General features: G+C 44.5%; 3 protein-coding genes across 5 annotated transcripts in view; all 3 read left to right on the top strand.

The window, feature by feature from the left end:
* Nucleotides 1-5,187, top strand: part of LOC118776101 (serine/threonine-protein kinase pim-2-like) — a 5,267-nt gene extending 80 nt beyond the window's left edge. The window contains exons 2-7 of the mRNA XM_036526182.1: nucleotides 2,793-2,945; nucleotides 3,214-3,390; nucleotides 3,637-3,731; nucleotides 4,155-4,202; nucleotides 4,399-4,777; nucleotides 4,988-5,187. Coding sequence (XP_036382075.1) covers nucleotides 2,793-2,945; nucleotides 3,214-3,390; nucleotides 3,637-3,731; nucleotides 4,155-4,202; nucleotides 4,399-4,777; nucleotides 4,988-5,187 — 1,052 coding nt within the window. The remainder of the gene's footprint in view (nucleotides 1-2,792; nucleotides 2,946-3,213; nucleotides 3,391-3,636; nucleotides 3,732-4,154; nucleotides 4,203-4,398; nucleotides 4,778-4,987) is intronic.
* Nucleotides 5,188-6,788: 1,601 nt separating this feature from the next.
* Nucleotides 6,789-9,955, top strand: ankrd39 (ankyrin repeat domain 39). Of its 2 annotated transcripts, XM_036527609.1 has the most exons (6): nucleotides 6,789-6,865; nucleotides 7,442-7,487; nucleotides 7,812-7,956; nucleotides 8,313-8,416; nucleotides 8,583-8,786; nucleotides 8,888-9,955. In XM_036527609.1, the coding sequence occupies exons 3-6, from the start codon at nucleotides 7,863-7,865 to the stop codon at nucleotides 9,059-9,061; spliced, it is 576 nt and encodes a 191-aa protein (XP_036383502.1). In that variant the 5' UTR covers nucleotides 6,789-6,865; nucleotides 7,442-7,487; nucleotides 7,812-7,862; the 3' UTR covers nucleotides 9,062-9,955. The 2 variants fall into 2 exon arrangements, with proteins under 2 accessions (XP_036383502.1, XP_036383501.1); XM_036527608.1 differs by lacking the exon at nucleotides 6,789-6,865 and having other exon boundaries at nucleotides 7,241-7,487.
* A 36,657-nt stretch (nucleotides 9,956-46,612) lies between these two features.
* fgfr1a (fibroblast growth factor receptor 1a) lies at nucleotides 46,613-95,516 on the top strand. 2 transcript variants are annotated; one of them, XM_036527647.1, is made up of 18 exons: nucleotides 46,613-47,396; nucleotides 60,892-61,072; nucleotides 70,315-70,596; nucleotides 72,097-72,183; nucleotides 73,291-73,463; nucleotides 78,756-78,879; nucleotides 80,597-80,787; nucleotides 81,366-81,510; nucleotides 86,522-86,718; nucleotides 87,260-87,405; nucleotides 88,114-88,235; nucleotides 89,682-89,792; nucleotides 90,830-91,020; nucleotides 91,362-91,484; nucleotides 92,225-92,295; nucleotides 92,660-92,797; nucleotides 93,108-93,213; nucleotides 93,537-95,516. In XM_036527647.1, exons 2-18 carry the CDS (start codon nucleotides 60,919-60,921, stop codon nucleotides 93,711-93,713), a joined length of 2,538 nt encoding a protein of 845 aa, XP_036383540.1. In that variant the 5' UTR covers nucleotides 46,613-47,396; nucleotides 60,892-60,918; the 3' UTR covers nucleotides 93,714-95,516. The 2 variants fall into 2 exon arrangements, with proteins under 2 accessions (XP_036383540.1, XP_036383539.1); XM_036527646.1 differs by lacking the exon at nucleotides 81,366-81,510 and adding an exon at nucleotides 82,442-82,586 and having other exon boundaries at nucleotides 46,614-47,396.
* Nucleotides 95,517-107,510: the final 11,994 nt, after the last annotated feature.

Here is a 107,510-nt window from a genome sequence, read left to right on the forward strand (position 1 = left end):
ATAGCAATGGCAGGAGACACCGTGTGCCTGAATAATTAGGCCCAGTGAGGTTGTTTATAGCGAGACGAGGAGGAGGCCCAGCACTAACACCCCACCCCTCCAAGATATCTTGAAGGATCTACCTTGTGAACTAGGATTCAAGCTAGCATCATTATTGCCTGTGACTCAACGGCACAGCTTGATGAGCAGAAATATCTCTACAAGATGGTGGATGATACTTGTAGAAGAAATATGACTTTTGTATTGTTAAAAACAGGATACAGAATCAAAGAGTTTCCAGAAAATAGGCCTGTGGCAACATGCAGTTTTGAGTTGTTTAATTTCTAGATGTGTGACTTGTAGAATTCAGAAAAGATAAGCTATGAATGATTAAATCTCATTGCCAGCACTACCACTAGAATTATTATACCATCTATGAATATTATTACTCAGTAAAAATAATCAATTTATTTACAGTATACCTGTCAATACATTGTATGATAAAAAGATAAGTTTTTTCCCCCTTTTATCCTTTGTAGAAGCCAGGATATTTCATTAAATGAATACACTGTGTTGGAAATGATCTTCATTTCAATGATCTTCAATTCACGATGGAATTTTGTGAATTGTTGGGGTATCCTATACAGTAAACGCAAAACATCAACACGTGTCAATTTGCACTCTATTATTACTATTGGATCGCTGGAATGAATAAGAAAAACGGTTAACCTTCCTTTTACATTTTTTTTCCCGCTGTAAACTATATCTTAAAATTTTTTAAAAATCTCAACACCACCAGGCTTCTCGATGAAAACAAGCTTGCCAGCAAGCACTGTAGTTCTTAGCATATACTAAAGGTGTGTAGAAGATTATAATAGACTCAGGGGCAACTGAGATCAACTACCAAAACGAATCGGGGGGTACACCTTGAGTGTCGAATTAGCATGGATCTTACAATATAACTGGCTGAAACGTTTTTAAGTGGCATTTAAAATAAGAAGAAAGTCGATTCCTCTTTCACATATCATGGCTCTTTTAACTGCATTGTTTAAACCACCTTCCCGACAACATTAACGATGGTTACACTTTATGCTTGTCATCCTGCTCCGAATAGGAGGGTCAGGTCATGACATGTCATGAAATGTGGTAATTGCGTGAGAGGTTATGGTGATGTGTCGATAACTTCCCGTGTAAGATTAGTATAGAATTGTAAAGAAGTCTGTGCAAATATCTAAAAACAGCCGTCCAACAGCGATACAGTTGCGTGAATACAGGTGAGCAAGTGGAAGGACGGAGTTGGGCAGCACGATAGTGATTGTGAGCCGCGTATCGATTTGATCAACCTGCATTCCCACACAACCAAGAGCTATTTAACTGGCCAGGTTTCTAATGTCCCTCATTTATTCAAAAACATATTCACTCATGAACTCCCCCATTGTTTCTGTTATTTTCGTCATCCGTTTTTTTTTTCCTCCAACGATTCATGATGCCATAATATGTTGGGGCTAAACGCGGGAAATCAACCCCGCCCCCAGCCTTCTCACACCCAAAGCTTTGACTGTGATTTAAGTCGTATACCTTGTAATTAATGTTTGTCCAACATTTGTATTTCAAGGGTATTACTTTGTTCAAACCACTACAAATAAATGCTTACTGAAAGTATCAAGTAGCTGTCTTGCTAGCTATGAAATTCAGCAGGGAATTTAGTAAATTGTCTTTACCGCCACCGATTAACCAAGTCCATTAAAGCTGTAAAGCTTAAATGACCGGGGCAAAGATGTAGTTTGTCTTTATTTGCACTTCTGTTAATTTGATTCGAAAGATGTGTAAAACACTAGTTTTGCTATTAAAATGTGACCGGACAACCGATAGTGATCTCAGTCTCCTCCAGGGCCGGCAGCGACCGGACTGAGATGACGATCTCAGTCTCCTTCAGGGCCAGCAGCTGCATTTTCCCGAATCGATTTTGCCACATTCAGACAAAATCAAATTAGACAGCATATCAAAACGCCAGTGTAACAAAAAGAGCTGACAAAGGTGGTGAATGTGGGTGTTGCCATACAGTCAGGAATGCCAATGCGAATATATCCTGCTGAAGTAAACTCCTGATCTGATATAACGTGTGAACGGTGGTTAATTTGTAGATTAAATCCAGCAAATCCAAATTCTTAGAAGTGTGGAGGCTACTTTTATTGTGGACTGTTGGAATGTTACAAAGGCTTTCAGGCCTTAAATATGACCAGTTGTGCCTATATTAACTTATGTCGTTCATTGTTAACAGTAATTTAACGTCATCACCTGTGGGGTCAACATGTAAATCCATTAACAACTGTTTTCATGACAAACTGTAAAAATGCCCAAATTAAGATTCTTACGTCACAGAGCCTCATGAAAATGATTTTCCAATGTAATGTAGCGAAACAACAATACGTCACAGAGTAAAGAATATATAAAAATGATCATCAAACGAGAAATTAATCAGACAAAATCGGATGGATTTGAAAGACGCAAGAAGGCGACTGACGAATGGATTTTCACGCTAATTGAGATGCCTAAACGGAAAAGATCTTCACGTAAGAGCCCGTTTATTATGTGGTTATGGAACGTAAACCTGAGGAGAATAATCAGATAGTAACTAATCTAACTTTTGCAATAGTGCAAATGTATCCCGTATTTTAAGTTTAGTGAAGCAAATAATGGGTGGTAGATGCAAAAACCTTAGGTCTAAAAATGAGCAATTTGCTCTGTAAAGTAGAGAAAGGAACAATATTGGGGAAAAAAAAACTAATTCTCCCTGTTTGTGTTCTATTCAGCCTTGGGGGGAGGAAAGGAAGGAAAGACCAGGCAACTACCCCATGAGAATGAGGAGCTGGTGAAGAGGAGAGAGCCAGGGCAGGAGAATATCCATGGAGACACCTATGGCCTCTCAAACTCCAAGGCCAGGGCTGCCAGACTCCCTCAGAAAGGTCAGGATGCCAGTCACAGTCTCCACTAGGGGGCTGAGGGCCTGATAACCCTCAATGTTTTATTTCACCTGATAACTTGAACACTCCAGAACTATTAAATAATCATCCTTTAAACTTTGAAATTACCCTTTGAGCCCAAAATTACAGCCTGGAAAACATGAATACCAAAGCGCTCCCAGCTCGTCTCTGCAACACAATAGTTGTGTCTTTGAGAATGACCAAAAGACCGGTAGGCTTAGTGTGTCTTTCCTGTGTGTGTTCTGTTCAGCCTTAGAGGCGATAGCTGAGGACCGGGACTGCGCAGAGCGCAGGGATGGGAAAAGGGTGCGTCCCTGTCAAGATGAACCGAAGAGAAAGAAAGGGAGAAGGCAGGTGAAAGCCCGAACCCGTGGAGACAGGGGCCGCTCCACCGCAAATGCCGAACCCGCCCAACCCGTTTGGAAAGGTTAGTGTGATGGCAAGGAGGGGTCAGACACCACTGTCCAGCAGCATTGCTTTCTCTCATAGACATCCAGGATGAAATACCTGACCAGTTTATTCAATCATATAAATCCATTCACATACTAATAATAGGTCAGAAATAGTGAAATACATTATACTGCCAGCAATGTCATTTATCATGCAAAACTAACCTGCTCTCTTGAGTACACATCCCCATCAGTGATTGATGACTGCCTGCTCTGTGTTACAGAAAGAGCTCAGAAATATTACAAGAAGGGAGAGCTGTTGGGACGGGGCGGATACGGCTCTGTCTATTCCGGGGTCAGGAAGTCAGACGGACAGCCGGTAAGATGCCATCTTCCCGTCTATGCCCTGTTGCTCACAGCTTTTCTAACACATTCTCCAATGTAGTCTCTTAGCAAACGTACAGATGTATTTCTTCTACTGCCATTTTGAATACATGTATTCTTTCCTTTTCACTTTTCTTTTGAACTTCAGTTTTGGTTGTTTATTTCTTCCCTGTTTTCTACCCTGCCTCATGTCTAATTGTTTTACCAACCTGTTGTTTTTCTTGATGGGATTATTAGTTCTCGTTTTTTGTATCTACTGATATTCAGCTGCATAGCATAGTCATTATTTGCATGATATGCATCATAAAAACATCATATTTGAAATCCAAGTTATTTTTAATTGTATAACTTCACTCGTGACAAGGCAGTGTTAAAAGATTGAATTATACCTCTCTAATCAACATCATGGTGTCCTCAGGTGGCCCTGAAATACGTGGAGAAGTTTCGGGGATATGACATGGAGCTGGTAAGCACCTCTTTCATCATTTGTTCAGCCTCACATCAGTGCTGTGTCTTCTGAGTCACTTTTTATATTGTCACTGTGTTCTGTAATTTCTTTCATTGTTTTGTAGCATATATAACCAGCAGCACATTATAACCTGGCTCTCCATATTGAGCACATGCCAGCTCTCATTAAACTGTCTGACTTCCTCTCTCCACAGCCTGGACAGGAAGAGCCCATCCCCAAAGAGGTGGCCCTCATGCAGGCGGTTAACGCCGGCTCTGGCCATGACAATGTCCTGAACCTCTACGAGTGGTTCGACAGGGACATGTCTTACGCCATGGTGCTAGAGCGTGTAGACCCCTGCAAGGACCTTTGGTCCTTTATTGAAGACCGGGGCGCCGAGCTAAATGAAGATGAAGCTCGGTGCGTTATCAAACAGCTGCTGGCCGCTCTCAGGCACTGTGAAGAGAGAGGCGTGGTCCACCGGGATGTTAAGCCGGAAAACATCCTGCTGCGGACTGACACTGGCCAGGTCAAGCTGATTGACTTTGGATGTGGTGATCTACTAAAGGAGACACCATATGACGATTTCTCAGGTCAGTGAGAGGAGCACTTTGTGTATCTTGATAAGTGCTTAAGAACATGGTGGTGAGTGCTGTTATCCTTCTGGGTGCAGTAAGGTAACCCCCAGTTTTATGCAATAATGCTGTAGTGTCTCGGTGTGAGCAAACATCCCCACTTGACCCATTGTGTTGTTGGTGTACTGTGGGATGTCTGTATTCACACGTGTGCCTGTCTTGTCTCAGGCACTCCGGAATACCTCCCGCCGGAGTGGTTCGAAGAGAAGATGTTTCTGGCGGGACCTGGGACTGTGTGGTCCGTAGGAGTAACGCTGTATGGCTTACTCCACGGCGACCTCCCCTTCACCACATTCGACAGGGAGTCAATGAGCCACGTGGAGTTCAAGGCGGGCCTTTCGCCAGGTGAGGAGCCAGCAGGAGTGTGAGGGGTTGTGCGTTTCATGTTAATTTCCTTTTTCTTCTTTGACTAATCATACAATTTCTATTTCCTCTCTAACAAGAACTCCATGACTTCATTGGCTGGTGCTTCATGCCCCGGCCAGAGGACCGACCATCGCTGGAGGAGCTCCAGTTCCATCCCTGGCTCCACACTTAAGTCCCCCTCATTGCCATTGTGCAAAATGGCTTTAAGGCCTTTGTTTAAAATAGATTGTAAATAGTTACGGTAGCGGTAAGTAAATATAGTTTAGTAGTATAGTTTAGTAAGTAAAGTCTTAGGTGAAAGTTTGCATGCACTGTTCAACCCCCCCCCCCCCCCCCCCCACACCAGAACAGGAAGCTCCTATAAGGCAAGTACCTGATAAGAGTTGTTGGCATACTGAAACTGATGTTCTACGCCTGCAGACGAAGAGGTAGATGAAATTTTTTTCGTCACTTGTTTCTTTGAAAGTTTGTAGATTTGAGTGTTTGTATAAATGATACAAATGGAACATATTTTTTCTTTCCACTTCAGCCCTCTAATGGAAAACTGTATAGCGACCGACAGCTTGTGAGCAACAATGGAGCCACCTCGCGGATGACATGAAGACCCAACTGGACACTGGTCTCGACCCACCATCCATGTCATAGTCCCACGGAGCCAGAAGGTGTAACCCAGGGACCTAAGTAGCGCAACAGCGTATGACAGGTGAGTAGATAGAATGGTGGTAATGGTTCTGTACTCAGGGAAAAGATGCTTGGAAATCCTCTGTGTTCAGAACCTTGTACACTCAAGGGGAGTAAAGGGACCAGACAGGGAGGTGGGGCATGAGGAGAGGCAGTGAGAGTTCAGAAATCATCCAGCTGCAGGCAACTTGCAAATAAATGTTGTCATTACAATCAGGCCTCCATAGCACAGTGAAGCCCTCAAGGTGATGCTCACTCACTGGTTAACATGTACATGTTTTAATTCTCTTTTAGAATCCTTGGATTATGTTCTGTCAGCCTGTCATGCGACAAACTCTTCCAGCCTGGAATACAAAGAGTTAAGAGGACCAAAATTACAATAAATGCCTATAAACTATAAACTTCAACTTGGCTTTGTGAATCGTGTTGCTACTTCTATGCTTGCTTAAGGTGTCTTGACACAGTTGTGTAACAGCCATTTCACAATGAAATCATAGGACACTGACAATTAGGACACAGTTCTTACTTGACAAAAGTACCCAACATGCTTAATGAAACACACACACACACACACAAGGCAGAATAATGAGCCATGTGTCTGCAGAAACGATGCAATGCTGATGCTTGTGTTCTGCTCAAAGTGACTGGTCTGGAATGAATTTGCTGAAGCAGTGACACTGGTGGGCATAAGATGCATGCAGACTGTGCATCATTGCTTAGTTTACACAGGCGACTTGATACGAAGAAGCTTGCGGCATACTGTCTTAACACATTGTTGAGAAGTGTGTATGTAGTATACTGCAAAATGTTTGCGCCTACTTTATATTAGACCAGTGATTGGCTATTTTAAACCACATGACAGGTCAAGAGGAGTAGCGTAATAGGAAGTGTGCGTTTTCTGTATAGGTAACTGCATTCGTCGCACGTTTTCTGCATATTCTGTGCTTTTTATGGCGTTAAGGGAAATAGCGGGCGACCACACAGTCTGGTGGAATTTTGGTTAGATTTGTTAGCTGGAAGTTTAAAGTTTTGTGTGACGTTACTGGCTACCTATGCAGCTAAGTGGTTAGGTTGTTCTAGCTATTTCATAGTTGTTGTTTTTTTTTGCTAACTCAGCTAGCTTGAGGACTGATGATGGCTGGCTTCGTAGTTGACGTTAAATGTCGACATAGCTAAGCTACAATTTCAGTTTTAACTAAAGTTTAAGACGGCTCGTTAACGTGAGAGCTGCTGGTCTAACTGCCTAGCTGTAGCGTTTAGGTAGCTAATATGTCTCTGTCTCAAAGCTACACCCTTCAGTGGCGTGGTTCTACTTCAAGGCATCTATCTATTAGGTGGCCGAAAAAACATTTACAATTTAGCCAGCTAGCTAGTTGCCATCTATAAAAATTGTTAGCTTAACTGATGTGGTAACTACGAGTGAGAGATGGGTGTTTCTTTGCTGGCTATGTATGAAACTCTACACTGGACAGAAAGAAAACTGTTTTTTCCTGTCAAGGGTACTGAAGGATATGGTATCTTTAGCCAGCGTGCTAACAGATTTTGTGACACTTTATGTGCATTTGAATTTTTCAGAAATTATACACAAGGTCGGACACCTGCCTCCACGTGATACGTAATGGTAAACAAGCGCAACCTTAGGGACCATAACACCAAAGGGCATTTTCCTCATAAAATGTCATAAATATGGCAGATATCTTGATGGATATATTGAAGAGCTTCTTTACAGTATTTTTTACTTTGTGACAGCTTTTTTCCTAATAAGCAAAACAGTACTGCTAAAATGTGTTCGTTCTGTATATGATCCAGTGGATATACATTTACATTTACATTTATTTATTTAGCAGACGCTTTTATCCAAAGTGACTTACAGAAGTGCATACAGCAAGTACTGGGGGTATATAAAATGTCAGTACCCTGTAGTTTTTTGTTTTTTTTTCTACAGGGGAAAAATGTAGGTTCGAGAAGAAGAAAGTCTGTCACTGCCTGACCCAGTATGGCATCAGATGGCCGTCACTGTGCCTGCTGTGCACACAGTATGGCAACACCCAGCGCCCACCAAACTCTGGATGAGATGGAATTTGAGAGAGGTGACCGTAACCTTGGCTCAGTCATCACACACAAGACTTTTTAGGCTTTTGATGCTGTATTTTAGTACTTACTGCATCACAGTTTTGCACAGCTCATGGCCTTATCTAGAATGATTTATAGAGGTTTAGTATCGTTCATAATACAGCTGGATAAAGCAGCTTTTTTGTTGCCATACTGCTGACAGACTCTGAGGCAGGACAGTTAATATTAATGAAATGTTTTCCTGTGCAAGTTTTAAAGAGTCTGCTTTGTGAATATTCATGAGAAAGAATAGTTCTAAAGTTTTACACTTTTGTTGAATATCAAGCTTTGGAATATAGATCCTGATAATTTTTTTGTTGTTGTTGTTGTTTAGGTATCTGGTCTGCTGCTTTGGATGGAGACCTAAAAAGGGTGAAATCTTTTCTCCAAAAGGGTACTGACCCTAATTTGAGGGACCAGGCGGGATACACTGCTTTGGTAAGACGAGGATGGCTTAACATGAACTATAATGCAGAATTGGGAATCTGAATTGTAATTTTTGCATGTAGTGTGTTTTGGAGATGTACTGTCATCTCCTTTTACTGCTGTGGCCAATACTCAGGTGTGTTTTGGCCTACATAGTTGTTGGTGTGTGTTGTGACAGCACTATGCCAGCCGTAGTGGGAATGAGGAGGTGTGCAGACTTCTGCTTGATGGGGGAGCATGTGCCAATCCGCAAACCCGGGGTGGGGCTACCCCTCTGCACCGCTCCGCCTATTGTGGGCATGTGGGCGTGGTCAGACTCCTGATGGACCGGGGGGCGGATCCCGTGTTATGTGATGACGATGGCTCCTCCCCATTGCATAAAGTAAGTGATAACCCAGCATGAGTTTAACTAAACATGGAAGTGTTCAACAGAACTGTAACGTACGCGTGTGTGTGTGTGTGTGTGTGGGCTTGGATTTGCAGGCTGCTGAGCAGGGCCATGAAGAGGTGTGTGACCTCCTACTGCAACGATGCCCTGCCCTCAGGACCCTGACAGATAAGAGGTCCCGTGCTCCTTACCAGATGGCCCGGGATAATGGCCCTCTGCATGAGATGCTGAAACCGCCTGAGGACACACAGACAGTCCAGCCTTGTTAGACACCACATACCTCTGTCACCACTGCACTGGACCCTCCCGTCACCTCAGCTGGATGCAGTTGACCCTGTACAGACCAGTACAAGAGTGACATTGAACCTGAGCTCATGCAATCCAAAGTAGATGGAAGAAGTTACATATGCTTTCAGAAATATGCCTCTGACATAAACTGAATGTGACCTGAGGAGGGATGAGCACACAAATCAACTTGCACAGCCTGGTTTTAAAGACGGTAGGCTGACATAAATAGATTGCCTATGACTGTTTTAAACAGAACTTGAATAATATTCAGACTAAATGGTCACAAAGGGCGGCCTTTCCACAGTTGAGCAATTGTTTTTTATAACTGTTGTTTGTATCAAAGTTGATAATGATGTCACCAGACTTGCCAGAAAAACATGGAGAGAATTGTGCATTATTTGTGTGGTCATTGTAGGACCAGCAGAGGGCAGCAGCTGCTCAGCTATTTTAGGCTTTCCAGCTAGCAGCATGCACTAAAAAAGCAGATGCTGTGGTTGGCTCTCAACCTCTGATAGGAACATCAGTGCAGTGAAACAGCAGGCTTTACAAGCTCAGTTTGGATGCAGATAACTGGAGTAGCAGACTGCAAACTGTGTTTTGTCAGGATATGCTGCAGTGATTGATAGGCCTAGGGTGAACGTCTGTGAAAAAGATTTACTGGAAAACTGATGACCAGTCCAGAAATAAATTGGACAAGAGCTAAACACCATTTTAAACTCCTGTTTTCCTGTACCTTTTTTGTGAAAAAGAAGCTCCTGCGTGGCAATAGAGTTAGCATTTGTCAGCTGGATGAGTGTTGAAGGAAAGTTAATTACTAAAGAACTAGGAACGTGCACTTCAACTGGAGTGAGTAGGGCGGTGACACTGTAAGAGAAAAGTGGAAAATGACTAACAGGAGACAGCTTGAAGCAGAGGCGTGAGTGAGAAGCAGATGCTGTAGGAACAGGTCGGTGATGAGCAGACAAGGGGATGTGGTCACGTGCAGTGTGGCCTCCACATCACCCTGCCGCAAACACTTCACCGCTTTAAGCTGTCTCGGTAAAAGATTTCCAGCATGGCAGTTATTCTTAGCTATAAGATGAGTGCCGGCACAAGGCCATAGCATTTGGTGCTGGTTTTGATTTGGGACATTTTTGAGCACACTCCTGTGACTCCTCCACCCCCCACCCCCCTCCCCAGTATCTGTAATTGTCTGTATACAGCTGCATCTTGAAAGATCTGTTTTGTTGATAGCTGCCCATGCTGTTATTTTCATATTACCCAAATTCACCACAGCTGGTCTTGTGGCTACACTAGGCTGATTGCTTATTGGACTCAATTGGTCATTGTTACAGCATGCGTGCAGATTCCAGTGGTTCCATCTTATTCACACTAAGGGCAGGGTTACGTCTAACAGGACTGCTTTCTGAGTGCAGTGTCATTAGGTTAGAGTTGGCTTGCTCCGGAAGGAAGCAAGCTTTTTGTGAGTTAGGCACAGGATTATGGCTGTGTAATTAGCCCAGGACAGGTCTGATGCAAAAGAACGGAGGGCCATTCGTTAAACGTAACTTTCAATCCATTCATTTGAATGACCAGAAATAAAGACAATCAAACTTTGCGCTTCGCGTTTGTCACTGGATGAGTGGTGGATACCATCACACAGTGGTCCGCCGCCTTCTGGAAAGTGCCTGGGTCTTGTGCCAGTAGAATTGCTCAGTTTGGTGTGGTCGTGTCTCTGGAGCCCCTCAGGGGGCCGGTGTTCAAACCACCAATTTATCTCACTTTCGCGCAATATGGCTGGCAGCAGTCAAAGCAGTGAGGCAAACAGTTGTTCCAGGTGGCCGAGGGGAGGGGAGGGGGGCGGGTGTTGATGACACCTGCGCTGTTGTGTGGGAATAGTGAGCTTGTGGTCAGTGAAGTGGGAAGATACGACCCCTCTCAGAGAGTGGAAGGGACAGCCCTGCTGTGGTGACTGTGTTTTATTTGTGCTTTCAGATGTTCCTGGGTTTTTACCTAGGTCTTGCATTAGCTGACGGCACACAACCGAAGGATCATGATTTGTTGGGTGGGTCGTCTTTTTGTGTACGTTCCCCAGGATCATATGTCTTTCCAGTGGTGTGGAAGGTGTTTCATGGTCCATGTTGTGCCAAAGTCACAGTTCTCCCTCCATGTTGAGTAACCCCTACCTACCAGGTTACAGAAAAGAGAGGTTATGGGTGCATGTGTGTGTGCGTGTGTGTGTGTGTGCGTGTGTGTGTGTGTGTGCGTGTGTGTGTGTGTGTGTGTGTGTGTGTGTGTGTGTGTGTGTGTGTGTGTGTGTGCGTGTTTGTGTGTTTGAATGAGAGACAGAAGGAATATGGAAAGATGTGTCAGTGGTCCCTGAAGTTTGGGCTGATGATCTTGCCTTCAGATCTCAAACTGATTGCTGCAGCAGGAGCGCTACCAGTAACAGTCTACAGCTTCTGGGAAGCGCAAACACTGTTATGCAATCAGAAAGCATTAGCATAGGGCAATATTAACTGAACTGATGGGTCAGTGGAAGAACCCATTCTTTTCACTTAAAAATTAAACGCAACCAGAAAGTGATGGAAAAGGTCTGAAATTGCACTGTATTGACACTACCAATATGCTATCCAATCTAATTAAGGGCCAGTGACATCGTTTTAGCAAAGCGTTCAACATTAACAGATCACAGTGGCTTCAGATGCAAAGTGCTGTATATAGTGCTCAGATTTAAAATGCTGTCAGTATCCTGAGAAATGAGCTGTATCTGGTTGTCTCGTGGTTTCGGGGGCCGCCTCATTACCTGTCGAGCTGATGATGCAGGATATGTAACAGCTGTGTCTCATTGGCCTCTCCGGACGTCTGACAGAGTGGCTCACGTCTGTGAGGGCGTTCGCCGCGTCCCCCCTGAGCCCCAAACCGTGTGCCGCCTCCACTCTCCGTCCCTCCCTCCCTCGCTGTAATCGCTTCCAGCTCTCATCCTCCACCTACCCACCCCTGTGATCCCATCGTTTCCACCTCTCTCCCCTGCACGCGGCTCCTGTTTCTCGGATGTTCCCTCCCCGCGTTCCTCCGACCCCCCCCCCCACGCTGCCCCCCCTCTTCCCAGTGTCCGACAGCACCAGACTGATCAGCTGTTGCAGACAGGGTGTCCCGTTAACTCTGGGGCTGTCAGGCCTCTTGAGTCTCTTCCTGTGAGCTTGACAGAACTGACCGCGGGTCCCCTCTGCCTAATGGCAATCTGTTTCCCATTAACCCTTAAAATGGGCCGCACGCACCACAGGAAACCGTGTCCACGTAAACTGTCGATTACGTTCTCAAGAGGGAATTCTTTATATCTTCTCTATATCACCATGATGAATATTCACTGATTTATGACTTGCCTCTTAAGTGCTCACCAGTTTGTATCAAAAACAGGTTTAGCTGCCTCCAGTCAGTATTATAAGGGCCATGTTTAAAGCTACAATATTTGTCAACCACACACAGCTAAAAAGAACATGTCCGTGGTCATATTGGCCTGAAGCATCAGTTAACAGTTGCAGTAGAGTTTTGCTCCAATGTCTCAAACCATTGAAGAAGTGTCACTTGTCTCAGTTTTAAACTTAGCTCTGTCCTTATTCCAGTGGAAGCCCAAAGACCAATATTAGCCTGTTGACTCATGCTGTAAGGTATGTAATGTCTGTGGCTGTTTGAACTGCTTGATACAATATGTTGCTGTAACAAAATTAACTTGCAGTAAGCTTGTCAATTAATCTCTGAGCTCACTAGACCAGATTCCGAGACAAATTCATTGCTTTTTGTGTCTGCCCCCGGGTCGCCCAGTGAAATTTAAATGGTTCTCGATTTAATGAAAACACCTCATAAATCCACCCTGTTCTGTCTTTGTGTCACTGTCTTTATTTGATATATATAACAAATGTTGTGTCTCTAGACAGAATCTCTCTGCTTCATTAAACAGGCAGCGACAAGTTACCACACCCTCTTTATAGCGGGTTGGAGGGGGGCTAAGTCGCAGTGTTGGAAGGCAAAGGAATTTGTCTAAGCCACTAAACTGTGGGCCATCACTACACGCCTTTCCTGTATTGTTTCTTTGCAATGTCTTGTCCTCTTGTAACGCTCGTTACAAAAGCGGCCTTTTTACCCGGTACCACTGTGCACAAATGCAGCCCTATTTGCGCACATTTCCAGATGACGGCCGTGTCAGGCCAGTAGTGCAAATGTGACGCCGGGGAGTGGATCCGTGAAACGCTCAATTGTGGATGTTGACAGGAGGTCACTGGACGCACCCAGGCCTCGGAGCACGGGTCTGTGATGTATGGACGGCCAAGACGCCACATCTTACAGTGTTTTCAAAAGGATTTACGTGGCAGCATGCACCTTTGACCTCCCTGTGTTGACACAGTCTGTGGTTTGTCAGACACTGGAAATTGAAGCTTTTTTAAAAAAAAATTTTGTTCAAATTCTACATCACAGAGAATGGGGACTGTGGATTCCGCCGCTGAAGGCCGCTGGATATGGCACTCCGGTCTGAAGAAGAGGAAGCGTTTGTTAGCTTAGGATGTAATATTTGTCAGTGAAGTGGAGAACGGAAGGCTTGGGAGGACAGTGCTGACGCAATGCCTGCAGCAACAGCTGTGGAGTGAAGGAGGTTAAACATAACGCCTTTGTCCGCTGTCCACTGCGAAGACCCAGTACATCCTCCTTGCTGTGGTGGAACACCCATTCAGAGAACATCTCTTGCTCACACACCCTCTCTCTCCCTGTATCTCTCCCTCTCTCTCTCTCTCTCTCTCTCTCTCTCTCTCATATTCCCTCTTCTTTTGTTCTCTTTCTGTTAATTTTTTAGTCTGAATTCTGCTCGTCCCTTTAAACTTTGTCTCTTTGTCTAACATTTTGCTTAAACCCCTTTCTTCTGTTCACCTAAAACCCTTTTCCTTTTTTTTTTTAAAGTGCCCTCTCTGCCATGCTTTGCTTTCATATCCTTCCATAACCTTTTCCACTTAATTCCCTTACCCTCCTTTCTTCCACTCCTCTCCCTTCTCCTGCCGCCCTCTCCCCTGGCCTCTCCGCCCGGTGCCTGTGTGATTATGGACCTGTGACAGAAACCACACAGAGGAGTCAGGGGAACTTTCATTGGGCCCTGCTGGTGGGCGGTGTTTCCATTGCGGCACTAAAACCACATCCAGCGCTGGGCTGGAGGGGGGCCAGGCCGCATCTGGAGCTCATTGCAGCTGACGCCATGCCGGGCTGGGAGAGAGGAGGGGGAGGGGGGGGGGGGGTCTTCACAGTCCTGCCTGGCAGGCTGTGAACCCTCAGAGAATAGAATGCAGCCTTCAGCAGTTTTTACATTCAGGCTCCAGGACATTGGAGAGAGTTTGCCAGGTAAAACAGAGAGACTCGCATGTTGAATGATATTAATACCATAAATGCTGCTCTGTTGGTGTTTCCAGGTAGAGGGATACTGCCTACCAAGATCCAAGGACCAAACCCCGCCTCTTCTCTTTACTAAGTGAAGACATGTCACAGTGAGGGCCAAAATCCTTGAATAGGCACAGGATTGGAGGACCAAAGACTAGGGCCCTTTTTCTTTGTGAAGAATTGTTCCAAAAAAACAGTGTGGGTGCCATGGAAAATAACACATAAACCATCCCATAAGTACCGTTGATTATTTTCAGATTGCATTCAGATTATCATAACCAATCAAGACTGCCTGAGTGTTGCTTGGCCAGATTCTATGAAAGATTTAAACAATCACTTAAAAAGCTTTTGCAGTCTGGTGTATGCCAAAGCAAGAGCTAATGAAAACCCTATGCACTTCTGAGCAGACTGGAGAAACGTTTCTCATACTTTTTGATACGTTTTCATGTGTCGGGGTCTGAATTTAAGAATCGTTCCCTCTTTGATGTGGTAAACAGTCTCTTGGAAACCGTGACTTGTAATTGGAACAAATTTGCCCAGAAGCATGCAAAGCAAAAACCTTTTCTGTCTGGAGAGCGTTGCACTGGTTCTTTGCAGTTATACCAAGAAAATCGACATTTGGGGCTGATTTTCCCAGATTGCCCCCCACTCATATTAGAATAGTAGATTTCTGATCCTCTAAACCTAGCCTGGAAACCAGCATGGAAGCAGGTTTTCTCTCATCGAGGTGTTCTTGTGATTATGTGTGGCTCGGGTTGCGCTGGGAATTCCATCACGGCCTGTGGCAAGCTGGACACCCCAGCCAACCGGGCCGGGCGAGGCCGTCACAGACTCGGGGCAAGTGTACCTGGAACTCCGCCACCAGTGGAATAAGATAGCTCTGCCTGTTTCTTCCTGAGAAGGAGCGAGAGAGAGCAGGGAGTGGAGAAGGAGGGAAGTGGGGATCGTTTTTTTTCCTTCGGCAGAGTTCTATATGTTTGTTTCTGCCCCCCCTCGGAACGGCTGGTGTTTCCTGGAATAATAAACAACATTGATTGACTGGAGCGCTCTGACCATTCGAAGGAGCCCAGCAGTCTTCTAGAGAGCCCACAAAGTCCTTACACCCACAGGTGTGGGTGGGGGCCTCTGTAAATAAGCACGCTGCCAATACACTGGCAGCGGAAGAACGTCGCTTTCGTCCAGCAAATATGCCCTGTAGGCTGCTGTCAGTGAACAAATCCGTTGTTCTTGTTGGTGGGAGGCTTTTCTTTTTTTCTTCTTCATAATTTTTCATGTGATCACTTAAGGGTATTTTCCTAATTTTCTGACCAGCAGTTAGAAAGGCTGGGGGGAGGTTTGTATTATCTTGTGCGGTATATACCAAGTATACAAGGAATGCATATGTAAAGAGAAAGGGCAGTATGGCAGTGGGAGCAGTGTGGATACCTCTGATTGTGGCATTACAAACATTGGCAGTTACGATTCTGATTTTTCATATATATATAATTCGTGTTAAAAACAATAAGAAAATTCACTTGAATGGATGACTCTGTCAGTGTTCATGGAAAATAAAGAAAAACATTTTAAAAAGGAAAAAGGCTCAAAAATAGGGTCAAGTATTTTTCTCTCCTTTTATGTAGAGATGAATCGACTGAGAGAAGATCAGAACAGTATGTAAACTGCAGACCCCCTGGTAGTACAAAGGAGTTTTAAATCAGGCGGGATGTTTGTTTGAAAGAGGATCTGCAGTTTATTTAACTGTCTTTGTGAGAGATGAATTGATACCCCATAATTGGGGCCCTTTTAAATTTGTGTGTGTCTGTGTGTATGTGTGTTTGTATGGAGGATTTTATTATTTATTTATTTTATTTATTTTGTACAAAAGCACAATACCTTGTAGCACGTTATTTACCATTTCTTTATTGGAAAGGCTTAACTGGAGAAGAGCTTGTATTTTTAGTTATCTGAATATTTACAGAAGTGATGCAAGCTATATACCTCCTGCAATTATTCAGAACAGTGAATCAACCCAATATCTGAACTTGTGAACAAGCCCAGTTTCATAACCACCATATCAGAGAATGTAGAATTGGGCTGCTCAGTTCGAAAAGCAAAGATTGAGTAAGGCGAGTGATAAAACGTATTCAGTTTCCACATGTCCCAGCCCTACTTTTCCTTTTCATGAAAGACTTTCTTTTCTAAGCAGCACTCCTTAACTGCCTCTGGGTAGTTATTAAGGTCCTGCCTTTGTCTTTTTTTCTTTTCATTCATTCATCCAGAAACATGTTCATTTTAACTTTGTCATAGACCGGTGCCTGGTGGTGTAAGGATGTCCAGTTGATCAGCAGGCTGATTTACACATAATCATTTGTATTTATCACCAGGGTGCTAACCCCGTCTATTTCCATGTGGTCTTTTGTTGTCTTGGTGTGTTTTTTTTTTGCCCTCCAGCTGTTGGGTAGCACTTAGTCAGCATGTCACATACCAGCTCCAGTAGGATCAGGCAGATGATGCTCACCGCACAGTGAAGTGAAGACACATGACCTGCTGTACAGGCCATCACCCAGCTGTGTATCAGTCATAAGAGTCTCCCGAGACCGCTCTCTCTCTCCCCTGACCGCAAACCCAGCCCAGCACGGAGCAAAACAGCCCGCACACAGCCGCCTGTTTTTATGGGCTTTCACTCTTTACTGTCACCAAGAAAAAGAACACAGGACAGTCATATTTTTGAGGTTTTTTTTTTTCCATACCACAGGGTAGGGAACATGGAGCCAAGTCGCTGTTGTCGTTGGTGTGGTTATTGCTCATGAGTTGATATAATCAGACCCTGTGAGTAAGCAGATCGCTGAGGCTGAGAGACCTCTCCGCTGCAGGGATCGAGCTCCAGTATCATTGAAATCAAATGTGTGAAGTCGCCCTCATGCTGAGAGGTGGATTCTGGATATCGGAGCCAGGGTGTGGAAGCTGATACCCAAGAATGCTGCGGTCACAAACAGTTCATGCTCACCAAGTTCACCACATAGCTCCTCTCTTGTGTTATTTGTTGGTTGTTTGCTGGTGAGCCACAAGGGGTTTCTGGTTATGCTCTGAAGGAAAATTTCTAACCAGAGGATTCTTTAAAATTGAGCATATTCCTAGATTTATAAAATCCTCACAATAGATATGCATCTGTCTGACTTTTCCCCCCTCATGCAACTGTTACACTGAATCTATACTGCACCGGGAATACCATATATCAAATTCACGGGCCGATCCACATGATAATGCATTTTAGGGGATCTTGCCTTATAGTGCATCGGTTATATTCCGATACCTTAACATTATTTGCTAATCTTACATTTACATTTATTCATTTGGCAGACGCTTTTATCCAAAGCGACTTACATAGGTTACAGTTCTTTACAATGTTATCCATTTATACAGCTGGATATTTACTGAGGCAACTGTGGGTTAAGTACCTTGCCCAAGGGTACAGCAACAGTGTCCCAGCGGGGATTGAACCGGCAACCTTTCGGTTACAAGTCCTGCTCCTTAACCACTATACTACTGTATTTGTAGTATAAACAAATTTTCCGCAGTGTGGATGTTAAAAGACCCAAAATCTGAGACTGAAGGGCAGTAGAGGTAACCATTCATAAAAGCAGTTAGTAAACCTGAGTGTTCGATTATTCAGTTCCCTAGCAATTTGAGCACGCTTTGCATGGAACCTTCTGACAATGTTGTTTGTGCAGTTTTTTTCCATGGTAGCCGTAGATCACAAGGGCCCCCCACACTTCCACAGTGAGTTTATATTAGTCCATTTTACTAGTTGCTCTGTTGATCCATCCACACTGTACTGTTATTACAATAAACAAGAGAGATGAGAAGAACATAACCAAAAAACAATATAGGTTGGCTAGGTTCAGGGTGATAACTGTATATCATATGCATCGCAAGGTGCATGAAGAATGGACAGGCCATCAGGTTTGTGTAGCCTTTATTTAATTTGGGTTTGCATTAAGTTCACTCATGTTCCATGCTGGTGCGCTTTGCCCACACTGCTAAAATGCTAAAATGAATCTTGAAAGCATGGTTGCATTTCTCATTCCTATGTTCCATATCATGAAACATTAGCATTAGAGTCCTTGCATTGCTGCCCTGATTATGGTGAAGTTTTGCTTCATGGCATCTCACTGTCAGCACCTGGCCTTAAAGAGAGACGCACCTGATGGGCCTCCCGTTCTTCCATGGCCTGTTGGTGGCATCTGGGGTCTCGGTCCAAGGCTGATGGAAGAGTTGCCAGCTGAGAGGCAGACATTGCGTGACACTGGGGCAAAGCCAGTCTGCTGACGGCATGAAGAGATACTCCGCTCCTGTGGAGTGGAGCCCAGGCTCACTGTGCCAGCCTGTGTGGTTCATACAAAAGTGGAGGTGGGAGGAATGCCTGCAATGGGGAAGCACAGTGGAGATGTCGAGCCTTATCCTAGCAGAGAGAGAGAGAGCTGGTTTGTGGGCCTCTGGGCTGGTGGTGAAGTGCTCTGCTGAGCACAGGGGTGAGGTCACAGACTTAAAATGTGTAATTGGAAAGGCTTGACACCTGTGTGCAGGCCAGCAGATCAGAACACTTTCTTCTCAGAAGAAAAGCAGCATTCTGGTGCCACGTGTGGTCAAACTGAAATTTTAAGAACTGGTTGTCAGGACAGAATGGTTGTTCTCTTAATGTGCATATGAGATATTTAACTGATTTGTACTGATGTGTCAACAGTTATTTGCATAAAGATCATAAATAAATGTGCGCTGAAATGATCTGCCAGTGTAAACATCATGCGTGCTTAAATGATGACTTGATTAGGTGCTCAGGTGGCAGTGTACCATAGTGGTAAGGTACAGGGCTTGTAACCAAAATGTTGCCGGTTTGATTCCCTGCTAGGGCAGTGCTGCTGTATCCTTCAGCAAGGTACTTAACTTACAGTTGCCTTAGTAAATATCCAGCTGTATAAATGGGTAACATGTGAAAGTTGTAACCTATGTAAGTCGCTCTAGATAAGAGCGTCTGCTAAATGACAATAACGTAATGTGAAGGGGAGTTCAGAGGAGGGCTGCATCAGGACTTAGATGCAGGTGGTTATGAATGAAAGGCTGCATTCAATGCCCTGTCTCATTTTAGCCCAGTTAAAAAAGAGGGAGGCACCACAAGACCAGAAATGTAGATGCCATTTTACTCTGTGAGGTTTATTTGAACAGCAAAGAAAGTTCCCTTGGCCCCAGAACCCACTTCCTCAATAATGAGGCTCAGTTAAGCCAAAGCGGCATGTTATTTTCCTCAGAAATAGAAGGCGGTCTGGGAGCTCTGGTTGGGAGGATTTGAGCAAGGCCTGGTATTCCATTTTAAACAGGGCCCTTTGTGGCTCATTGAGGAGAGGAGCATGGACTGTGTACCTCTGTTTAGTATATATCCCCTTCTCAGCTTACCTGCTGTAACATGGATTATAAGGCAAGGGCCATAAACAGTAAACACTGTTTCTTTCTCCTTTTCAGTTCACCGCACCTTACAGAGCAAATGTCAACGTGGGGTTGAGAATGTCGATATGAAAGAATGCAATGTGGGGAATAACATTCACAATTGTGGGATTTACAAAAATATGAGAAATCTACCAAATGGCAGATTTGCCATTCTAACTTATTTTTTTCCCCAGTCCAAGTTTTTTCTTATGGTTTTTTCATTGTATCACTCAATGACAATCGTATAGAGAGTGTGTGTGGTGGAACAGTGAGAGTGCTCGCAGACTTGGAGGAGATGCTTTCTTATTCATGTGTTTTACGGGAGCCGTTCCCCAGCCTGCCAGGTCCTTGGTCCCCCCAGCTGCAGTGGCAGAGCAGGACCTGTGCTTATTTGAACCTGAAGTAATCAGGTAAATGGCTGGCGGATGGGCACACATTTCAAAGGGAATCTGTCCCCCAGACACTGGCATGGAGCGCCGCCCCCCATTATCTAATGGGCCTCGTGGGGCTGGGGGATGGGGTGGGGGAGGTGGGGGGGTAATCTAATCACAGAGGCTGCTCCACAGAGACCTGACTCTGGGGAAAGGGGGGGGGGTGGGGGGGGTGGGGGGTTAATTCAATCTCTCCACTCCCGTTTCAAAGCTGCATGTTGTCTAATGATTGAAGTGATTTTGAGGCTTTTGCTCATGCATTGCCCAGGTCACCCGAAGAGAAGAGGCTGAACAGGATTGGGTCCAGAGGGCTGCTACCGCTCTCATTAGGTCAATTAGCAGTGATGCCTTTTGTAGTGTTAAAACAGGTGTGTCAAGCTCTCCTCTCACCACAGTGCAGTAAACCTAGCCAAGACAGGCCCTGATGTCACACTGTCTGCCATGGATAGAGAAAGTAAGCACAAAAAGAACAGATTTGTGCGTCTGAGTCACAAATTCAGTAGGGACGGGAAAGATATTTTTGACCTGTTTGAATGAATTGTAAAAAACAAGACAGGATAATATGATGGGAGCCAAAGCTCAAGTGTATGCCACAAGCTGATTTTCCTTAGTTCTGCCCTGATCCACAGAGCCTGAAATGGAAGCAGAGAAGTCAATGGGATGCCAGGAACATGAGAACACATATCTTATTAAGATGTTTGTGTTCAGCTGGTTTCTACATGCTAGGAATGTGCTTGAATGACATGTTATCATAGATGGCAATGTTTATTAACCTATGGCCTCCACCAAGCCTCCCTCAGAGGTAATTTTGAAAGTGCAGCAGGGCCGCTTTGTAAATGTTTTCCATATGGCACTTCAATGTGCTGGACAAAAACTCCCTTCCGTTTTGACCATCCAAAATTCCATGGCTTTTTTCATGTTGACACTGTTTGAGCAGTGGTTCACTGTTAGCTTGGTAAATTAAGTGACACTGAAAAATGACTTGTGTGTGGTGTTGATTTTCTTGCAGTTCCACCACAAAGGTTTTCTGTAAGCCTGGGAAATGTGGTGAAGAGTTTGTAGGTAGAGGTAACTACCTTTTGAACTGGGAATCTGTGAAAAAGGGAAATTTAAACAATTTAAACCTGGTACACACTGTATAATACCGTACATACATTTATAGAGTGTTTTCAGTGGTCACAATGCTGTTCATATGTAGTTCATACATTTTACCAGAATAACTATTTCACATGGCTGCATTCAACAGACAAGGGTACAACTCTACATCCACAAGGGGCAAAGCACCCTCAAAAGGAATTGGTATCTACTTAGTTAACTACCTGGCTGGTTACCAGGCGTGTTTGCAAGCAATGATGTGGTTAGCTAATTTAACATTGGTTAATGAAACTAAGACAATAAGACAGATTAATTGAGAGCAGTGACATGGTGAGCAGGGGTCAAGAACAGAGCTAAAATGTAAGTACTGCCTAGTGTCACCTCTCTCCTTTTACTGTCATCAACTGTTTTACGGAATGAACTCCTGGAACCCGTCTGGCCCCTGCACTGTGCACCCCTATAGCCCTTGTCTCCACGATTGATGGCCTTCACACACTGAATGTCCAGCCTCACTGCCCTTAATAGCCATTATATTTGCATACATTTTACATGTTGAGCCATCTCTCTCCAGACTCTCATTTCTATCTCCATTAATCTGGGAATGGTAAACATAGTACTGTTCTGGAGATACTCATAATTTCTCAACGATTCTTTTATATGACTTTTGTGTAGATGACTCAGATCTTTCTTTTAATTTTCCTTCTGACTCATTCAGGTCTCTTTAAGAATCTTAGCATATCCTGAAGATGTCTCTTTAAAGGATATCCCCTCACTAACTGAATGGGAACCTTTCCAAGTCAGACAGTGTATTATATCCTCGGCCAGGCCAACGACACTATTCCTCAGCCTCACTATCTCCCTGAAGATCATCAGAAAGACCCACATGGCTAAGAACCTTGATATTTACTTCTGAAGCTCTTGCCACTCCTGGGACATCATGTCTAACCATATCAAAGGAGTGCAGTATTGACATCTCAGCATATGAAAACAAACATAGATAAAATCACGACAAATCACAACATCCCAAAAGAATTGATAACACCATGAACTTTGCTGCATGTTTAATGTTTTGAGGATACATTGAATCAAATTATAATGCCAGTAAGTACTTTTCTCAGAGTTTATGCCTACCACCATGAAACAACACCATTAAAACATCATTAGTTAAAATGTACTGTTGACCAAATGTATTTATTGAACGATGATAACACGTTACAATTCAGTTATATCTATCTATTATCATCATCATCATCATGGGTTGTGAGAATGTTTTGCAGTTGAGAAATCACTATTGGGAAACTGCTCAGAAAGGAAGAATCAACATTAAATGAGGTTTGCTCCAATCCCTTCCTGTTTCGCAAAGAAACACCTGTGAGCATTTTTGGTTTCAATGCATTCAGTTTCCATACTGACATGGAGAATAGCTCTTGGCTTCTTTAGTCTCGAGCTTTTCTACTGCCTTCTCAGCCTCTGTCTTCTAGTTTGGCTTGAAGACCTCTGCCCTTGCATTTTTGGCAGGACCTGCATTATATTCAGATGTCGTCTTTGTGCTAGTTTCCTCCTGTGAGCGGTGTCGTATTACAAGTTTGGCTGCTAAAGCCTATCTGAGCCTATATGGGATCATAAATACAAAGTGACATTTAAACCTTGCCAGATCTATATGAAATACGACCCCAGTAAGTTTCACTTGAGAGGTGCAGCGGCTTTGTCATTCACTTGGGCCAAATGGCAGAGTTACGTGACAGCCTGAGGTACCCTTAAAGTCACTGCTGCCATTGTGCATGGCCATTCTTGGACCTGGCTTTATCAACCACCATTTGGGCCAAATGGCAAAGTCATGTGACATCGTCAGTCACCCCCAATACCACTGCTACCCTTAAGCACGGCCACTCTCTGACCCTGCTTTGTCCACGACAATTTGGTAATCAGGGAATGGAGATGGGTGTGTGTGAGTGGCAGACAATGCCTGGCTGTAGTAGGTATAGTTATTGATACTGCATGGAATTACAGCCAGAGAATCCAGCTCAGCTGGTGCTTGAGTGGACTTTCCTGTCTCTTACAGTATTACCCAGTAGACCTTGGGGTGAAGGAGGTGGGGGCTAAGAAGAGCATTCCAGCTCAACTTCAATATTGAAGCCAAGCCCACCCTGCCTTTTTTGTTTGTGGAACGCAGAAAAATAGCACCAGCACAAATTTGAAACAGAAATGTAAGGGCGTTTCTGCTGATCTGTTAGGCTGGAAACTGTTTGGGTTTTATGACATAGGCCTTGTTTTAATATAGCTCCAATTTTCTTTTCTTTTTTGTTGTCTTGTGCAGCACTGTTTGTTTCAAGAAACACACAGCAGAATTTTGGAAGGAAAAAGTCTGAAAAGGTGTCCAAGTTGGGGAACAAGGCTTCAGTGACAATGTCTGCTGAAACGGGGTCAACTGAAACTCCTGACAGTCTGTAGTGAACTTAGGTTTTACTTTTTTTACCTTTACTTCCACTGACTCTAAGTCGCCGTTGACAGCTACATTAATCAGACAGCTGTTTTCAATAAGTTCACCTTCCTACATGTAAATTGTCTCTGATTCTCACCTTGGGAATTTAAAGAAATTCCTTTTTAAGGAAAGTTCTCATAGAGGTGAAACCAACCCTGAAATTGCATGTCCAATCATCAAGTCATATATTCCATGGTCTGCTTTAGATCCTTCATGCTACGCTTTGTAGCACAGCCATAGTGCTTGTGTGGCCTGTGTGTCACATTTGTACTATTGTCTTTTTATCTCTTTTTCAATTCCTTCTCCTTGCAGACTGCAGCCCTCAGACATGGACATTAGCTTCCACAAATATGACAGTGGATTTCTGCATAAAGAAACTATTCTGACATGAAAAATTATTAGAGATTGAATTTGTTTAAAGTTGTACAGGATGCTTGCAGGTCTTTAAATAAGTATTCTCTTTTGGTCTATTTGTCTTTAGTGGTTGTCTTGACTCAGGCTAAGTATATCTACATGTCGTAGATACGGCTTGGGGGGGGGGGGGGGGGGGGGTATGTATGTGTTTTATACAGATAGAATGAGCAGTTTCAAATCATTTACACAAAGAATCAGCCCCTTATCCGAAACATCTGCAGCTGGGATCTGTCACTGCAACACACAGGACCCCCAGAACCATACCCTTTTCCAAAAATAATGAATCCTGTTCATTGTAAGACACATTCATTCTTTTCTTTTCATTCAGTTTCTCTCTTACATCTTTCTTACAAGATTATTCCCATCAGGCTGCAGCCCTTGTCTCCTTTGGCTGAACACATCAGTGTTTTTTTCCTTTAAAGCATGTTTTGGAGGGTTGTCAGTACTTGACAGTGTCATCCCTTCTTGTTCCCGTGCACTCCAGTACCTGTGATTTCCCTTCAAACCTGATCCAGGATCACTGCTTTCCCAGATCCATTTTCAACTGAGCAAGGTACTCTGGCTGCACGCTCACTCCTGTTGCCATTTCACTCCCAGCCTGCTTTATGTCAGCAGCCTGATTTCATAGTCTTTTACCATTCCTCATAAGGCCCAAATGGCTAAATGAGCAGGCGGAGAGAGAGAGAGAAAGACAGAGCAAGAGAGAGAGAGCAAGAGAGAGAGAGAGAGGAAGAGAGCACATGAGTGTGGAATCAAAAGGGGCTGACTTCTCAGCATCTGCTCCTCTAGTCTCACTTCATTAGCACAGTCAATGGGGGAGGCAGGTACACACACCTCCTCTCCAAAACACTGGAAAGCTATGCTTTTCCAAAGGGAGCACTCTTTTTTTTCTACATGGCAGGCCTTTGCAGAGCAGGGTATTGCGATCTGTTTTGGGGAAGAAAAAAAAAAGTAAAATATGGCAAGTCGACTTCACAAATATTTATGACAGGATTGCAGAAAACCACAGTGGACGGGAACATGTGCGAACAAGATGCTGTCTGTAAGAGCTTGCAGGCGCTTTTATTTACGGGTCTGTATTGTTGAGTAACGGCTTGCACAGACCCTCCCAAGGCGTCTCAGTGTAAGGCCTACCTCTGAGCTGCAGCCTCCCCGCACGTATCAAACGCTCCCCTGTGACACCAACCAGTCGCCTGGCGCTTTGGGTGCAGACTATAAACTTGTGTAGCTTTCGTGGCACAGTCCCACATTCCTTAGATCTTTTATTTGGCTGTTGGATTTCTCTCATGCACTGTGTTCTGTGAAGAACTGAAGGAGGCTGCCTGTTTACACAGAGACCTCTAGATGCAGTTCAGTAAGCAACTCTGAATATTTGAGTGTTCATATTTTTTTGGTTTATTAATTTATGGTTTAAGTGATATAGATAGACACACCACAAATTTTAAAAATCATACATTCATTTATGCAGTTATAGCAAGGTTTGTTTCGCCCTGTTCCAGATTCATCTTGACCACGTTTGAGCCATGTTCACTTCTGGGTTCCCAAGGTGTTCAGTAATGGGTTAAGGATGTGACCATTTATGGAGAACCTTTTGTTTAATCAAAAAAATCTTCACTGTGATGACTTTTGTTGAACATTAATGCAATCACCTTTATAGTATACCTAAATGTTATCACTGGATACAAATATCATGAACCATTTTTCACATGTATTTCTGCATGTGTAAATGATTTAATAATTTGATTTACTTACTGTTGGCCTTTTTCTCTCATAATTCTGGCACTCTGCCCCTTTAATTTTTCTCTTTGCTGTGTGTGATTGTAAATTAAACCCTGGGAAGTGTTCTTTTGCTAATTGAAGATCCTTTCTCACTGAATGAAAAATGTGCCCAGCTGCATCACCCATGAATCAAAATGGCAGTGCTCCACTGGAGTGAAATATTGGTTGTTTCCACTAACGACACACATTCCAAGGGAATTGTCATCACATGAAAATATCCCATTTTTAAAACTGGTAATCCCTCTTTAAAAGGTATGCAGAAAGAGTCTAATGGGAAGTCTGTCCTATCATTTTGTTAATACCTCAAAGCTGGAGTAAACCAAACACACCCTAGTCAGATATGAATGCACAGCATTACACAGCTTGTTTAGACTTGTGGCTGAATACCAAATGCTCTTCTTGTCTTTGAAGGAGCCAAGCTTGCTTTGAAGGCCTTCCATTTGTATCGGATATCTTTCCATTAAAATCATATAGTGTTACTGTAATTTCTGTGAGTAGACCAGTATGCAAGTAATTTCATGTACTGCAAACACAAGCACTCATGATCATCAGGGCATTTGTTTTCACCTCTCGGGTTTATGACTGTGAATTTTTTTCTGGATTTCATCTATTCTTACATCGCCTGAAAACTTGCAGACTTGTACAAGGCCCAACACACATCTTAAGAGGTGTTGTGCTACGTGTGTAATTGGATGAAGTGACATGTAGGCCTTATGTAAACAGGTGGCCCCACACTGCGCCCCCATTCACGAGCGTTCCTGTCTCTCAGCTCCTCCATAAAACCAGCGGATTTGTCCAGGACCGCTCAGGTTAGGGGGTGAGACAAAAGGGACTTCCATCAGAGACAGACAACAGATTGAATAAAGGCCCGGAAAGCCACAACAGCGCAATGTCAAGCAGTTGGGGGGGGGGGGGGGGGGGGGGTGGTGTGGAGGAAGGAGGGGAGTGAGGAGGTATTTACACGAGTGATGGGGGCACTGCTGACTGATGGATGGAGGCAAAGCTGGGGGGCCACGGCTGGAGGGAGGTTTTTTTTGTTGTGCTTGTAAAAGGATATTTGTAATTGCCCTGCGATGCCAGGGAATGTAAACAAGGGAGGGGAGGGCGGTTAAACATCGCTGCCGGACTGGCAGACGCTGGTATGGAAATCAGCATGCAAACCATTCCCCCCAGAGGGACATTGTTCAGTCTGAGCACTAAATGATGCTCCGTTTGTCCTCATGCTGATGTGTGGTTTTATCATCCTTTCTTTTCTTTTTTTTCCCAGAGCATTCCTGGCTTAAACAGCATCCGGAGCATTTCCTTACATGAAAGGGGCAGGGGATGATGAGACGCAAAGTCGCTCCACCTCGCTGCAGAAAGAGGGATTCCGTGACGGTGTGGTCGTTCATCGCAGGACAATGCGTGCGCAACCGAAATTGTAAGCGAAAGGGTAACAGCGGAGGCAGCGCAGCTTTATAACTGGGGCAAAGTGAGGCTGATCCTCGCGGGTTTGTCGTTGGGGCTACCGGGAAATGCATGCATCGGGAGCGGAGAGGTAAAAGTTAATGATTAGTTTGGGGAGCAGGCTTTTTATAAAGCCCATATAACGCAGGGCCTTGAGTTTTATCACCGCTTTATGGTGGGAGGAGTGTTTATCTGGCTCTCGGCTCTGTCTTCTCTGCCGGAGCGGGCCTGAGACTTGTGAGAACTCTCTGTGGCGTTTGTTTGTTCGGCCAGCTGCCTCCCCTCACCGCCGCACACCTTGAAAGGCCAACGCCAGATCTCTGTTACTAACACAGCTTCTCGTTATTGCAGCACTTCAGTGCCTCGCGGACGAGGGAGGGATAAGAGAGAGAGAGGAAAAGTCATACCACACACTGAGTTTCCGAAGGCGTTCTCATGACAGCGTCTTTGTCATGTTAATATTTAATCGACAATGTGCTCTTATTCACTGTTCACATCTCGGAGAGGCTCAATCAAACTGTTACCCTGTCACTCCTTAAAGCTCTGCACCCCTCATTAACTGGAATGTGTCATGAATCAGGATAAAAGTCTGGTAGAGGTCCCACCTTTATAAGTCGCTCTGACTGCACTCCAAGACGTGGTACATATTGAACTTAAAGTGCCACGGTTTTTAATGTATTTCTAGACATTGTGCCTCTTTTGATCTGTGGTGCTTAATTTTCTTCGATTGCTAGGGTTTATTCTGTATTGATGCTGTGCGATCCCAAGAGATCTTGAACACAGGACTGAGGGGGAAAGGGAAAACGAGAGAGAGGGAGAAAGAAAAAGAAGTGACCTTGGAGGTGGTTGTAAATAAAGTGTAGGAAACAGAGGGGGAGACTGGCACACTTAGGCAGACAGACTGACACAGCAACCGTTACTTGTCTGGTTTAATGCCTACCTTGCCCATGGTAAGTACAGGGTGGAGAGAGATGGGCTGTAATTTGCTCAGAGCATATCTGCCAGCACACACTCTCCTGTGCCAGATCACTGAGGGGGAGATGCACCTGGGCTCACCAAGGCCCCTTCGCCCAAAACGTGCCCTTTTGTCCAACACATGTCCCTGTCCAACACGTGCCTCTGTCCGACACATGTCTGTCGGAATGCATTCATCCAAACACAAACTAGAATCCATTCTTGTCTCTGCTCATGCCCAAGATGTCTGCCAGATGGTGTGAGAAGATGCCACATATTCTTATAGTCTTGTATTTGTTGTTTATTTGAAAAGTATTGTTGATGTGCTTTCACCTAAAGCTACTCAAACACGATTAACCCGATGGAAGCACTTACTGAAGACATCAGTGAATCTGTCAGCATTGACACACATGTTCTGAATTTAGCCTTGAATCTCATGTTTTTTGGCATAGCTCAATAAATAAAATCTTATATCCCACACATGCATTCACTTTAATGGTGATCTCACAAAAAAATGCCATTTTGGCATTTATTCAGCAGTGGAGAAGAATAAAAACACCAATGGTAATACACATAAGAAAAAAACCAGTGCTATCAATAAAATAAAACAATATGATCAGATCTGTGGAACAGCTTGCGTTGCAGCAGGGGTGTGGGTAATACAGTTCCATGGTGGTGATGTGCTTTGAGCCCCACACCCCCAAAATTGCGTTTTGGGCCCCCTTTGGGACTGTTGAGGAATGATGGTGAATTGAGGTCATAGGCATGCCATGCCAGTAGGGTGCCTGAGTCTGATGCTCTAGTGGGTTTTTTGTACTTTTTGTACTTTGAAAAGCTGAGACAGACTGACTTCATCCTCCTGGGAAAGGGATCAGTGCATGTGAGCTTCCATGTTTTTCCCCAGTGTTATCCTATCCTGTTGAGACCAAATATACAGTGGCTATTTGGGTATTTTTGGAAAAGTGTCCTTCTCTCCCAGACCACAGATATCAGAAGGATCCAGGACCCAGGTTCTGGGGCTATTCTAGGAGTTTTGCCATGTTTGAACTAGTAAGGATGGTTTCCTGGAAGTTGTGTGTTTTCACTGTGTATTTTTTCAGTCCATGTTGTATAAATAAAGGAAATTGGCTTTGTTTGTGGTTAACAGAGCCAGCAGGAGTGTGGCAATCTGATCAAAGTTTGCATCCCTCCTGTAACACATCTGTGAGGGCATACAAAAGATGGATTCCATACAATATACACTCAGGCTTCAATGTTTTTACTATTTTCCATATATTGTTACCACAACACAATAATTGATTTAGAACAATGAATTTAGTCATTCACTCACGAACCCAAGCTGTGAATTGTTTCCTTTGTGACTGTGATGCTCCAAATATGTGAACTAACTGTAGAATTAATTGAGCTAGCTAGTCAGAAGTACACAAAGACCTGCTGAATGTATTCATCTATAGTACTCATTTTGGGTGTGATTTGGCAGCTATTCTGTAACATTAGCTGCCTGCATGCTGTTAGAAACAATAAAAAAACCTAGTGGGTTAAGGCACTCGGCACTTTCGCATAGGTTCCATCCCAGCTGTGTCAGCCACCAATAACCAGGATAGAGGTGGGTATGTCGGCAGGGGCTGCTTATCTCACTTGCACTTTATCAGGTGCTTGTGGGTTGCTCAGATGACGTCATCACAAGAGCACCTATCCTCCAATGAGCCCCCACTCCCCTACAGTGGGCTGTAAGACTTGCATTTTGAATAATAGCCAATGGCTGCATGTGAGCGTATGGGAGAACTGCATTCGCCTCACCTGCACAAGTTCAGAGTTTGTGATGGTGAGATGAGCCTAGTATACAACTGGCAATTCCAAAATAGGGTTGCATAAATGGGCAGATAATATACATAATAAAAATAGGAAAGAATCACTACAGATACAGAGAATATATGTTTCTGTTTTCATTTTCAAAATGTAACTGTATGGGTCAGGTAGATTTCAGCTGTGCTAAGCTCTGATTTACTGAAGAAACAGGTCTGATAGAAATGTGAACAGTGATCTGTATCATGCATAGATTGAGAATCCACGACATTAATGAGAAGGATGATGATCTACTAAGATGAGTTGGGTAGATCCATAGAGAGTTATGAGAACTGAGGATGTTGGAGGTGTGGCCATGCTGGAGATGCCCTTTGACCCGGGCAGTTATGAAAGAGAAGAAAAGTGTGAGAAAAATCAGCTGCCCCCAGGTCTCAATGACAATTTGGCACGGATAAGTGTAGCAGAGAGTGTCGGGTTTGTGACAGCCCAGTGACAAGGACACACCTCCCAGCCCTGGAGCCCTCCATTAAGCGTGGGACAGTCAGAGTCACTGGGACGTTGCAGTGACATCACTGCTCTGTCTGGCCTGAGAGATGAGAGCAGGCGTTCATTCCTTGGGAAAACCTTTCACGGCTCTGAACGTGTCATGTTCCAGCTCATCTCATATCTTTTAGGCAGCCTTCAAGCAGGAGCAGCAAACAGTGACCTCACTTGGGCCCCCGGATTAATCACAAACGTGTTACCAGGTTAAAGGGAACTCATTGTACTCGTTCGTTTCCTCCAATGTGTTCTGCCCCAGAACAGGATGGAAGGGGAAGCTATGACATCACCAGAGGCTCAACATCCCACACAGGTACCCGGGGAGCAAAAGCTCACACAGTGACCCTTTCAGACTCCATCCTGCGGGGGGAACTGGAATGGAACAGGCCTGACCCTGCCTCACCAGCTCACCGGGGCGCATGAATTCTAAACAGATACGCAACGCAGCGCACCATAAAATTCAGCAGCACTCTGAGGACTTTTTTGTAAAACAAAACAGAATCTGCAGACACAGCATGTGTTAATCGATAAAATCTACTCTTGTTGATAAAAAAAGACCAAAAACTGATGCTGAATTTTCCTTTCTGGAAAAAGAGGACAGACAGAAACAAGTGAGTGTCACAAGGAAATGAGTCCCACCCACAGAAACCCAGTGCTGTTTGCCTCAAGCTACAAGCGACCAACCAGATAGATTGACTCTGTTGGTTTTCTCATGGAAAGGTAAATGAACACCACACAGGAGGAGCACAATGGCATTGTGTGGAGCTTGAGAGATGGCTAAAGAAAAAGTGAGAGATGGCTGAGGGCAAATTCCCATTGTCAGAGCAAGCAGTCGCTACCAATAGCGTCCGCCAAGAGATTGGTATTGAGCCATGGGCCGCTTCCTAATGACCCCACCCCCACCTCCAACATAATGGAGTTTCCTTTTATCATTTTTATGGAGGAGGAGGTAGAGGAGGCTTTTTTGCACCTGTTACACCCGCTGTCCTTTTTACATGAGGGACTTTGGACATTATGTCAGAGAGAACCACATTTTGACTGAACTGAATATCTTTAATAGTGATTTAATCCAAAGTGTGTTTCTGAAAGGTACTATTCTGCCCTTATAATTAATATTATATTGGGGAGAAATCAACAAGGTGTCAAAGTGATTGTCTGGGTGTTAAAGCACAGAATGGTGAGCCTGCTGTAAAACTTCAAACCAGCACTGTACATCACAAATGTGTATGCATGTTTGTGTGTATGTGTATGTGTGTACAAGCTTTACTTTGTCTTGTTAGTGATATGAGTGTACACAAGCAATAAATGTCCATTTGCCTTGTTGTGGGAACGGCTGAGTGCTTAATGGACAACGGGAACAAGTCCAGACAAAAGCGACAGACCTTACTGTGATTATCGATTGGGTGAACTCTGCTGAAAGCAACTAGAACAATAAAAATAGTTCATGGCAATGGCACATTACTGTCTCCAAGTGGGCCAACAGAGTGTATCGCTCAACAGCATGTCAGCTTTACCGCTACACTCTCTTGTCTGAAGCTGTTCTGTGCCATTTACGTGGAACAATTAAGGAGTGGTTGTCAGGACTCAGGCACGGACTCAGACGCGGACCACGAGTGCTCCAATTACAGGCGTTTATAAGCAAAATCCTCAAACAAGCAGGCAGTCCAAAAACAGGCAGGGTCAAAATACCAGGTAAGCAGTCCAAGGGCAAAACAGGGATCAAAAACCGAAACAGGCAGGGTCAAACCTTGAAGGCAGGCAGATCAGGCAATCAGGACAGAAGGGCAGGCAAAAAACGAAGTCGAGGAACAGGCGAGGCAAAAACCAGCAAAATCCAAACAGGGTAAACAGGCGGGAAACGAGACAGGCAGAAACACTGAAACGATCTGGCAAACAACACAGAGACAAGCAGGGTAGATATAGGGCTGGGCTGATTAGGTGATGGGAAGCAGGTGTGCAGGCAGGCGGGTGGAGACAATCAGGTGGGCGGAGACAGGGCGGAGAGCGGGGCAGGGCTAGAACACAAGGAAAACAAAGGCACATGGACAGGGAAAAACAAAAACACAACAGCTAGGGGGCGGGAGCCCTGACAGTACCCCCCCCCCTACGGACGCCACCGGGCGTCACAGCAGGCGAGCCTGGGTTCCGGCGGTGGAAGTCCCGGATCAAGGCGGGGTCCAGGATGTCCCTGGCTGGGACCCAGCATCTCTCCTCGGGTCCGTAGCCCTCCCAGTCCACCAGGTACTGGAGACCGCGCCCTCGACGCCGAACCCCCAGCAGACGGCGTACAGTGTAGGCTGGGGCTCCATCGATCAGGCGGGGAGGCGGAGGAGTCCGGGGAGCTGGGCAGAGAGGGCTGCGGACGACGGGCTTGATCCTGGAGACGTGGAAGGTCGGGTGGATGCGGCGAAGAGAGAGCGGGAGTTTCAGCCGGACCGCTGCGGGGCTGATCACCTTAGCGATGGGAAAGGGACCAATGAAGCGGGGAGCCAGCTTGCGGGAGTCCACCTTAAGGGGCAGGTCGCGGGTGGAGAGCCACACTCGCTGACCCTGGCGATAGCGAGGGGCCTTGGAGCGGTGGCGGTCGGCAAACCGTTTAGCCTGAGCCACAGAGCGCAGCAGCGTGTGCCGAGCGCGTCTCCAGGTGCGGCGGCAGCGTCGGATAAATGCCGCCGCTGAGGGTACGCCGACTTCCTCCTCCTGGGCCGGGAACAGGGGAGGTTGGTAACCCACACAACACTGGAACGGGGAAAGCCCTGTAGATGCAGAGGGCAAGGAGTTAACGGCATACTCCACCCAGGGAAGGTGCTGGCTCCACGCTGACGGTTCCTGGGACGTCAGGCATCGCAGCACCGTCTCCAACTGCTGGTTCGCCCGCTCGGTCTGGCCGTTGGACTGAGGATGGAAACCGGACGACAGGTTGACGGTGGCACCCAGTAGCCTGCAAAACGCCCTCCAGAAATGAGAGGTAAACTGCGGCCCCCGGTCGGACACCACGTCGATGGGCAGACCATGCAGCCGGAACACATGATGTATGAGCAGCTGGGCAGTCTCCTTGGCGGAGGGTAACTTGGGCAGCGGTATGACATGTACTGACTTCGAAAACCGATCCACAATGGTAAGGATGGTGGTGTTACCATCAGACAGGGGCAGGCCGGTGACAAAGTCCAGGGCTATGTGGGACCAGGGTCGTCTGGGAACAGGCAGGGGTTGCAGCAGGCCGGCGGGCGGTTGGTTGGACGTCTTGTTCTGGGCACAGACCGAGCAGGCGGTGACGAACTTCCGGACATCGTCCTCCATGGTGGGCCACCAGAACCGCTGGCGGATGAACGCCACTGTGCGACGGGCACCGGGATGGCAGGAGAGTCTGGATGAGTGCCCCCACTGCAGGACCTGGGAACGAACAGACTGGGGAACAAAAAGACGGTTAGGGGGGCAGGAGCTCGGGCCCGGCTCGGCCTGGAGGGCGGTGCGGACGGTCGTCTCGATGTCCCAGCGCGCCGCTGCGACAACGCATCGAGTGGGCAGGATGGTGCTGGGCTCCTGGGTGTCCCCGGCGGGTACGAACTGGCGAGAGAGGGCATCCGGCTTACCGTTCTTGGTTCCCGGGCGGTAGGACAAGGTGAAATTAAACCGGGAGAAGAACAATGACCAGCGGGCTTGTCTAGGGTTCAGACGTTTGGCCGACCTGAGGTATTCCAAGTTCTTATGGTCGGTCCACACCAGGAACGGCATGCTCGCCCCCTCCAGCCAGTGCCTCCACTCCTCCAGCGCCAGCTTGACAGCTAGCAGCTCCCGGTCGCCGATGTCATAATTGCGCTCAGTAGGCGAAAGGCGATGGGAAAAGTAAGCGCAGGGGTGGAGTTTGCTGTCGGTGGCCGAGCGCTGTGACAGGACGGCCCCCACTCCCACGTCCGAGGCGTCCACCTCCACAACGAACTGCCGGGCAGGGTCTGGCTGAGTCAGGATAGGCGCAGAGGTGAAGCGGGTTTTCAGGTCACGGAAGGCCTCTTCAGCTGCCGGGGACCAGGAGAAGGCCTTGTTGACCGATGTCAGAGCGGTGAGGGGAGCTGCTACCGTGCTGTAATCCCGGATGAAGCGGCGGTAGAAGTTGGCGAATCCAAGAAAGCGCTGCAACTCCCGGCGGGAGGTGGGACGAGACCACTCCTCCACCGCTCGGACTTTCTGCCGGTCCATCTGGATGCTCCCTGCCGTGACGACAAAGCCCAGGAAGGAGATAGTGCTTTGATGGAATTCGCACTTCTCCGCCTTGACGTACAGGTGGTTTTCCAGCAGGCGCTGGAGAACGCGACGGACGTGCTGGATGTGTTCAGGCAGGGAGCGTGAGAAGATGAGGATGTCATCCAGATAGACAAACACAAACCGGTTGAGCAGGTCTCGGAGGATGTCGTTGACCAGGGCCTGGAAGACAGCCGGGGCATTAGTCAAACCGAACGGCATGACCAGATATTCATAGTGCCCAGACGGAGTGTTGAAGGCCGTCTTCCACTCATCTCCCTCACGAATCCGGACCAGGTGGTAAGCGTTGCGGAGGTCCAGTTTGGTGAAGACGGTGGCCCCCTGTAACGACTCAAACGCAGAGGACAGAAGCGGCAGGGGGTAGCGGTTCTTAACTGTTATGGCGTTGAGGCCCCGATAATCAATACAGGGACGGAGGGAGCCGTCCTTCTTACCCACGAAGAAGAACCCAGCCCCTGCGGGTGAGGAGGATGGACGGATGATGCCTGCAGCAAGGGACTCCCGGATGTACCGGTTCATGGCCTCGGTCTCCGGGGGTGACAGGGAGTACAGACGCCCCCTCGGAGGTGACGAGCCGGGCAGGAGGTCGATGGCACAGTCGTATGGACGGTGCGGAGGTAGCGACGTGGCACGGGACTTGCTGAACGCAGGTTTCAGGTCCAGGTATTCAGGAGGCACCGCCGACAGGTCTGGGAAGTCCTCGGGGGCAGGAGAGACCGGCGATACAGGAACCAAGGCATCCCGAAGGCAGTGGGAGTGGCAGTACGGGCTCCAGCCCAGGATCGTATTGCCCACCCAATCAATGTGGGGGTTGTGCTGGGCTAGCCAGGGGTGACCCAGGACCACGGAGGCTTGTGGGGTGTTAATAATATGCAACACGATCTCCTCGCGATGGTTACCAGAGACGAGGAAACTCACCGGAGGAGTGGCGTGGGTGATCCGGACCAGCGGGGCCCCAGTGATGGCGTGGGCTTCCAGTGGCGAGTGCAGCGGGACACGGGGCAGTTTCAGCTGGGCCGCCAGGTTGGCATCGATGAAGCTTCCGTCGGCTCCTGAGTCAATCAGGACGGAGACTGCGTGAGGCTGACCCCCGATGAGCAGCGTGGCCGAGAACAGAGGACGGACTTCAAGGGACTGGTGTAAGGGGGTGACGCTCACCTGTAACCCTCTGGCTGTGGGTGAGTTCTGGTCTTTTGCCGGGCAGGTTGCGATGAAGTGACCAGGCTGTCCGCAGTACAGGCAGGATCGGGTGCTGATCCTCCTCTGACGCTCGGCGGAAGACAGACAAGTGCGGACAACCCGCATCGGCTCTGGGGAGGCAGGTGGCGGACGTGCAGGGTTCCGTGCGGCCGGCGCGGGCGGATGTTCTCGGGTGAGGCTGAGCGGTCCACTGGCCCCTCTCTCCCGGCGTCGCTGCGACAGGCGCTGATCAACTCGGATGGCCAGGTCCACCAAGGCGTCAAAGCTAGCTGGCAGTTCCCGGGTGGCCAGCTCATCCTTGATGGGCTCCGAAAGACTGTGGAGGAAAGCGTCGTATTGCGCCTCCATACTCCACCCACTAGTGGCGGCCAGGGTGCGGAAATCAATGGCGAGATCGGAGACCGACCGGCGCCCCTGGCGGATCAGCAGCATCTCCCTGGCGGCCTCATGACCGTGCCTGGAGCGGTCAAACACCCTCTTCATCTCCTCGGCGAAGGCTCCGAATGAGTGACAGAAAGGGGCGCGGGCATCCCAGACCGCGGTGCCCCACTCCCTGGCACGGCCTGTCAGCAGGGTGATGACATATGCGATCTTCGCCCGGTCTGTGGGAAACGTGGAGGACTGGAGCTCAAACACAAGGGAGCACTGGGAGAGGAACGATCTGCAGGTTCCTGGATCCCCTGCATACGATTCAGGGGGTGGCAATTGGGGTTCCCAGCTCAATGGTACAGGTGTGACAGATGAGGAGGCTGCTGCGGGAGGTGCGGGGCAGTTCTCCTGGCTCAGCTGCAGCTGCTGTAGCTGAGCAGTGACAGCAGCCATGTTGGTAGCGAAGCTCTCCAGGGAACTGCTGATGGCTTCCAGCTGGCTCTGATGGCTCCCCAGCAACGCACCTTGCAGCTCCAATGCCACCTTCATCTGGGGAAGGTCCGCTGAGTCCATACTGGCCAGATCGTACTGTCAGGACTCAGGCACGGACTCAGACGCGGACCACGAGTGCTCCAATTACAGGCGTTTATAAGCAAAATCCTCAAACAAGCAGGCAGTCCAAAAACAGGCAGGGTCAAAATACCAGGTAAGCAGTCCAAGGGCAAAACAGGGATCAAAAACCGAAACAGGCAGGGTCAAACCTTGAAGGCAGGCAGATCAGGCAATCAGGACAGAAGGGCAGGCAAAAAACGAAGTCGAGGAACAGGCGAGGCAAAAACCAGCAAAATCCAAACAGGGTAAACAGGCGGGAAACGAGACAGGCAGAAACACTGAAACGATCTGGCAAACAACACAGAGACAAGCAGGGTAGATATAGGGCTGGGCTGATTAGGTGATGGGAAGCAGGTGTGCAGGCAGGCGGGTGGAGACAATCAGGTGGGCGGAGACAGGGCGGAGAGCGGGGCAGGGCTAGAACACAAGGAAAACAAAGGCACATGGACAGGGAAAAACAAAAACACAACAGCTAGGGGGCGGGAGCCCTGACAGTGGTATCTTTGTAGATCAATAAATCCTTCAAACATAGAACATTTAATGATGCTGAAGAAGGAATTATTCCATGTTTGACATTCTGAATGTATTTACATAGGAACCACTCCATTTTTGACATATTGAATGTATTTATCACCTTTGCAATTCCATTGCTTCATGAAGCCAAAGAAAATGTTCTCCCACTGACTGAAATGGTAAGCCAGTGAAGACTCGTGATGCATCTCACAACACCGGAGACTGTTTTAAACTTGTGTTATCTTTCTAATTATTGTTGACAAATCTGACATCATTTTGGAGTTGACAAGAAGTAAAAATGAAATTTGAACTATCATGGTTCAAAATAGATTACTGGATTATGCCTATAAAGTCTAGTCTAATCTCTTCTAATATTTGATATTAGAATTGTATTGAGAACGTGTTTATCATTATTTCCCAATTTAACTGTAAATGGGAACCAAAAGTATTTACCCTCATGTTAAGAGGTTAGGTTTCAGACATTCTGAAAGGCATGCATAATTTACGGTATAATTTACAGAGGGGCTTTCATGAAATAATCTGTCATGGTTGAATATCACTAAAGCAATGGTGGGCGTAAGTCAAAATAAATGTAACACAATATTCTGTCCTGTTTAATATGCTCCAGTTAACAACTAACAAAGAGAGGGTTTGTTGCCTGACCAGCACAGATTTTGCAGGAGAAATGTGCATGTGGTTTCATGGTTTATGGATTTAGATAAGGGGTCAAGTTTAATTTTGGACACTTGATAGTGCATGATTCGGTAATTCTAAGGAATATTAAAATGTGTAACAAATTCCATCTTAATAATTAGTATAATTGTGGTAAATACCATATTCACAGGGCCATATCCTTATGTCCTTGAGCTAGGGCAGATGAGTTTACATTCCTTATTGCATGAAAAAGCAATCTGATTGCATTGCATTCTCCATCACCTTCACTTGCATTTTCACAGGAGCAACACATCCTCCACTTTCTACCAGTCAAATGCTGAAAGATAATTTCAGGAAGAGTCACATAATAACAGAGTATGAAAAGGGCTCTGTGTTATGACCCCCTCTCTACATGGCAATCCCTCCTCCCTGTGAAACGTCCCACGTGCAATTAACAACCTGCATGTGCACAGCATTCACACAGGAAGTAGTGTGATTGGGCCCAGAGTTTCCCCTCCAAGCTCATGTTGTCCAAACATGCACACGCTGGGCTGCCTGGGCCCTTCTTTCCGCTTCTGCTGCCAGAATAATGGCCAAGCTGATCCCCAGATGTCTGAGCCCAGGATCCAGTGGGCCTGTACTCCTGCTGCAGTTCTGTCACGTCACACATACGCTGTAGCTCAAAAGGAGCTCCAGGTTTTTCGCCATCAAAGGCCTGACCACATCAAAACTTCGAGAAATAGAGGTGGTTTGAGCATAATGGATCATGGCATCACCAGATGGACAGCAACGCTGATGGTGTTGGAAATGGTGGAGTGGAGAGATGCACACCTCTATCCAGCAAAATAATGATCTTTGTTTACCGCTTAAAAACTTACAAATGTAAAAAAGATATATATATTTAAAAACCATTTGAAATTTCATGTTGTGAATTGAATGCAGAGAGGTGGTGAGTCTGGTGCTATTCAGAGTCAATGTCATAAAAAGAATGGTGGAGGATTGGAGAGAAATCGTTACAGCTCTCGTCAGTAAATTCACTCCACATTTACTTAAACCTACCTGGCCCAGTCAGGCTGTTTCCTGTGTACATTAGGAGTTCATAAATCAAGGAATTTCCTGCTGCCACAAAGATCTGCTCGTGCATTGCATCTACTTCCATATGCTTGGCACAGCTCAGAGGCGTAAAGAGACTGGGCAAGGGGGAAATTTGCAGGAAACCATTTTTAAATGTTTTAAAACAAAAAAATTTCAGCTTACTTAAACTGCTTTTTTTCACAATGATCATATATATTTTAAATGGATTTGAAGATGTATGATTATGTAAATGAATAACCCTACTGAGTAAATGTACGCTAATACTATTAAAAAACCTGTCATGCTGTTCAAAACAGTGGAAACCCCACCCCCCAACCCCAATACTTTGGCCCCCAAAGCTTTTCCTTTCTTTTTTTACTTTATGTGTTATGCCATTTATAGATTATCATGCCTGACTCTCAAAATTACATGAGTAGACTAAAGCCCTGAAGTTGTTTTTTGTTTGAGTTTAGTGGAAAGACACAGGTAAAATTGATTCTGATGTCCCACCACAGACTACGTAAACAATTTGCCAAGATGGAGATTCTGTGGAACTGGACCATCATGAGGGATATCCCTTCCTTGTCGTGCTTTTCCATATCTTACTACACTTTTCCCCAACCTCTATACAATCTCTTTCTCTCCTTCTTTCTTCCTTTTCTGCCTTCCCTCCTTCCCATCTCTCTGATGCTTTCTCTTCTCTCCCCCTCTGCCGCTCTCTGTCTCTCTTCCTCTGATTCAACATGCTGCTCATTAGTCTCTGTAAGCCTGGTTCACACCTCATTGCCACCTTCATTCACTGCTCTATTTGCTGATAAGCCCTCTTTAGTAGGTCAATGGGACCCATTCAGATCCGCCTCTGCTCTCTAAAACGAATAGGAATGGGGGTAATGGACAATTAGGTAGATTTATTCCCTCTTTTTTTGGCTTTTTTGGTAACAAGCTGTGATAACTGTTTCCTGCTCTGATTGAATATACCTCTGGCCTGGCAATGTTATTTATTTCCTTTCCTACAAATTTTCCATCTGGTTCAAGTTTAGACATCAGCCTTTTCAAAACGGAATTTATAATACCACGGTACCACACGGCCAAACTGAGACAGGAAGGAATTTTAAATTATAGCTTCACTACCACAGGTAAAAGTGTTTCTTAAATCATACCCTTTCCGTGTCAGATCTAGACTCTTGTTAGTGATGGTCATGGTGTGCTCAAAAACATTTCCTAGGTCAGTTTTTTTAATGCTACCCCCTCTTTTTAAACACGACGTTGAGGGATTGCCAAATGTTCTCTGAGCAGGTTTGTTCCTATGTTTTACATATGTTTCTTTTCTATGTTCCTCAGCACTGATGACTCAGGCAAACACTCATGTATTGACATAGTCATAAACACGGACTGTTTTCACTGTGTGGATCCCTGTGCCATACATGCTTGTCATTGTGTTGACAGTAGAGCAGGACTTCCGCCACAAATGAGAAGCACAAGAAACAAAAGCACTCAGCTGTGACACCGAAGGCTCTGATAGAGGAAGCCGCAAAACGCACATACTCAGACGCCCGGCCTGACGAAAGGAGTGACGGAGACAGGGAACACACCGTGGAACAAATAAAATAACCGGAAATAACAGGCTGATAAAATCTTCCTGTGCTTACTGAGGACTAATGGATGACACCAGGAGAGAAATAATAAAAAAAAAGTCTCTGCCAGCTACTGCTTACCACTGCAACGCAAACAGTGTCAGGGAAGAAGAGCCACCCAGGGCTTTGTGTACGCCTGGCAACACACAAGTAATAGCCAAATAAGCTAATTGATCAGATAACGACAGGACAAGCAGAGAGACAGCCTGTTGATCCAGGAATGTGTCCATCTTTCAACAATCTGCAGTCTGGATGACTGCGGCTTCATGCTGTGTTTCAGGACATTGCAAGCATTGTCTATGTTTCTGTTTTCTCAGGGTGTTCTTCATATATCAATGTCATTCAGTTTTCAAGAGTTGTCCATTTTAAAACCAGAGTTGTCCATTGCGTTTCTGTAAGGTCCAAATTTTGCATAAATCTGTGAGGCACTATAGTAGATTAAAAAGGTTCAGATTGATGGGCTCACACGTATTTGCATACTGGTTCATACTGCAAGAAGAGAGTTAAAATGAAACAGTGTGTATGGAGGCTGAGAGGATACTTCCCTACTAATACCATCTATGAAAGTCTTGCTAATACAATGTCTGTGCATCTGTTTGTTAATTCTACTCTTATTCTTTATTCTTTATTGGGATTGCCATTCGCTTCCACATAGTGGTCACTAGTCTTCAATAACAATCAATTAAAACAAACGATATTAAAAATGATATTGTATCGAAAACAACGATAACAAAAAACAAAATAATCAGATATAAAATAAGTAAAATTACTCTTCAGATGAAACACTAAACAGTAATAACCTGCACTGAAAACCAAGACAAAATTGTCACAAATATACAGCAACAAAACAAAATAAAAACATTCCAAGGTTCAGAAACAGTAATAACCGCAATAACATCTATTGAAGATTCATCAGATTTTGTCTTAGTGACCTTTTGAAAGAAAATCTATTTTTTGTCTGTCTGATGTTGATTGGGAGCATATTCCAAGCAAAAGAAGCCCTATAAAGAACAGTTCTCATCATACAATTTGTTTGTGGACTTGGCACCACCAAATGACTAATACTCACTTGGCGTGTATTATATCCATGACAAAAACCTGAACCTACTCTTAGGTCACTCCCATATTAAATGCCACACAGTCTCATGTGATTTTCATCCATAAAAAGCATCATATTACAATGGAATATCTCCATCGTTCTGCATATTGGCAAGAATTTTGAACTTTGTTGATTAATATGCTTTGACGGAAAACAATTAGCCAAGCTACACAATGAAATTAGACAAGGGCTGACGTATGGGCCTGAAAGATGACATAATGTTTGCGGGTGTGTTTCCTATTTATATAATGTGAGGTCATTGGTTTCAGTTTCTAAATGCAGGAATGAACTCCATTTGCCCCTCAAAGAATTGTAGTGTTATCAATACCACTGGAGAATATCAGTGAATCTCAGTGATAGTCCCTTTGACAGAACAGAAATATGTGAAGTATATCTGATCACACTGCAGTAGATATAGTCTACAGTCCACAAATGATCCCTGTTCACAAATGATTGTACAAGTTCTCATGTAATGTGTAATGTGTAATCACTAAGACAAGAGTTTATATACTGTTATATGTCAGGTTTTAGCAGCAAGGAGTTTAAAATCATACAGATTATGTAGGACTGGTTACAACAACTTATACACAGCATATCTTACAGTTTTCAACATACATATGTGGAACTAAAAGTTAATTTCAAATGAATTTTGGGGATAGAAAATTTTAGATGAATCCCTGGGAAAATTATCAGTTGAATATACCAAACACACACCAAATGTATTCTCTATATGTGTATTTATTTACAATATATACAAGGCTGGTTTAAAGAAATGCTAGGTTTGTCCATGTTTTTATTTTCTGAAGAAACAACCCTTTCATTTGCATGCATTTCCAGCCCTTTTCCCATCCCTGCAGCAGTTGGAATAAGAAGATGGCTAATGCTTAGAAAACACATGCATGTAAGGAATGTTCAGAAAGGACATAAACATTCATACATATGAAAGCAAATTTAAAATAAAACCAATAAGCTATTTCCATTTAAGTTTGAAAAGATCTCTAGCACTTCTTTGCCCTCCCTTCTTTCACCATTACATCTGTTTTTTGTACTCTGAAATGTGGAAAAAATAGGACCTAGACTTTTTACCCTGGATGGTAAAGAATGGAGCAAAAAAGCTACTTCTCAGTCTTCTTAAGTGTTTATTTTGTGATCCCTGCACTGTCAGAGAGTGGATTCAAGAAAACGCCTTCGGCCTGGTGTGCCATGACTTGTCTTGTAGTGTAAAGAATGGTAATTTCTCTCCAGGAACAACTAGCCCTGGCTAGTCTGGGGCCCTTGAGTTTATGTGTACATGGTTAAAGATGTCTTTATCCCAAATTTATTGACATTCACTACTTGACATGGTTGTTTCTACGAACCCTAGAACCAGAACAGATTTGTTGTATAACGTCAGATATTGTTGGCATTGAGAATTTAAACAGGATTCTTTGGTGAATTGGTAGTCAGCCTGAATTTCTTCAGAATTAGAACCTTTGTTTCAATTCTTGGATTTTTAGCTGTATTGTTCATTTATTTTTGTAAAAAAAAAATTGTTTAATTTGTTGTCCTTCATCCGTAAAAGATTACAGATTGGGAAGACAATATGACTGTGTTCAGATGTAACCTATTATAACAATCGTAATTACTGTTTCACCCTGTTGCACTGATAAATGTGAGATGATGAATGTTAACGTAAATGAGCCCTATGAGCATCTCTACACTAACAAAACTGGGTGATGTTTTTTATTTTTAATAAACAGGACAAATTAATTTTCCATGAGGTAGTGACTCAACGACAATAGTCACATTATCAGTGCTGAGTGACTGTACTAATAATGTTCTCACTGGGCACACTCAAATGCACCTAGGCTGAGTCATTCCAAATATTTGCATTTTTGGCAAATTTCTGCAGGTACACACAACCTCAAATCCACTTAAGTGTCAAGGATAAACTGTGACTCACTGAGTCCCTACATGCCAGCTGTTAATACAGTGCAACAGAGACATGCTTGTGAAATGTAACATTTTAGCTAGTGCGTTCCCTTTCCAACTGTCTGTGTGGAAACTAGCTTGAAAACTAAGGAAACATGGTAACTTGGTAAGACAAAGACAAACATGGTAAGACAAAGGTGATTATGATACTGCTTGTCTACATCATTGTGCACACACTTCATACTGGTGTTTTGCCTTTATTTATTGCTAGCGCCACATTTTAAGTCACGTTAATGACATGAAATCCATGTTAATTATCCAAGTTGGGTTAAATGAAATTGCACGTAATTGACATTCAGATATAGATACTAGTATACAATAAGTTGATTTTTAAATGTGCTTAAATTTTTTTGTTTGATAAAATCGAGGGTTTTCTGTTGGTTAATTAGTAACATCAACACTTTAATGAATGAGATTCCCCCAGTCATGTGAGAGTGCACACAGCCGTTAGCGTGCAGCTGTACAGCATCTCTCCAGCTCAGTTCTTCTTCAGCAGAAGTATAGCTGCTGCAGTAACAGGAGAAGTCATCAGATTACTGCTCTACCTCTACCTTTCCAGTCCTCCCCCCACCCCCCCAACACACACACACACACAGTTTATTTCTGGAGTGAACATGTTACTGTGTGCTGCACTGTGTATAAGTCTGGAAAGTGATCTGAGAAGTATACACTGGAGTTAGTGTAAATGCAAGCCCCCTGACACTGACTTAGCCTTTTTGTTTGTGTAAATAGTGTGACTGAATTAAGAAGTGATGAATACACATTTACTCAGCATTAGAAAAAACTGCCAAAATCAATTTTACAGATCTTTAGGCAACCGGCACTGTTGAGTTTTACAGCGTAGGAGTGGAAAATATTTAAAAAGTAAGCACTTACTCGATTAAATATTTCAAGTATATCTTGTATGTCTACTCTGTCATATGGCATGAAATAAAAGGTATTCAGATGGTATTATGTTAGAGTAATTAATGAATGTATGCACACTTAACTAATTTAATCTATTGGTGGAATGTTAGGTAGCAAATTCAGCACTGTGTCAGTGGTAACTGACCACCAGTCAAGTCATATTTTAACTTTCCCTGGAAATAACACTAAAAACCACCTGTAACACTGCACAAACTGGCACGAACTCTGCACTCGCATATAAGATAGCTAATTACATTTTTCTTTGCATTTCAACCAATTCCACCGAAAGCCTGGGAACGAGAATATTTAGCAAAATGTCGTCATACCATTTTTCAAAGTAAGGGATGTTTATTTCACATTCTAACATGTCTTACTGATTCAGAGACCTTTTTAGAAAATCTGAACATCACTGAACCAAATAAAGCACACACCAAACCTTTGTACATCAACATAAAGTTTAGGAACTACTCATTTTAATTTTGTGTACTTTTATACATTTCAAAAGTGTTGAAAGGAAAAACGCAGGTTAGCAACAGTAGTATCAGCTGTGAATGTTGCCACAGATTGAATTGTTCAACAATAGTTCGGCTTTACCCAAGTCCACTAGCACATCTTACCCCACTGCCACCATTTTAGAAAAACACTGTACATGATGGTATATGCCATGATCTATTCATGGTCTCTCTCTGTAGTTCATGGGCACCATTTGACATGTAATGCAGCATCACATCTCTCTACACTCCTTCAGATACAGGAATAATCAAACCACAAAATCAGAAAACAGTACTTTGCATGACTACAGTCACATTTTAGCTCCTAGTTCAATTACCATGGGCTCCATGGGGTCCACTCCATCATATGGGTGATAGTGTGATTAGTTCTAACTAGCATCACATGGCCCTTTTTGTAACAGGTTGCCTTGAAACAAGGGGTGGCTCATCTTACTCACTGGCTCAGCTTACCAGACTCAGACCTACGTGTAATGTAGCCTGTACAATAACAAATACCATGTTATGCACGCAGGTCACACCAACCTCACCACTGTGAAAATGGAATTGCCACTGGTATTAAAAGTATATTTCTAAAATATAATAAAATGATACTCCTGCTGTAACAACACCATTTCCTTCTTCAGACAGCCCCTGCATGTGTGTACACTGTAAATACCCTATTAAAGATTATATGACATTTACAGTCGTCCGTCTAAATGTCTGATTTTAATCTAAAGATTTTTGACATTCAAAGTGTATTTACAGCGGGCAGACTATCAAATGTGTCATAGAACAAAACCTTTCTACAGCAGTACAAAACACGACGCACCTTACTGCGGATTTACGAAACAGAAACTACAAGACCCACAATGCCACAGGGATGGGTTGAGTCTGGGCATTGAGGTGTTTGGAGGATGGCTGGGAGGCAGGTTAACTCTGTCTAAGTGGTTATGCGTTCTCTGTGTGATGGTAGGGGGCAGGCCTCCACGAGTCCGGAATCTCGTTGTTTCTGTATCGTTTGAACAGTTGGGGGAGGTCGAAGACAGTCGGAGATGCGAATGGGAAGTTAGGTACAGGAGCGTGCAAAGTAAACTAAAGAAAATCAGCGCACACGGGCGTCATTTAATCATAGATGTTTTGAACAGGAAAACTTTTGTGCGAATAATTTTATTGGAACACGTTCTTCAGCATCGAATGAATCACCGCATCGCAAAACTGGCTACAAACTTATTTTGAAGACGGAGTTTGTCTCGGAAAACCTCTTCCTAAACAATAAAAAGGAGTGGAGTTTCCCCCACGTTTTTTCTCACCGAAAGGTAAAGCGTTTAGTCTGCGTCTGTATCAAATGCAACTATTTCATATTATACATACTTCGCCCTAAAGTCAGCCAGTTAATATTTTTTTCTCAAAATGAAGAAGCTTGCTTCTCCCTAAACGGACCACATTCTTTGAAGTTGGTGTTGTGCGCTTTGATTTTTGTGCCCCGTTTCTTTTTCCTTTTCGGGGAGAGAAAGAGTCAATTAACTCGAGAACTCTGCAGTCGCATATAAGATAGCTAATTACATTTTTCTTTGCATTTCAACCAATTCCACCGAAAGCCTGGGAACGGGATCTACAACTATTGAAAAGTTTTTTTTTTAAGAATATATCTGTATTACCAAATCTCGGATTCCATTTTTTTCTACGTTTGCGGCAGCGTTACGTATTCCAGTTGCTCGCCAAAAAGGTAAGATTCATTCCATAGATATGTTTTCTAAGGGCAAAGCAATGTATATACACAGAGGCACAACATTGTTATTGTCATGCGTTGTTGTACCGAGAATATTGTCTTCGGGCTGGAAGTTGCACGGTATTTTTTACAGCCTCGGGGCTCACCGAATTCAGAGATCTGTGTCATAGCTGTGGCCCGTAGCTAGACTGCGTATAGTGGGAGGTCGTCCCCAGTGTCCAGGCGCCTTTGGATTTGTTTGACGCCTAATTCTACTGAACGAATCTATTGCTATGATTCACGGCGATGTGAATTTAAATCTTTCAACGAACAGGATGTGCTGTTTTTTGGTCACCCCATCTGTAATTCCACCGTGTAGGATATGGCATTATTTGTTGACTTCTATCATTATGGGTGACTGGATAGTTATTTTGAGGATTGTGGTCATATATGAACAGCATAGAATACAGTCTAGCCGCCCACTGAGCCATAAACTCTCACTGTTTCCTCTACTACTAAAACTGGGCATTGGTAGATAATGAAATTTAGATTAGTAAGTTACCTTTTGCTGTCTCCCACCAAGATATGTGTTTACTTGAGCACAGATGTCCTGAAAACTTTTAGGGTCCAGTATCTGGCTCACGAATAGCAGGAAAACAAAGCTGAGCAATACAAGAAATGTTGGTTAATTTAAGTGAAACAATGCCTTTGAAATATTCATTTTCTTGATCTTGTCATTTATTCTGGAAGCCCCGGTTAATATACACTTTAAAAGGCAGCGGATAAATTGGACAGTGCCATACAGTGAAAACGTATGAGCAACATTTTTTCAGGTGGGAATCTGCACGCAAGAGACTTCAGTCTCTTGTTTCTTGTCTTGAGAAAACTGAGCGTCCGAAGCGACGGTCAAAAGTTGTGCAGGGGTGTTTGGATTTTGTTACGAGCGTATCATAGACAATTGAAAGGTGGTATTGTGGGCTAGTGTATGTGCCTCAACACTTGTTGCGTTTTAATACAAAAATGAGCAAAAAATCGTACGTAGGGACTACAGTGTACTCCAAGCTTGCTTTCCATAAGGATCACATAGTCAACTACATGACTACATATCAATGTGCTGTTATCACTGAAATTCCTTTACGATAAATTGCTAAATACGTCACCTGTTGAGATCTTCACCCTTGCAAAATTCTGGTGTAATAGTGTTTCGGATTCTCAGTATACAACTAAAAATCAAGGCACAGCAAGCAACGGGTATGCGATACCTCGTTGCACTCTGGAAAACACATACGACACGTGTTTAGATTTGCTTGATTTGCCGTAGTCTTTGTGGGCAATGTGGATTATTATCGGCTCAGACGTGTGATTTTAAAGCCATTACTACTGCGTTTGAATTGTATGGGTTGACAAAACTGTTTATCCATTTTTCCATTGAGTTATGGAACTAAAGTAGGCTACAGGGTATGTATTGTCCCTTTCATTTTATTTCTGAAAAGCTGAGTGAAACGAATGAGCAGTATACCATAATTATTTGCCTGTATTATTGAATGCATATTGTTTGAATGTAAACCTCTAGACCGATTGTAACCATTTTATTATCGGCATACGTTTAGGCATATTTTCGGTTCGCAACTGTCCCCAGTTTTTTTTTTTTTTTTTTGATTGATCGATTGGTCTTCCCCCTTCCACTTTAATTCAGTAGATAATGACTTCAATTCTTGTGCCTGTGCCTAGTGGTCTTTAGCATATCAATACCATCGACGTTACCATTCAGTTCTGGTCACCATGAATTTGCATGTTAAAACCATGAAAACACAAAACTACCCCTTAGTGTGAGACCTAATTACGACATTTGGTTTTAAAGGTTTAATCTCGCGTCGCTGTTTAGAAGGGAATGTATTTCTGAGCGACAATTTCCACAGCCCACTAAAACAATTTTTAAGACGCGTCTTCTGCCAAGTTTCGAGAAATTGGGTCGTCAGCCTCAGGTGTTTTTAACGTGAAGGAACACGCTTATACCCGCACGAGCCCGTCTGAAGAGAGCAGGTCCTGTTTTGTATATTCATACCGAAACATTATTTTTACGAGATTTAATACCTTCTTACAATGTCACTCGCCTATAGCAAGGGAGATCATTGTCGCCTCCCTGCCTCCTCCGATAAGTAAACAAAAGTGTCCTTTTGTAGCGCGCGGGTTTTTTGTTACAGCTTTGAAAAGAGCAGATGAAATGAATTAACTAGTTAATGTCTGTGGGTTGGTTTATTCTTTGGCATAAACGGACAGAGGATTTGAAAAGCCACGGAGACCGACCTGAAGAAAACTGGTGTAGGTGTAGGCCACATAATCAGAACAGCGCATTCCTGAAATGCTTCATATTGTAATTGCCGAGCAGAGATTAGATTTCTCTTACCAGGGATTCGATGTCACTACTTTTGAGTTTTTTTATGAGAATATGCGCAGTGTAATTTGTAGTCACGGCACTTAAGCGGTATTTACAGATATGCTGCGTTCTCCCTTCGGTTGTAAGGAAAATCCATAGCGTTCTCCTTCCAGCAGGTAGTCAAGACTGGTGTGAATTTGATGGGTTTTGAATTGGCTTGAACAAGCTGTGTGACTAAGCACCACAGTGGGGGCATATACAGTTTAACACACAATGTAATAATGGAACACTATTTCTGTAGTTCTGCAGTAACCACACTGGTAATGTATATCAAAGTTTGTTTGCTTGTCTTAAGTGCATTTATTTCACATGGGCTGCATAAGAAGGGTCATTGGATGTCTACGTGTAAAAAGTGTCTGCCTCCTTTTCTCTGTTAATTAATCAAGGTGAATCAATCCTGCATACGATAAACCAAATACAGTGACTTGAGTAACTATGGTGTTGTGCACCAGGTTGCTGTTGTTATTTTTTCTCTTCTGTTACTGAACAGTCCCAAACAAGTTACCACAACGGCCTCAATTGCTCATTCCCTTGGGCCAAATTAACTCTCATTAAATGTGAGTTGAATGCACAGCTAGCCGTCTGGATATGGGAATGATTCTGCAAGTGCTACTTGCTACTTCATCTTCTTTTTCCATAAAGAGAGAAGCTTTTCCTTTTAATCCCAAAGAAGCTTTATCTGCTTGACATGCTTAGGGCACCTTGTTGGAGAGAATGTGCCAGAATCATCAGCTTTGTAAAATGAGGGAAGGGTCTGAATTCCCACAATTCATTGCAGTGTCTTTAAATGCCTCCAGCTGGTATGTTGCAACAGAACTGCGGTTTCATCAACCAGGTGTTCATCTGATAAGGCTGACAAAGGCAGATCATGACGAAGGCCCTCTTGGATTTTAGAGGATGGCTTATTATATTATTATTATAAAGCAAGCAGTAAGCCTAGGAAGCCCTCATTGTAATCGGCCTCAAAGAAAGACTTGGTAATAATACTGGATATGTTAAGACATACTAGTCTTTTTCCACTGTGTTGCAGGGGAATGTTTTCCACAGCAACCCTCAAGAAAGTTCTTTCTAGGATGACCCCCACTGAAATTTCATTAGTATCCTAAATTTACTTGTCCGTGGTCTTTTAATTTCTTAATTGGTGTAATTATTTGTGGATTGGACAGCTATAACGCTTCCCTTCACAAGTCTAAGAGGTTTTTATCGATGCCATACCTTGAATTACAAGCAACCTTTGAAACTGAAAACTGCAACAGACCTTGGAAAATACGCCTATTTAAGCCAATAATTGCATCAATTAGGGAAATTGGAGGGGAAGCCGGCAACTGTAGCCTTGGAGGACTTGACCTGCGTTTTCACAGTGTCTTGTATGGGGCAGGTCAGACGTTCATACTCTCTGTAATAACCTCCGCTGGGAAAATTAAGGTTGCTGGTTTGCTTAACTGTTTTGCTAAGAGCTGCCTAATGCCATGTCGTTTTTGCTGGTGCTAGTGTTCATTGTTGGTATAATTAATTCGCTAGCAGGTACCCATATCCATGATGAGTCACTACAAGTGTGAGACTAAATGTCTGTGGCAAAACAGTGCACAATGTATTAAAAATATAGCACATATGCTGTTAAAAACCCTTGCACATTACTTGGATAGTACATCCCATCACAAATTCCGTTCAGCTATGTATGGGCTAGTTAGAGTAGAGCGTGTTTCCAGTTTCTGGGTAAAAGAGATGATTTGGGAGAACAAAACCATTCAACACAGAGAATGTGTGATGCTGCCCCGCTCCTCCGTTAATATAACTCTTAAAGATTGACTACAGCTTCTATAATTAGGACTGGATTGTTTTGCTAAACCAAAGAAGTTTTTTTGTATTCTGATTCTGATTGGGTGGAATGACATGGAAGTCCCATCTGACAGAGCCACCAGCTGGAAAAAAGTCCCCAGCCTTGGTTTGACTACACTGTTCGGTTCACCGTTCTGCTTTATTTGAGTATTGTGACAAATCAATCTGTTGGCAACCCTCCCAAATGATTATACAGGAGCAGGAGAGGGTAGATGGCTAATGAGGGAGGGAGAGAAATGCATGCAAATCAATGGAAATTACTCATTTAGACAGAGTCCAGCTCGGCCACAGACCCACAAGTTTGCACTGACTAGTAATATGTCTCAGCCTCAAGATGAATGTTAAACTGGTTTGCAATGCAGTGGTTAGGTGTTATACCTGCACATGGAGTGCCTCACGATCCGGATAGAAAGTCTCGCCTCTGAGAGCCCCAAATGACCGGATGGTGAATCACCGTTTGGTCACCTGGAGAGGGTCCAGAAAGGCCCGGTGACTGCTAGAACCGCCACTCCCCAGAGAGGCGCTTGGCACCCGTGCCCCTCAGTGGGCTGTTCCTGAGTCAGCCACCGTGTCCGTGACTCCACTCCCATACAAGCGCTCACTGTTAGCGCTCTGCTCTGTGTGCCCGTCTGCGATATTTTTTTTTTCGGGGTAGTGCTCTAAGTATCACTTTAAATGTGGCCTGAAATGAGAAGGCGTGGATGGATGGCTGAGCAGAAGTGCATTCCCACAGGGAGCTCGCCCCTGCGAGCTTACAGTGGAGCTTTAGGAGAGGAAGAGCGGAATTCTCCTGGCCTGTAATTTGCAGGGTTGCTGGAGCAGAAGAACGGTTGCATACAGTTGGTACCGGAGTTGTTTTGTGAAAGACTGAACCAGACTCCCGCTACTCTGTGGTAATGAATTGCGACTGCTGTTTTCTGGACCATGGGAAGCTTTGTTTGTCTGCTTTAAATGCAACTGCTTCTTAAAGGGTATCAAACATATAATTAAACTTCTCAAAGGCAGTGTACACCTGTAAAATTTAAAGTATTCAGCAGTGTTTCAGGGTGTTACTGTATCAACACGAAGTGCATCTGTCACAATGGAGACCCAAAACGTGGTCATACAGGTGTCCTATAGTAGAAGCTTTAAATTGGAGCTCCTGATTACAAGCAGTGGAATGCAGGCTGTGCTCTGCCCTGTGAGCAAAGCCCTTGAGGAGCAGGGCTGTTTGGGTTGAGTAGAGGCGGGGGATGGGCATCTTTAGTGTGTGCAGGTAGAAGTGGGGGCAAGAACTTCAAGAATCACAGAGCCTTAACTGGCCACTCTGGCAGCTGTTGGCTGAAAACAGTCGAGTTGAACTGGGGGTGGGGGCAAACTGTGGCACTCAGCTCTGAATTAAGCCCCATGGAGTATGCCCCCCCCCCTCCCCAAGCCCGTTCTCTGCACAGTAGACTGGTTCTGGGAGTTGAGAAATGAGTGGAGGCAGGCTCCCTGTCTCAGAAACAAACGTAGAGCTGAGGAATTTTCTGCATGGATGCTGGTGAACAGTAATTAGGGGGCCAGGGCTGGGCTCAGAGTCTCTCCCTCTGAGAACACTTGGGGAAAGGAAAAACAAATCCCAACATTTAATTATTATTAAGAGCTTTTCACATTAACAGCTAAAAATAGGCCATCGTAACAACCCAACACCCCCCTCCACCCCATCACATGTGCACTGTTTTTCTTAATTCAGCTGCTCAGGGAAAATGAACTGGTTTATTTTCTAGTTTCCGTAAGCTGAAGTTAAGTGGCAAAGCCCTTTAATGGCAGGAATTTTTGTGCGGAAACCTTTCATTACACAAAATTGTTTTTAATCTTTTCACTCCTGAGCCAGGAGTAATTTTTGCTGTTAACTTTTTGAATCTAGCAATTCTTATCCTTTTTCAAATGCCCCCACCACCTCCCTCCTGAAAAATTAGATTGTTTCCATGAGTTGTGCTGCAAATCAAGTTTGCCTTTGTAATGTACATGTTGTCTGTATGTAATGGAGAAAAAAATCATCACTGTCATTCTTCCCCAGGGCCAGGAAATGTGAGCTGTAATTCTTTGTTGTGTGTTTTTTTTAATTCCTATAAGACTGTAGTGTTGGACTGGAAAAAAATATCTATTTTCTATCTAATTGCTTCATCTTGTATGCTTCAACTAAAGAACCACATTTTTCAAACCTGTGCACTTTGGAGTGAATCAGAAGGAGGGAATCCTCCATCTTGGAATGAATGCTCACCCAGTGCCTGTATGTCTTGTAGGGGAAGTGGCCTGCTGCCTTTTGTCTGAGTCTTGGTGCTTTTCTCTGTCACGTGCCAGTGTCTGAGCTCCAGCCCAGTGGTCTTGTTACAGACACACCTCACCAGAGCAAACGCTACCTGACTCACAGTCTCCTCTGCTGGAAATGTGCCATTTTTCTGTTTTACACCAGGTAGTCAGACACCCCCCCACCTAACAAACCTTGGACATCTCTTTATTCTCTTGGCATTCCTATAAAAGTTTTTTGTCCAGCTTGAAGAATTCACCTCTTTTTATTTGACAGAGTGCGAGTCCTTGGTGTAATGTGATTACCGTAAACATGCAATTTGCTAGAGTAGGTTCTGTAATTAAGGAGGGGAATAATTTCTCACAGTAACATTTCAGCTCAGTCTGATGTGGTCATGCACATTAAAGTAGTAGTGGGGAAAGTGTTTTTTTAAATAAATTAACGTGTGTAATGGTCACATACATTTTGCTTGGAGCATGTACCGCTTTGTAAGGTAAGCGCATGGAAAGATAACTAAAAGTTAAATATGTTTTTACGTAAGTGAAAGGAAGGAAACTGAATTTCAAAAACGAATTTTATTTCAAAAGAAATAGGTAAAGGTACACTACATATATACCATTTTTCTTTACCTCTAAGCCATCTCTATCAGTTAGTTATCCAGGTGAGCAAAAATGGACATGAAAGTGCTATAATTCATAACAACAGGTCGGAACCTGTTGCAGCTTGACTGATCCCCTTGTTGTGATATCAGTATAGTAAATACAGAGTCCCTGACAACTGCACATATATCTTTAGACTTATGATTCCCTCCAAGGAGTCCTCACATTTTGATGGAGGCAAGATTAACCTGCGAAAACTTGCCTTGAAGAAAGAAGAAATTACGTATGATGTCTGTTCTATTTTTGCTAGACCAGTGCTACATTGGCAGCAAGGCACAAAATATTCTTATTTCAGGAAAGGAGCTAAGATGTAAGTATTTCAGCTTCAAAGCTCTTCAGTTCAGTTGGCCAGCCTTCAGAGAAATGGCTAAAACAACAAAAAGCACTCTAATTCTTTAAAGTTGGAGCGTCTTGTGCGCGTAACTGGCTAACATCTGAACCAGTTGCAGTGATCTAACAGCTTGATAAATACTGGTGGCAGCCAGATTCTGAGGCTGTGGGACTCCCTACTGTAGAATCTTGTGTGCCGTCAAAGAGAGCCGAAGGGAAAGTTGGAGGTTTGTTCGTGTGCCAAGAATGGGGAAAATAAAGAGGGGCAGTAACTTTGTCTTCCTGTAAAGAGAGGCCCAATCTGGGTACCAGGGAGGACCATTGACAAGAATCTACCTCTGGCTCCGAGTTGATGCTGTTTAGCCTGTAATCCCCGGCAGTATCAAAAAAAAAAGCAGGCAAGAAAGCTTGTACTCTTAACTTTCTTCTTCCTGCTTGTTTTTATTCAGAGTGGCTGCTAATTGCCCAGGTCCCGGACACACTAATGAAAAGCAGCAAACTCCCATCGAGTGCTCTTTTAATTGCTGCTTCCTGTCTGCCTACCCTGCTTTGCAGAAGTCCAGGAACGGGCCTTCCTTGAGCCAGGCTCCTCCATGCAGCCCTCTTTTAGGGCTTTCAGCTTCAAGGGGTCCTTTAAGACATTGAGAAAGGACATTTATGCTGCCAGAGTTTTCACTTGTTTGTTTGGGGTGTGGGGGGTGGTTCAAAGTGGAGCCTAAGAACACAGAATAAAAATCAAATCTTAAAACTGGAGTCTTAAAACTGCTTGTTTTTCTCCATTGTTGATTTCCCTACAGTCTGTTTTATCTGAACCACTACTTTTTGTAAGGTTTGATGTTTATGCAAGGCACCAGCATCAGATTGCATCATTGCCATGTAGTAACTGTTGACTGTTTGGGTTTGCTGTGTTTTTTTTTTTCTGATTGTCCGAAGTCACGTTTCCACTACAGTTCAGCTGTACTGGGGTGAGCCAGAGAGGGTTCCACAGCAAAGTCGCTGAGGGAATACAGATGGCTGTCTCTGTAAGCCAGCCAGCAAACCAATAAATCTATCCACTTTCCTTTTTCATTTATTAACAAATTGACAGGATATTCGCCGGATGTGGGTAGTACCAAATAAGGTTCAGCACTAAAGATGTCCTGGGATCTGCAGGCATTTTCTGGCACCCGCAGGGTTTGAAATTTAAAGCTAGACCATTGCCATAAATATAGTTGGGGGAGGACCTTGTGGGAAAGACTCATTTATTTAAAAGATTCTTAATATTTAGAGCCAACCAGAATTATGGGTGCCATCACTGTTCTAAAGAACTGCATTTTGGATCTTATGGTAAACCTGCCTTGCCCCAACATGTATTATTATGATTTCTAGTCAGTGAGCAGGACCTGAAGGTCCAGGCATGGGGAAGCCAAAGCAAAGTATTGCCAAAGCATGCTGAATGGTGTTAATTCCTACTGAAGGTGCTAAATTGGTCTGTAACATGTGGCACTGCTGATTACTTTTTTCATGATGCTGTTTTTAATTATAACCACATTCTTTCTTTCTCCGTCTTGTGTTACTTCATAGGAGATAAGGCACTGTAGTTACGCTAACAGATTTCTCCCAGTTATCCTCCACTTGCTTTCCACATGTTGAAGACTTTGTAATGGGTGTTGCGCAATGTTTCACAGTTAAAATAAGCTGTGCATAGGTTCTTCTTTCGCTCCCCGCAGACTGCTGTGTTAATGGTAGCGTTGTGATGAGCGCTCAGGGAACGTGCTTGGCCGCGTGAGCTCCGGACTTCCGTCCGTCTGGCAGCTGACCTGGATTCTTGGAGGCTGACCGGGCCGTGACTTAGTCCTCTCAGGCCTGCGGCGACCCCGCTCTCTGTACCCCTGGGGACCCACAGATCTGACTCAGCTGATGTAATGCCAAACCATTTCTTTTTTAGAAAGGGAGGGAATTTGATTTAAACCGAGAAACCTATTTAAAGACCATATGCACGAAAACCCATTCATACCGTCTTAACCAATAGTGGCAGGGACAAGCGGGCTGCCTGTGGATCTGTTGAGCCGAGTCTCGGCGTTAGATGGATGAGGCCCTGAGCGCTTCCCCTCCGGGGGCCTCGGCCACCGCGTGACGGGTTAACAGGCAAGCCTCCCTGCTGCGCAGCGATTTGACCCACAGCAGGTCTCTCACACAGTGGACCGTCGGGCGGACTGCTCTGGCAGTGGAATGCGGACCTTGGCTCTGGGCTCGGGGCGTCTTGTCTGCCCGCATTAGCTAGCTGGAAGGGGACGGGCTTGAAGTGCGTGGCGCTTGGCGTGGGCCTGTGCGGGAGCCGGCGGGGAGTCCGGCCCGCCACTCTCTGGGCCCGCTGTGCTCACGAGGACGCTTTGTTAGTTTTCACATGGGCCAGTCTGAATGATTTTCCCCCTGAAAAACAAGATTGTTGCCGGCTAAAAAAGGGAAGATCTAAGAGGAGTTTCAATAATGGCTTTAACCCTGTCATTCCTTCACCTAGTCCTTTTAGGTTTGTGCAGGAGTAGCTGTTGTAAACATACTGGCTCTGGCTCTAGTTGTGTGGATGGTACACTATCTTTGAAAGTTCAGCATATGTCTGAAGTGTCATCTGTTGAAATTTTGGCACTTTGCAAAGTGATTTCATAAAAGCAAACTGGCTGCTGGAATGAGGTGGAAAAAATGTTGTCACTTATTTTTCACAGCTGTAAATATTTATGGTATGAGTGGACCCCCACGGCTAGCATTTGGAATCGTTGTCTCTGGCAACAGGATAAAACTGAGAGCAAATGGTTAATGGAGGAGGTGAGGTGGGGGGGGAGGGGGGGTTAAAACAACTGCTAGGTGACAGATCTATGAAGTGTGATGTGTGGAAGTGGAGGCCCCGCAGCCTCTCTCCTGGGTGTAGTGTAGCGGGAAACGTGAAGGGGCTTGAGTGGTCCCAGCCCCTTCAGAGGGATTCCGGGGGGGGGCGGGTGTTAATCCTCCCCCCACCCCCATCCCACCCCAGGCCAGGTGCTGTGGGGGTGATGGTGTTAGCAGATGTGCAGCTCCGGGGTGCCCCTCACACCCCGCCCGCTCCAGCGACCACTCGTAGCCCATTTGGGCAAGGGCAAACTGAGCTGGCCGGCGTGGGCCTCGGGAGGGAAGCAGCTCCGCAGCGCCTCCTTTTGGTGGATTACTGTATGCCTGCTGGGGTCAGACCCTACCCAGATGTCTTCTTGCCAGGAATGTGCTGGTTGCTTCTGTCTGATGGTTTCACAGCTGGCAGCCTTAGGTGATGTCCTAACACTGACCATCATAGCTCTGTGCTCTGATGCAAAGTAACTCTACTCCTGTCATTATTTCTTCTGCTTGTACGTGATATTTTGCAGACTAGCTCTTTACAGCCTCATAAAATTTGGGCTGTGAGAAACTGGAGAAGAGCCGTATATCACCATCAACCATATTGCTGGAGCATGGTAGCTTTTTCTTCCTTTCTGTTTATGGAGGTTGAGGCATAAGGTAATATCAAATATGGTCAGATTTTTGCTTTGTGGGATATAAAGGATAATTGAGCTTTTGGTGTTTTTTTTCCTCCTTGGCATAGTGACACAACATTCAGTTATTGTGTTAATCAGGATTGCAGAGTTGTTGGTCAGACCCTACATAACAGTGCTTCATCAAAACACACCCAGAGCGACACATTGCTGGTCAGCTATTCCAGGTATTTATGAACAAGGCTAGAGGCAGTGCAGTTTTGCAAATAGATTCTGATCAGAATGCTTTGGAAAACCATGGTCTCTGCCCACTCTGTAATACTTACTGCCTGTATACTTTTGCAAAGACATGTTCCCTTCTGTTCTTAGAAGAGCCAGAGAGTAGTAGTCCAGAATTGGATCACGACTGCTGTGGGGATATCAGGAAGTTGAAATTTGAGACAACAACAAAGATAATTTAACGTGCAATAAAAACCTGTGTTGCCCCAGTTTGGTTGCACACTAAACCAAAAAAAAAAAAAAAAAAACCCGCTGTCGCCTTTACAGTTGTGCTCTATTAAATGAAGAATTGCCACTGGGAGGAAAGTTTGAGAAATCCGAACAATCAAATGGCCGAAATGTATTTTTTCAGTGCCCAGTAACTGTCAGCAAATTGAAATGTGCTCCAGCAAAACCTTGAGGCTAAAGTACATGCTGTCCTTGTTCGGCATTCTCCGCCAAAGCATTTGTAAGATTTTTTTTTTTTTGTTATACCTGCAACAGGGAAGCAGCCATAAAATCAGGCTATAAATACTCCTGCCCTCCAGGCTCAATTCTGTGCTGCCCAACAGGTGATGTGTATGTTTGTGTAGTTAATGGGAGTCATCAGAACATCCCCCCCATCGGCACACTAGGGTATGAAGCCATATTTCTCTCTGTTGTGAATGAAATGCAATATTACTGGCTGTGCGTTTTCAGTCAAAATGCATTTCGGGTTTGCAGACGTGACTATGTATTGTTAGCAGAACTCAAGTGGCTTTCAGTGTTGGTTTGGTTCACCAGGTAAATTGAAACTGCGATGACCATTCTGTTTTGAGAGGAATGTGATGAACTTTAGTCTTATTTAGAGTGTTGTTGATAAAATATGAGTAACAAGTTTTTGACCATGGCTGCTTTTAGCAAAATCAGATATGGCTGGCATGGCTGCCACACAGATATTCAGTTTGTTATGACCATGATCAGCTCTTGCCTTCTTTTCGTCCTCCCACTAACAGTGTGTAACTGGTTCCCATGCTGTCTCCATTCCAGTGTAAGCAGTGGATGTTCTGTTGTTCTGTTGTAGCCCCTTTAAGAATGTTCATAACGAGCCAGCAAATCAACACACTTATAGCTTGAACAATGGCAGAACAGCTTTCAATGTGAGGCATGCAGACCTGAACATCTGGTCATAACAAATTTAATATCTGTGGCCGCAGTTTTATGGGTGTGCTGTGGTGGTCTGCTCTGGCTGCAGTAATGAAGGTATACCGGATGCAGAAATTCTGTGCTGAGTTAGCCCTTCAACAATGGCATGGTTCAAAAACCAAATGCATGAAACCAGAGCTTTTTTTGGCATTGTTAGCCTGGAAGTTGGCACTTTGGGCCAAATGAATTTCCTTGGGCTTAGTTAGTCTTTGTCTCTTTGCTGACTGGGTTGGAGATTCCGGATGCAGAGCTGTGTATGCAGGGACTTGGAGGTGTCAAAGTCATGTTACTTCAGTGCACATCAAAAACTAGCCTTTTTGAATGTCTTCAGGGTGTTTCCTGATGATTCAGTTAGTTTAACTGTCAATAAGAACACCTTTGTAGCAAAATGCCTTGGAATTCCCCTCTTTCTGTTGGCAATAGGTCTTTTAATTGCCAAAAGGGGCCAGACTGTACTGATGACACATGGACACACAAAAAAATTGGTTTCATAATTATAGGCTTAAAGTGCATATATGGTGTCTATCTGTTCCCAATGCATCATTTGTTTAAATGTTCAGAAATGTTTTATGTTTTGATGAAACAATACTACAGATCAGCTTTGGTAAACAACCCCAGTGCAACCCATATGCTATCTCATTGGGCACATTTTTGGCATTTTACTACAAGGAAGAAAGACACCATTACCACCTCCAGACAACTCTCACTCAATCAGCTGCCAAATTCCAGTGAGTAAATGATAAGGAGAAATGGAATATGTTCATAATTCCCCAGAGTCACCCTTGCCAGTCATTATCAGATGTAGAACATTTGTTGTGACAGTGCTTGGAGGACATATATGGTATATGGTATGGTATTTATGCATATAAATGGAAGATGTTGCACAGTATATATGGTGCAAATCATGGGCCCACTCCAAACTCAGTCCCTCTACCAAGTGTCTACTGTTACTGATGTAGTTAAAGAAAGCTGGAAACATGGACAGTTGAAGGCCATGGTATGAGGAGGTTATGAGAAGCTAATAATGAAACCCCCCCCCCTCTGTCTGTCTCCCCAGGCTGTTGAAGTGAATGGCCTACTGCTGATGCCCCAGCCGTCTAGATGGAGTGCCTCCCACAGCGCCAACCCCAGCAGTAGCGCCCTCTACAGGATGGTGGTGCCGTGGAGTCTGTTGCTCCTGTGGGCAGTGCTTGCCCAGTCCCTGTCGGCTGAGGCCAGGCCTGTCACCAGCGACCAAGGTGAGAGCCCTTTCTTTCTGTCCTGACATTTTTCCCTAAGGGGGTTCATAATCTTCCTTGGTAACCTCCCTTGTGAGATAGGCGGATGAAAATGAAAGAAATACGTTGTCATTTGCGCTAACGCATCAAGTCCCACTGCATTGTTAAAAGTATTGTGGGTGTATTGTGGGTTAATGTGAAAACCACAGGTTGAAACATCCTATTATATGCTGAGTCCAGCCCAAACGTAGTCCTTTTGCGTTAAAATGTTTGTGCTGTATAAGGACTACGTGCACAGTGACATAATATGATCTCCTTAATTTGTGTCATAATAGTGCTGTTTCCCTCCCTTCAACATGACGTATTGAAACCTTTGGCTGTGAGGCATTTGGCATAATCTGTCTCATCCTTGAGGAAGAACCATGTGGTCATTGTCTCATTGCCTTTTAAACAAGATTCACCACACTTACACCAAACGGGCTAAGTGTGTATGTCAGAAACAGCTTGACATTGCCAACTGTGTCCCCAAAGGTTACAGTAACCAGTACTTGCACTGGGATTGATCTAACTTTGGGTTGGCTTTGATGAATTGTTTTACACAACAAATGGAGGGCTTTCACATGTAGCTGTAGCCAAACAAGAACCCACTGTTAACTGTTAAAGATTCATAGTATCTCTATTCTTCATATCAGGGTTGCCGCTGCAGACAAACTTGTCTCTTCATGTCTTGCCGTCCTCAGTCATCGGCCGTAATTCATTCTGAGCTGTTGAGCATTGTAATTTCTGCAGTTCCTTAGAGTCGTTCCTGCGCTGTCTCCAGCCTCGGTTTTTGGCTGTGCCGCTCCTATCTGCCCTTCTGTTTTTGATGTGGATTTAATGGGCTATGCTGGAACTCATTAAAACTCCTCAGCATTGATACTCCAGATGCTTTCCCCCTTGTTTTGTGTATATATGGTTCTTCTCCAGTTATTATTTTGTTTCAGAGCTCAAGCTTGTGCTCTTGCCATCCATGATTTTCAAATTAAAGGCAATGTGGAATCTGTGTAGCTCTAATGACCCTGTCCTCCAACCCCAGAGCATGTATGGCTGAGAAGTTCCCCTCTGTCAGGGATTTTTTTTCCTCTTGGTTCCATTAAATTGGTTTCGCTTTGTTTGGTTCGATCATGAGCACAGTATAGAAGCACAAACTCATATTAAGAATTGTTTGTTTCCAAACTTCCTATTAGCTTGCTCTTTAAACAATTTAAGAGTGCTGGCAGTACATCCTGATCCTTTTCTTCCAGCCCTTACTACATAGAGTCCACTTCATACATTGTGGTACTGTGAGTTTTGACGAAGTCAGTATTTCTATCATCTCTGCCTAGCTGAAGGGTTTTATATTTCATAATTTTTCCGTTCTTCTCATACCATTTTTGAGATGTTTTGAGAACATTTTAAAAGAATATGAGTGGCACTAGCTAAACAAATATGTAGAAGAAAATTAAAAAAAAACAACAACAAAAAAGCAACTGAAACAAAATCCTGAAAAATGTACCCTTTGGCTGGGTGTCAGTGGTGTAATGGCTGCCATCTCCTCCTAGACCAGGCCTGTGGGCCGATAGTTTGGGATGTTTACACTCTGGAATCGGAACTACAGTGCAGCACAAGAGTATCATAAAGCAGAGCATTATAATTAGCATAATTGTGGAAGGGGGGGTCTCTCGGCTTGTAAGCCCTTTAAATAAACCAGGCAGGGCTGTGTTTATCCCAGCGTCGGGACAGAGAGGGAGAAAATAGGTCCCATCTGTAGCTTAAGGCAGCTCCACTACCCAGCAGTCCCGGCTCCTCTCCTCCTCTCCCTTCTCCTTTGTAATGAAAAGGTATTTGGTGTCACCAAGAGAAGAGTTAACAACCAGGGAAACTATAAATTAGCTAGTTGCAGAAAAAAAAATCCTGCTAAGACTCCACCCTGAGGCTGCTGTTCACTTTGGGGATCGGGTTTCTGGGAACGGCTTGGGTTTTCTTGCAGATAGAATGAGCAGGGTTTGGAATTGATGGCTGGCGGGGGTGGCTTGTCAAGTGAGAGAGAAGATGATACACTGTCTTTCCCTATCCCTCTCCAGTGCCAAATGGTCAGGTACAGTCTCAGAGTTAGAGTTCTCACCCCCTTCCCCCCACTCCACCCGCCTTCTGTCACATTCCCTTAATCACTCTTATTCCAAACGAATCACTTTCTCTGCTCCCTTGCTTTTTCAGTGATTGCCTGTGCTGGAGACAGTGTTTATGGCCAAGGACAAGAAAGCAAAGTATTATTCATGAGGGTAGGCTTACAAAATCAGAGTTTACAGTGTTAAGCAAACATGCTTTAATGTTCGTGATTCCATCGGTCAGGGCAAAGCTACTCTTGTAGCAGGTCGGTGCATTAAACCCCTGAAGCCTCCGTGCTCCCATGCTCTCTCATTCGTGTCCGTGATTCATGAATATCTTATGAAGAACTTCTTCTTGTGTCGAGGTGTCGGAAGACACAGCACGGAGGAAAGCACAGAGGTTGTATAGGGACAGCCACACAAATGACAGCTGAGTTGTTGTTAGTGATTCAGCCTGAACACATGTTGTAGCCTTTGCTTAATTTACTGGTCATAAAAAATTGCATTTACAACTGTGGAGGAATAAGCCTCATCAAACAACACATGAATTGGAGGCACTGACATTGACTCACTGCTTTGAGTGAAAATAAGATGAATGATATCTCATAGATGGTAAAAAGGTAGTTATACATCTCTATGTGTATGGCGAGGCCTTGGAAAGGTAGGCAAATTTAACATGCAAGTTACAACTGGTGGCAATTTATAGTTTCACCAGTTACATCCATTCCACCAAGCTATTTCAGATGTGAAATGTAGCTTTCAATGAGCTCATGGAGTCCTTCAGTAAATGTATTACAATTTGTGTGTCAAATTTGAAGTGCTATTTCTCTGTCAGCTCTCTCTGTCTTAGCTTTTACTTCAGAGTTTGGCTGTATCCTCTGTACCATACACATGGAAGTCGACCCATTTATTAAATGGGGCATGGTTAGATAAGTTAATTATCTTAGCTGTCTGTGTTATGTGAGGCAGAACCTGCTGTGGGTCTGATGTAGCTTGTTCTCTGTCTTGGTCTTCAGATTAAAGGGGGTCTCTTGGAAAGGGGAATATATTCAAGGGAGGGAATGGGGGCTCTTTGCAGGATTCATTCCAGGCAGATTCCTTTGATTTTCATATTTGCTTCCTGTCTCAAGGCCCGGGGCCCTGTCAGTCAGAGTGGGGCCCAGCAGAAAGACACTGTCACTTCACTGGCTAAAACCAAAAACTTTGAGCTGTCAGCTCAAAGGCAGGGGGTCCTCCGGCGGTGGGGTGTGGGGGGGGGGGGGGGGGGGCTTTTTAATGGAGCACTGCAGAGGAAAGCACCAATGAACTGCGGAAGCTAATGAGGCGGACACCAGGGAAGAAGCCAGCCACTGCCTGTTTGGTTCGGTCCAAGTTGCTATAACAACTGCAAGGCGGCATACTTTTTTCGGCGCCTCCTGAACACTTTAAATGCAGTTTTCCCATGTAGAGTGCTTTAAGAACCAGCTGTTTGTCTGTCTTTGAAAACAAAACTCTTGAGACTTGCCCGTTTCATCCCTCGCTGTCAGCTTTTTCTGAAGGTGTTCATGGAAACTCAATGAGCACACAAGCAGCTTTCCACACCTAGCTGTTCATTATGCTCTCCTTGAAGGATGGAAAAGTACAGGGTGTCAGTGCTCTTATCGGAGGCTGAGGCTTGGGGAGCAGTGGGGATGATCCACCGCCAGGCGTTGGTTTCACACGGCGGTGTTGATTGCGCTTAGAGAACTCCAGTGAGTGCGAACAAATGCCATTGTCGTCTACATGTTTTGAGGGCGTGAACCATGCTTTCTTTGACACTTGTTTGTAATCATGGAGAGGCAACTGGAAAAGGGGTATCTCCGGCCTTTGCGTGCACTGTTTTTAACTTGGAATTGGTGAGCTTCTGTGGAAACTGTGAATTACATGTCAGGCTTAGCTACCGTCTGTTGAAGGCAGCCCTAGTTGAAATCCATAGCTTTTTATTTTTAATTTTTGATTGTGACAAAAACCGTAATTATGACATTGCACCACGCAAAAAAAAAAAAAAACATTTACTTGCCTTACGTTGGTTAAGTGGAATCATACATCAGCACCTTTCTTGCATTGGACTTTTAGTGTTCCAAGTGATATTTCTTTGCTCACACTCGTGAAAACAAGTGGGGATGAGATGGGTGCAACCTGTAGCATTAGTTGCATTAGTTTACTCTGATTCAGGATACTTGAAATTTGAGGTCTAGCTGTGGCAAAGACCATGGAGAGTTCAGAGCAGTGTGCATAAGGGGTCCACAGTGTTCTGCTGAAAAATGCTCAAGAGCTTGTTGTCTGTTGTCGTCTTCCAAGCCTGGGTTGCCCGTGGTGATGGCTGAATCAAAGCTCCGGCCTGCCTGCCTACCTGGCTGCCCTCAGCGAGCGGAGCCTTCGAAATTCCAGACCGGGGGGTCGTTGACAGGACTCCTGCAGCTCTGGCACTTCCTGGCATTCCTGTCTGTCATCGTCGACTCCCCCCTCCTCCCTCCCCCGCTGCCCCAACTTACATGCTGTTTAGGCCAAATTGGAGAATTCTAGGCGAGGTCCCTCTTTTCACCCCTCTGCCTCTCTCTTCCCACTCACGCTGTTCCAGGAACAGTTGCTCCAGCAGGGCAGGAAATCCCAACAGCAATCCACCGGGCCTATTGCTTCCTCTCTTGAAGCCGGGCCAGGTCCCATTGACTAGCGCCAATTTTTTTAGCTTCATAGAGAGCTGCAGTTAGTGGAAGAAGATGGTTTTTGCTCACATCTCTTGTGATCCATGCCTATTTTTTGAATAGCAGCCATAAAAGCATATCACTGTTTGAGCAGTTAAAAGAATTGTAATATTTTAAGATGGCATGAAGAGAGTGTCTGTGGACTGAGGTCTGTGTCTGAGCACTGTTGCTGGGATACTCTCTGACAGACAGGCAGAAATACAGAATAATGAATTACAGTCCACAAGCCAGCAATATCCAATCACAGAACCAGAGTACCGCAGCTTCCTCTTGGGGAGAGCTATAGTTGAGACTGTACTTTGTACTTTGGAGCATGCTCCCTGCCAAATCTAATCCACACATTGAATGGTAAGACAGAGATCAGTCTCAGTTTTAGGAAAAAAGATGACATAATGTTTGTCAGTAAACATAAGCATAATGTTTGGGTTTGTCCAGCCAGCTTGGTGAAATTACTCATAAGCTGAAATAAAACCTGTACTTTTCAGCCTGTATTCATTTAGATCCTACTTTCCTGAAAACATTTTGCTGGGCAAAGAGACAGACGTCTCTTTGTAGGTTTTAACCAAAACACCCAAGATTAACTTTTCTGCTCGAAAGTGTTACCAACAGCAAAATCTGTTTCCAATTTCTTTTAAGCTCAGCCTTGGAAAAAATGGCATCCTTGAAAGTCTCTTTATTCTCATTCAGTATGTGATATAAGTTACTGCAAGATTTCTATGTTGCAGAACCAAAGGATTGGCATAGATGTCGTTCCCTTGCGTTGCCTTTGTAATTAGTTTGCGTTCGTTCTTCTACATATGTATTGATTAATGACTTTTTGGTGGTTTAGTTCTGTGGGTATTTGATCCATAGTGTGCCCATGTGTCCCTGGAGGCTGTGTTGAGCCATGGTAAAAAATTGCATGATAATTTTGCATTGCTCAGTAAAAAGTATGTTTATGTGCGCTTGCACCAGAAATGATTTTAGAAGTTCATTTATGTTAGTGAGCCGATAATGACTTAATTAATCAAAACCTGGTAAATGAAGGGAGTCGCTCATTACTTTCTACAGTAATTGTAAGCAAAGTAGAAGCGAGCGACTGAAACGGGCGTGTTGTCAAGCCCCTGCGTTTTCTCCACATCAAAGTGACGAGCACATTCTTACAGCTTTTATTGGATTTTTTTATGGCGTACTTGTGCCCTGATTAATAGCTGGAATGTTGACAGAAGCTTATCTGCAAGATAGACAAAAGGAGAGGGGGGAAAAATTATAACCTATGTTTCTCGTGTAGAAGGAGTTTTTTTTTCTTTGACTATTTCTGTACTGAAAGAACCGAGACCCGGCCCTAGACCCTCCCGCCTCGTTTGCTTTTTCCTCTCTTTTTCTTTTCGGTTTTGTTTTTGAGGAGAAAGTTGATCCTACCCCCTGGCCCCTTTTCCTGCTGGGATTAAGGGGCCTGTCAGGCATATGTGATCCAGGAAATACCTTTACTAGGCCCAACTGTGGTCGCTATGACAACCGGCGCTGGAACCTGCTGCTACAGGCCTTTCTCTCCCCCTCGCTCTCTCTCTCTCTCTCCCTGTCCACCTTTTATTGTTGGCAAACCCATGCCTGGGTAGACACCCCGAGCACAGAGGGAGAGGGGGGTTTGCTGCGACCCGCTTCTCAAGTGTAGACCTCTGATAAGCACACGTGCTGGTCTGTTGTGGTCTCCCATAGTTTGTGTTTGTTTTTGATAATGGTCATAAGAAAGTTGCAATGCCAGAAAGTCTTGATTAGTTAATCTTTAAACTTTTTTTTAAGCTTTTTTTTTTTTTTTTACAAAGCATTCCAGGTGTTCTCCACCAGCGTGCTTTTATCTCCTTTTTATACCTTTTTTATATCATTTTCCTTCCTGTCTGATGTTAAGTACCCCCCCCCCCCCACTACCCCACATGTGAAAGGAGACACAGCTGTGTGCTGTCCAGAGAACTCAGTGGAGCTAAACCCATTTATTGATCTTCTCTTTTCCCTCTTCTGCGCAATTGTGTTTCTTTAAAATTTAAAACTTTAAAAAGTGCCAAATCAATCCCAAATCAAAATATCTTACATTGAGTTTCGATAACTCTCTCCTTTTAGGCTATATGTGAACTCTGCTAATTATAAAAGAACAGCAGACATTGAAGGTAGTTTCTGAGAGCCTTTTATTTTAAGTAACTATCTGCTACATATAGATCTGAAATCATATTGAAAAGCATATATATTACATCAAACAAATACGCCCACATTCAAGGTGAACTGCACCTACATTAATGATCCTGTTTGTTTCTCGTTCATTTGCCCCAGTATGAAGTAAAGCCAACAAATGCTTTCCCCTGTGTCCATTAAGCTGTGATACGAGAAGGGGTTAAAGAGGACCTTTGACGTAGTGTAGCATTGTGCAGCTCTGTCCCATTGTTCTTTTGAAAACCTGTCCCGAGAGAGAGCTGTTGTGTGTTAGTCACAGCTCTGCCGCAGTGTTCTGGAGCCAGCACTTCCCTTGCGTTGGGTTGTGGAGGGGGGTTGGGGGTTGCCCGAGAGGGCTGGAGGGCAACACATACTGACCCCCCCTAAGCCCACTTCCCTGGCCTTCTGACATCTCGGCACCTTTGCTTCAAAGCCCGGGCTATCCCCAAACACCCCCGGCCTCTGCACAGGACTGGAGGGAATATCCGAAGTGGAGTCAGTTCTCTGACTGATCCCCAGTAGAGTTCGTGGATCTTCTTCAGCAAAGACAAAGAGGTGGATGTGAGTGGGGGAGGTGCGGTGTGGTGGGTTTTTGGAAGGAGGAGCGAGAGGGGTCAGAGAGTTGAGAATTCTGTAATTGTAAGGTTCCTTTTTTCCCTTTTTCTTTGTTTTCTCTTATTGACATGTACATTTTTTTTCCATTGTCCACAAATTGGTGCAGCTAGATTTTGAAAGTGTGAAATCCGTGGCTGTTAAATCAGGATTATCTTGACCTTAGTTTCCGATCATCAGTAGCACAGGAACCAGGGCTGTTGGCTGGAGTTCAGCGGTTTGAAGTTCACCGTGTGTATTGAATAAGAAAAACACTTTCAGGTTGTCATAAGGAAATTATTACAGTGATTTTAAAAGATCACATGCCTTTATGTGCAGCTCATTTCCACCTTTTGTGAAGCAATGCGGTCAAGGTCCTGCAGTTAGCATGTAACTTATTGCTCAGGCCAAAACATCTGTACATTAATATTTTCCTCTGTCTTTAGTGCTTGCAGTTGATATCCAATCAGCCACAAGCCAACTGGGTATCTTTGAACTGGCATCTTTGGGGAAAATATTAATATTTAGAAGCAAATGGATGCCTTGAATGCAGGCCAGGCAGCTGTTGGGGGACAGATTAGATCTGATGGAGATGCCAGGTAGAGGAGACAGGTGTCCCTGGGTTCACTTCTCTCTCTGATCATAATTAGAGAATCCAGCCAGCCTTTCCTCTAAATCAGGAGGAGATGCCTCCCTGATATTGAGGGTTCCTGTAATGATTGCTCCTCTGAGAGAGAGTGAATCCCATGGGAGCGAGAGGGAGACGTTTGCTGTCTGTGGACCAGACAGGCACCAGCATTGTGATGGACAACGTGTCAATATAATTGGTTTAGTCCCCCTCCCCACTCCCCACTGCTGTTCAGTGGAGGAGAACAGAGGTCTCAGGTGTTCAGCTTTGCACCCCCCACCACCACCACCACCATTCCGTTAATCTAATTCTTCCTCCCTCTCCCCAATTGCTCCATGGCAGCCCGCCGATTGGCCCCTGACTAATTCGGGTGGCGATTCAATTTAACGGGAAGCAGAGGGAAGGATTGGACAGGGAGGGGAGGAGACCGTGACTTCGTTTGACCCAGTCAACACAAACAAGGGCTCGTATTCAATAAGCCAATCTGGACAGGGATAATTGTACTTTGAGAGCGCAGATATAAGCATTAGCTGACCTGCCACCATTAACTCTTATCTGCAGTCAAACTCTAGTTGCCTTATGGTCCTCATCGTGTACCTTATGTCTGTCCTTGTTTTCTGGGATTGTCTTAGCACAAAAAGAGAACTAATGAGAGATATGATATCCAACTCATTACCACAGATAAGGCAAAAAGTTCAAAATCTGTAAGCAGAAATATGATTAAATGTACACCTGTTTTTTGTCTTTAAAAATATTCTGCCAGTTTCTGAAATGCTTTCTGGAGACTTGCTGTCTGTGGTGGTAGCCTTTCAGTTTCCTGTTTGTCTGGTGACCCTTGTCATTGTCTGTTTGCGCCTGGTGGCCGTCGTCGTCTCTGCTGACGGCTTCCCTGCGGCCCTCATTCTCTCTCTCTCCATCGTTTTCCTAGAGCTGTTCATGACTGCACTGTGCAGACCACCCCCCACCCGCTACATCTCATTTTTGTTATGTTTTGTTCTGTGTGTCCCTTAGTTCCACCCCAAATTCAAGCGGAGCCGTACACGCTGTACCCTGGCGAGCGGTTAGAGCTGCGCTGCAATCTCAAGGAGGAGACACAGGCGATCAGCTGGACCAAGGACAGCGTCCCGGTGTCGGACGGCGAGCACATACGCCTGCGCAATGAGGAGCAGTCAAACCTGCGGGACGGCCAACTGGAGATCGAGGGGGTGGAGCCGGCAGATTCGGGGCTGTACGCTTGCGTCACTAGTGGCCCTTTTGGCAACCACAGTTCCTATTACTCTGTCAATGTCACAGGTACGTAGACAGTCCTTTCCCCATAATTCAAAGGATAACAAACGATGCCAAGAACAGCTTCTAGTTCCCCAAAACTGAACTGTCAGATGTCTATTTTTCTTGTCACGCCTAACCTTTTTTGTCACGGTGATTGTTCCTGTGAATACTTCTGTGAAATTAGCTGTGAACACATTGGTATGTGTTTGATTAACAGCACTTTGAATGGTTGATGATAGGTAATAGTTTGGCAAGTGCCGACCCATATTTGGTTCTTTTTCTGGTCATGATAACATTGATAATCCCTTTATCTTATGGACGTCTTGTAACCCATTTAATGTCAGCACGAGCTTCGTGGACCTCACTGTGTTGTGAGCTTGTAACCCTTTTGCTGGTTGATTATCGCCTTGTTTTGTCATGGTCCGTGTCTTACATGAGTTATTAAGCAATTCAGTTAAAGCATAGCACTTCTGAATATAATCAGAGGTACAATGCTAGCCACAGGTTCATGGAGACACGATGTATCTGCACAAAGCCAAGAATCGTCCTCGTGACTGTCCTATCTCTCGATCGCTGAGGCTGACAAATCCCTGCGTTGGTGCTCTGAGATGTTTTGACAGTTGGTGGAAGAAGCGTTTCCATCGTGATTCAAGCCATGTGACTTGGCCTCAGTCATCCTCCCACTCTCTCTCCCTTGACTGCCCATTGATGTGATGATCAGAGGGTATCTTACAATGACTAATTCATTGAGCCTGACAATTAATGTAGCTGCAACTGAGAAGGTTTTGATCTTGCTCCACTGAGCACTGATGTATAGAAAAGATGGTGGGTGCATCCCATTGGGCAGGGTGTACAGAGCAGATCACATAAAGCAGAATGTAGAACAAAGTGGAATGATGCCAGTACTCTGGGCCAAACACCAGCATTAACACAAACTTTGATGATGCTTGGAACGGTAGCTCAGCTGTTTGTCTTGATTCTCAGAACATTGTGGGATAGGAAGAGTAAAAGTAATTATTGTCTGAACCAAAGTGCTTGCTGTTTGAAATAAAATGATTATTCTTCTTGTCATTATTTAAGTTGAATATCTGAAGGCTCTAAACAAAGAGAAATGAACTGTCATGATAAAGGTGTGCAGAATAAAGCTTGCAGAATAAATACAGGTCTCTTAAACCTGATGTAGAAATAATATACAGACATAGTTTTATAAGTAATCAAAAAATAAAAAATGGGGGTCAAAAGTAAATCTCAGATATACATTTTCAAAAATTAGTGAGTCAGCCTCAGTTTTCCAGTGGAGCCCTCTTCTTTCACATGTCATTTTGGCACTCAGAAATAGTTGTTCTCTTTTTCAGCCCAGAATGTAGATGATGGGTCCACTGACAGTTGTGTCAGAATGGAGAGAAAGAATCATATTCATTTTGTAATGTTTATCTAGTATGATTTTGGGTACTTTATGATTTAAAATACAAATAGTGCTGGATTGAGATTTGGCTAAGTGGAGAATTTCCTTTTCTTTTCCAGCTGATAATTTAGCATCCTCAGAAGATGAAGATGATGATGAGTCTTCGTCAGAGGAGGCTAAGCTGTCCAGCAGTCAGAAGCTGTTGCGTAAGTGTTACCACCCAGTGGGGGAATAGAAAATTATGGGTGGGACTGAAGACCTGTCATTGTTGCTTTTGAGACTTCCGATTCCACTATCTATTCTCTTTTTCTTCACAAGTAGTTACTCATTATGCTGTATGGGAATTGGAGAAGCTGGGGCGCTAAAGAAAGACTAGTATCTGGTGCAATGAGTGTGTGGTCTCTGCAATGCTTAAGAGGGAGTATTTTCCCTCGTAACGTACAGGCGGGGACCCAAATAGCATTTCCATGTCCTTTGAGGTGCCTGCCAGGTTTTCATTTCAGACCTCGGCTCCATCTCTATTTGGGCACTTGTAACCTGGAAACAAGGTCACGAGGGACGATGGGTCTGGACTTAAGGAGCTGAGGTCATGGCTCCCCATTCCAGCCACCCTTTGATTAGCATTTGAGCCTACAGGGTGTGCTTTAGCCAGCCAGGCATGGAGATCTGGCAGCCACTACCCAGCCGTGTGCCCCCTGCCCCTGGGGAAGTATTCAGTCGCCGTGGCGGGCATCCCTCACCCCTGACGGGTACCCTCAGGGCATTCAAGGGGTGAGGGGGCTGGCTGGCTACATCTTTGAGATAACTCAAGTCCAGTAATGTTCTATAAGCATTATTTTTGTGAATGAATTTGCCTGATGGTGTTGTTTACTCTAAAGTTTCTCTGATGTGAATGTTTTTGCATGTAGAACTTTTAAATATTGGCTGAACTGAGCAATTGATCAATATTTTCCAAATGCTAATTTAATTTTATAACATGATTTTTGGCGTTTAAATAGGAAGCTGAGACTCTTGTTTTGTACTTCATGGATGGATTTGTCTAATGTTAATCGTAATTAGCAATTCTTAAACATAGTTTCCAAAACACAGTTTATAGTGGGACAACAAATATATGGAAGGTTAATTCATTAACCATTAAGTTACGCAACAGAAGGATATTTTTCAAGTTAGTAGTTATAGTATCTTGGAAAGTCATGTGTTTGAGAACCATCAGGTTTGTTTCGGAGATTCACAGGGTATTTAAACACTGACATCTCCCTCCCTCTCTCTCCCTCTCCCCCTCTTTCTTCCTCCATCTGCTTTTGCCTGCCCAGCAATGGCCCCTCAATGGGCCCAGCCAGAGAAGATGGAGAAAAAGCTACACGCTGTTCCGGCCAGCAAGACTGTTAAGTTTCGTTGCCAGGCCAGCGGCAACCCCACCCCCACTCTCAAGTGGTTCAAGAATGGCAAGGAGTTCAAGAGGGACCAGCGCATTGGGGGCTTCAAGGTAAACACGTCTGCAGCAGTGCTGGGGGGGGGGGGGGTGTTACAGTAGAGTAACCTTCCCTCCCCCTTTCCCTTTGTTTTATGCATCACTGGCCTGCTGACCGGTAGATGATGGGGGGCAGGTTTCACACCTGATCTGGGAAAGAATGCAAGGTGAAACCCTATGCCACAATGGATGATTGTGTCACAATGGGGATGCCTGCAGGGGGGCCACTCGAGCCCCCGCCATCCGGGGAAGGCCGCATTCTTTTGGCTGGACTGTCCTCATTTAGAACAGCTGGATGGGCTGCTGAGGGGCATTGACTTGGGCTGAATCAACTGGGAGTCAGCTCCTGTGGTCAGGCAGGCTGCCCAATAGTCCAAATAGGACCCAACAAAGCCAATTATTTCAGCCCTTTGCCCAAGCATGATTGAGACGTTTCTGACCACGTAAGGTGGTTGTTTTTTAACCTGTGATTCTGAAAGAAGCCAGTCCTTAATTCAGGTGCTGAAAGATTGCTGTGTCTTGAAATTGCTGAATTTGATCTTTGGAGAGTTTCACCTTCAGTTGTTCTCGTGGAAATATTATTGCATAAATATTTGTATTACATCAGCCTCTGACTCACTGCAAGCCGCAGTCATTTAATTATCAGTGTTATCCCAAGAGTTTGTTGCAAGCACTGTTCGAGTCAATAATACCTTTTTTCATATAGTCTGTTGTGACAGAAACACAGACATAATAGAATGCTTAAGGCATTTCAGGAAAATCATAATAAAAATAACAATTCATGAAATAATATTTCAGGAAAGTAAATGACACAAGAATAGACTGGCAAAGGCAACGGAGGTCTTGGATCCACAAAACCGTTTGTTTTATTTGGAACACCGTGAGAGTACAAAGACGGACCAAATGTCTATGTAATTAATTAAAACCACCTGGAAATCTCCCTTTAGATCTTAGTTACATCTTTCTACATATTATTCTTAGCTGAATAGGTAGGGTTTTTCCGTGAGAGATCTACCCATTTCCCATAATGCACTATAAATTCCCTTTGATATGATGAAACAGACAAGCAGAGAAAAGGTGGGCAGGAGTTTGTTCAAGATACGGGGGGTGTTGCATTCTCACTGTCTAATGCAGGTAAAACATTACAGTACAAAAAAAGACAATAGTACTGATATTAAGAAAATTAATAACGTTGTTAGGGTAAAGGGTAGGAGTCTGAACACTCAGTCTCTCGCTTTGATCAGAGCCAAGATCTGTGACTAACAGCTTATCATTTATTCACATTCATAGAGACAAATTTTCGGTCAGCCAATGAGCATAGCCTTCTATCTTTTAATTTTGTTTCAGGGTGAGGTAGGAAATTGTGTAATCTTGAGTGATCTTTATAAAGCATTACCATACTGTTTTATTGCTTATTTGTGGTTATTTATATTGTTGGTTTACTGCATTTTTTTGCTTCTGTGTTGGAACATGTTATGATGGTTAATGCTGCCATGGCTAGAATTAAAATGATAATACAGTTGATTAGTTTGAATGATTGTTGCAGCTAGACATCAAGTCAATGCACGATAAGATTGTACAGTAGCTAACATAGCTGCAATAACCAACAGGCAGAAGTTAATTGAACTCAGAATTAATAGCTAACAGGCATATCACTAAGCTGTAGTAATTGGTGTGGATAGACAGAGTATAATAAGGTTTCCTCCAACTTATGCTATTAATGTATTAATGAAAGAATAGCGTGGGTGCTGATGTTTTTCCAGACTTGTTATTGCATCTAAGCTGTAGAATGACCAGCTAGCTAACAAGCTAATACTAAATGGCAAACAAGCTCAGGCTAGGTAGCTACCTAACCAACATGGCAAGCCTACACAGTGCATCAATTGCTAGCTGTCAAGCTACCCACTATCAGATTGAAAATGGTATATATTCAGTATGTAACTATCTAGCTAGTTGCATTGCTCATAGCAGAAAGTTTTTTTATGTCACAGGACTAAATCGGTCAGCAAATATTCATGGGAGTAGTATGATACTCTACCAGGTCTGACAGCTAGCTAGCTAAAATTAGCATTAGTTGCTTTCTGCATCCACTGTGTAGTGAGCAAATTAGGTGCTGACTGAACATTCGTCATTTGTTAACATTTTGTTAATAACACCCATTCTTACAAAACAAAGCTAGCTGATGTACAAATCATGATAAAAATCTCACAGAGCTCCTGGACTTTACAGTCATTATGAACACATTTGTTGCTGTTAACAGTTTGAGAATAAAATATTCATCAGAGTAAAATATTAATGTTATGAATATCAGAGTAAAATATTAATATCATGAAGCCTCTGAAAAATCACACACTGGCAACCTGATTTCAGTTTAAAGTGCTGATCAGTTGTTTTTTTATTGATAGCCAAATGGTAATACCACTGAAAAGCATTATTTTCACATATTTTGACCTACTGGTTGTTTTTCATTGTTACATAAAAGGGTAATATTGTTGTGAACAAGCAGTGAGCTTAACTGCTAGAGCGAATTCATGTTCATAAACCATGTTCTTCTATTATTTCACTCCACAAAGTAGAAGTGTTTCATACATACATGCATACCTAAACTGCCAGATGATGTGGAAAGAGAAACTCTGATCCTGAGCTCTGAATGCTTTGCAGTTCTGGAGTAAACTGAAGTTGTACAAACACAGTCATTATGGCAGAGCATTCAGAGAGCTTCATATTCATTTAACACAGGATACTGCAGATTTATCCTACTAATACCCAGGCTAGGTTATGCTTACACCTCCACACCTTGGTGGGGAACAGTCGATAAGACTTTGTGTTGTCTTCAGATTGCCCCCTGTGGTTGGAGGAAGTATTGCAGCTCAAGGACCATTTTAGTGGGGAGGTGGGGGGGACTGTCAGCGATATGTTCCAGACTTCTTTCCTTCAGTGCTAACTCTTTCCAGAGAGCGGCACATCAAAGATGAAGGCCTAAATAAAAAGCTGACTGATTCACTCAGATGTTTTGCATCTCGTCTGCGCCGAGCTGTATAAACATTAGCGCGAGGCACATAATGGGCGTAATATGGCAAGACTGCTTAGCAGACTGACGCCAGCATCAGCTGTGGATACAGGGGCCTTAAGTGCCGTGCCTCAGAAGCAATTGAGAGGAAGTGCGACAGAAGCACAACATTGAGAGCTTTGCGGCATGCAACATTCCCCGGCTCTTTGCTTACTGGAGACTTAATGACTCTTGCCAGGCTTGTCTGATCCCCATGTGCAGCAGAAGAGCCACTGTGTTAGCAGCGGTGGCGGCGAAGCCGTGATGTTTAGGGAACTCTTAAGGGTGTCGTAACAGCCATTTGTTGCAGATAGCGCACGTTTCCCCCACCGGACAGGAGCTATAAGTGCTCTGCCGTCGGCACCGCGGTGCATTGGGCAGGTGGTAGCCTCCCCTCACGTGGTGAGTGACGGGCTCGCCTGGCGGTCGACTGCATCTGAGGCCCCCCTGCATCTGCTTTCCCCATCAAGGTGCTGTCCAGCCTCGTCCTCGGCAGCCCCCCCCCCCCCCCCCCAGCTGGGACACATTAAGAAGTTTCCTCTCCGCTAGCAAAACTCCCCCAGCCAGGCAGCGCACTTTACCATCTGGGCCCTGTTTTTTCAGTCAAGGTGCAAAGGTCTGCACCGGTGGCTGGGGACCATCGCAATTTGAATGGGTGCTGTCCCCCCCCATTTACGATCTATTGTTCATGGATTCTAAATGTATGGAGTTGGGGGGAGGAGGGGGGTAATGCAGACCGTATGCATTCACTGGAGCACAGCACATCTGGCCAGCAACAGCTGTAGCCCCCCTCACCCCAACCCCCCCCCATCAACTTTTCAGTTCATAATTCAGACTCTTTAATTAGGAGAATTGTAGTCTGCTCGTACAGGTCTGTTTGTGCGCGCTTTTGATCTGCTCTGTGCCTTATATCCTGTTATTTCCAGTGAAGCAGAGATTACTAACGACATACAGGTACTGACTTGATGGGCTATTAAATGAAGTGGAATTTTAAAAAAAAGTTGCAGCAAGCCTGGTATCAGCATCAGTGTGTACCTAATGTTAATAAGTGATAGATGAGAATTTAGGGACCTTGTTAAGAATGTGAGTACCTTCTGGGTGCGATTAGTTGATAGGTACATTATCATATTGTCATTCATGCAACTTTTTTACAGTGTTCTCTCGTTCTTCTTGAATCAGAGTCATTCTGTTTTATTTTTATTGGGCATAGTTTTGGTACAGAGGCCACTTGAATGGGGGGGGGGGGGCAGTATGGGGGGTTGGACATGTTCTACCAGAAGGTAAAGTCAAATACCACAGGAAAAGGTAGAAAGAACAGGAAATGTTTCTCTGTTCTGGGAAAAAAAAATTGTGCTCATTAGCTTAAATTTACCAGTAGCAGTAGGGAGCTGCAGCAACTGGCTGTTAAGAGATCGCAGAACCCAATGTCCAAAATTAAAATAAAGAAGCAGTCAAAAGGATTATTGTTGTGGTCCCCGGTGACTGTGTATGTATCAAATGTAGCTTCTCTGTTGTTGCTATAAATAGCTGTGAACAAACTAGGAACCTGATAGCCACATCTGGATGTGCACAAGTAAATGAAGAACGTTTTTCATTTCAAAGGGTAAATTGTCACTTTAATAGTTATGATTGATGTGATTCTGGCAGCCAGAGTCTCAGCTTCTTGGATGGTTATTGGCAGGAGCTGAGGATTTCCCATCTCTTTTGGCTTCAGGAAACCAGTTAAAGGTTACATTTGATCAGTTGTTTATTAGTCTGCTTTCACATATGTGTTGCATCTTACTGACTACATTGTTTTTTTAAGTCAACAAGGAGAATTGTATCTAAGCATTTTGATCCGCTGGAAACTCATTGCATAATATTGAACCTGTTGTGTTTTTGAGGTAGTTGGTAAGGTTGAGGCTGAGATGTCCAGGTGGGCAGTATACTCCAGGAAAAGGGGACAATATGGGTGTAGTTTTCCCTAAATTAGCAACTTGATTTAAATCTTACAAATAGAAGCTGTGGATGATTCTATCACTGCTAATGTAAGTCCCACAATGTAGTTCTTGGAAGAAGAGTTATGTCTGCAGTTAGGAAGTGCAGTAGATTGCTCAGTGAGTCATTTGACTACCTGTACTTTTCCACATGAGTTGAGGTCAGCAGGTCTGGAAATACAGGACCGGCAGTATGTGATATCACTTCTCCAGGTCTGGAATCTGCTAAGATTTTTACTGAGCAGATATCTGAACTTTCCTCTGTCTTCCGCCCCATTTCAGGTTCGAGAACACATGTGGACCATAATCATGGAGTCTGTGGTGCCCTCAGACAAGGGCAACTACACCTGTGTGGTGGAGAACAAGCATGGCAGCATCAACCACACCTACCAGCTGGATGTTGTCGGTCAGTCTCTCTCCTCTCTACTAACTTGTGGTACCTAACACACACCAGACCATTCAACCTCTCACAGTGCTGAAGTGTTTTGATTCCACTGAATGAATTTTTGAATTGTAGTTGAGCTTTAACTAATGTAAACCAGAGACAATTCCAGAGCAATTACCAGAGGAAACTAGTTGGTTTGCCCCAGGCCCAGGTTTGTCAAGATAAAGAAGATGTGATTTTCCTGGAAAAATTCCATAGCTAGAACCTATTTAACATTACTCTCTCCTAGTTAGGTAGCACTGTCATCTTCACGCATGTCCAGTTTACACTGGAAAATGAATATTAATCTCTTGTGCCATATTCTGTTTTTTATTGTGGTCTCTCCAGATCAGCAATAAAAGTACAAGTATTAGAATTTCTCTCTCAACTATAAACTAGCAAACAAAAACATAAATGTGGCAAGCATTTGTGGTCATTTACATACCAACATAATTAGGAGCTTAGGAGCTACCCAGAAAAGTTCAACTCTAAAGATCTTCTGTGGACAGTTGGACTTAAGCAGTAAATAAGCTTCCTTCAGTTTAAAAGGAACCTACCATTCTGAGTTGCATTCGAACAGTGTATGTATAGCTATGGTGGAGTGAAAATTCAATAAAGTCCTAATGTGTTTTCTCTCGCAGTGGATTATTTAAAGAGTCAGTGATGTTTCAGTTGAGTTTGCTGAATTGTTTTACACACTGATCCAGAGCGAAGTGATGTTTGCATTCCCCTCAGCTGATAAACGTGTAGAGGCATGTATAAATCTGCCAGTTGGCTGACGTAGCGTTTGAATTCACTACTCTAAACAGTTGTTTACTTGATGCAAGTTGTGTTTTGATGCACGAGCGCTCGCCACACTCTGTAAGGTTAGACCAAATGTGTGCGGTGCATAACAACAGGTGGAAGGATCGTGCCTTCTCTGCCCTGCCCCGTTTTCAACTTGCATACCATCGACTCATTAAAGCGCAACCCCTCCACCTCCCCAGCCCCTGAAGGCCTCTGGGATCTCACGCATTGGAGTGACTTCATTCCTGAGCCCTGATCGGCTGTGAGATCATACTTGAGATGGAGCCTAATTTGACAAGTGCACTCCAAGCCCCACAGTGAGCCTTGAATTTAAAGCAATTGAAGCTCTAGCATTTGTTACAGTGCCAGATGTCATCCTCATTAGTATCCTTTAAAGATTGATCAGTCGTTAGCGTTGGGCTGTTAAAACAATTTTTCTAACTCGCTGTTTCGCTTAGCAGTGCCTGCCCAGGCAGAAGCTCAGGCCGTGCGGTCGGCAAGCTCATTTTCTTCCAGTCAGTTTGGCAAAACAGCAGCAGTTACAGAGGCGGCAGATATCTGTGGGGAGACTTGCTGTTATCCTGGCTGTGCGATTGCAGTCTGTGGGGAGTGAAAATAAGTGAGATCAGCCCAACCTTGAGCCGTGATCAAACCAGGGCCGTGCAAGAGAAGGAAGGCCCCTTGTTTGTGTCCTCCACCCTCCCCTCTCTTTGTTTATTTCTCTCCCCCCCAGGGGAAGCCATACTGTGTTGTTTTAATTCCGCTGCTTGCTGTAGCAGTCTTTCACAGCTGTGATGGGGCTGAGCTTAAGGCTCTTTCTTGCTCCGAAGACCAGCCTGTTCACATCCATAATTTGACCCTGTGCCACTGTCTCTCTCCCTGTCTGTGTGCGCGTTCATGCCCCCTTTTGCAGAGCGCTCCCCGCACAGGCCCATCCTGCAGGCCGGGCTGCCGGCCAATCGCACGGCGGTGGTGGGCAGCGACGTGGAGTTTGTGTGCAAGGTGTTCAGCGACCCCCAGCCTCATATCCAGTGGCTGAAGCACATCGAGGTCAATGGCAGCCGCCTGGGCCCAGATGGCCTGCCCTACGTGCGCGTCCTCAAGGTATTGACCCTCTTCTGAGACAGCTGTATATACAGCTGTATAATCCCTATCACTGTGAACCACTGCACAGTAGCTAAATTTGGATGTAAGCGGGAGTGCACTTAAATGTAAAAAAGTAATGTAAGAATAATAACAAAGTAAATAACCCACATACAGGCATGACCTTGTAGTTGATGTTATGAAAAAAACTGATGTTATGCAGCAGACTGGGGTTAGGTTTTCAAAAAATGGTGTAACCCATCTGTATATGTAGGCTCAGTCCTTATTAGGGCAGTTTGTATCATTTTCCTTTCCTGTTGTATTGTTCCCATTTTGGCATGCCCAGCGATCCTATCTGGCCCCTAACTGGGCTCTGGAAAGTAGCCTGCGAGGCTGACACTGAGCCCTTGTATCAGAAACCAGTATTCCACTTGTTTACAGCCTTGTGCAGTTTCCACTTCCCTGCTGTGGTTTTGAGGAAATATGGCAACAGCAGATGACCAGATTGAACAGAAAGAGGCTCTTTCCCACAGTCAGGTTGTTTTAGCATGTGGGGAGGCTGTGCTTTCAGGATGTTGACTTGTTTTTTTTGTTTCCAGCACTCTGGGGTCAATAGCTCGGACACTCAGGTACTGACCCTCTACAATGTGACGGAGGAGGAGAGCGGGGAGTATATATGTAAAGTGTCCAATTATATAGGAGAGGTCAATCAGTCGGCCTGGCTGACGGTCACCAGGCATGAAGGTAACCGCCCTGGAGGAGTAGATCGGACAGTGCACAGGCAGTCGAGTCAGGCAGGCAAGCAGGCTTACAAGGACAGCCTGGAAACATAGGGCCCTGAGAAGAATTGTATTGTGACAACCTCAGCTGTTTCTCACCTCCCTCCCTCCCTCCCTCACTCGGTGTTTCTGACTGTGAATGACGCCATGGAAAATCCCAGCAGAGCGGCTGAAAGTGTTTGGGTTTTGATTTATATTGGTCTTTTTTCTTTTTCCTACCCCCTTGCCTCCCTTTCCCTGCCCTCCTAAAAAGGGCCTCCCTTGCCATCCAGAGCAGTTATTCTCTTTTCCTTACCCTGCATGGTCTTCAGCTACGCTCAGAGCTGCTCGCCATGAATGAGTTTAACTCTCACTTGACTCTTTTCTCTTTCCCCTCTCCTTCTTTCCTTCACTCCTTTTTCTTTCTCCCTCTATCACTGTCAATACAGTACGTTTTTTTCTTTACCTCTTTCTCACTCAATCTCTCTGTTCATTCTGTCCTTCTCCTTGTGAAACGTGCGTGTGTGAGTGTGTGTGTACTCTGCTGGGGAGTATTCCATGTAGCCCATCTCCAGCATGTCGAGATGGGCCTGAGGGGGCTTGTGCCAGCCCCCTCCCCCTCCTCCTCCTCCTCCTCCTCCAATGGTGACGGGTCAGTGTAGGGTCCAGCTGTTTGGTCTCCCTTTTCTGTTCCTCTAACCCGATCTTCCACTAACAGGGTATCAGAGGGACGTCGTCGGAGCGCCGCCCCCTCCAGTGGTGGGGCGTGGCTTTTGGGAGAGGGCGGTGTTGGGGCCGAGAGGGGTACAGTCCCTCTGTCCTGTCCCCGCAAAGCTTTCCTCTCAGCATCTTCTCTCATACTGTCTGTTTTTTTTCCCTTGGGCCTCCTGTTGGGTCTGCTTCCATTGTTCTTCTAGACTGCTGGCCTTAACACCACGGACAAGGAAATGGAAGTCCTCCAACTGAGGAATGTGTCTTTTGATGACGCTGGGGAGTATACCTGCTTGGCGGGCAATTCTATCGGGTTCTCTCATCACTCTGCATGGTTGACCGTTTATAAAGGTATAAGTGGTTCTTTTCTCTTCCTTTGACCTTCTCTCCTTTACCCCCCCCCCCCTTCCCCCACCAACCCTTGTTGACTAGCCTTGCCATTGTGTTACCAAAGGTACATGGTTGATGTACAAAACTGTAAAGAAACTACCTCGCATTCCATCTAACCTCAGAAGACAACACACATAGACAACCAGTCTTTCAGAGGCTCCACACATAAGCAGTAAGGATCTATTCTCCCAACCTCAGAGGATATCCCTCTGTGTAATTAAACCTTTAATTACAGGCACTAAGTATTCCATCAAAATCACTGTCAAAACATATTATTAGCTTGTTTAGCAGGCCTATTTTACCCATGGTGGCTTACATGAGCGCACTTGCTGTTTTGTTGAGCAGTGAAGGCACTAGATCATGTTCATAACTGCCATACTCCACCACTCCTCCACCATCCATTAATTTACTCCACACTACTGTCTAGCACGCACACCTTTACTTAGCACCACCTCAGCAATTTCAGGCAATGAGTAGTGAAGGCAGGTCAGCTTGTGGGACCTAACCGTTCCCTTCCCTTCCCCTCTGTTCCTCTCCGCATGGCACCTCTGCCCATCTCCTCCTTTCTTGATGGGATAGGATGGTCCATGAGTATAAACAATCCTCCTCTCTCTCTCTCCCTTTTCGTGCTTAATGAAACCGCTGCATGTCAAACCTCTCTGCACCACACCAGGGCACAGAGTAGTTTTACAGGACCCAGTGCTGAGAGCACAGGCTTCAACAGGATAATTTATTTCTGGCTAGGGTGGGGCCCCCTGGAAATGTAAAGTATAATTAGTAGCAATCACCATGTTGTACTCAAGATGGCTCTAAAGAGAAACAGGGAACAGATCATGACTTAAACTTGCAATAAATTATGAATGTTATACTGCAGTTATAGGGACTGGTCCTGTGGAAGCAACTTACTTGCCCTGTTGAGCAGAATGTAGTGTCTCAATTAGAGGTATTTGGCATTGCAGTGTGAGTTGTTTCATTCAAAATTTTCTGTTTTCCATTCTTTTACTTAAAAAGTGGTGTTTATATTTTATTTTATTTGGCTGATAACATGTGACAAGTTCCATGAAGAGCATTGCCTCTCTGGGTGTTTGCACCCTGCTGAAGTCGTTTTCTATTGTGAAATACTATAAGGACTCAGCTTGCTCTTCAAGGTTGGTGGTAATAATTGGCCCTGCTCCTTTTTTTACGTTTCATTTCCTTGTGGGAATAAGCGTTTGGCCAATTATTAAGCCGCTTGTCTTTTAGCCTCCAAACACAAGGACAGCTTCTCTTGTGTTGTTGGTGTTGGTGGGGTTCAGTGCTGGTGTCTTTCCACAAAGGAGGGAAGCAGTGGTACGAGATCATCCAATTCACCATTTTCAGCTGCTGATCTGCGCAGAGCCGGATAGTTAGAAATCCTCAGGTTCCCAGGCAGTTTGAGATGACAGCACCAAGTGCTGCAGTTTCACAAAGTTGTAAAATGGAAGGTTTTAGCTTTTATTAACTAAATTTTTGCATGTGTTAGATTACATATGTATACACAGTAACACGCTCAGTTTGGGGAATTGTTTTTCTGTCCACATGCCACATATAAAAGTCTGATGGGTCCAGATGCACAGTAGTAAGTGGCTTCCATCACATGATACCAAGTGAGAACTCTTATGGTACAGTTCCAGGATTGGAAGTGTTTTTATGAAGAATTAAGAAGCAAGATAATCCATAAAGCAGTTGATTTTAGACTAACATCATCTCACTTCATGACTCACTGTAGCTGTTTATTGAGCATTAATCTTCAGCTGAGCCAAGTAGAAAAATATGGTTCTAATTACTAGACCTAGTCCTGTGTTACAAGTATAGTACATTTTGGTCCAGCTGCTTTTTTCATGCACGTAATGTACTTGCCACTGATAAAGATGAAAATCACACAGACGTAATCAAAAGCCAGTGCACAGCATGTGCAAGGAGGACAGCAACTTGTCCTAACTTAACTTGTAACCCGTGTCTCGTAATATGATAATCTTCACATCATCATCACTGATGCAGCAGTGTCCTGAATATATCATGAAAATATGCCATGTAGCAGTATATTATGTTTGTAAAAGCTAGGATCTTCTTCACCACCCACTGAGATCAGGGCAATTTTGCTACAGTTCTGCCCTGGCACAGATTCACTGTCTGACTGCAGGAGTGATGATTTCTGCCTATCCTGCTCTAAATACAGATCGGATTTCAACAGTAATACACGTCAGTGCATTCCAACCATAATTTAATGATGTCGTCCCAGTTATTTTCTGTGGGAACCATTACAAACATGCATTTAGATATTTTGCCTTGTGTATTGTGTTGCATTTTTGCAATACATAGGTATTTGTGCCATAGTAAGGTTTAATGGTATTGTATGTGAATGTTAGCTTTTGTTTCCTGCTTATTCCAAAGATGCTGTTATCTTCTATTTACAAACATAAGTGCTTTTATACTATATAAGTGTTAAAATGTCAAACTTATACTAGTCTAATTTTCCAAAGGTTTAACAGGAAATAACTGGAAATGTCGCAGACCACGTGTTTATCCTGTAATTCGCTACCAGCAACCAGTACACAAGAACCCTAGTTTGAAAGACGTATGTTTAAGAGATCACTAAACAAAGAAGGGCTTAACAAAGAAGGAAATAATAATTTTACATTTTATACATCACGTTATATTATAAGGGAGTCTGTATGGGAAACACACTCAGTTATAAAAAATATAAATATTTAAGCACTGTTGTTAAACTGTATGCAGATATGTTGTGGGATGATATTACTGCCATGTGTTATGTCTAGGTTTAGGTGTGCTGTGCGTTTGATTATGTGTTGATTAGGCTATTATCATTTATGTAATGGTGTATGTGTGTGTGTGTGTGTGTGTGTGTGTCTGTCTGTCTGTCTGTCCGTCTGTCCCAGGGCAGTTTCTAAACTGTTTTCTGAAGCACTTTGGTATTAAAATTAGTACCCTGCTGAAAAGGCTTCTCCTCCCTTAGGTCATTGTTGCACTCCATTTAGTTAAAACTCTTTAGTTGTAGAATAATTACCTTTACACATTTTATTGACAGTCATTCTTTTTTTAAATAAAGTTAAAACACAAAATTATTGTCTATGCTGAAAGGTGCGTGGTTCATAATATTTACTAGATTCTGTAATCAAAGTGATCATGTAGATCCTATATTTTCCTATAATATTGTTCTTTATGTTCTTCTCATATGACAAAAATCTGTCTATTCCTGCACCAGAGTTCCTAAACTATGTACAAACTTTTAATGTACAAATTGCATTTATATGTGTATCAGAATCAACGCAGTTACCAAATTTTCAGTGTTAAAACTGCACATTTAAAGTCTATATTTCCGTCCGTGTGAAGGAAAATAAGCCCCACTGGCCTTTGACTGACACGTGAGTTTGTCCCAGTTGTATTATCTTCATGTCAGGCCTGTTGAGGATGGTTCTGGACAGGACTGGCCTGTTTCATGCTTCAGCAGGGGATGGCTGTGTGTCACACAAGCAAAGAATGTGGGTGAAACCCTATGCCACAAAGAAGCGATTATGGCGCCACAATAGGAGTTTGTGCTCCGTGGTCTGTGCCAGCCGTGTCAAGGGTACTGGTTTTTATACATCAGGGCAGTGTGGGTGCGGGTGTTTGTGTGTGTGCTCGCACGTGCGTGTGTGTACTTGTCTGTTTCTCAAAAGTGTGTGACTGTATTTATGTTCAGCACCTGCATTCCTATGGTACAGTGTGCTTGTGCATTGTAGTGAGCTGTGTGCATGATGAAGTGTTTGGGAACTTGAGATGTGAAACAGTCACCGTAGCAGTAAACTTGGAAGTGTGTGCTTGCCCTGCGTGTCCTGACTCCCTCCCACCCATGCCCCGCCCTTCCCTGTGCCCAGCCATGCCCCCTTCCCCAGTGCCCAGTCAGACATACCTGGAGGTGCTGATCTACTGTGTGGGCTTCTTCCTCATCTGCGTCATGGTGGTGATCGCCATCATCTTCAAGATGCGCAGCTCCTCCAAGAAGAGCGACTTCAACAGCCAGCTGGCTGTCCACAAGCTGGCCAAAAGCATTCCCCTGCGCAGACAGGTAACAGAAAGTATATAGGGGGTTTGAAATCCTTACTCCTCCCACTTGTCTTTCTACCCTTCACAAACCTCTGGGTGTTTTTTTTTTTTTTTTTGTAATGTTTAAGTGCCATTAATTTTTTTTCATGTGGAATATAATCCTAATCCATAATGCTGTATCCGATTCTTGGAATTGATCAAACGGGGTTGTTTTTCTCTACACTCTGAAAATGAAAATAGTAATTTACACGTTGAATCGGAGAGCTGTTTTTGATGAGTGCCCAAGGTGAGTCACTCAGGTAAGAATGTGCGGCAGATGTTCCTAACATGCCTTGAAGACATCTGGCTCCTTCCGCTCACACTGTGTGATCGGGCATAAAAACGCATTTTCTGCCGTTTGCCTCTCCCTTCTCTTCCTCTTAACTCCTTGATGGAGGAATCCCCATTATGTTTAGCCCGCGGTCTTCATCTACATCCGTGTCTGTCTGCCGCCCTTTCTGTTCTTCCCTGTGTAAGCCCCCCACCCCAGTCCTGCTCTCTGAAGGTAACGTACTTGCATCTGTCCGCAGGTGTCGGTGGACTCCAGTTCCTCCCTTCATTCAGGAGTGATGCTGGTGCGCCCCTCCCGCCTCTCGTCCAGCGGGTCGCCCATGCTGTCAGGAGTTTCGGAGTACGAGCTGCCCCAGGACCCTCGATGGGAGCTTCCGCGGGACAGGTACGCGGGTCGTACCCCAGTGGCTTAGTACAGCGTTTCCCAACCCTGCTCCTGAAGGCACACCGTCCTGCATATCTTCTATCTATCCCTGCTCTACCTACCTGACTGAACTCATCAGTGGCACTTTTGATTAGCTGAGCACACCTGATTTAGTAAAGCAGGAAGGATACATAGAAGATATGCAGGACAGTGTGCCTCCAGGAGCAGGGTTGGGAAACACGGGCTTAGTACACTAACTAACAACAGGACAGAGGAATGGCATCACCACGTCCACCCACATCAGTATTACATTACATTACATTATGGGCATTTAGCAGATGCTCTTATCCAGAGTTACGTAGGTCACAGTTTTTTGCATGTTACCCATTTATACAGCTGGATATTTACCGAGGCAATTCTCAGTTAAGTACCTTGCCCAAGGGTACAACAGCAGTGCCCCAGCAGGGAATTGAACCGGCAACCTTTTGGTTACAAGTCCCATGAGTCCTACTCCTTACCACTATGCTGTACTGCTGCCCCGTATAAATGTATAAAGCCAGTATAAACCCAGCTCACCCCTGCTGGCTGTTTAGATGCCCATAGTCAGTGCTGTGTGATGCATTACCACACTTTCACACTGTCCTTTAGTGCATGCATGTGCAGTGATGAGCATTATGAAGCCCCAGATCCAGTGCTTGTCTCATGTCCTCATCGCTCTCTTTCTTCCAGACTGGTCCTCGGGAAGCCACTTGGGGAGGGCTGTTTCGGGCAAGTGATGATGGGAGAGGCCCTGGGATTGGATAAAGAGAAGCCCAACCGTGTGACCAAGGTGGCAGTCAAAATGCTGAAATGTAAGTTGTATCACCAACTATCCAGACACTCAGACAAGTGACCTTGTGCTGGTTATCTTCTGTTGTCTACTTTCAGTGGCACACTTTTACATGAGGTTTATTCTGGACCTTTTGTCAAGGGGAAATTATTTGTTTAGCATCCATCAAATCCAATCAATTATGTCAGTTTAAACCAAAATAAAACTACATTGCACCTGAAAGTGACGAGACATCACTCCCTGGACCAGCCTATACTTTGTTCCTCTTCTGTCCAGTTTCAATTCCCTGCTCATTTTGACACAGTGGTTACGTTGTAGCCCCTGAAATAGAAATTGACAGTTGCTAACAGGCAAGGCCAAGGGGGAGCGGTTCTCCATGAGACCTGATAAGTAAGATGTGAAATTACAAGGGAACACAGATGGTGGAAATGGCCACTTCAGAACAACTGGCCAAATATCAGTCAGCTTGACAGGATAGTGGAACTACAAAGCACAGAGCCAGAGAGGGTGGGGGGTGGTGAGGGGAGCTGGAGCTGAACAAACAGCAAGAGGCATCTGCCACTGGCACAGGGCCACTGTACAAATGCACCCTGTCCCTTCGAGAGCATAAAAAACCGGCATAAAAATTTATGAGGATCTGCGACTGCGATATACGGCTGTCTTATATAAAAATTCAAGGGGGGTGTGTATACCGGGGGGGGGGGGGGGGGGTAGTGTCTTCAGATTTTTATTCGATCTGCTCCTCTTCTGATGTCGAGCACGTTCCTGCACTCTTCCTGAGTGCCGTCCCTGAAGGGGGAGAGACTGCAGAAATTTTGGGAGAGGAAGCAGGCTTGGCCCGGCCCGGTCCCGGGCCTCTATACCCCAGTGAGGTGGTTGTAAATGCAGGGGAAAACAAGCCTTTCATGGCTCTGCATGGGACCGGGGCCGTGTTCCTGCTGACCGTAAATCACCGCGGGCTGAACTCCGCCTGAACCGCCCAGCTGAAAGATGGACTGTACTCCTGCCGCAGGGCCTCAGCAGATCCTCCACTGCTCATTGGTCAATGCAGCTGTGGGAACTGCAGTATTTAAACCCGCCCTCTGGCTTACACTTTTGGATGGCATTGGGTAAAAGGGCGAGACCCGAACAAACAAGATCCCAATCGCTGTGTGTTGAGCTCAGTTTAATGGAAAAAAAATGCATTTGTCATTCTCATTTATGCAGGTTTTGTGGGGGAAATTTCTTGGGTCATTCCAAAGCAAAATGTTTTCTCAAACATTGTGTGTTTTTGAAATCTGGTGTGTGATTGGGATTTAAGATGTGGTCATAATTTATACATGTGTTACAGGTATAAAAACTATGCGTGGATCCCGTTTTCATGTGTACTGATAGAGTTCAGATTTTTGTCAGCAGAGGTTTTTTCCCTGGTAACAGAAAGAGAGGGTGCTGTTTTGCTGTCAGTAAGCCTGTTGGTTTGGTCCCACAGCTGATGCCACAGAGAAGGACCTGTCAGACCTCATCTCCGAGATGGAGATGATGAAGATCATCGGGAAGCACAAGAATATCATCAACCTGCTGGGGGCGTGCACGCAGGACGGTGAGTCAGAGCGAAACTCCGGGCCCTTATCGTGAAAAGGTCCACTGAGATACACCAGTCAACCTGGAAAGATAAAGGTCAGCTTAATGATGCGCTTGGCAAAGGTTGCGATTCTGGACAAAGCTATCTTGAGAGACTTCCTTATTATAACTCAATAGAAGGAGGTGATGTTTACCTCAAACAGGAAAGCAAAGCAAAAAAAAAGGAAAAAAAAACAAGCACGCAGTGTGCAAATTGCCGGAACAGAATGTGTGCTATCAGAACAGTAAGCGACTCTGACACCAGCTTCCGAGCTCCCGGTTTGAGATGACCGCAGCTGCTGCCAGAGCAGTGATATCTTTCAAATTTTCATTGACAGCCTCTGGCTCTGTTCTCTGCCTTGTAAAAGCATTAGCCTCCGCTGACCCCCTCAGTCAGCGCTGTCTGTCCTGAACTCGCCGAGGAAACGGGCACATTGTTTCACCTGTTTTCCTCATGGTTACAGAGCTGTAGCGTGCCAAACTATTCCCCCGACACCGGTCTTTGGTGCATTCATTCTGTAGTCAGTGACTCTGTCATGTTTGCATGTCCAACTGGTTTCAGGTTTTTTCAGTCTTTAAAATGGATCTTGCCAAACATTTTGATTTCTCCAGACAAGTAGTCTAGAGGTTTGTGTTCACATTAACAATAACTGTTTCTTTCTGTTACTCATAAACTGCTTAGGATAGTTGATGACTGTCCCCCTCCTTGGCACAGTAAGTGTTGGGTGGCAGTGTAGCCTAGTGGAAAGGTGCAGGACCGAAAGGCTTAACCCAGAATTGCCTCAGTAAATATCCATCTGTATAAATGGGTAACATGTTAAAAAGTAACCTATGTAAGTCGCTTTGGATAAAAGCATTTTGTTAAATGCCTGTAATGTAATGTAATGAGTTGATGTTGCTTTAGAGAACTGGGGACCCTTGATTACATGTTGCCAGCCTTTTCTTTTGGGTCTTGATGACCGGTTCAGACGTGAGAATACAGAGAGCTGAGGTGGCTCTTTGTTTTCCCCTTCGCAGGTCCGTTGTACGTGATTGTGGAGTATGCTTCCAAGGGGAACCTGCGGGAGTACCTGCGAGCACGCCGACCACCAGGCATGGAGTACTGCTACAACCCCGACCAGGTTCCCGTCGAAAACATGTCCATCAAAGACCTGGTGTCCTGCGCCTACCAGGTGGCCCGCGGCATGGAGTACCTGGCCTCTAAAAAGGTAACAATGACAACCGCCCCAAACTCAGGGCCCGGGTCAGGGTAGCATGTGTGAGCACCCTGATCTAGAAAATCAAAGATGTAGCTGCTCAACTCCAAGTCTGCTGAGCCGCAGCCAGAAAGGTTCTCTGGTTTTTGTTAAACCACTAATGCAATTAAGATAAAGTTCAATGGACGCAGTGCTTCATTGAAGTACCTCAGAAAGAAATCCTGCAGGCCCTGTGGCCCGCCAGGACCGTGGCTGAGCAGGCGTAGTCTTGGCAAGCCCCACTGCTCTGCAGCCATGTGGGCTGGGTTTTGGTGACACCAGTCAGTCTGAGCCTTGTCTATTTGCGTGTTTAGTGTATCCACAGAGATTTGGCTGCTCGTAACGTCCTTGTGACCGAGGACAACGTGATGAAGATCGCCGATTTTGGCCTCGCCCGAGACATCCACCACATTGATTATTACAAGAAGACCACCAACGTGAGTGACCATGCCTGTTTGTAACTGGTTATTCTTAAACCTCCACAAGCTCTGTGAGGCTGCTTGGATTGTGTATATAGACTGAGTAGGCTTGTGGTTATTTTGCATTGTCTATATCTTTAAAACAGTAGTTAATCATTTTGGAGGTTGGGTGGTGCTGCATCATCTACCAGAAATTTTTGTTTCATGCTCTGCACTCATGTGGTTTGTATGTAGCTATGTTACAGGCCCAAGTGCCTTTTCTGTCATAGCGGTTGTGTGGTGAGGAGTCTTACAACATGTTTCCATGGGTTCAATAATGTTTATATTTACCATGTATTTAGAATGACTTTACTGGAGCCAAACAGCTGTGCTGCCCTAGAACAAAACTGTGTATGTGTCACTTGAAAAGATTAGTAAACAGGATGTAAAAATGCAATTATATTTATCACTCAAATGATAACAATGTGAAAGAGTTCAATGAACCAGCTGCCATGAACAACACAGATAGTGAGTGTTAGTTTTTTAGTTGTATCTTTTTTTTCCATTTTCTTCCTTCTTGACTTTGTGATTGATGAACCATATGGCTGGTTTTCATGACCAAGAGAGATTTTGCTTTTATTTCCTCCCAATAAGTTACGAAAGGAAATATTGTCTGCATTTCAGACAGTAATAGTATGCCACACCATATAAAATGATAAAAATGGATACGAGCACAAACCAGTGGCGGAGCTGTAATGAAAAGAGATTTCTGTTTGCAGGGACGCTTGCCAGTGAAGTGGATGGCACCAGAAGCTCTGTTTGACCGGATATATACACACCAGAGTGATGTGTGAGTATTTAGGATTTTTCCCAGAATGCAAAGTTTTGCTGAATTTCTCTCAACAGCTAAACCAGCTTCTGATAGCTACTGTTAAGGGTAATCCTGCTGCCTTTTCTCCAACCAAATTTAGCTGCATTTCAGATGCAACCTAACATGACAGCTTGCATTTCAACCAATCAGATCTCACCAGCTCTTCAAGTGCTGCAGATCTTCTTTATAGTTGAGGTTTTTCACTTCTCTCCACACCTGCCCATGTTGTGTCATAAGTAAATAAGTGAGAAACTGCTGGCCAGATTTGTGTAGTTATCCCTCTTGTTAAATATGGAGGAAGAAACGCTCCACAGTGTGCTGATTGGCTTCCTGTGTGTTTCAGGTGGTCTTTCGGGGTGCTGCTGTGGGAGATCTTCACCTTGGGTGGGTCCCCGTATCCAGGTGTCCCCGTGGAGGAGCTCTTCAAGCTGTTGAAAGAGGGACACCGCATGGACAAGCCCTCCACCTGCACTCACGAGCTGTAAGAACCTCCCAGCATGCCGATGGGGCCAGAAATACATGTCCTGTCTAGAAGGGAGGACTGTAGACTCCATTGGATGGAGGGAGACCAAACCCCTTTGGTTTGCCATTTACAACGTGTCAGATGCAGCTGCAGCACCCAGACTTGATTTATATGTGATGATTTTTCCATTGCTGGTGTATTTCCCCTGTATGATAATCAAATGTAGTAAGCGACTGGGTGACAGGTCTGCTTACTTCATAGTGATGTGAAGAGCAGCATTTTTTTGTGGCAGTAGATGTCTGAAATGGCTCTGTCTCCCTCCTGTCAGATACATGATGATGAGGGACTGCTGGCACGCTGTGCCCTCTCAGAGACCCACCTTCAAACAGCTGGTTGAGGACCTGGATCGCACCCTGGCCATGACGTCCAACCAGGTGAGTGTCCTCAGTGGCGCCGTGCTAACATTAGCTGAGCCGCGGCTGGGAACGCTGCACCTGCCTGCAGTGGTTGCACAGAAGGATTTAATATGCTTAGAGAATAAGGCCCTAAAAGGTTAATGAATTCAAAGTTCACTGTCCCAACGTTAGTTATCATGTTAAATAAAATAGGCAGGCATTGCTGTTGCTGTCACTGATATCGGTGATATATTAGCTTTTGGTGTGGGAACACAGGCAGAGCGATGTATTGCTGTAATCATTAGAAGTGTTCTGTCTTCTCACTCTGTTCTTCACTGTCTTCACCCCCGTGCCCCTCTCAGGAGTACCTGGACCTCTCGGTACCTCTGGATCAGTACTCCCCCAGCTACCCGGATACGCGAAGCTCCACCTGCTCTTCGGGGGAGGACTCCGTCTTCTCTCACGACGCCGGCGCAGAAGAGCCCTGTCTGCCCAAGTTCCCCCCACATCCCAACGGGGTGGCCTTCAAGAAGCGCTGAGGCGCCCGTCGCCACCGCCTCCGCCCTCCCCAGCTGCTCCCCGCTGGCCTGGACTCACGCCCGAGACTGGACCATGACCGTTGCAGGTGCTCACCCAGGGCGCGGACTTTCACCCAAACCTTCAAGAAACCATTTCATTGTGCGCTGGGACACGTGGCCGCGAACCGTTTTTCCTGGTTCCGCTGCCCGAGGCGGACGTGTCCATGGAAGCTCCGCCCCGTTTTGACCTTTGGCCTCTGTGAAACCATGCTGGAGAACTCAAGGGCTCTCTTTCTCACTCACTCCCTCTCATATTCGCTTCTGTGAGTGACCCACAGGACTGCAGGAAAAGCAGAAAAGCAAAGACTGAAAATGGGACAGATCCTAGTCGGGTGGGAGAGCAACGGAAGTGAGGACTTTCCCGTGCTTCTTTTGTTATTTGGTGTTTTTTTCTATTGTTCATTATAAATAAGATTAGTTTCCCTTTCCAGACCAAATCCAGAAAAATACTACCAAGGCTGTCGGAGGCATTTGTTTGCTCTGTGGTCAGTCTCTGCATCCAAGACCAGAGCCGCCAGCATTCTTGTAAATACAGTTAGAAATTTATAAATATGAATTATATATTTACACTGTACTCTTTATTTTTATTTTTTCCTTTTTGTACAAGAATGCTAATGCTTTATCCTATTTTTGGAATGTTGTTTATGGGGGAGGGAGTGGCCAAGCTTTGGTATGTGATGAAATTACGCTAAAATTGTATTGACCATGACATGGCCAGTTGTTTTGGGTTAATTTTTCCCCTGCAAGACCTGCTGCTCAAATACAGATATTATGTTCCTCTCGTTGGCCGTCACCTGACTATGTGTGCTTGTATGTTAGTGTAAGGGCATTTGGAAGTGGCTTTCCCATGTTTGTCTGTGTTACTCTGTAAGCCAGCTGTCTGCTAGTGGTGACAATCGGAGAACTGAGACGTGAATGCATTTTATACTGTAATGTCTCCTCAGTTTCGTTAATATTAATCTGTCCAGCTTTGACAGAGTGCGCCTGGCAGGTTTTCAGCTCATCTTTTAATGGACACATTTTTATTTCTTATTTCTAATGTGTCGCTGAAAAAGAACACCAGATAAGGGATAGCTACAGATCACTGACAAGGGAACGAGAATGTTGAACGCCGACCAATATATCCACCAAAGCCATGGACAGTGCACGTCAGAAACCGCAGTGAACTTCACCTGCGTGCACCTGGCATGTGAAGATCAGTGTGATGCCGCAAACGCGTACACGCCTGGAGTGCGTTGGGTATTTCAGTGGACTTCCAACCAAGACTCACGGGAAAACACTTATGTCATCGTAAAGGATTACAATAAATAAAATGTTATTGAAAAACAAATCATTAAAGCTTTTCGGAGTATGAAAGTACTTCATAAACAGCGCCCATAAATTTTGCGCGTTGCCTTGCGCTTGAGGCGTAAATCATGTTTACGGGGACGCGGCGGCGGCCACTTCAATCTCCTGCCCATTTAGCGCAGGTTACAGGGGGCGATTAAATATGATAATGCACTGCTGACATCAGAAGGAACGTCTGCCAGCACTGAGAGCCTCGCCACGCCGTAAACATGTAATTTATGGCGGAGGGAATGGCTTCGCCTACGGCGCGGCTTCATCCATCAGCCCAGGGCCCCGGGACCTTCCCGCCACGAGCTGATGCATCACCAGCGCAGCGCACCCCGCGCCAAAATATCCCTACAGCCAGCAGCACTTCCCGCTCCCCTGCTGTTAACTTGCTTTTAGAGACAGGAACTGTGCGTTCTGTGCCTTTTTACACCACGCTAAAGGGAAAACTTGTGGTTCTTTTGCAAACATTGCAGATTCGGTGGGGTGTTGTGTTTAAGCCCTTGAACTCGTAACCTGAAGTTCTGTAGTCTGAGTTCCTGGTGGGGCAGTGCTTTTGTCCCTTTAAACAAGGTGCTTTGACTGAAATTCTTCAGTAAATATCAAGATACTTAAATGGAAAGTGTAAAAAAGCATGTGTACTAAGTAAGCTGCTCTGGATAAGGGCATCTGTTACGAAATATGTAATGTTAAAAGTTCCTCTGGATGTGCATTTGTGCTCTGCACAAATGATGGTAGACCCTTTTTTCCAGAACATTTCTGTGTTGAGTAATGGCCAAGACTGCATACTAAAACTGCACTTCTTCCAATACATGAAGCAATGCCCTAAGATAAAGTGAAACTTCTCTCTGAAGTTTTCAAAATTGAAAAAGAGATTGCTGTCAAACTAGTTAAGATAAGACATTGTCTTTTCAGTGCTGCCCCTCAAGCTGAAGCGGTTGTTTCCTGTAGTTATATTCGTGCCGTATTTCTTCTCTATTATGCCATATTTCTTTGACAGGCCGTTCGTCTTCGGAAGCATTCAGAGCAAGACGACATCGACGCTCATTCATTTTGTACACAGGAAAGAGGGCCTGTCATCTGACTTTTTTTTTTTTGTAAGACAGCAGAATTGTATTCATCCTTGGAAACGCACACTCTTAAAAGTGACATCTGCCTAGCTGCCGCAGCCATTAAGCAGCCCATATAAGCGTTCGGTGAACTGCAGAAACCTGGGTTTATGACCAGTTAATGGTGCATGCCTTAGACGTGCAGTGCAATTAAGTGGATGGTATTATCACCTCTGACAGATGGCCCAGGAAGGGCTTGGAGGGGCAAGGTGCCTCTGGGATCTGTTTCTGTGGAACCAAAACCACAGCATACATGAAACACCCCCCCCCCCCCCCCCCCCCCCACCTCTTCCAATCCTCCGGACAGATACCTATATCTGATGGAACCCAGGCTGTACATTATTAAAGCACTTTCTCTCGTTATGTATCAGTCATAAATGATGATAAATCATAAATCAAATAGGTGAGCATACTTAGCTCATCATACAGAAGTTAACATACCCTTCAGCACTTGTTTCTTGTCACCGTTGATATCCTGTCAGTGCTTGCTCTGTGCTTTGTGCTGACAATGTAAATTTTGTCAGAAGATGAGAGTGATGGTGTACCTGGTTTCATAAACTGCCTGCACATCAAACAAGCAAGGCCTTATTTGTCTTAATCTGTTTCCTTTTTTTTCTACTGCTGATGCAAGGTTGTTTTCTCTCCCCATTCGGCTTAAATGGGTGCATATTTGGAAACATGGAGTAGATCCAATTAACTTCAGGTATGTAGTAACTGACTGCTTTCATTAGAGTGAGTCTTCAATAAAAACCATGTCAAAAATGAGATCGTGGGAAGATATTTCACAGGCAAGAGAGCAGGACTACATCATTCATTTCTACAGTGTGAATTGCCTTTACTGTGAATTTAGAGTCTCGACTTTGGGCTCTAATTCAGAAAGCAATTCAGTAAGCAAGCAAGGATAACTTCCTGCCAGAATGGTACAATGGTCCACTTAGGAATCAAACTTGCAACCCCCAGGTCACATGCCCTTTTCCATACAACCACCCTTAGACTTAAAAGACATGTATTTACAAGTGTAGACAGTTTGCATGTACTTATGCAGTAAGTACTGTGAATAAAAAACCATGTGGCATACCTAGTAATTTGAAATATTTACATGAATAATCGCACAGCTAAAAGGCTGCTGTAAGATGTTCTTCAAGTCCCTCATCAAACAAGTTTGATTTTGTCCAGGCTGACATTCTAATGGTGGGTGACTGTAACTCATTGGGTGCAGCACGCCACAGACCTGTGGCTACCTCCCCATCCCATAGCAGTAAATTGAAATGAGCTGCCGGATTGGCTTGAGTTATTTACAAAAATCACTCTTGATTTATGGCTGGTTGGTTTTAGTCGCTATGCACAGACCCTTCATTACTCCTTTTGTCGACATTTTTCATGCACACTTCATTCTCTGGCCCGTCAGCCCTGACAGATGACCTGCCCTTCACCCTGCCGGATCCCCACGAAGGTGATGCATTGTCAGTCACAAATGATTACTTGCCAGCGACTGGTGGCAGTCTTGGGAGGTGGTGGTGGTGGTGGGGGAGGGGGGGGGGGGGGTGCTTGCTTATTAAGGCCCGAAATGAAAGAAGGGTGACATCAGCCTGTTGTTGTGTCACTTAGCAATTGAATAGATTATTTATGGGAATGAATAGAGGAAAGAGCAGTGTAGTCTGGGGAAGCAGAAAGGTCTGCCAGTGCGCTGAACAAAGACGGCCAGACAATGAACAGGCTCATGAATAACAATTCTGCCAGGTTCCATCTGCTGAGGCAAGGCCGGTCCTAAAGGAGCCGCGGAGTCTTACCACAGATATTCCACGTCTTGATCAGATATCCGGCCCCTGTGTCCCCCCCCCCATCCTCTGCACTCCCTTGTCTGGGAGGTTTCGTTTGGCAACGTCAGGTTCTGGTACCTTCTGTCTTACCGTGATGGTTATAGAAATTTAGTATGGAAATATTAATGATCATCCAGCAAATCAGATGCAGCTCGTGTCTGCAAACTGAGACACAGTTCAGTGTGCATCGTAAAGACGCGCCTGGTCAATATACAGAATATCTGCAGTTTTACCAAAAGGCTTGATCCAGACTCTGCGCTGGCCCCCTGACTGGGGTGTCTGTCGCCATACTGCGGCATGTGAATGTGGAAAGCTGCAGTTGCTAGACTGCAGTTCACACAGGACCTCCCAGTCAGAGAAATCTTAATCAGCACTGAATAAAGCTTAATTAAATTAATTATTCGGTGCAGTACCACTTCTGATTAAAATGAGACAGAACAATGCACTCTGCACATTACAGTTTGCATTATCTTCCAATTCACCCATTAATACACATGGGGTACTTGGCATGCAAAATAGATAAGGTGACGCACAAGTGATCTGAGGATTTTCTGTTGCCGTTTAAGGCTGAGATTGTGGAGGAGTGTAATGAGTGGAGGGTGGTGCCAGCCTAAAGTTGATTAGATATCCATCCCCCATATTTCTTATGTTGTTATGCTTTATTTTGGTTTAGCAGAAGTTGATGGAGTCCCTTTTAACTTGTTTTGGGTTTTTTGTTGTTGGTCTGGGGCTATTGTGGCTGTGGCTTTAATTTGATTTATTGAAGCATTTTTCTTGTGTACAGGTTAGATATATTTGTCTGCAGTTCTGTATGTAAGCCTGTAAAAAACATGCTTTGCTTTTCCAGTGCCAAATAGTTCCTTTCTCACTGTGTTTTCCAGGTCATTTTCAAAAGTTTTTTTCAGCACAAAAGAGAAAGACAAAGTGTGTCTGAAATCAAATGGCTCCAGACAGTCCATCATAACCTTGGAAAGACCCAATCCACAGGTTTTGCCTTGTTTTTGGTTTTGGTTTTTGCTCAAATAATTTCCAAGCTTGTGTGAGCTCCAGTAGACAACTATACTACCGTTCCCTGCACTCTGCATTCAGGTACACTGACGTCAAGGTCAGAAAGATGCATGAATATAAATAACGCTCAAAACAATCCGGAACTGCCAGCAGGCGCAGTGCTCAGAATGGCTGATAGGACTATGAGGTAAATGTGACTGTGGAAGGGGGGGGGGGGGGGGGGGGGGGAGAGAGACGATGCCCTCTTGCTCTTTGTGTGCCGGTCCCAGCGGAGACCCGCAGCCCCTGTCTGTGGGACCACTGTGCCGCTGACAGGTGCCCACTGCGGGCCCGTGCTCACTGGGGTGAGGCTGACAGGCGGGGCAAGCTCAGGGCAAGGGCTGTCACTCAAAGCCGGGGCATTGTGTTCTTCTTCTCTCTGCTTCCCACTCCCTGACTCCCACTGTGGGGGGAGGGGAAGGAGGGGGGGATCTACATACACATGGAAGCACATGATACGCGCACCCTCCCCAACGTCAGCAAGTTGTGGGGAATCAACAGCAACATAGAGAGTTCGGAAACTGAACCAAGCATGAGGCATGCACCAAGGCTCAGTGCTTTATGGGGAAAGCGGTCTGTGAATGTTAATGGTCAGGGCTTGTCAATGAGCTTTAAGGATCTGTGTGGGGAGAAAAAAAAAGTTATAGATCCACTTGGTGGGGTTCAGCTTGCCCCTCCAAAAATGGATGTGCACTTTTATCTTTCCTCGCATCTGGTCTCAGTGTGTAAGAGGTTTGGAAGCCAAAGCCAAGAGAGGCCCGGTGCATCCTGTCTGCAGAAAGACAATCACAGTTAGTTACTCTGACAGCTAGAACAGTCCATACTGTAAATCATCATTCTATAAAACCATGGTCAGTTTGAACCATGATAATGTAATAATATAGCTGCAGGGCTCATAAAAAGTAGGGTTTTTTATATTTTATTGGGCATCAATAAATAAAAACGGGGAGCTTATTAACACGGTGAGATGGAGGCTCTGATTTATGATGGAGTGGATGAATGTCACACAAGGGAGAGTTTGTCAGCCTTCCCAGGGCAACTCCCTCCTCCATAATTTATATTTCATTTTATTTTTGGCCTTATTGTACATTTTACTGATATGTGTTTTGTATTGTCTCTCAGAGTTACCTAACTCCTTTAATTGCCCCTTTTGACTTGACTCTTCATAGCTGCGTCTCTGGACAGCAGAAGTACCCTTCAGCCACAGTTTGACAATGAGCATAACATCAGCAGCTTGAACTTTGGTACTATCAATCATCATTGTGTCCTGTCAGTGTGCCCTCACTCTTATAAGGCTTTTCCATATGTACAAAATTGTTGCACTTGACAGACTTTACAGATGATAGTGCAGCTTTCTCTGGTAGCTTTATGATTGTCTGATTGAAAAAGGACATGTTTTGAAAGAAAAATGAAAAAAAAAAACCTACGGGCAGGCATTCAGCTTTAAAAGCAAGTCACCGATTGTACCATAATATATTATATCTTGACACGGTGATATCTACCAGACTAAGCACGGTTATATTTCATGTCTTTTCTACACACCTGAGTGCAATATGTCTGCAGATTTAGTAGTAGGTACACCTTGTTACAAATCAGGAGAACATATGCTTACACTTTACTCTGTTACACCTGTTCCCACCCATGCAATTTACCCTTTACCCTAAACCTAACTTTATCCCTAACACAATTTTTTACATTTTCACTTGTAAAGTCTTTTCAGACAAAATGCTTATACTTCTGTAGATAAGTGGCATGTATTTATAATGTATTTTCTCTTTAATTAAAGTATGGCCTAAAGATATTATTATATTGTTTTCACTCCATTCAGGCCAACTGATACCAAGGTATTTCTTGAAATCCCATTTGAAATCAGACCTATTCTTTTCTCCACTGTCCATGTGCAGACTGTATGAGTGAGCACCCTCTCATTAATCAGTGCCCTGACCACACTGACAGTGACAGACATGCGCATTGACCTTCTCTCTGTCTGCTGCAGGTGTTTCACTTCCCTAGGGAGGGAACACCATCAATCAGATGGAATACACAGGAAACCCCCAGGCATCAGTAGTTTAGCTAGGCCTCTTCTGCATTCTTGGCTTGGAGTCACAGGAATGGCAGGAGGGCGGTGGTCTTTGTGTTTCCCTTGTAGCTATCTTTGGATCTCTCAAAGAGTTCAAAGAGGAGGCCAGAGGCAATAAGATCCAGCCTCGTATTTTACCTTGGGATGCAATCAATAAAGCTGATGGAAAACATAACATTAGATCCCTACTATTGTCTGCATTAGCATGCTTAATGGGTGTAGTGAGAGTGTAGGCAAGGCATGTTTGTACTTGTTTGACAGGCAGAATTAATTACTTGACATAGAGTGAACTACAGACAAATTAAACGTAGCCAACTCCGTGTTTCCAGTGTGTCAAGCTATGTAAATGATCGACCAAGGTCTGAATTTGATGGACCGCACTCATCTGTCTAACGGTTCCATGATGTTGGCCGAAAGCTGAACCCACTGCGAGGTTACGCGCTAGGCCTGCAGGGTAGACCCCATCCCGTACGCTCTCTGACCAGGGAGATGTTTTAATCACGTCCGCTGTAAAGTGCAACCAATAAAAACCAAATGGTGGCACTTTCTAACTAGTGGGGCAAACAATGGTAATCAAATTTAATAGCAGGGATTTATTCGCTGAGGTGATCAAACAAGCAAGAGCAAGAGGATTTTGATGAATGATCCCGATGGCAATGTAAAACCAAGGGATGAGTTATTTTAATATCATGAAATCTCCAGATCAAAGAAACCTGTGGTTCAATTCATTCCCTATCCTCTGGAAAGATGTCAACTATGCACTTAATGGTTTTGGCATAAAATTTATGTCCAGGCAAAAACAATGTATGTCAAGTCCCTTGATATCCAGGGGGCAAACTTCATTCAGATGCACAGATTGTGCCCTAGCAAAGCAGGGATTTGAAACTACAGTTCTAAAGGGCTGCAGTCTGTACATTTTCATTCTACATTTGCATTTATTTGGCAGAGGACTGGCTGTATGCAATATGGTTAGGCAATTAGTTGTACAGACACTGAATCATTTGTGCCATCCTTGAAATGTACTGCCATTGTGGGGAAACTGCCAGTAAGTAAGTGAGTAAGTGCGGTCATAGGGTGTACAACTGCCAGCTTCCAGCCGCAAGGTTTGTATCTTTAGTTTTGTGTCACCACTATGACTATTTAGTTTATGCCACTGAATAAGCTTGAAGAGTCATCAGGCTTTTATCTTCTGTGCTTAAATCAAACTACGTTATACAACCATTAGCTTTTATTAGTGTTAGGAGTGGGAGGGGGAAGGGTTTAAGGAACCCAATGTGTAGTCTGAATGGGAGGATTTTGAGTCTTCACTGGAAAATGGAGGGTGATCTGGCTGTTCTGACAGCTGTGGGGAGCTCATTCCACCAGAGGGGGGAGAGGGTAGAGAAGGGATGTGAATGAGATGAGTGATCCTTCCGGGGAGGGGTCGGGGTGGGGGGGTCACTAAGCAACCTGATCATTCTACCTGAACACCATATGTGAGTTCAATGAGTAGATCACACATGGTGACTTATCGACTGATGTTATCGAGTAGCGTATGTTTGGATAAGCTGCTAAATGTACAAAACTGTCCTTGAAAAATTCTAGGACTCGAGGCATGTAGTTTCTCATCTTTTCAGCAGATAGTATGTTGATATCTGTGTGATTTAAAAAATCTACCTGGATCTGAACCAGCCCATATATATATATCAGAGGTCCTTCCTCATAGACTAAACAGGAGAGCATGATCACATGGCTAACAACAGTGATGGTCACCTCTGTTAGTGGAGGTTTTGGCTCTCTGCTAGTGTTCCTCACGAGATATGTACTTAATTTTGGTATCGGCTCTCTTCTTCTCCATTTGTTCACAGCGGAGCAGTAAAGGGAATGAATACACCCTGCTGTCTGCCCTGGGAGTGTGGAGCCAAGGCTCCAGGTGTGAGGAAGCAGTGGAGTAGCAGTGGGGGCGGGGATGGCGGGGGGGGGGGGGGGGGGGTTGTAATGGATTCTCCGGGAGAGGGGCAGGGAGCAGGGAGAGACGGGGAGGTGGGCCAATTGTCGTGTGTGTAAAGCGATCGCGGGACCGGTTGACGTGCTGGCGCAGCGTCCTCACAATGCAGCCACCGCCTGCGGGCAGCACCCCGCCCCTTTCCCTACCGGATCGACTTTCCTCCACAGGTGGATTCAACACCGGCCCCTCCCCGCCCCGGCCCCCTCCAGGCTGAGCCATCTGATCCGGGGCTGTCAGGCCCTTTATCAGTCAGGATTAACTGCGCTGCCAGAGCCTTGATTTCACCCCCTCCAGGCCCAAAGAAACCCACAAAAAAGAATGCTGTACATTTCCAAATTCCAGCAAGTACATACCCTGTCTTTTATGACACTTTTTGCTTAAGGGCAATGCTTTCTTTACCTCGCCTCCGCACAGTCTGTGGTGTTACTTCCAGGAGTAAAACAGCTTGTGAAGTTCACTGCTGAGTAAATCTTTTCACGTGTAAAAAGTACTGGTGATAAATTGAATGTAATTTGTGAATGTAGACCCAGGCGCTGAGTGCAAAGAAATGTTGATTTTATAGTTTTGTGATCACAGGCTCTAGTGGGCAGTCAGGGACCATAAATCTGGGAAAACCTCACTGTAATCAGCATTCGGTTCATTCAGAATGAATGCGTGGTTTTGGACGCTTCTCTGTTTGTAGACAGCCATTCCTGTGTTTGGCTCTCTCTATCCCAAGTACAGACAAGTTTGTTCACAATGTCTGGCATGTTCCCCGCTGTTCCTTAGCCATTCATGGAAAGGGTACTACCAGGAAAGAAGACAGGCCTCCTTAGCTGGGTAGGTTTATTTCGGAGATACGGCTTAGGTTTAATTAAATTATATTCAATTATATATCCCACAAATAAATTAATCTGTCTAAATGAACCCAGTAAGACCTGCTCTTATAATAATTGAGATGCTGTCACTCAAAGTTGTAACAGTGTAATGATAGAGTATGTAAATGTTTGTGACAGTAAAAAAATTGAATTGATGCCCAGTTTGATATTTACACGAAAGACATAAACACAGTATGTCTGCGGCCTTTTCAAAATGAGATCAAATTAAGGAACCATAAATAATAACCTTGTTAATTACAGATTTGAAAATCATGAATGCCTGTTAAAAATATACCCATTAACAAACTTCTTGTGTCAAGGAAATAAGATATTCTGTCCAGCACTTAGTCCCCTCAAAAATGTTCCCAGTGGATTGCTGTTGGGTGCAAGCCAAAGATTCCGCTTATCTAATCTTCGCATTCCTGTTGCAGGATGTTACTGGAACAACACTAGAAAAAAAACATTATCTATACAGTTACCAAACATGGATTTTTTTTTCAAATTAAATATGATTTTCCAGTCAGATATGCAGAGTGTAGCCTTATAATGTCCCCTGAGGATGGACCAGCATGAGGGCAAGGGGCCCTAGTCTGACAGTAATGAGCAAAGTCCCTTTCTCTGGGGAACTGAGAGACCCAATATCTAGATTGACATGAGAATGTCATACTGTGTCTATGCAGAAGCTCATTACTGTGATATAAACTGAATTTTTCAGAGATGAAGAATGGTCATAACACAAGTTATTGATCTCCAAGTGCCGTTGTGTGGCCGGTGCCCTACCCTCTGCTCGATAGTAATGGAGTCACAGATGGTCCCTGTGGACACTGCAGTCTACCTAAGGAAACAGAGCATACCTCAGCGCATGTCAATTCATAAAACAGCCTGATTCATGCATTGTCAGCGAAAGCCACTGTGAGTGATGGCCTGGGCTCTGTAGATGAGCGAGTTGAAACGATATGAAAGAAAGGGAGGTTGCAGTATGTGGACCGCTATTCGCTTAGCCACACGCCATATGTCTCTTTACTCTAATTGAATTGTGTCTGAATTATGATTGCTTGATATACCTTACATGTGGTTTCATTTAGGCTTTAGGATATTCTTTTGACGCAAGACTACAGGGGAAAATGCATACTCTGTCTTTTTAAAGGAGATTTAAAGGATACATTTGTCATCTATAAATACAAATAAAAGAAAGCTACTCTCAAAGGCACTATTCTTTTACTTGGAATATACAGATGACAACGGAACGATGATGTGTATCTCCACTAGTCATCTTCAGTGAGCCAAGTGGTCAACCCTAAACTGTCAATATAGTAACCACTCCTTATAACGTAAATTGATGTCTGTTTGTCCCCGGTTCTGTGGGAAGAAGGAAACTTGAGCTGGCAGCTGTGCCCTGGGACTGTCTCGTGATCCTTTCCCTGGGGACTCTTCAGCAGATTTATCGGCAGATTTCTATCAACGTTTGCTCACGTTGGCTCTGACAAGGCAGCCTCGGTCGCGCTTTACTGTCTGTAAATGACATTACCTGCTTCGGCCATCACTGCTAGGCCTGTGGCCCTCTGTGTCTGGTTTGGATATCCTGTTTGTGAATTTCCTGCGTTAAAAGATATCTGAGCTATATCTGTCGGCACAGAAGATCCATGTGATTATTACTGCTGTCACCGCTCGTTTCTTTTGGCTGACATCTTAACCAGAGGTGATTAAACCAGACTTCACAGCTCAAAGTGTAGTTTCAATACTATTTAATGAAATGCTGCTTAAGAATTACAGCATCGACCTGAACACAGATTTTGAGAAAGCACGGCACCTTAGACCTCTGTCTAAATGAACCCAGTAAGACCTGCTCTTATAATAATTGAGATGCTGTCACTCAAAGTTGTAACAGTGTAATGATAGAGTATGTAAATGTTTGTGACAGTAAAAAAATTGAATTGATGCCCAGTTTGATATTTACACGAAAGACATAAACACAGTATGTCTGCGGCCTTTTCAAAATGAGATCAAATTAAGGAACCATAAATAATAACCTTGTTAATTACAGATTTGAACACAGATTTTGAGAAAGCACGGCACCTTTAAGTTAAGTGGCATGCATTCTGCTTTCTCCTTTTTTCTTTTCATACCGAGCCAAAGAAAGCTCACCAGCCAGTTAACTGTGGAGCAAAAAGCATAAACAGATGTGAGAGCAAGGACAGAGGCCGTCTTGCAAGCTGCCAGGCCTTGGATTTAGATGTGGGCAAGAAGCTGAATTTAAAAGTGGATTTTGAAACGGCAAAAGGAAGCCAGCAAGTGACGCACAGTGAGAGCGTTCCAAACATCCTGGAGGCCCCACAGGTAACGCAGGCAAGGTATGAAAGCCATCGTTGATCACCGTCCAACGGAGGGGTGAAAGGCTCTGATTTAGTGTACACATGTATAACACAGGAAGAGAAGCCGCTGGTTCTGGAGAGAGGGGAGCTCTGTCGTAAGAGCTGTATCCTGGCTGGCTCCATTGAGCCCGGTTTGTAAGTCACTTCTCCAAAGCTTTCTGCTTGAGGGGAGGGGTTGTTTTTTTTTTTTTTTTTTTTTGGCTTGGAAGTTATTTCTGAACAGCGAAGATGTTGAAATAAAATGAACTCTCTCCAAAAAGGCAGCTGTTAATGTGATGCCTGTAAAAGCTGAACTGGCAAGAAAGAGAGCAGGGGCTTGTGGAAGCATATGTTCCCTCAAGCGCCCTGTCTTTTCCCACCCTATTAAACATGATGATCCACTGAACACATGGCTATTTTGCGATGCGTTTCTGTCCCAACAAATGCAGCACCCTTTGATTGTATCTGTCAAATGGTCCTCTTCACTGCACTTGTATCCTTACATATTCTTTTATACTAACAGTGCACTCTATAAAATGCTCTATTTGACAAGAAATTATTTTTCACTATTTTTCATTATTTTTGCTGTTCGGTATTTGAATTTTATTACGTTGCAGTACATATTACATTGTTACACGTATAAATATCTTTTCATTCTGCTCAACCTGACTGATTTATTGTAATGAGTAGTTCCTATGGATTACAGGCCGCGTTTCACTCTCTGGTTGTTTGGACAGTGAGGGCTGGTTGGTGCTGAGCTGCTGTTCCATGCAAAGAGAAAACAATATGGGGAAAGGGTGTAGTATTTATTGATAGTTAGCAGAGGGCGCTATTGTAGTACTTTTATTGCACATGGAGTCACTGTTCTAATATTGGGGATCTAAACATTTGTCAGGCAATCCAAATATTTTCTTAAACAAGCATGTTTACAATAATCCTAACAATGCTAATTCCAATAATGATAATGATCACTGTAAAAAAGTCACTGTAAAAAGCTTTGATATCCTGCAGAAGTGCCATTTAAATGCTTACTGGTGCAGCTGGTTGCTTGAAGTGTGTTGTACTCTCAGATTTTAAACAAGTCTGTTCTGTTCTTTACATATCGTGATCTTGATTTGAGCCTTTTGCTAAAATAAGACCAATTGTCACAGTGAGTGTTCTTTTGTCTGAGTGTG

Source organism: Megalops cyprinoides, chromosome 4 (assembly GCF_013368585.1).
Source record: "Megalops cyprinoides isolate fMegCyp1 chromosome 4, fMegCyp1.pri, whole genome shotgun sequence".
NCBI lineage: Eukaryota > Metazoa > Chordata > Actinopteri > Elopiformes > Megalopidae > Megalops > Megalops cyprinoides.

Bases quoted from the DNA above. Each gene is read 5' to 3' on its own strand.
- ankrd39 (XM_036527609.1), top strand. From the start codon at position 7,863: ATGGCATCAGATGGCCGTCACTGTGCCTGCTGTGCACACAGTATGGCA. The intron at 7,957-8,312 runs GTGACCGTAACC...GTTGTTGTTTAG, and splicing joins TGAGATGGAATTTGAGAGAG to GTATCTGGTCTGCTGCTTTG. The intron at 8,417-8,582 runs GTAAGACGAGGA...GTGTTGTGACAG, and splicing joins AGGCGGGATACACTGCTTTG to CACTATGCCAGCCGTAGTGG.
- fgfr1a (XM_036527647.1), top strand. From the start codon at position 60,919: ATGCCCCAGCCGTCTAGATGGAGTGCCTCCCACAGCGCCAACCCCAGC. The intron at 89,793-90,829 runs GTGAGTCAGAGC...TCCCCTTCGCAG, and splicing joins GGGGGCGTGCACGCAGGACG to GTCCGTTGTACGTGATTGTG. The intron at 92,798-93,107 runs GTAAGAACCTCC...CCCTCCTGTCAG, and splicing joins TCCACCTGCACTCACGAGCT to ATACATGATGATGAGGGACT.